General features: G+C 32.5%; 10 protein-coding genes and 2 long non-coding RNA genes across 17 annotated transcripts; 7 read left to right on the top strand and 5 right to left on the bottom strand.

Moving 5' to 3' along the window:
- Positions 1-12,891: 12,891 nt before the first annotated feature.
- LOC112707377 (2-deoxy-glucose resistant protein 2) lies at positions 12,892-19,002 on the top strand. The gene is made up of 7 exons (XM_025759085.3): positions 12,892-14,867; positions 16,431-16,521; positions 16,932-17,089; positions 17,181-17,232; positions 17,346-17,428; positions 17,616-17,709; positions 18,030-19,002. Exons 1-7 carry the CDS (start codon positions 13,224-13,226, stop codon positions 18,629-18,631), a joined length of 2,724 nt encoding a protein of 907 aa, XP_025614870.1. The 5' UTR covers positions 12,892-13,223; the 3' UTR covers positions 18,632-19,002.
- A 715-nt stretch (positions 19,003-19,717) lies between these two features.
- On the top strand, positions 19,718-22,158 carry LOC112707379 (protochlorophyllide reductase, chloroplastic). Of its 2 annotated transcripts, none has more exons than XM_025759088.3 (5): positions 19,718-19,924; positions 20,030-20,128; positions 20,455-20,986; positions 21,219-21,577; positions 21,758-22,158. In XM_025759088.3, the coding sequence occupies exons 1-5, from the start codon at positions 19,871-19,873 to the stop codon at positions 21,911-21,913; spliced, it is 1,200 nt and encodes a 399-aa protein (XP_025614873.1). In that variant the 5' UTR covers positions 19,718-19,870; the 3' UTR covers positions 21,914-22,158. The 2 variants fall into 2 exon arrangements, with proteins under 2 accessions (XP_025614873.1, XP_072057375.1); XM_072201274.1 differs by having other exon boundaries at positions 19,732-19,924; positions 21,219-21,650; positions 21,732-22,158.
- Positions 21,755-25,139, bottom strand: LOC112707378 (lanC-like protein GCR2). Its single transcript, XM_025759087.3, has 6 exons — positions 24,868-25,139; positions 24,516-24,694; positions 24,158-24,269; positions 23,923-24,039; positions 23,528-23,842; positions 21,755-23,015 (listed from the first exon to the last, which is right to left on the bottom strand). The coding sequence occupies exons 1-6, from the start codon at positions 25,030-25,032 to the stop codon at positions 22,677-22,679; spliced, it is 1,227 nt and encodes a 408-aa protein (XP_025614872.1). The 5' UTR covers positions 25,033-25,139; the 3' UTR covers positions 21,755-22,676.
- A 2,914-nt stretch (positions 25,140-28,053) lies between these two features.
- Positions 28,054-30,855, top strand: LOC112707380 (uncharacterized). The gene is made up of 4 exons (XR_003156042.2): positions 28,054-28,243; positions 28,337-28,392; positions 28,494-28,602; positions 30,589-30,855. It is a non-coding gene; the product is annotated as an uncharacterized lncRNA (long non-coding RNA).
- Positions 30,856-35,410: 4,555 nt separating this feature from the next.
- Positions 35,411-39,670, bottom strand: LOC112707381 (uncharacterized). Of its 4 annotated transcripts, none has more exons than XM_025759089.3 (8): positions 39,213-39,670; positions 39,071-39,106; positions 37,013-37,093; positions 36,831-36,898; positions 36,638-36,751; positions 36,384-36,546; positions 35,684-35,833; positions 35,411-35,595 (listed from the first exon to the last, which is right to left on the bottom strand). In XM_025759089.3, exons 3-8 carry the CDS (start codon positions 37,085-37,087, stop codon positions 35,569-35,571), a joined length of 597 nt encoding a protein of 198 aa, XP_025614874.1. In that variant the 5' UTR covers positions 37,088-37,093; positions 39,071-39,106; positions 39,213-39,670; the 3' UTR covers positions 35,411-35,568. The 4 variants fall into 4 exon arrangements, with proteins under 4 accessions (XP_025614874.1, XP_025614877.1, XP_072057376.1 ...); XM_025759092.3 differs by having other exon boundaries at positions 37,039-37,093; positions 39,213-39,528; XM_072201275.1 differs by having other exon boundaries at positions 38,752-39,106; positions 39,213-39,528.
- Positions 39,671-44,189: 4,519 nt separating this feature from the next.
- On the bottom strand, positions 44,190-51,397 carry LOC112707382 (nuclear pore complex protein NUP93A). The gene is made up of 15 exons (XM_025759095.3): positions 51,128-51,397; positions 50,652-50,743; positions 50,132-50,198; positions 49,978-50,037; positions 49,605-49,694; positions 48,584-48,853; positions 48,234-48,329; positions 47,966-48,097; positions 47,453-47,506; positions 47,276-47,359; positions 47,054-47,140; positions 46,077-46,970; positions 45,656-45,837; positions 44,838-45,129; positions 44,190-44,594 (listed from the first exon to the last, which is right to left on the bottom strand). Exons 1-15 carry the CDS (start codon positions 51,224-51,226, stop codon positions 44,517-44,519), a joined length of 2,577 nt encoding a protein of 858 aa, XP_025614880.1. The 5' UTR covers positions 51,227-51,397; the 3' UTR covers positions 44,190-44,516.
- Positions 51,398-61,958: 10,561 nt separating this feature from the next.
- LOC112707383 (protein PAT1 homolog) lies at positions 61,959-68,537 on the top strand. The gene is made up of 6 exons (XM_025759098.2): positions 61,959-62,066; positions 62,160-62,326; positions 63,367-63,515; positions 64,384-64,440; positions 65,054-65,114; positions 65,726-68,537. The coding sequence occupies exons 2-6, from the start codon at positions 62,236-62,238 to the stop codon at positions 67,843-67,845; spliced, it is 2,478 nt and encodes an 825-aa protein (XP_025614883.1). The 5' UTR covers positions 61,959-62,066; positions 62,160-62,235; the 3' UTR covers positions 67,846-68,537.
- Positions 68,538-69,939: 1,402 nt separating this feature from the next.
- Positions 69,940-74,004, top strand: LOC112707384 (uncharacterized). Its single transcript, XM_072200235.1, has 7 exons — positions 69,940-71,688; positions 71,786-71,809; positions 71,908-72,196; positions 72,462-72,907; positions 73,014-73,076; positions 73,173-73,286; positions 73,380-74,004. The coding sequence occupies exons 1-7, from the start codon at positions 69,940-69,942 to the stop codon at positions 73,713-73,715; spliced, it is 3,021 nt and encodes a 1,006-aa protein (XP_072056336.1). The 3' UTR covers positions 73,716-74,004.
- Positions 74,005-77,551: 3,547 nt separating this feature from the next.
- On the bottom strand, positions 77,552-83,816 carry LOC112707385 (probable phosphoribosylformylglycinamidine synthase, chloroplastic/mitochondrial). Of its 2 annotated transcripts, none has more exons than XM_025759101.2 (5): positions 83,442-83,816; positions 83,014-83,115; positions 82,833-82,895; positions 78,284-82,492; positions 77,552-77,902 (listed from the first exon to the last, which is right to left on the bottom strand). In XM_025759101.2, exons 3-4 carry the CDS (start codon positions 82,872-82,874, stop codon positions 78,308-78,310), a joined length of 4,227 nt encoding a protein of 1,408 aa, XP_025614886.1. In that variant the 5' UTR covers positions 82,875-82,895; positions 83,014-83,115; positions 83,442-83,816; the 3' UTR covers positions 77,552-77,902; positions 78,284-78,307. The 2 variants fall into 2 exon arrangements, with proteins under 2 accessions (XP_025614886.1, XP_025614885.1); XM_025759100.2 differs by having other exon boundaries at positions 82,984-83,115; positions 83,442-83,655.
- A 17,022-nt stretch (positions 83,817-100,838) lies between these two features.
- Positions 100,839-102,498, bottom strand: LOC112707388 (stem-specific protein TSJT1). Its single transcript, XM_025759102.3, has 4 exons — positions 102,028-102,498; positions 101,690-101,930; positions 101,479-101,599; positions 100,839-101,229 (listed from the first exon to the last, which is right to left on the bottom strand). Exons 1-4 carry the CDS (start codon positions 102,240-102,242, stop codon positions 101,039-101,041), a joined length of 768 nt encoding a protein of 255 aa, XP_025614887.1. The 5' UTR covers positions 102,243-102,498; the 3' UTR covers positions 100,839-101,038.
- Positions 102,499-108,212: 5,714 nt separating this feature from the next.
- LOC112705361 (uncharacterized) lies at positions 108,213-110,391 on the top strand. The gene is made up of 5 exons (XM_025756196.1): positions 108,213-108,617; positions 108,750-109,259; positions 109,356-109,602; positions 109,670-110,006; positions 110,085-110,391. Exons 1-5 carry the CDS (start codon positions 108,213-108,215, stop codon positions 110,389-110,391), a joined length of 1,806 nt encoding a protein of 601 aa, XP_025611981.1.
- Positions 110,392-118,064: 7,673 nt separating this feature from the next.
- On the top strand, positions 118,065-118,610 carry LOC112708436 (uncharacterized). Its single transcript, XR_003156334.3, has 2 exons — positions 118,065-118,248; positions 118,396-118,610. It is a non-coding gene; the product is annotated as an uncharacterized lncRNA (long non-coding RNA).
- Positions 118,611-144,179: the final 25,569 nt, after the last annotated feature.

Genomic DNA, 144,179 nt, shown 5'->3' on the forward strand with positions numbered 1-144,179 from the left:
TTGCGATGGAGCCAAAATAGATGAAACTAAAAAATTCAATTTTTCATCGATGGTATCAACCTATACCCAACTCTTCCAACCTCTTTTGTCCTATTAGCACCAAGGTTCGTCAATATTAGACTCTTTAGCTCAGACAAAGAATTTACTCTCCGCGTGTACAACAGAATAAGATTATCACACTCAAATATAATTCCAGTGTCACTGTTTCTCATATAAAAATTTGAATACACACTTACAATAACATATCCACTACCATTAGACATTTTTACTTAATTTTTTGAAGAAAAATGGAGCAGAAGAAAAAGTAAAATATTTATGGAGAATATAAATGGTTGCATATCCTTTTATAGCTACTCAAAATTTATCATATTTTATCTCATTTACAGTGCAAACATCATAACTTTTTCAATATCTCGTTTATATAGTCTTGTTTACACTATAAACGAGATATGTGTTGATCGTTTTCTCTCATGTATCACGTGTTCCTGCAACGATAAATTTGTCTTATTAAACAAAATAAATAATGCAATACAACTCAATAAAAAGACTACAAATTTTCTATATTCGTAAATAAAATATTTAATTTATTTATTAAAAAAAAAGCATGTGTTGAACACATAAGCACAACTGTTTGCTTTAAATTGCACCAATAATTGAGAGTATATGAGCAATAGTTTCTAGTTAATTGTTTTGGTTAAATCTCATCACTTCTTATGATAGAGTTCGTAAGGAAAATTTAAAGTAGAATTTTTTAATAAATGAGTTGTTAAAATCTATTTTATTGTGTAGTTAGTATAATATAGGAACATATATATATAGTGACAATAAAAGAATGGGGCTACCTGGAGTTAACCCTGCAAAACCAATACCCTTTAATAATTTAAATATTAATCTAGATAATTAAAAAAATATTAGGACTTTAGGTATCCTAAAACTTATTACACACACACAGATTATTGGTATGTGTACAGTCAAAGTGTCAAACAGTTATTTTTGGACGAGCATTTTAATTATACATATTTTTAATAGGGAAGCATCATGTTAAACAAGTATTGAGTGTTTAGTTCTTCTTTTCCAAGGAAAAAAAATAGTCATAGGCTCATCATAGCATATAATGTTTCAAATAACCTATACATATAATAATATAATATATTGATTAAGATGATGCTGAGTACTCTTAATCTCTTTTAAAAGAGGATGTGAAATACTTTAATTTCATTGATTGAAATAGAAAAATTACAAGAGAGTTCGTAAAGACTAAACTAACAAAAAAAATCGATAAATAGTCCAATCTCAAGAAACAAACTAAAACTAAAGATGAATGCTAAAGAAATTAAACAACAATAATAAGAAAAGACCAAATGCTAGCAATATCTGAAAATTCTTAGCAAAGTGGTGCTGCAAGTGCTTCTAGGATCGTATGCCTCTTTTTATTAGATTAAATCGAATGCAAGAAATTTAATCTTTTGACCAATAGTTGTAATGCAACATTTTGGTGGCTCTCAATAAAAATACTCAATTCATAGAGTTCAGAATGAAGACGAGAAAAGGGAAGTGGTGGTAGATCTTGGCCATTTATGCTTGTTTGTTAACCTGGACCACAACTCCACCAACCCCATCAAAATATATTCACTAGAGATTAGGGGAAACTAATATAAGTTGTGATAGGTTGATTAAGGTGATAACAAATGTATGTCTTTGATATTTTGGTTAGACCTCTCAACTTCGAATATATGGATCGGATCAGACCAATTCCGTTATATTCTTGGTAATAAAAGACCCTAGTGTCGGTATATTTATTATTATTTTGTTGTCTACACAGGAAAAAAAGAAAAAAAATGAGAAAAGAACAAAAAAACTGATTTAATTGGCTTAATTCCAATCTAAGTATATAAAATAATGAAATTTATTTTAAGACTGAAGTCATTTCATATGCTCTTTTGTATTGTAGATAGTATTTTAGTCATAAAATTAATTGTATAATTAACTATGTTTTGAATCAAAATGATACAAATCTTTTAAATGAGATGATGCAAAGGAAAAATATTTGTTGAATATCCAAATATCTTATTACTCTAGTCTATACATAAATGTTAACATCGTTTCATTATTTTTACTATGTGGTGTCACCTCTTAATACCCATAATATATATTATGACATCTCGTAATAGTTTTCATGACTGATAAAAAATTTTAGAGTTTTATTTTTGTTATTTTTTAAAGAAAAAAATATAAGATAAATAAAAATACTTATAAAATATTTAAATAAATACAAAAAAGTTTTTGTTTAAAAAAATATATTAAACAATTTAAATTTGGAGGACAAATTATACATGACAATATACCTCATAAATTAACCTCAACATTGTGAATTGTGTTATAAACTCTTATTTTGAATGATGGTAGCAATGCATTAATTAATAAGAGAAAGCAGAAAGTAAAGAAGCATTGAGATGAGTGGTAGTGGAGTAGTGGCAAAACAGTAAGTATAATGCCCCAACAAGTTGAAGTTGTCGTTGCCAACTTTCTTTCTATTAATTTCTTCTTCTTCTTCTTCTGCCACCAACAATGCTACCACTTCCATTATATTATGTTCCCTCCCATCTCATCTCAAATAACGCCAACCCCATATCTTCATTTCTCAAACAAAAATAATCAATACACATGCATTTTTTTGTTTTTGGATGTCTAAACAATAAACAGAAATATAAAACAAAATATCTATTCTAACTTAGACATAATGATTTACTGAAAAATTTCGCAAGGTTAAGATCAAATAATATTATTTGAATTATTTCTAATTTTAATTTTAGTCATCTAATTGGTAATTTTATTTTTTTCTTACATATTCAATCAAATTGTATGTATTAAAATCTTGATAACAGCTCTTCAATCTTGTTAACTTAATTATTAACTTTAGATTTATGCCTATAAAAAAAGTTATGTAAAAAATGAAGAATGTCAATATAATCCGTTTTACACATTATGTCTCACAATCTGCAATTCTAAACTAAAACAAGGTCCTTCTAAACTGCAAAAAACTCACATAAGACGATGAACCAGAGAAGAGAGCTACCAGAATAACCCAAAATTTAATCCCATTAGAATTTTTAATAAGACAACCAAATCCAACCAATCTCAAAACAGTAAACAAACTAGCATCACAATTAACTTTAAAGCTTATCTACAGGAGGTTCTCAAGACAAATGGTTCCTGAAGGTACTAAAAGAAGTATACCTATTCATATATAACATTAGATCCATGACCGTACTTCTAATTAGAGCAACCACCTTGTGATCTATCCAATGATTTTTAGTATTGAAAATGTCATTGCACTTATGCCTCTACAACTACCACATTTCGACCCCCTAAAAGAGCCTCCTTACCAGACATGACCTTCCAAAAACCAGGCATCTATAGAGAAGCCTTCAACCGAATCAATAACCTAATAAGGATTTAGCATCTGCCAAATAACTCTATAAGATACACAATCTCTAAGGCAATGTTCTACTGTCTTCGTAATCGCATTGTATCTCTAGCACATAACCGAATTAACTAGATGCTGCCTGAAATGAAAGACTTCCATCGGAAGAACGTTATGAATTCTAAATTATACAGTCAATTTGATTTTTTTCAGAAGATTCAAGTGGCAAAGCCAATTTCAGTTGCTATTTTCATTTAAATTAAATTTATTCTTTAACAACCAACGATAACCTTCTGTTATACTATACTTTTTTGTCCTTGCAGCCCATCAACTCCACTCTGGTTCTATATCAGCCAAATTCGGATAGTATAGGCAATGAATAAAATGCTCGATCTTAAAAGAAATTGTCGATGCAAGTCTCTTCACCTTTCAAGATCTATCATGCCACAAATTCGTCATTACAAAATCAAACTTAGATATGTGAACATAAGAAATAAGATCACAAAACCTTCTAAAAATAGTTCACTCATCATACTATACAGATTATTGTACATCCTCAATATTTTATCTAAACCCATCTTTAAAAGTATCAAATGTTTCGAAAATGTTCTTTTAAATAACTAAAATATTCTGACTGTTGTTATTATAAAAAAAAGGTTAAATTTCAAAAATATTTAAGCATCGTAACCTAAATCCACAACTTATTTTTATTATGGAAGCAAATCTCAGACTAATTTGTTAAAAAGTGTCATGTTAACTGAGTAAATATCTTTAACATTCAAATCACCCACTCTTTTAAGAATTATAGCAACATTTCACTTAACTAATTTGTCAAAAAGTTTTTTAATCACATTTTTTTTTAAAATAAACACTTTTAAAATTAAAAAATCAAATACAAATAACTTATTTATAAATTACTTTTAATATAAGTATTTATTATTTAAATTATTTTTTTTAAATAGTGTAATTAAGAGGTTTACTTGGACATCATATCTGATCTTTATGAGATTTTTAGCATTTAACAATATCTAATTAAAAAAAGAAATATATATATATATATAATTATATTCAATGTGTATTTAAGATATTTTTATATTAACATTACATTAAAATTAGACTTTAATTGCATATATATGGATTACCAATTTTGAGATACAGCTATTATTGTTAAAGTAAAAGAAAACAAATCTTAATAAGATAATACTATGTAATTAATGGCCGGATAATGTTACTTGCAAAGTACATCATAATTGTGGATATAATTTAAAACTTTGCTGTTTTTAGATTGTGTCAACAAATTCAGTTGAGGAAAAAGAATTAATGAAAGTAGAAGATAGGTCCACAGTGGCAAATTGAATGAACACATATATATAATAAGCATATAAAACCCACATTTAATTAAATAGTGATTTGAACCTTCAACTACTGTCCTCTAATGTCTCAAGTCTCAACCCCTTCCTTGGTAATGGTCCCCCTCATCTTATTCAGAGCTAATTTATCCTTCATGTATGAAATTATTATTATTATTATTTTGTGAAATTAAAAGTTTCATATATGTATTTGAACAATTAAATAGAAAAAAACAAATTGAGTACTATTAACCAGTAATTAAAAGATGTGTGTATTTTAATTTGTGAGACCTACACATAATAACTTCAAATATATATGTCTGTTTTTTTCTTTTATGTGTGTAATAACATGATTGTTAAAATGAGTTATTTATATAGCATTTTTGAATTACTAAACTATATATATATATATATGAGAGATATATCTTGCACTTTGGAGTATATGTAACTAATTAAAATTTAGAATAGTTTAATTTTAGCTACCTTAATCCACTCATCTCAAGTGGAGAATTGCCTTACGAGAATATATATATATATTCACAATTTTATTATGACTCTACAACAATTTTTTTTTAAGTAAGAGTTTCTTTTATTTTTTCTTATTTTGCATAAAATTTTATATACATATTTTTATTTGTTTTATATTAAAATTTATTAAAAATAATAAAAAGAGAATTTTATAAATTTTATAGTTATAAATATTCTAATATCATACAATAAAATCAATAATTTTAAAATTTTCAATTGATAAGCAAAGACATAATTATATCACAAACATTTAAAATCTGTAAAATAATAATAGCATCTAAAGCTATTGAAACATAACACCTTAAAAAATATATATGCATCAAATACAAGCAAAGTGTGAAAATTAGTACATGTTGTCTCTGATCTCTTGTTTAGAACTGGATTTCTTATTCATCTAATAAATACAAATCGGATTTTAATTTTAAATGCTTGCTTAATGGAATAAAAATTATATTTAACGCTTATTATTATATGTTCACATACAATAATGTGAACTTCTAGCTAATAATAATATAATATTAATTTGCATATACAATTAACTTATGATTTATTTACTCCCCTAACATATAAAAGTTTTATCTTTTTTCTTCAAGAAGTCAAATTCCATTTGAAAAACACTGATATGGAAAGTGTATGTGACTATGGTTTAAAGCCTTGTTTCTAGCTAATTATGCTCTGGATTGCATTAATAAAGTTAGGATTTATTTTTTTAAAAACAAAATGCTATCTTCCTCTTCCCCCCTTAACTTTCACCTACCAAAAAGAAGGAAAAAAAATTACACCAAATTAAAGAGGTTAATTAATAAGTTTTATATATGGCGTGTTATTATAACTATATGCAAGATTTTAGTTTGATTATTATTTTTAGTTTTTTACGATATTTTTTAATTTAGTAGAATAATAACTAATTTATTATAGATTAAAACTGTATTTAAATATTTATTGTTATATGTAAAAAATAAAATTTGAATTTCAATACTTACCTAATAGATAAGTGACGTAACCAATAACCTAAATTTGAGTTTGATCATTATAAACTACAAGAAGATAAAGTCAATTATATTGCATGCATGAGCCATGACATAAGCAAGCTAATTAAGGAATAATATAATATGTAACTGTTAATTAGGGACAATAGTATGGTATTTATTTATTTAATATTCCTTAATTTTTTATTTATTTTTTTCCTTTTTTTCCCTTTGTAACCATTTACCATTTATATGGAAATGCTTTTTGGTTTTGGAAGACATTGCTTTCAGTTTTTGCAAAGAGGGAACAAATAAAAACAAGTTAGGCAGGCCTTTCCTTTTCTCTCTCCTCAACATGTTATCTATCTGTTATTGAGTTGTATAAATTACTATTATCATCATCAATCAAATGACGTCTAATTTAATTAACAACTAATTAAACTCTAGCTTGTATAATTATGTATTGATATATATGTGTAATCACTCTTCTATATTCTCTATGACCTCACATTTCATAGCTTGTATAATAATTCTATAAATATTGTTAAAATTAAAGTTATATTTTGATAGCTTTTTTTAATTTTTAATTAAAAAATATTGTTAAATAATAAAAATTTATTATTTTAATTTTAACAATTTTTTTAAGACATTATCGTCACTATAACATATATATATATATATATATATATATATATATATATATATATGAGATTTTAATGTTTTTTTGTATTAGGTTAAATTAATCATTTGTAATTTTTAATTCAACCAAAAAGAATTACAGAGTTGATAACGAAAAAGGACGTAAAAAATTTGATCAGATTAATTCATTTAAGATAAAAACTACTAAAGAAAACAAAATAAAAAAGTTATTTGTAATGTAATAGTCTTTATATTATGAAATTAATAGAAAAAAATGATAAAATATTAATTTAATTAAACCTGTCAAATAATTATAAACAGTCAACTATAAATAAAAATAACTGCATGCAAAATTTCCATTCAAAAATAAACTTTTGTCACAAAACATTTTTATAGATATTGTCAATAGGAACAATCAAAATATCAAATTACTTTATCAATTGTATGTACTATACAGTATACACAGTGATTAAAATAGATAAATATTCTATAAATATATTATTGTACTAATTAAACTGAGTATATAGCTAGTTGAATTCAACATAAACAGAGTATGAGACTGGTTGTGTTTGGCTTTATTCTGATTTTTCTTTGAGCAAAGTAAGATTCTTCATTATTCTTGACGGTGCAAGAGCAAATAAACTTATATATGAAACAAAAGATAGATCATTCTTATTAAGGGATGAAAATTAAAATAAAATAATTAAGTATAGAAATGTGACGAAGCAAGAAAAGAAAAATGGATGGAAGGAAGAGGCAAAGAGAATAAATGTCAGCTATATATATAAACTTATTAGAAGAAGTCATATTATTAATTATTAGTTGGAATATAATCTCAGCATGTGTAGATGTATTTTTGCACTTGTTACGCCTTGATTGCTCAGAGTTATGTCTCCATGTTATTGATGATCTGTAAAGTTTTTAAATTAATGCTATTTGTAATTTCTTTTTTTTTTCTTTTTTTTGTTCTCCTGCTAACATACCCCTTTAATTATGGACAAAATAAGCTTATTATATAACACACAAGCTGCTTAATTTCTGTCTAACGTCATATATTTTATATATCCACTAAATATATATAACAGAAGCTGCTTTCTGTCATAACTAATTTTTCTTATTATTGTTTTATTTAATTTGGGATGACTAGTGTTAATTAATGGAAATGTAAATTAAACACATTTACTACATTAATTCCGGGAGATAGAAACAGATTTTAAAAGATTTAGTGACGGTTTTGTAATGTTAAATAAGTATTTAACTTTAAAATACTGAGTGAATATTTTTTGTGTTTCTGATTATTTATTCAAAGAATAAAATAGTTTTTGACCATTTAAAAATCATATTCAATTTTCAACTATTTAAATAATTAGTTTAAACGGTATCTGATACATTAGCAGTTTACTATTTAAAAAAAAAACTATTTAAATCAATTCCTTCGATAATTGAAAACTAATTAAAATTTTTTAAATTGTAGAAAATCGTTTTATCTTTCAGATAAATCATTTTAATAGCGAATGATGTAACAATTATAGTAGGACCTAATACTAATGCGGGGTTTATTGAAGGCATTAGATAAGTTATCCTTCTAATTAGATATCTCAAATTTAAATGTTAATTAAGAATCAAATTTAAAAATATATGCAAAGAGCTGGGCCTAAAAAAAGCTAAGAAATAATTACTTGTAAAATCACTAGGGTTTGAATGAAGTAGATAGCTAGCTAGGTTAGTAGATCTCCTAATAAAAAGATTCATTAGGGTTAAAATTAAAAGGGGATATAGCTGTCACTTCCCCTTCTTCTTGTTGTATATAGGGTTTAGTAACAATATAATGACCCTATGATCCATTGGACCTACAATTAGCCATCTAACCAAACTTGCATATATTACTGCAGAAAAGTTTTTAAGTATATTAGTACATCGGTATTTTAGTAATTTTTAATTGTAATCTTAATTATATATTATATATATTTTTTATAATTAAGATTAATAATTAAAAATTATTAAAATATTAGTATATCAGTATATTTAAAAATTTTTCATTACTATATAACATAAAATGTCAAATCCTTAACTTAATGTAAAATAAATATAATGAAAATTTAAAGAAAATATATTATTAATATTTATTACTTTGATTCTAGTAAATAAAAATAATAATAACCTTTAATTGAAAACCCTTTAAAGTTTTGACATATATGTAAAATAAATAATTTCCTCTCTTTAAAATAGTCATATGCATCCATCCTTGAATATAAGTTCACAAGAACTGATGTGATCAGAAGTTTTATTGTACACTCAATAATACTCACCAAATTAATTAAATGTACCAAATAAAGGATTTCATAAAAAGTGGCGGCCATAAATAAAGAATGCAAAAGAGAGATAGATGTATGTGTAGTTTAATTATTCTAAATTAACTTATTACATCAAACATATATATTTTATTTCTCATAAAAATGAACCAATCATCGATACATCATACACATCATTTTAGAACATACACCTAATTGCCTTTGCCCTATTAGTATGTTATATATGTGCAAATAAAAGGGTTATTAGAACATTAAGTAGTTTATATATATAATTTAAAAAGAAAATAATAATGCACGGCACATGATTAAGGTAATTCTTTTCCATCCTAGTCATCAGTGCCTAGAAAAAGAATTCAACTTTAATAAAATATCATTTCTCTTTTATTTTTTTTAATCCTAACATCAAAGCATGCATTGAAAATCAATAAGAGATTTAAGTATAATGGTAAGCAAGTTGCATTGTATTTGAAAAATGATCAATTATTGGAAGAGATTTATTTGTTATAATAATACTGAGTTAATATTGTGAGAATACACATTGTTCTTCCATTATTGTACATATACATAATATACTGTATTTATACATGTGTAACAGATTTCAGTTAAAGCCCAAAGTTAGTTAGAGACTTAGAGTTGACAGTTAAGTTAGTTACAAGCTTCCCACTTGGACAGCTATTAGTTAGTTATATATAACAATATTATTTTTATACCAATCATATTTTTTGAACGTAAAAAATTAACTACTAATACATATATATAGAAATATGTATTTAGCTATATCTCATAAAAAATATTATATTACTGTAAATCAATTTAATTATTTATCTATTGCATATTTAATTATTTTTATTATATATTATTTAATTAAAAAATATATAAATTAATAGGTATAGATAATTAATTTTTATTGTATATAGAACATTTTTGTTTTCATATGTAATGCTAACCTTATTAATATATTATCCCTTTATTTTCCTCTTCTGTTTTAATTTTTACAATAAATATATATACAAATAATAAAGATCATGCATGTTATTGTTTGATTTGGACAATATATATTTCCATCCCTTCACGTAGTCATGTCAAACAAATATTACCGACACAAGTGAGAACAAAATTTTTATGATAAAGGGTATGTGACTCATGACTCATGACTCATGAAAATAATTATATCAAACATTTGGCTTTTGGCATTATACATGGGTTCATAATTAGTTATTTATAATAATCATATTCAACAAACGAATAATAATCTTCAGTAATAAGTTAATTATTATTATTATTATTATTATTATTATTGGACACAAAACTATGATTAGGGAAAAAAAAGAATAATGCATTATGAAAATAATTGTAATAAAGAAATTAAAGTTACTTGATCCCTACCTATGCATGATTCAGGTGAGCCTTGAAATGAAAACACTAAATAAATATAGTTACCACTTTTCAAAGTTACATTGTTTATGGCATAATGACCCAACTTTACCTTTTTAATTTGTCCCCAACTTAGCTTAATCAAGTGTCCCTAAAATACCTACTTTTAATGACTTTTATTGTGATGGTAGCTTTGAATTTAATTTGCCACAAAACAAAACAAAAAAATAATGTTGGTGAGTGATGATCAAAGTTCAAAGACATAATTATAATGCCTGATTAAACCCAAACACACTTTGAAAGTAGCACAACTATTTGAGGGACAATTTGAGAGACACATAAAACTTTTGTTGGTTGGAGAGGTTATAACTACACCATTGTTAGTTACTTTTGAACCCTCATTAATCGTGTGAAATCATGTTTAGATAAATTCGGTTAATTTAATAATGTTTTTACATGACACCTAACATCAAAATCATTGAAACAAATGCTCCTCATTTTCAACTATATATTATAATAATAATTATCTAAAAATAAAAAATGAAAAGTTGATGTATATAATATATTGCAATTTGCAAAACATAGAGTATCAACATCCAAGCATGAAACATGTTGAACCATTAGAACATATAATACAACTCTTTTCTTGCTTTCAAAAAAAAAATGAAAAAAAAGGAAGTATTTTAGTAGATTGATCACTATTATTACTTTAATTTATTAATAAAATTTAACGTGTCAAACTTAACTTCAAATTAGAAGAAAATAGAAAGCTCCTTCAAAGTATAAGTTGAATTTTAAAGCTAAGAGTAAATTGTAACTTTTGAACTATTAATTAATAAAAACAAATGGTTTCAAATTATGTAAGAAGAAATACGTGCGTTTGGATGTTATCAAATCTGAAATTATTAATTTTTTTATCAATGATTATGATACACTTTACTTTCGAAGCTACAATTTCTATATATGATAACATTATGCAATTATTTTGTAAAAATATTGAAAATTAGAGACTATATATATATATATAATCATTTGTATGATTTTATTATATGATAGGTCTAATTATACACATTTAACAAATAAAATAATTATAGTATAAATAAGATAAGTCCTTTATTATAATGAACCTTAATTTTAATTAAGATTCAACGAAAAGCTCTTATTCTAGGAAATCAAATTTCATAAAATGTTTTAAAAAACAAATCAAGAAAAATAAAGTAATATAATGACACAATATCAAAAGCATATCAATCTTCCAAAGTTTTAAACATTCTAAAACAACTATAATTAATAATATTAAAGAAATTTAATTTTGAGATGTTATCAAAATTTTCTACCCACGTAGGAATATTTCATCTAAAATGACAATTAATAATATTATTTATATGTAAAAAATTAATCATTAATTAATTACTACTTATAAAAATATGTATTTAGTATCTTGTAAATTTTTTATTATACTACTATAAATAAATTTAATTAATAAATAATTATTTAATTAAAAATATATAAATTATTATATAAATATACATAAATGTATAGTAATTATGTTAGTAATTGAGGTTTAGTTATTCATATATTTTTTAATAAAGAATGAATTTTGAGAGGACTTGGAGTGTTGGAGCATGTAATGAAGCGGGAGGAGGGAGTGTGAGAGAGAAATTGTTTGTATTCGGCGGTGAATGGGATGCGGTCATTTCTCGAATCAACAAAATCATAACAAATTTCGTTTCCACTTTCTCGGACAATTTTCTATTCCCAAATCCAACCATCACCAAAAATAAATAAATATTTAATTCAGCACTGAAAAGCTTCATATATATTTGCAGAAAGCCAATTGTTTTGGTATTTTCAGAATTAAAAGATTAATTATTCTTTTTTACATTATTATATTAAAGATTTATTATATATATTTTTAAATTTTAATACATTATTAATATAAAATAATTATATATATAATTACATAATATTATATTAATAAAAATAATTATTTTTTAATGACATAAATAATTATCAAAAAAATAAATATAATTGTACGAGTATTACACTATTAGCATGTTAAAATTAATCCAAAAAATTATTACATATTTAATCAATTTAACTTACAGTATAATTAATATATATATTTAATTATATTATATGTATATTAAAAATTAATTATTTATATAAAATATATATTAAAAATAAAATAAATAATATATATTTATATATAAATAAATAAAATAACTAATTTTTAGTAAGTAAGTAAATAATAATAATATGACTGATATTAATAAATAAAAATGGTTAAATAAAATGAAAGAAAAAAAACTCTCTTTCTTCCACCTCTCTCACACACACAGAGAGACACAGACAGAGAGAGAGAAAGAGGGGAAGAGAGAGAATAAACGTTGCCCCCCGGACAAAAGCTCAAATTTCTCCACACACACTAAACACGAACACAGAGAGAGAGAGAGAGAGAGAGAGAGAAAAGGAAGCAACATAGGGCTTCGTTCCCCCCCAAAACCCAATCCCTAATTGGATCTCAACAAAACAAAACAAAACAAAGAAACAAACCAATCACTCTTTCTTTTCTCTTTCCTTCTCCAATCCCATCCATGGGAATGCTGCTGCTTCTTCCCGGACAACCATGACCTACGCCGCCGGCCACCACCATAACGACACCGCCGACCTCTTCTACGAGTCCCTTGACAGGTTACTATCTTCCTCCGAATGCTCTACCTCCACCACCTCCGACACCGAGCAAGAACCGCCGCAACACCACCACCACAAGCCCGACGACGGAATTTACAATTATGCCCTCGCACTTAACAACAACTACGACCTCTGGATCTCTCATCCTTCCTCCGTCTCCGAGCGCCGTTCCTCCCTCCTCCGCCACCTCGGTCTCGCCGCTCCCTCGCCGCCGCGCGATAATGGGGACTCTTCCCGCTCCCCGTCGTCGGATCAGTTGACTGGACTGCGTCAGGGCTCCGCCGGAGGGATGCCCCGATCGAGCTCTGACGGTGCCGCGGATCCTCAGAATTCCGTTGGTGATGGTATTGATGATGATGATGAAAAGCCTTGTGGTTCTTGTTCGCTTTCTCGTTCTTCTTGTCGTTGTTGTCGTTCTTGTTCGTCTTCTTCTTCCATTCTTTCTATTCGTTCGGCCGTACCGGAGGCCGGAAAATCTGTAAATAGCCGGAATCGTCGCGGAGGCAGTGTTGGTGGTGGCGGTGGAAATGGCGGGTCCCCCTGGAAGCCTCCTTCGGGGAGGAATGGAAAAAGCGTGGATTTTGGGCAGAATGGGTCCATGGTACCGGAGAATGTCGCCGGTGAGGTGGTTGCCGTGGCGGCAGAGGCAGTGGCTAGTGGGGATTATAATGAGGTCAATGAGGAGGCTTGCACCATAAGGGATCTTGACAATGGGAAAGAGTTTGTGGTGAAAGAGTTTAGAGAAGATGGCATGTGGAACAAGTTCAGGGAGGTCGGCACTGGCCGGCAACTGACAATGGAGGAGTTCGAAATGACGGTCGGTCACTCGCCGATTGTCCAAGAGCTCATGAGGAGGCAGAATGTGGAGGAAAGCCATGGAAAGGACAATGTGGATTCAATTGGCAATGAAGGTGGCAAGGGAAACAATGGTTCCAAGTTGAAGAAGAGAGGGAACTGGTTGAGGGCCTTAAAATCCGCGATGGGGACACATAAGGAGCGGCGAAGCAGCGACGAGAGGGACACATCTTCGGAGAAGGGGGGGAGGAGGTCAAGCTCCGCCACGGATGACAGCCAGGATAATGCCTCATTCCATGGACCTGAGAGAGTTAAGGTTAGGCAGTATGGGAAGCCATGTAAGGAGGTCACAGCTCTTTACAAGAGCCAGGAGATTCAGGCTCATAATGGATCTATATGGAGTATTAAGTTTAGCTTAGATGGGAAATATTTAGCAAGTGCCGGCGAGGATTGTGTGATCCATGTGTGGCAGGTTGTGGAGTCTGAGAGGAAGGGGGAGCTGCTGATGGAAAAACATGAGGATGGGAATATGAACATGTTGTTTGTTGTCAATGGATCTTCGCTGGAGCCGAATCTGCTGTCCCCTCTCATGGACAAGTCACCTCTCTTGGACAATCATCATCCAGAGAGGAAGAGGAAGGGGAGGACATCCATTACCCGGAAATCGTTGAGCTTGGATCAATTAGTTATCCCGGATACCGTGTTTGCGCTCACCGAGAAACCCATTTGCTCCTTTCAGGGACATCTTCATGATGTGCTTGACCTCTCTTGGTCCAAATCTCAGGTTAGCTACTAAGACTAATTAATTTTTTATAATATAGGTGTTATTATATTCCTTTAATTCCAACTTCTTGTTCAATTTTCCTCTGCATACTTGTAATATTTGTTATTTGCTATTCTATTGGCATCAATTGATCCTTTATTGGATACACTGATTACACTCCTACTCTGTATTGCCCTGTTAACTGAAGAATGCACTTGTACTAAACAGTAGGAATGAATTTTCTACTTTGTAACCATCTACAGCACAAATATATGGGTACTCACTGTAATATTGGTTTGATTAGGAGGGTTTCGAAGTGGCTGAATAAAGGCATCAAGGGACAGATATGGATTTTAATGCAATAATGGCTATGCTATTTGAGGGTAGAGCTGAGACATTTTTGTTTAGTGTTTTCTGGTTGGTACATGCTGTAAGATATTTGTGCACATGGGACTAAACCATTTCTAGTTTTTGGGTCAAGTATTCTTAGTTTGTAAAAATTTAAGTAAGAATTGTAAAGACATGTAGATATAATCCTGTCTGTGAAGAATGCTGGATCTTTCTTCCTTTCTCCCTATTCCATCCATATCAAGATGATTTTCCAGGATAAACTTCTGATTTAATGGGTCTACAAACTATTTTTCTAAGAATTAGGATGGTATTCATGGTCTCCCCGGGAATTGATTAAAAGAATATCAGTTTTGAGAGATTAGCTCACAAAAACTGGATTGCAGTAGGCATTGAGATTTATTTTGTACCTAATGCTTGCTTTGATAGTTGGGGACTGTATAGGTATATCCATTCTTCAAGCAATTACTATACTGCATATTTTATATGGAGTTAGTTGGCTTGGCTGTAATGAAAAGGGATCCAAAATGTCCTGTTTAGAAGACGAAAAGAATGTTGGTAACTTGCTTAGGATGCTTTGTTTTGTAACTCAGGTGTGCTTCTTAGGTGTTGATGTCTGTGTCATGAATGAACAAGAGTTTATCTTGTGTTATGATAACTTCTGGTCAAATCTTCTTTATTCCCTATGTTAACTTTAAGAATGTGTTTGTTAGACTTGTAAAACTAAGAACTATTATTAATAAGGTACAGTGGAGCTGGATTCAGGATCTTGTCTTGTTAATGACTCAAATTTTAAAGCCCATTTTGAACCCAACGGCTTGAAGATTGAACTGTGTTTATAGTTCACTAAAGTCTAAACTTCTGCCAATTATATACATTAGAGTGACCACGTGATTGTTTCAACAGTTTATATTCCTATTTGAGTTGTAATTTAGCAACACTATTCAGATGTGGATGAGCACATTTTTGGAGTGCCTAAGACTAAGAGTCAACTTTAAGAGCAGATAGTATTTTTTTTCCCTCTGAGGGCTACAATAATGATAGATAGTATTGAAAACTCTTAATATTCTTTTGATAAAGCCTAAATGGAGCTTTTATCTATTTTTTTATGTTGTGATCTTCCATTTATTGTTTGTTGAATGAACCTTCAAATATTTTATGTAAAGCATTGCTGTTTGCTGTTAGGTGCATGTGGTCTTAAATCATTCTTCTAATCCTTTTTCCAATTTTTCTCAGCACTTGCTCTCATCTTCAATGGACAAAACGGTGCGGTTGTGGCATTTGTCTAGCAACTCTTGTTTGAAAGTTTTTTCACACAGTGACTTTGGTGAGTAAATGCAGTTATTAGCTGTTGTTGTTCTTCCTTCATCTGACTAGATGTCATATAGACCACTCCTATCAGCTCTCTATATTCAATTTAATGGCAGATCATTCATGTATCTTTATGTGTCTATATCATAGTAGTCTTCTACCTCTTCAATATAAAATTTGGATTAGTTCCAAGTGCATCATATCCCTACCAAATCAAACCCGATTTGCCCCATAATTGTGCCAGACAGGTACAATTTTGTCAGAGTATCTGGCTTTGCTGCATATAGGATTAATTGTACACAAGTTCTCTAATGTGTAATAGGATGGTTAAGTTTATCAGTGAAAGCAATTTTTTTCCTCCACCAACTTTTTGTTTTCTTTTGCTAATCATACCTTCTGCTTCAATCTGTTTTCTGTCTGGCACAGTAACTTGCATCCAGTTTAATCCTGTTGATGATAATTACTTCATTAGCGGATCCTTGGATGCTAAGGTTCGCATATGGAGCATTCCTGATAGGCAGGTTGTTGATTGGACTGATATGCATGAGATGGTTACTGCTGCTTGTTATACACCCGATGGTCAGGTTGGTCTAAAGATTAATATGCATCCATTCACAACATTTGGAAATTCAACTTTTTTAGTTGTATCTCAATCAAATTTGCTGGTTCCTGCAGAGTGCACTGGTTGGTTCTTACAAGGGCAGTTGCCACTTATATAACACATCAGGTACCATCGCTGAGACTTTATTTTCTAATAATTTTTATAAACTGTGCCTGTCCATGTACTATTTTCCGGTGATTGCGGGGGCACTGATTGTTATATTTTTACTTTTTGTTCAGAAAATAAGTTGCAACAAAAAAGTCAGATCAATCTGCAGAACAAGAAGAAGAAATCACATCTCAAAAAAATTACAGGTTTCCAGGTAAAAGAATCATTTACTGCTGTGCTCCTATATGAGATATGCTCCTTTTTTCATGTAAAAAGTGTTGAACAAAGGAAAAATAAAACCAAAAGGCCAAAGAAGGTTGCCTGATTAGTTTGATATGCTTTTACTTTGTTACAATGCTTATTCAATTATGCTAATCTTTCTAACTGAAGCTCATGAACAGTTTGCCCCAGGAAGTTCATCAGAGGTACTTATCACATCTGCTGATTCACGAATTCGAGTTGTTGATGGTGTTGATCTGGTTCACAAGTTTAAAGGTATTTATTTAACCAACACTAGTTCTATATCAATTGAATTTTTTAGAAAGATAATATAACTAGTGAATACACTGTTTGATTAACTACTTTCTTGTGTATAAAATTTATTATGTTAATTCTTTGGTAACTATTCTTTTACATGTATCTTTATATATGGTTTATTTAGGCAGAAAGACATTGTAAATTTGTTTGAACACACGGAAATACAAATTTTGTTCCTGTTTCCTCTGCAACTATTGCTCAAATGGGAACAGGTCTTCTGTATATTCATTTTCGAGCTGGTCATCATTTCAGAGTAAACTGATGCGAGTTTTCTACAGGGTTCCGTAATTCGTCAAGCCAAATTTCAGCCTCTCTGACAGCCAACGGTAAATATATTGTCTCCGCGAGTGAGGATTCCCACGTGTACATATGGAAAAATGAAGCGGATTGTAGGCCTAACAGAAGCAAAGGTGTAACTATAACAGGCGCATACGAACATTTCCACTGTAAAGATGTTTCAGTGGCCATTCCATGGCCGGGTATGGGCGATGCCTGGGACATGCACGATACACTTTCTGGAGAGCAAACTGAGATTGATAACAATGTGGATGAGGCCTTGTCCGCCAATCATCCTCCAACCCCCGTCGAGGAAAACTTTGGCTCCGAGGGTTCACGATCCACATCGGTTTACAGCAATAGTCCACGCCAGGCAACCATTGCAGGTGCCACAAACAGCTACTTTTTCGATAGAATTTCTGCAACATGGCCGGAGGAAAAACTTGTCGTGGCAGCCACAAAGAATCGAAGCCCTCGTATCAGCGGAGATTACTCAAACACAGGAAGTCAAAACATGTCAGCCTGGGGTATGGTGATTGTAACTGCCGGCCTTCGAGGCGAAATTAGAACTTTCCAAAATTTTGGATTGCCACTTCGGATATAAGAGGTGATAAGAATGCATGCTTTTATCATTTTATGGGCATGGTGGAGTTGAGTTGATGAAATCAGCTCTTGAAGGGAAAACCTGTACAGAGAAATGGGTGATATTTGTAATATTAACGGGTTGGGGAGGTTCCAATTCTTTCCTTGTTCATTGTGCTAATAGGGTTGTTATTCCAACCACGCACAGAGGGGAAAAGGGTTGAAAATTTGTCAAAGCAAAAAGAATTAAAAAAAAAGAAAAAAAAAAAAGAAGGTACACCAGGAATTTAGAAACCGATGGATTTGTTTATGTAATCGGGAATTGTAGAGTAACGCCAGCATGGTTAAAGCTTATTGAAATTAGAAATGATGATTCTTTCACAATTCACACAACCTTGCCTTGAGTTTTGTCATTGAATTATTAAATAGTCAATACCTTACCTTAATAAGTTTATCGATTTTAATATTATACCATGGCACCACAATTGTAGCATTACCTGGTCTATAAGTCGAACTAAAGTGGTGATATAGGCTCAAAATCTCAACAATCTAGTTGAGTTCCTTGTTGGGTTATGACTTATGACTTACATGTGAGTGTAAGACTCTTGCAACTTGCATGCAATCTGAAACTTTCTAGTTTCTTCTAATTAAAAAAATGAAAGATCTCCATTGACAAAAAAAAAAAAAACATTGAATAATCTCCTATCTTTTGAAAATAGAAAGTAAAAAAGCCTGCCAAAAACAGCATGTACTTCACCTCCTATCCAAAACATGTACCTCCACTCTCCTGTCCCTTTCAGCACTGATATTTAGACTAATAATATTATTTGAATATTTAAAATTATAGCATTACGAGATACTAAATAAAATTATAAAACCTAATTAAAAAAAATTAAGAATTTGAGTATTGTAGTGCACAACAGGCATAACAATTGGTGGGGTCAGAGACATGGAATGGCTCTGATTACCAACAGTCTCCTAAGTGAATGTTATAGTCATGAAAATATCATTGGAAATCTCAAGCCATTTTCTCATTGGTTGGTTAGAAAACACGTGGCAGGATCCCATGCTTCCAATTATCTTATCCACATATATATTCATATATATTAGAACAAGCACTTCATCAATGTATAAATTCATTCGTGCACTTTCAAGTACACAAGCACTTCAACTTAGATTTTCTTGGGTGAGGGGAACATTACTGAAATAACAAAAACAACCCCATAAAGAAAAGCATATACTTTTGTTTTCCAAGGTTTCAATGGCTCTGCAAGCTGCTTCTTTGGTTCCTGCTTCTTTCTCAATTCCTAAGGAGGTTGGTATATACTTCAGTTTTCATTCTTGTTATGTAAGTGTTTTTCAACTTGAGTGATGATAATTGAATTTGAAAAAATTTGGGAATTGTTTCTTGTGTTTGCAGGGAAAGGGTAGTGTGTCTCTCAGAGACTCCACTTTGTTTGGTCTTTCATTGTCAGATTCTTTCAAAGCTGACTTCAGTTCTTCTGCATTAAGGTGCAAGGTAATTGCAAAATGAGCCTTACTTTTTTCACTTCTGAGCTTCTATGAAGTTTAATTTTACTGAAATAGTGAACCATTTGACTTTACATGTGTTAATAGTACTTGGTCAAAACAGTAGTTCTAGTTCTACTCATTTTTAGCTCTAGGATTGAGAATCCATTAGTTTCTCTGATTTTTTTATTATGTTGAGAATTGTGCTTACTGAAAATGTGTTATGGATATTTATCCTTTTAATAGTTTCAGATTTTAATTGCAAAAATACAATGTGTTATGTAATTCCCTTTTGGTGCAATTATCTAACTTTTATAATTTACCACTCCTTAAAAGAGGGAATTCCAACAAAGCATTGGTGTTGTGAGGGCCGAGACAGCGGCTACTGCTACTCCGGCGGTTAGCAAGTCTGCTCCAGAAGGCAAGAAGACATTGAGGAAGGGCAATGTTGTGGTCACCGGAGCATCTTCTGGACTGGGACTGGCCACTGCTAAGGCTTTGGCCGAGACCGGAAAGTGGCATGTAATAATGGCCTGCAGGGATTTCCTAAAAGCTGCAAGGGCCGCGAAATCAGCTGGCATGTCTAAGGAGAACTACAGCATCATGCACTTGGATCTTGCCTCGCTCGACAGCGTTCGCCAATTTGTAGATAACTTAAGGCGATCCGAAATGCCGCTGGATGTGCTGGTTTGCAATGCTGCTGTTTACTTGCCAACTGCCAAGGAGCCTAGATTCACTGCTGAAGGCTTTGAATTAAGTGTTGGGACAAACCATCTCGGCCATTTTCTACTAGCTCGCTTATTGATGGATGACTTGACCAAATCTGATTACCCCTCGAAGCGCTTGATCATTGTAGGCTCAATCACAGGTATGGTTCATTACTAAATTTTTTGTTATAATAAACAACCAATTTAGCGTTTGAAAGATTGAAACATTAACAATTTAGTTTCAGCAAAAACAGAATTGAGATGATACACTTTTCAAGTATTGCAGGCTTGTTTAGGGACTAATTTTCGGTTACTCAATCTTTCATGGTAGTCTACTTTCCTTACTGGCGAAATTTTCGATACATTTTTGTGCTGATTGTGGAGTTTAAACAGGGAACACAAACACACTAGCTGGAAATGTACCTCCCAAGGCCAACCTCGGTGACTTGAGGGGACTTGCTGGTGGCTTGAACGGACTAAACAGCTCGGCCATGATAGATGGTGGAGATTTCGATGGGGCCAAGGCATACAAGGACAGCAAAGTATGCAACATGCTAACAATGCAAGAGTTCCACCGAAGATACCACGAGGAAACCGGAATCACATTCGCTTCCCTGTACCCCGGTTGCATTGCTACAACAGGCTTGTTCAGAGAGCACATTCCATTGTTCAGAACTCTATTCCCTCCATTCCAAAAGTACATAACCAAAGGCTATGTCTCAGAAGATGAAGCTGGGAAGAGACTTGCTCAGGTAAATAGCAAAAGCACTTCATAAAGATAACACTAAAATGGGGTCGACAATATGGATCAAACTATTTGCAAATGTAAATAATATTATATTAACATACAAATCATTACAATCTAGATATGATGAAGGGTATAATGCATTATTTTCTGATGTATAGAACTGTATATATGGCTTGCAATGCAGGTTGTAAGTGATCCAAGCCTAACAAAATCAGGTGTATATTGGAGCTGGAACAAGGCCTCAGCTTCATTTGAGAACCAGTTATCTCAGGAAGCAAGTGATGTTGAGAAGGCACGCAAGGTTTGGGAGATCAGTGAGAAACTCGTTGGTTTGGCTTAAGTGGGACCCTCCACCATCCTTAGTTGATTAACAAATCTTGTCTTGGAGTAAAATTGATGTTTCCACAAGAGTGAAGATCCCATGATGGATAATGAGTTCCTTAGTAAGGAACCTTTTTCGTTTTGGCTTTTCATGTAGGAGTCAATAACTTTTGTCAATATCTTGGACATGCTTCTGAAGTTTATCTTAAAACATTTGTAGTAATATCAACTTAAGAGGAAATCAATATAGCCTTAGAGCCTAAATCATGTATTTATGTGTTTGGGTGGGTATAAGATAATGGTGAGTTTAATACATTTTAATATATCAGCTTAATTCCCTCTCCATTTTAAGATAAATATCTCTTTAGACAATTAGACAAATTTCATGAAATGGAAGAAACAAATCACAAGACATAATGCACTAACGAACATCTTGAGAAGCTACATGAATCACTCAGTATCATAATACTGGAGTTTCCATTTTTTTTTTCTCTCATATTTACAAAAATATCTTTAGGCTACATCATTATTCATCATCAACATCAAAAGCACTTCATTTATTTACAGTAGACAAAAGCATCTTCTCTTTTATGTAATAACTCAAAAGTTCTGGAAACATCTAAAATACAACTAATTGGAGTGTTGGACTTACTATATGATGCTGAGTTAACTCTGTAATGTGTATTAAGTATGAACTACTACTCATAGTTCAGATACATAACACTGAATTAACTTGGTGCATGATAAAACAAGTTTTTATCTGTACATCATAGCATTGTCCCTCAAAGTTCATAACCTGGGAACTTTGCAGCTTTTGGATCATTCATGTCTAGGAATGTGCATGCCATTCCTCCAAGACCTTCAAACAACGAATAAGGTCGATCTCCACCATGCATCTTCCCTTCTGAGGTCAATCTTTCTGCTCTATCAAGAAGAAAGCAAGCAAATGCTTTGGCCATGTATAAGTACTCCGCATTCCCTGTCAATCTATAGAGGGAAAGAAAGACATAGGCATTCCCGCTGATGCCGTGACAGATGCCGACTCGCTTGAGAAGTCCCCTCTTCCATACTACTTCCCCTGCCTCTCTAGCTGCTTGCAAGAATTCCTTATCCCCATAAACCTAATAATGATAATGGATTTATGGTAAAAAGTCTAGTCATGAGATCTGAATGTTTGAATTTTGAAGACTAGTACCAAGAATTATTGTAAAAAATCCGATGCATTAAATAAACAAACGCTTTTATAGAACAATGCAGAACTTGACTTCAAAATTCAACTTCTACTCAAAATGAATCCTTTAAAATTGAATACATTGACATTATTTAATAACTAAATAGCCTACTTTCCAAGTGATGAAACAACAACCCCACATCCACCATTTGTCAATTTCTTTTGACTATGTTTAGTAAGTGTCTCATGATAGAAATACAAAGACATAGACAAGACAAAAAAGTTATCATTGTTTCTATCTCCATTGTCCCCTCACCCCTGTTCTTTCTTTCTTTCTTTCTTTTTTCTGGACAGAAAATTAAGCAAGTTTCATCCTATCACATAGACATTTACATGTTTCTATATTTATCTCCTTGCATCCTATCATTTTGCATCAAAATTTTGAAAAACAAAGAAGATTACCTCAGCTGCCTTTACAAGAGTAAGAGCGACTCCGGGAGCACCATGACACCAATGCACTAGCCGGTCATTTTCACTTCCTTCACTTGAAGGATAATTGCCACTAGGGAAACGATTCTTGATCATGTAGTGTAGCGTACCCTTGACATCTTCCACCTCATCTGGCTTAAGTTCCACGTCCATCAAAACATTCATAATTCCTGCAAGCCCATGGGCAGCACCCCAATAATTTTTCCCATGCCATTCATACATCAAAGGACATCTTCCCTTGTGACCCATTTGTCTACCAGCTGTCATAACTTCATCGACAACTGGTCTCTATAAAAGTTAAAACCACATGTCGATGACAAGTTCACATGATTTCGACAATATCAAGGCTCATGAAGCATATAACTTACCATATGCATAGTAGGTATTGTGTCTTTACCAATATGCCTGTTTAAGAATGAGCAAGCCCATAAGTAACCTGCTCGTCCATACAACAGTTCATGCGGCGAATCATGAGGTATCCTGATCTATTCTCAAATCAAGGGCACAAATCCAGGAAGCAGTTAAACACGCGCATTTTATCTATAAATTGGAATATTTACAAGGGTCAAAACCCAAAAATATATAGAGAACAAAATAAAATACCTTTTTGAATTGTCTTAGGTAATAGTTAAGCATTTTTTCATCACCAGCATGCTTAGCTATGACAGCACCAAGAGCACAAACACCAGCACGGCCACAGATGAATGTCACACGGCTGCAACCAATACATTAGCATATTAAACTAAAATCGTCCTATTTCCACATATGATATTGGGTAGTAAATGAAACTGAATTTAGTTTAGGATTTTCCAAACAAAAGTTCAAAACCTTGCTCTAGTAGTTCCGTCTACAATTGTAAAGAGCAAGCTTTAGCAATTAACAGCATATAATTAAACACATTTTGAACCAACCTTTCAAATAAAAAATAAATTCAGCACCAGTCCCAGACTCCCAGTATTACCTAGAATCTTCTGAAGCTGAATCACAAGCCTTAACAATATCAGAGCATAAGCTAAGATCACTGCCATTCTTGGTGACTTGATAAGCCCTGAAAACCAAGAATGCTGTCCCAAGAGCCCCGGTGTAAAGGGTATAGTCCCTTGCATGCCTCCCACTTGAACCCCATGTCTCCTTTACAACCTGAACACATTCAAAGAGAAACAAATTCACAAACAGTTGGTGAGCAAAATGCAAAAAACGGTAAAGTTGCCAACTTTGATGCTACCCAACATCATAAAAAGGAGAATTGATACCAAATTTACAAAAATTAGAGAGAAATGAAAGATGGGGTATTGATAAAAATATGAGTGTACCGATTGCTTGAGTTGGAGAGCTGAAGCTTGAAGTTTGGCGATGAGAGTTTGGAAAGGAAGAGAGAGGAGGGTGGTGAGTGAGTCGGTGGCAGATTCTTGAAGTGTGGTCTCTGCCGCCTCTGCCACAAAGCGTGGCATTTCGTTCGGAAAGAAGCGATCCGCCATGTTGCTCTCTGCACTGCACAGTGTGGAGTACGCTTGAGAGTTGGAAACTGGAAAGTATTCCAGGTAGAACTTGTTTTTTTCTTTATCTTAAAAATTAGAACTATTATACGACAAATCCTCTGAATCTTAAATTTTACTTTTTACGATAAAGTATAATTTTTCATTCTTTATGTTATAGATAAGACAAAAAAATATAAAAAAACTACTCAAAAATAAAAAATTATATTTTATACTTTAAAATAAAAATTAAAAAAATTTAAATTTATTAAACTAGACCATGCTGGACTTGCTTTGGAGGCAAAGGCTAGAGATAGAGGGCTCATTTTTGGGAATTTTTTTTTCTATTCTAAAATTAAAAAAACCCTTTATTTCTCCAAAAATATAATTCAAATTTTAATTTCTTGAATTTAACTTTTTCTTGGGATAAGTTTATGTTTATCGTGTCCCGAGGAACTTTAGATTTCTATGATTTTCGATGTCTTTCATGTTTTTAATTTAAAAAAAAATATATACTCTTTAATTTAAAAAAAATATATATCATGATTAAAATTTTTAATTTAAAAAATTTAATTTGATTTAATTTGAATAAAAAAATAAAGAATTAAATATTAGATAGACAATAAGCATAATTTTTTTAACATCGTCCTCAATAATGACAACTATTGTTAAATCAAACTAGATTTTTTAAAAATTAAAGTGATAGAGAGTACCATTTCTATTATACCATTTTTGTGTATTCCTATTTATTCTTACACCTCCTTTATTTGATGTCCGTGTCTTGCCAAAACATAGACACCTGGGATTTGTCTATTGTTTATTTAGTTTGTAAGACACAAAAATAAAAAAGACACACTTACACACAAACATACACAAAATACATGTATTTCACGTCTCAGTAAAATAGTAAAACACGGATTTTGGATGATGGACACGGATCTGTATCATTTTTTTTAGACTATTTTATCCTCATTCATTTTTTGAAATTCTAAATATCTCCTCTTTTTGTTACAAACCCTAACCAGTGATATTTTTTCTGCTATGGTTCTGTATCATCGAAACTGTACCACCGCCTCACATTGTCTTTGTTTTTCGCTGACTCTCCTCTTTGATTACTGCGTGCTGTGCTCCGTTTACGGTGAGCTTGTGTGCCTCTCCATCTCGCAGCCACATTAGCCTCCTCCTAGTTGTGCTTCTAGTGCGCGCAGAGTCTTTTATGCTCCACCGTTGAAACCTCTGTTTCATTGATGTGCTCTGTCTCGTTGCCTCTAGTATTTTTTCTTTTGTGTTATTTTTATTTTAATTCTGCTATCAATATGCTCTTATTATTAGTACTGATTGTTGATAAAATTAAGGATAAAAATGTTATTCAAATTGCTGATTAATATGTTAATAAAATTGTTTATCAAATTATTAATAAGTTAGTTTTTTAATTATTATCTTTTGATAAATGCTAGAGGACAATTTATTTGTATTGTGTTTATAAAATTGCTTATCAAATTGTTTCTCAAATTGTTTGTATTATGTATTTATATGTATCAGTTAATTTTTTGTCTTTCAGCACATATGGGTTGGATTTTTTTTCTCTTCTTTATTCTGGGTGTACATTATCTGAAACCAGTTTAATTTTTTCTTCCTTTTTAATATATATATTCATGTTTTTGAAATATATATACTGATTATTAAAATAGTATTTCATGAAAATTCTACAAGTCCAATAATTATTTTAAAAATATAAAATAGTATTTGTTTAGGTTGAGATTAGTGGAATGTAAGTTAGATTTTTTGTAGGTTTACAGAAGCGTATGTCTTTCTATATGGCATGCATATGTTTGAAATATATATTTCTATATATATACTAATTATTGTTTGTAGAAATTGAATAAGTTGGATGATAATTGTTTGTAAAAATTGACATATTAATTTATAAGTTTGGATCTTATTTTATTGTAATAGTAGTTAGGGTTAATTTTATCTTAGAAAGTTATCAATCATTTGTCTGAAAACATTATTTTTCTTATTTTACTTAATAAAATTACATATTAAAATTTTTAATTATTTTTCAGTTGACATTTTTATTAATATGTATTTAATTAGATTTCAATCATGCCTTTCCTATTTTGTTCATGGCATCTAAGTCAGATGGTTAGTTACTTAGTTTTAAAATCTATTAGTATGTTTTGACTTTGAATATGTGAGTATATGCTTATGTAATGAGTGTTTTTTTTTAGTTTAATTGAGTATTTTTTTATTTGTATAAATTATTAGAGTTTTTCATTTATGTATTTATTTGTTATTTTTTCTTAGGAAGTGATGATAGATCATTCTGAATAAATTAAGCTATATGTTAAATATTACTGGATTATGAGAATGCAATTTGATATGTTAATGTTACTTTTTTTAGTTACTTTATATATGTATATTAGGAATAGAAGGCAGCGTCATTCTTCGATTAGTCGAAGAGTGAACACATTGCCATTAAGGTGAGATGCATTAGATAATATCATTGGGGATGGTGAAGATAGAAATTGCATATGAGAGTTAAGAATGAGTTTGAATGCATTTGCAAATTTATGTGAATTGCCCGAAGATGGTCATGTTGACATAGGCGAGCAAGTAGCTATTTTCTTAATTGTAAGAACCGCAACTAATCAACCAGTTAATTAAGTGATTAATTGCCCGAATTAGATTCCAAAAAGTTAGAGAGAGAATTTGGGGATTTAAAGGTGATTTTTGGACTCAGTGAGTCTTTCTGAGTCAGAAAATGTGCTTTCTACGAAAAATCGTAAAAAACCGCGAACCGACAGTTGAATCGGTTGAACCGGTTCAAGTCTGCCTGGTACCGCACGAGAAAAGTGAAAACCGTCAAAAAATTTTAGAAAAACATTAGAAATGGAAAACCGGGCTTTAGTTTTAAAGATTTGGCCCGAAGTTGAGCCAAACGGGCTAAAAATGCTAACGAGTTGGACCGGGCCCAAGTTAGGCCCAAGTCCAACATATAAAAGGCTCAATTAATGAACCAATCAGCATCACAACACACTAACAAGCACACACAATCAGAAATTGAAAGGAGAAGAGGAGAAGAGATTGAGCACTATTCATCTCAATCTTTCAAAGCTCATATCTTGAGCTAGAGAGCTCCGATCGCCGCACCGTTTGCGGCTACGCATTCCTCGTGGAGAGATCTACAAAATCCATCCAAGAAGCTCTAGAGGTAAACTCGAAATCCTTCCAGTTCTGCTCTTCAAAATTTCGGGTTTTATTAGAGTTTTGGGTTAAATGGGTTTTTGTGATTTTGGATGTTTAGGTTTGCTCTAATCCTTGCTTAGCTTTGGATTTGTGTTATCAAATCTGTTGGGAAAGGTAAAAGCTCTTAAACCCTTGTGAGATTATGCTTATGTTGAACCCTAGGTTGATTTGTGGTGATTTATATGTATATGGTTTGATTATTGTGGCTTTGGGAGCTTTTGGAACTTATTTGTGCTTGTTGGAGTGGATTTGAAAGCTTGGATTGTGGTTGGAAGCTTGTTGGTGCTCATTTTGAGTTTGGGTGCATAAAGGGAATCGGCCAAGGTATGGTGTCGGTTTCCTCTATGTAGTATATAATATTCATGGACATTTAGGCTAGTTGACCCTAAGATAGGATTGAATGTTGTAGGTGTATGAATGATTATATGTAAATTGATGTTAATTGTTGGTATCCATAAAATATTGTGATTAAGGATGATTATGGAGAATTGTTTGTGTTAATGAGTATTGATGATTAGTGTTGTTGATGAGGTTGTTGGTATTTAATGATTGATGATGAATAATGATGTTGTTGGAATTTAATGATTATACAGGTTGATGAGAGATGTATGATTTATTGTTGTTGATGAGGGTTTGTGATGTGGTTGATAATGGATGATAAATATTGATATTTTTGGTAATTGAAGGTGAGTGTTGGGATTGTTGATAAATGATTATATTGATGTTGACAGTATGATGTTGGAGTTTGATGTTGAAATTAATAATGATGATGGTTAGTAAGGGTATTATTATGTATTTGATAGTGAGAATTGATGATTATATATGGTGGAGTGGTAAATTGGATATGGAAAATGGTAAATTCTGATATGTGATAGAATTGATGTGGTTTTGGTTGGATTGGGTTATGAAAGTTGGTAAATTGAGATTCTTGTGAGTCTTGGTAAAAGTTGACTTTTGGTGAACTTTGTCTAATCATAACTTATGCCTTGGTTTTCAAAATCTATTAAAATTAGTTTAGCATTAAAGCTTATTGAAAATTGTTCGAATCGATATAAAGTTTGTAAAAAATTGGAATTTGGTAGAGGAAGTTATGATCATTCAAAATTGGTGTTAAAAATCTGAAATTTTCCAAAGTTGCAGAATTTCATTACTTTTGATATGTGTGGGTGCACACGTCCTGTTTCTCAAAAATTTATTTGTTTTCAACTATTTTGCCTTTCCAACAAGGTTGTAAGCTTCTATAACAGCATTTTAAGACGTTTGGGCCTAGTTTTGAGTATTAGAACATGGGATATAAATTAAGGGCTCTAGTACATGATTTTAAGGTAAATTAGAAAACGGAAGCCTAGGTTTCTGGCGTGTTGAGAATGATTTGACGTTAGGTGAAGGATGATTGGTATATGAGATGAGGAATGATAGACTTTTGGTATTTGGAAACTGAGTTATAAAGGGACAGTGGTTGAGATGAGTCGGGGACTCGGATTGAAGTGATGGATCTATGTATGCTGAAAATACTTTTGAAAACCATTGAAATAATATTTTTACATGATATTTTGAGATGCTATGCGCCTGGCAGGGACGGTGGTTAATCCTGCCTGTCGAGGTAGCGGCGGCGGCGGCGTAAGGACGGTGGTTAATCCCGCTTATGTTGAGATGTGAGGTCTGAGGCAAGAATATCCCGCTCGCATCCCTTCGGATCTATAGGGCGAGCAGCAGGCGCCGGTACCTGGACAGTGATCCGGGCACTATATCTCGAGAGTTCCCATATGAGAAATCCAAAGGGCGACGTCTCCATGGAGATGTGTCGGGTTGGCAGTTGAACCGACAATGTGATATCACAGCCAGTAGGGCAGGCATTCATCATATGCATTTCCTATCTGCTTGTATGCTTTGTCTACTTGTAATGGTTTGCCTAATTGAATAACATGCTTACTTGCTATCTGAATTATTTGCCATATATGTTACTACTTGTGCTTTACTTGCTTTGAACATTATCTGTGTTTTCTACTGGGATTGAGGAGGTTCGGAAGGCGGTGGCGATGGGATCGCATGAAGGATCGGTTGGTGAAGGCTGTGGGACAGCGGTGTTTGGTTAGAATAGAAATCCCTTAAGATAGATAACCTGGTTTATTTAAGTCAAGTTGGTATATTATGCTTAAATGTTTTAGAATGCTTTAAGTTGAATCTTGTGATGGATATGAAACTTAGGATTGCCCTTGGCGTCTCGGAGTCTTATATCCTATATCACTAGGAACTGTTACCATAATGAGAACCGCCGGTTCTCATACCATATTGTTGTTGTGTTTTCAGATGCAGGTCGCAACCCACCTCGGTGAGTTACTTTGGTTGGTGACAGGAGTGGAGAATCTTGGATCATTTTGGAGTTCTTTTTGGTTTATTTTGTTTATACATCTCTCCTTTTATATTTTGTTTTGCCTAGAGGCATGTATTTGAGAGAACAAAACTTGTATAAGCTGTTTTCACTGTATGGTTTTGTATATCAGTATATGGCTAGCCGGCTTAAACTCCGCGAGTCGTGACTAGTTCCCTATGATATTATATACTTATCTTTTGTTATATCTTCTTTGTTTCTTATACCTTAAGCTAGTAGCTCCGTTAGTACGTTTGTGCTTCGAAATTATGTTTTTGAGCTATATCTTTCATCGGGCTTCTAGATTATACCATTCTCTCTCTCTCTCTCTCTCTCTCTCTCTCTCTCTCTCTCTCTCTCTCTCTCTCTCTCTCTCTCTCTCTCTCTCTCTCTCTCTCTCTCTCTCTCTCTCTCTCTCTCTATATATATATATATATATATATATATATATATATATATATTTCGAAATTCTGTTTTTGAGCTATATCTTTCATCGGGCTTCTAGATTATACCATTCTCTCTCTCTCTCTCTCTCTCTCTCTCTCTCTCTCTCTATATATATATATATATATATATATATATATATATATATATGAGTTTAGAACTGTCGTAATCTCTGATTGACCTTGGCTTTACGACGCGAGGTAAGGCTTAGGCTAATTAGGGTGTTACATTAATCATATTAGCTCACCATACCAAAAATTACAGCGTACAAGTTAGGTTCTATAGGTCTAGTGAAACTATTAGTAGATATTTTTACAAGGTATTGTGTTCAATTTTGCGTGTCCAAAGTATCTTATTTGCAAAGGTAGAGCATGTACCAAAATATTATGTAGATCCCAGATGAAAATGGTTCAAGGTAGGTCGTGTATATAGCTTAAATTTTTATTGGTCAAGTTTACTCTGTATGTAATAAGTAATAACTATTTATTTTTTTACATTTGATAGGGTTGTCTAGGAGCATTAGATGAAACTTACCCGAAGAGTGATAAATCTAGATATCGCACAAGAAAATCTAGAATCTCTACCAATGTCCTAGGAGTTTGCAATCGAAACATGAATTTCGTCTATGTCCTTAGCGGTTGGAAATGATCGGCATCTAATTCAAGAATACTTAGGGATTTTATTACTCGACGTAATGGCTTGAAAATACCTGTTGGTATATCTAAATTAATCTTTTGACAAGAGCAATAACTATTTATTATGAGAATTACAATGTATTTCTTATATTTTCCCATCCTTCCATTTTAGGGTGTTATTACTTAGTGAATGCTGGTTATACCAATGGGAGGAAATTCTTATTTCTTTATAGAAATATCTGCTATCATGTGAATGAGTGGGTTCAAGGTCATTGGACACCATAAAATCATCTAGAGTTATTTAATAAGAAGCACTCTTTGACAAAAAATATGATTGAGCGGTGCTTTAGGTTGCTTAGAAAAGATGGAAAATTCTACAAAATTCCTCGTTCTATCCTATTAGGGTTCAAAGCCACAATATTATTGCTTGTTGTTTGTTAAAAAATTTTATTCGTATGAATATGAATGTTGATTCTAAAGAAGATGCAACTTTTTACCAGAACATATACTCGTAGGAGATAATACTATAGTTGATGAATCCGACACAATTGATGTTGTGAAAAGTAGCCATAATTAAGTGGACTCAATGGCGTGAGGATCTAACAATCGAAATGTAAAAAATATGGAGAGGAGAACATGGCGCGTTGAGTTTTTATCTTTACTAGTTTTGTTATGTATGCAATTGTCCTAAACTATAAATTATTGTATTTGAATTCATTTGAGTTTTTTTTTTTTTTTTGTGCTATATGTATTTGCCAATTCGGATTCATAACTTGTATTCTAATTAAATATATAATTAGACAAGGATTTGGTTTAATTGTTTCAAAAGATGTTAAAATTCTAGAATTTTATTAAAGTTGTTGAAGTATGTTAATATTATACTAGTAATTATTTTAATTGTACTGCAATTATAATCCTGATGTGGTACTTTTTTGCTGTAAATTTTTTAGAAGGTTTTAGTTTGCTGTAAGTAATAATTTGCTGTAAATTTACTGTCATTGGCATAGCAATTCTAATGTAATTCTAAAGATAATTCTACTATCATTGAACTCTAATTTTGATAATAATTCTATTGCTATGTTTTACTTTATTTTTTATTGTACATAAATATTATCCAGCAGCAATGACTTCCATACATTGCCAATAAACTAAACAAGAAACTGAATAATTTGTGGTGTTCATGAAAAAATTTGTCAGTTATCATTTCCCCACATAATTTTATTCATGAGGTAATTCGGAACATTGTTGAATTGTATTCATTTATGGATTTAAAATCATGTAGACTTAAGTGCACCCACTTATATCGGGCTTGAGGAAGTATCACTGTCTTTTGATGATTATACATTTTTTCAAGGTTTTTTTAAAAATCTGCAAGATCTTTTAGTGTGAGATATTCATTTTTCAAATCCTTCGTCAAGATGACAACGAAGGAAGATCATGGCTTTGGTTTTATCCTTTTCGGATACATTATTTTCAGCCTTAATAATATCTCCAAAATCCATTGAATCAAGATGGATTTCAACATATAGTATCCATGATAAGTAGTTATTTCCAGATATATCATGAACATTAAATTCGAGATAAGAGAGTTTTGACATAATGAAAATTTATTACTCGAGTCTTTCTAAATATTGATCAGAGTCTCGTGCTGATAACGTGTTGTAAAATAAATAAATAAGGAAGAGAAATAAATATAAAATAAAGATGTGTAAATAGTAGACTTTAATATTAATATTTACCAATATAATTAACACAATATAATAGAGATAATTTATATATTTATTTAATATGTGTATTAATATAAAGAAAAAAAGAGAAATATATAAAAAAAGAAGGATTATTGTTATTACTGTATTTCTAATGTCTTAGTTTATATCCCTATTTATACATGTGCAAGGTTTACAAATATTAAAATCTTACACCGTTTGTTCTTTAATATTTCTCCTACTCAAAAATACTTGATAGAAGGAATAAACCATAGAATGGACATGCATATTGTAACAATTTCAACCATCTTTCATGCTATCCCGTTCAATAACAACAAAATTTAAACCATCATAAATTCATAACAATAAAATGATATACATTTTATAAGATATATAAATTAATTTAAATTTAATAATTATAAAATTAAAATATTTATATATAAATTGAACTTTAAATAAAATTACAAAAATATTTAATTCAAATTTGTTTATTTGATTTTATATTATTATTTTCATTTTTAATTTTCTAAGTAGTCACTTTTGCTTTTTTTTAAAATTATATTTAAATACTATAGTACAAATATTAAACTATATTTGAATATAATATTTCAATAGTTGAAATTAATATTTAATTTTTTAATTTTATTTTTTATAACTCACAATAATATTATATATTTTTAATAATATTACAATTAAATGATATTAAAAAGTATAAATTATTAAAAAAAATAATATATAAATAATATAACTAATGAATATAATTAGACTAAAAATAAAAAATATATATAAAAGAGATATGATATATAGTTGAAATTAAACATTCATTTTTCTATTTTAGTTTTCATGACTCATAATAATACTTTTTATTTTCAACAATATTACAACTAATATTTTAAAAATATAAATTGTTGAAAGAAAAAAAAATGATATATGAATGATATAACTAATGCATACAATTAGACTAAAAGTAAAAAAAACTAAAATAGTTGTAGAAGTCTAGTGTTTTAAAAATTTATCACCTAATAAGTTAATACACATATTTAGCAAATTAGAAAAAGAATTGTACTCATCAACCAAATTCTTTAAATACTTGTGCAAAACATTAGTAAAAATGGAGAAAAAAAAAAGAATAAGCACGACATTATATAAAAAGAGGAAATAAAAAAGAAGTGTGAAGTAAATATAAAAAAAGTGAGTATGAAAGAAGAATATATTTTAATATTCAATTTATACTTATTAAAGAAAAATAACATTAACATTGAAACTAAATAGTATCAAATATAAAAATAAAAAATAAGAGAATATAAAAAATATAGAGTAACCTAAAAAAATAAATGTCATAAAAATAAGAAGAAAAATGAAAAAAAATCCTGAATTATAATCCTATATAATAAACATAAGAATGAGTGAGTATAAAAGAAGAGAATAAATTATGTTTATACCTATTAAAGAGAAATAATATTAACATTAAAGACATATAATATCCTATATAAAAATAAAAAATAAGAGAATATAAAAATTATAGAATAACCTAAAAAAAATAAATGTCATGAGTGAAAAAGAAAATAAAAAAAATCTTAAGCTATAATAATAAAACACATGAGTAGTAGAAATAAAAGATTTTAAAGTAATTCAATTAAAAATAAAAAGATTAAAAAGTAATTCAATTAGATATGTAATAAGCAAATTATGCCAATTAGCTACTTATGCCAACATAGCATAATAATAGAAAGTTAGAAAACTAAAAATGCATTAAAAAAATTACTTTTAACTCTGTTTTAATATATTATAAATAAATAGATAGATTTTAGGAGTAAATTACAATATCTGAGCTTGCATTCAACCAAATAAGTGAAATAACTTCCAAGTTCAACTTAGACAAAGGTTATATTTGCTTGATTACTGTGAAAATGTTTGGAATGAAAGAAAATCTGAACACAAGGCCAATGCAAATGCAAGTAATCCACACAGCCAGAGAATAGAATATTAGCATATTGATGTTACATTATATATGTGCACATAATAGAAGTCATTGAACAAACAAGCCAAACATCAAAATAGTCAGTTTTTCAAGCAACATTGGTGAAATTATTGATAAACATTTGAAAAGGCTTTAAACCAATTTTCTCATCTATCAACCTGTGAGTTCCTCCATTAAGCCCTGTAGAAATGACAATAAAGAAAAATCAGTATGCATTTTGGAATTTGCCTTTTATTACTATCACTTTTAGGCTAGATGGCAACTTAACCCGTGAAATGAATTGTTCGGCATCAGTTCGCTTCAGAAAGTGGATCGAATGACGAGCAAAATTGGCAGTCTTATCGCTAAGCACAATGCCATCTCCAATGTCATCAAGGACCCTTACTTTGATGTAAGGATCTTTTGGCGGCACCATATCCTATCAAATGCAATTTCATCAATGACAATAAAGTAACTAGCGAGTTCAATCTGCACTCAACTAATCGCAAGACTACAAACAAATGATCAAAGACTTCAAATAACCCACTTTTGTAATTTTCTATGGAAAAAATTGATATGAATTCAGTCTGTTCATAGCAACATAACTTTTCAAGGTGCATCAAAGCAGGTATATACATGCCTATCCCTACTATTGTTAGAATATCCAGATTCACGAAGTGTTTCCCGCATGGATGTTTAGCATTGCATAGATGCATCAAAGTGAATCAAACTATCTAGATGATTAATATATACATTCCATACAATTGCTTGAAACCAGTAATAATGCAAGTATATAAGTCCAAGGCTTCCCTAACTTCTTTATAATTATAAAATTCTTAGTTATTATACGACAGACAAGTTATCAGTAGAATATCTTCAAAACACTCCATTATGCACATGTATAACTGAAATTTTGTGAATGGTTGTTTACAAACTTATGCAATTATGCACATATGCTCATGTACAAGAGTCTAGAGAAGGGAGTTTACCACTGTCAGGTCTAACTCCATTTTTGACATGTATTTTTTCAATTCTCCAGAATACTTGTTGAAATACTCTTCCTCTGTGTGAGAAAGCTTCTCCTCAATCTCTTTAGGAAGCACACTGCCAATCTTCCACAACAAGCTTCTTATAATCTCAGCTCGGTTATTTCTGCATTGAGACAATTTCCAAGATCTCAGTACAAATCATAATAACAGTAATACATTTGCCATAAAGAGCAAGTTGTAGCAACGATACTTACACATAGGCCATTAGGCATCGCTTATTGCGGACTAAAGAGAGATGGTGGATAAGGGCACCATAGTGGTCAGAATTTCTAGCTGTTTGGACATCCAAACCTTCTTCCTGCATTTTTCTGCTTAAGCAACACAAATCAAAACACATACACACAAACACATTCAAAGAAACACTATGAGATTAGGTATCGTGTATACCTTATCAAAGATTGAAGCTCAAGGTGATGCTGGCTGCATTCTGCAACTACTTGTTCAAAGAGGTCACTCTACAACATCATTGGAAAAAAGTTATCAAGCTAAACTGCTAAATGCTTAAATCAAACTTTCTCAAAAAGAGAAGTTACTAGTAACTACTAATCACAAAAATTTGCATGCATTACATTGTACTGTGTGAGCTGGCCTTTACCTACGCTTGCAAATTCTTTCACAAGCTCGCAAGCTTTTCTGCCGTACATGTTCAACTGAAATTGAGGAATTAGGGAAAAATTCAAGGAAACAACAAACCAACTAAAATCAAATCTATACTGGGCCTAAACAGAAAAATGAAGATTATTAACAATAAGGCAGAAACATGTTACCAGAAAGTAGGGGTGATCATGGTTCAAATTGAAACTGTACTAAACCATTTTAAATGGTTTAAAAACTGAACCAAACTACTTTCTCTCATAGCAAACTGGTTTTAAACCAGTTTATAATGTAGCGCACTAGTTAAAACTAGTTCACAAAAATAAAACCACTTTTAATTTTAAAAACCAGTTTAAACTGGTTTGCTAAAACCGGTTTTTAGCATATAAAAAATTGTTTTTTACTTTTAACGGTTTAAATATAAATAGCCGCTTTTTAACCCGGAGGTCGGCTGACGCCCCCGGCGGTTATATATTTAGTTTTTTTTTTTGGTGACTTATATATATTTGATAGTTGATACATCATACATACATTTCAATCTCATTATGCATGCAACTAAGATATTTTTTTACGCTTTCATTTCTTAATAATGTCTTCATAAATTCAATAGACATTATTGATAATGAGAATATAGACAGTTAGACACAATAAAAGATTCGGCAGGCATGTGTATTAGCCATCATGGGATACACAGTTGCACACACAGAGCTGGCAGCTCACTATGACATATAAATATAATGTTATGTTCCCTGTACGCGTCTCCTGCAATTTAATTACCTTATTACAAGTAACAAATGCCCATTATTGTCTCTTACATTTGAAACAACCACTTCTTTGTCAAATTAATATCACGGACTATTTACCTCCATCACAACTCCTTGCTATTTTTTTTTTTTTGTCTCACAACTTGGATGTGGCATTTTGCGAGCCATCTCAACTACCAATGAAAGTAACCCCCCCCCCTCTCCCCAAAAAAAAAAAAAAACAAAAAACAGCACCTTTAATAATAATGAAAAGATCAATGTGTTTTCCGAACCCAAGAACTGATTCTAAAGAATAAAAACTAAAAAGAGAACTAAAGTGCTATTTAGGTATCTATATACCAATAACTTGGCAACTATAGAAGTCAATAAAAATACATAACCAATAAACTAAAGCATTATCTACTACTAAATTCCAAGACAAATAACTAATAAACTAAAGCATTGTCCTACGTTTTGTTCAGTGACCACATTCAAAACATGATATAGCAATAACCTAAATGAACAGAGCAAGGGCAGCAGAGCTAAACAATTACAAAGATTACTCATTTACAGCTACTGGATAAGCAGATTATGTGGCCAGCTAACATTTAGTGATACCTAAACTTCTACAATCAAGAGGCCACAATGTCCACACCTATCTTTCATGCAATGAATTCACAAAGCAAAGGTCCAATTTACAGTTGAATAAGCATTGGTAGTATAACATCCGTGTCATCAAAAAGCAATTTCTTTTATCTCAGGGAACAGATAAAGCTTTCCTTAAAAGAACCAAAAAAGAAAATTCAGTGGCACATTGAGATCCTCAGACCAATAAAGATAGAGATGCTTGCACGACATGTCTACAAGCATAGTTGTCAATTTGTAAGTTAATGTCTACAAAATGTTCTGGCAATGTTTCAAAAATCTTACTTATATCAATGTTCTGGTAATCTTATCATCAAAACCCTTACCGGAGTTGTGGAGGGTCAATAATACGCAGCTCAACTATAACACTAAAATGGCAGAACTTCAGCTCACAGAGAAAACCAAGCTTCCAAAAGCTACAAATTCCCCTCTTTTTACCTCAAACGAAAACCATCCCAGCCTACTCTTTAAGTTTCACAACTTAATTTCATACCCCAACTTGGAAAACCCCATCATTTTCTGCCAAAGAAAACGATAAACGAGCCATGCCATCCTAAACATGCTTTCACAGAAATTAATTTGCAGGAAAAAAAATCAAAATGAAAATGTAAGAAGTTCTGAAACAAAAAGAGCTGTTAGTGTTACCTTTTTCTTATTGCTGACAGAGAAAGAAACATGAATCTGAGGGGTGAAGAATGAAGATGGAAGAAAAAGAGAGAGGAAAATTGGAGTGAGATTTTGCCATTTTGGGTTCTGAGCAGCAAATAGTGGATTGAGAATGACATACCAGAGAAGAAGAAAGTGATAAATGATGTGCTCGATGGCGACGGCGACGACGACAGTGGTGAGTGGGAGGACAGAGGAGTGTGTGTTAGGGTTTCGCCATTTTTTCTAACACCCGTACCAGAAAGTAATTGCTTGTGATCAAAGGACTAATGAGCGCATATAATCAAATCGAAAATAAAAAAATTATTACAATATGATAAACAGGGCCAAAGAAATTCAGCTTAATAAACTCACAACGCACAAAACTAATTGCTCGTGATTTCAAAGCAGAGCAGAGAGGTATTGACACAGAGATAGGAGCGTGAATACACAACGACGACGTTTCTTTCTTATTCTACCAGTATAAGAATAAGAATAATAATTTCCCGCTAAGTTTAAGTCAAATTTCGCGGGTAAATAGTTTTTGCACCCATTGGAAGCTGTTTCAAATTTCGTTTTCCAACTCTGTCAAATCATTTTGATAAAAAAATATGTGGATGGGGAAGTATATTTAATTCGTGAGCTTAATTGAAATAGTATGGTTTTTTAATCTTTTTTAACTAAAATTTTTTTATCTTTAATATGACTTAATCACAATTTTTTTATGAAAAAAAAAATATGGAAGTCACTTTGATATATTTTATAGACTAAAATCTTAAAATTATTTATATTTGAGTATGATATTCATTAAATCTTAAAACTCAAATAAAATAGTATTTTTAATTTTATTCTCATTAGTTTTCAAATAAAAAATAATCATAACTTATTCAATTTAGTATTTATAACAATAAATGAGATCACCATTATATAAATCATTTAATATGAAATTGAATAATTTATGATTATAATTAATATATTGTATTGCCTATAAACAAATTAAAAAAAATAATAATAATTTTTCAATAATCTTCTATTTGAACTATACATATATTTTTTTTGAGGTAATCACATTTTATAAACTTTATCTGAATGTTATTTCCCTTATTACTTTAACAATATGGTCCGTCGCATATATTAATTATGGAGTTACCATAGTTTTTATCACATTATTATCGGGACAAAATCACGATGATCACCATATTAATATATTCAACGACATAAATCAAATTTAGATGAAAAAAATTCAGAAATTATATAAAAAAATGATCTCATACATGTCTATTTTTAACTTGTCCAACTTTAATAAACTTTATGAGACCTTATAAACATTTTAGTGTGTTAAAAAACCATCCAAAATATTCTCAAACCTAAAAACTATACAAACCGCTAAATCTAACTTCTTAAAATTTACGGTGACCGTTGGCTTGTGAAGGCTCCAGATCGAACGCTGAAGGTTCTTGGCTCTGTTTCTTTCAAGCATCTAAGTTTTCTAGTCGCAAGAATCGATGGCAACCGGTCCTACCACTCCTCTGTCTCAGATCGATTTACAAACCCTAACAAGCCTGTTCAGTCAGTTCAATCAGATGCAACAAAATTCTAATCGTGCTAATTTAAGTCCAATTTTGGATCCAAAAAGCCACTACTACTTGCATCCAGGAGAGAGTCCAGGTACTCCCCTAATTGCATCGATTCTCAACTTGAATAACTATCACACCTGGGAGACATCAATGTCCAGAGCTTTAAGAGGTAAAAACAAGATAAAATTTGTTGATGGATCACTGCCTAAGCCACCTAGTGATGATCCGCTGTTTGAAGCCTGGGAGAGATGTAATATGTATGTGGTATCATGACTGAATCTTTCTTTGAGCCCAGCTATAGCACAGAGTGTAGTATGGATCAATGTCGCAGCAAATTTACGGAAAGATTTAAAACATCGTTATTCCCAGGGAGACATTTTTCGCATTACTGAATTGGAAGAGGAAATGTTCGCTGCAAAACAAGGGGATCTGAGTATCACTGATTACTTCACCAAGATGAAGGGAATTTGGGAGGAATTGGATAACTTCAAACCGGTTCCATGATGTGAGAGTTGTCATGAAACATGTAAGTGCGGATTGGAAATAATGAGAGGCTATAGGCAAGATACTCGGATGGTACGATTCCTGAGAGGTTTAAATGATCAATTCACCGCTGTTAGGTCATAGCTACTGCTTATGACGCCACTACCAACCGTTGATAATCATAAAATTAGTACTACGAAACCCACTGTATCTAATAGGGAGTTACAACCTCACGTACCTAGGGAAGCCCCACCCATTGAGGTTAGAAGATCATCTAGGATTAGAAATCCTCCTTCATATTTGAAAGACTTCCAATGCCTAACTGCATCCTCATCTAACTCTTGCCTCCAATCATGTTTTAATCTCCAATCCTATTTCCCAAATGTTGTCTCATGAGTCAGCATCCATTTTAAAGAACCTAAGACTTTTGAGGAGGCCATTGTTGATCCGAATTGGACAAAGGCCATTAATGATGAGCTGGCTGCTTTGGAGAGAAATCACACTTGGACACTCAACTTGCTGCCTCCTTGGTTTTCATCCGGTTATGTACAGTCTCGCCATGATTATAGCCTCTTCACCAAAGCATCTTCTACTGGTTTTACTGCTATTTGCTATTTTGGATTACGTGGATGATCTTATATTAGTTGGGAGCCTGGGACTGATCTGCCTGAAATCCCCTCTCACCGCACCATGATGAAAGAGCCGTGAGAATGGTTAATCAACTCTCATCATCTCTGTTGTATGGGTTTGAACGCTGAGAAGAAGAAGAATGAAAGATAAAAAAGGTGAAGAAGATGGATGAGAAAAATAAAGGGAGGAGAGAGAGGGCGCTTAATTTACAATCTTATACCAAGAGCCACTTTGGAAGTAGCAAAAGCTCATAATCTATATGTTTGGTATTATTTTTAAAAAAAAATTTAATTTTTTGAAAAATTAATTTGTAGCTTTTTGAAAAAGTAAAAATATATGATTTCTTGCTTCTCCAGAAATCATTCTACCACTTACTTAAAAAAAATTAATTTTAAAACAAAAAAATTTACTTTTTTTTTTGACTCTGAAAAATAATGACCCTTCATCACCATTTTCACACAAGGTCTGCTAGAAGCATTGGCCTTCCACCATCATTCTCATGCAATATTCCAAGTCTTATCATTTTTACGTAATGAAACATCTGATGGAAGTATTGATCCTCCACCACATTTTCAGACAATATTACATCTGAACAACTTACTGCATATATTCCTTATAAATAATTTTTTATTATTTTATCACCATTTTTTATTATTAAATTTGTAGTCAAGTGTAGTATGAAATTTCAGTTTTAATTTATTTTTTCATATGTAATTTTATAGCTTAATATTATTTTCATAGTTAATTATAACAAGTTCTTGACCTCAATAAAGGAGAAGAGAGTTCTAATAAGAGTAAAAATAAAAAATAAAAAACAGCAATAAAATATATATTGACACACATTTTATATTTATTTTTTATTTTCACCTACCATATCATACACAATATTAGTGATTAGGTTATGTAAAATTAACATTCAATATTGGAAAGTATTTGTTATCATCGTTATTTTAATATTCATTCTCTTTTGTAAAAAAATTTATCTTTTGAGTTATTTATCCAAACGCTACAACTTTAAAATAAGTACTTTTATAATTAAAAATCCAAATACAAAATAACTTATTTATAAGCTACTATTAATAAAAATCAAGTTTTTTTTTCAAAAGAACTTATTTAAGTTATTTAGCAGGCCTAAATACATATATATACTAGTTACCTATTCTACAGATATATACTAGTTACCTATTCTACAGGTAATAAGTGGCTAACTAACTTGACTAATTACAGTCAGTCACATACACAACTAATCAATACAATTAATCCTAACTACCTTTTATCTTCTATCTAACTAATTGTAGCTAACTTAACAGTTTCTCAGTTATGTAATACTGACACATAGCATAGTTGAAAAACTTTATATAACCATCGAATTAGTTTTACATGATTTTGCATTTCACATGCAAAGCAAATTCGTTTTATTGCTAAGCTTTTTCTCTTTGCTACTCAATTTAACATTATGCTTATGATAAGCTATACAATATAAACCAAAACCCAAACAGTGAACAGAGCTTGTGAGGCTAGCTGTTGCGGTTACAAGTAGAGGACTAGGGGTATTAGTGAACTGGCGCTTGGTGCTTGTTGTTGGGAAATTATTTAATTTCTTAATTTGTTTGTAAGTAATATATATATTAATTATAATCATAAATTAAGTTATTTTAAATTAACTGAATTATATAACAGTAATTTTATTTATTGTTATAAATACTAAATTGAATAAGTTATAATTACTTTTAATTTAGAATTAAATGAGGATAAAATTAGATATTATTTTTATTTGGATTTTAAATACTATTTTATTTGGGTTTTAAGGTTTAATGAGTGTCATGTTAAAATATAAATAGTGATTTCAAGGTTTTAGTCTCCAAAATATCAAAGCCGCCTCTATAACTCTTTTTCTCACCAGAAGAATTGCAATTTAGTCCTATTAGAAATAAAGAAAGCTTTGATTGAGGAAGATCAAAGAACTAAACTCTTCTAACCATGCTCATGAATTCAAGTATGTTTTCAGATTCAAATATTTCTTTCTTAATGATTTAACATAGATGGTTTGGGGTTAAGGAACTCTAAAAAAATTCCATTGTGGCTAAGGCAGGGTTTAGCAGCAGCACTTCACTGAAGAAGAAAAACGAGATGTGGTGTGTGGTGTGGCAGGCCCTAAATCTAATTTCCAATTTCTAGTTCAACCAGGTTGATCCAGATTCCAGAGGATCCAAACCTTGGTCTTAACCCCATTGGGTGATTTAGACAGATAAACTTTTTGAGTAAACTCTCTTATATTGTCACTACGTAAAAATTAAACTCATTTTAAATAGTATTAATTTACTTCGTTAAATTCATATCAAACTTATTGATTTTTATTTACTAAATATGTAAAATATTACCGCATGTGAGCAGTCAAGATAAGCTTGGAGAAAAGCATTCTTTCAAAGTTTCTTATCACCTTCAAAATCTGGGATAATATTGATCTCGATGCGTCATATTTGACGTTATTTGTCATACAGTATATCATAGCACAAGAAATAGTGCGTGACAAAGCATTAAAGTAAATATTCTTTGTTAACCATACATGCGTAAACATGTCCTCAGTACCTCAGCTTAAAAAATGGGTGCGGAAATTCATAACCAGCGTATATCACTTACATTTTCTAGTTCCTAGAAATACATACTCCTATAGGCTATAGGCAACTCTTTACAGGGGTTACAGTTACACTTCAACAGAAACCTTCGCCCAAACAGATTCCGTTGTATATTTTACTTCACAACCTTTGGGCAACTCTTTCATATAAATCGCGGGGCCAATTCCTCTTCATATTATTTGCAATGAAACTCGCAATCTGCAAAAAAGCATATTCATGTTTAGCCTAAATCCAAGAGCAGATGCCGAAAAAAGATATTAAAATTAACATTCCCATATTCCCACTGAGAGGCACCACTGGAAGAGAGGGAAAAAAAGAGAGAGACCCCCGCATCCCGCATTAACGGAAAAAACAAATTCTGAAAAATAAGGGTACCTCAACAAGGGCTACTAAAACAATGATGAAAACCCAAGGAAAAAGGGGGGATTCACAAGAAAATACCTTCGCCCTTAAGGCACGGAGTGATCCATCGGAGTCCGTCACATTGTCCAGACAAGTGAGAGCAACCTTCAAAAGATCCGGGATACAAACTTGGACATGAGGAGATAAGTTTTCGAACACATCGACAGCAATATCAGGGCCTCGAGGATCTAGAGGAAGAAATGGAAGTTTAGCAATCTCCCTTAACGCCTCAACATGATGCCCCACTCTGGCCAATTTGTGAATTGACAATATAGACTCAAGTTGTCTCAACACAGTTTGCTGCTCAAAAACATGGTCTCTCTCCTGAAGACTGCAAAAAAATCCAATCAATCACTTTATAAAGGATGGAACTTTAAACCCTAAACTAGTCACATTGAATGAACAGCAGATTAAGTTTTCATACTTGAATGCAATTGATCATACCACCTCCATTTGAAGATTCATAAACCAAATTACAGGGCTCTCAAGTGAACTATAGTTATGAAACTAAAAATTTCTAATTATTCTGATAGCTAACAAGGAATAGAAATGCACTCTTGGAATTTCCAAGTTACTTAAGAATCCCACACAATTAAGGCCTCATAGTTTAGTAATATGACCATGCACCATGGCATTCTTGAAGGAAATTTCGTGACTCAAAAATATTTGTAAAAGAAAAAACCAGAATAAGCCATGAAATCTCATAGAATTTTATAGTTGACACAGGTCTTGCCTTTGGGACAGCAAAAAGGGGGAAGAAAAGAGGGAAGAGGAGGGGGGGTTGATTAATTCCAAAGATAAAAGATAAAAACGATATCCAGGGCAAAATCAGCAAGGAATATGATTTTCAATATAACCTGACATCCGGATGATAATGGTATGTCTCCAAAATCTCATTGCCAGAATGGATAAGCCCGGCAGTCTGGCTCTCGCCATCTAACCTTCCACGGAAAAGGGCACAAATAGCTTCAGACAGGCACTTATTAATGGTGTCCAATGCCATTGAGAAAGACCCCACTCTCTTCTGAATTTCTATAGACTGTGCCAAGGGGAAGAAAATCCAGAATTAGCATAAGCAAATGAATAGGAAGATGAAAACCCAGTAATCCACAAAGAAGGAGAAAAGAAGTAATGGAAGGAAAAAGAAGGGTGAGGACTAAAATCAGAGTGAGAAGCTTCTGACTTGGACCACCTTAATGCTTATCAGTCAGGTCATGTTATAATTCAGTAAGAACAGATTAGCTCGTGAAACAGTAACATGATAAAGAATGACATTACCTTGTTATACATCCCAGCCTCCTGACACTGGCAAGCAGCTTCAATTAAGAACTGTTGCCTTGCTTTTGGATCTGTCACAAAACGAGCCAATTGACCTTCTTCTCCAGCACCCCTTGGACCGAGTAAAAGGAATATTCCTCCATCCCTTAACAATATTTCAGTTAGAAGCTGCTTCAACATCAAACTTCTCTGCCTTTGCTGATCAACATTACCTCTACCAGTCCATGAAAGCTGCCCACCGCCCACTGCAGCAGCAGCTTGTGCATAATATTCTAATGCCATTTGGAGATCATCAAGACGCAAATACATAGATCCATACTGCCTGATAATGGTAGACACTTCTGCATAAGCATCCATCACTCCTAATTTTTGCCTAGCACCTTCAGAGAGGATACCATGATCAGCTAGCACAATTGATAGGTGAGCAGCATCAACATTATATCCTTCATCTCCAGTTTCCTTAGACATGTATAGCACAGCTGGAAGCAATTGAATGCTTAAAAGCAAAATATAGGGATAAACCATAGGATCTTTTCCATTTTTAGTATAGTATGATGGCTCAAATTTATTCAGGTAAGTTTGTAAATCATCCAAACTGTATGGAACCAGGCCATCTCTTAGAACAATAGATGAAGGTCCACTAGGGCAGTCCCGCACAGCTGACAATTTGAACCACAAGAAATCCTCTATTGTACTGAATAGAGTTTGGTCTCTAAGCATACGATCAATATGCCTTCGGGAACCTGATATGATGGCATACAGCAGTAATTTTTTCTTGTCATATGCAGCTCGACCTACACGATCACCAGTTCTCAACATTCTTTCACATTCCTCCATTGCAGCAACTGCAATCTCTTCTGGCACCATTCCTCCCGTATTAATCCATTCTGTGAGCTGTCAAACACATTAAATCAGTCAGTAAAAAATATTACACCACAAATTAGTGAAAAAACAAACATGATGGTTATAGTATGTACCAAAGGAGCAAATTGATGTGAAGCACGGGAAGAGAGAGCAACATTTCTTGCTTCATCATAATACCCAGTTCTTAAGCAAAAATATATCTGTCAAAACAAAAAATGGAAGCTACTGAGCAATAATAATCACAAGAAACAAAATGTATTAGAAATATTAGTTTTATACCATATTAAGCATTAATCAAACATAACTAAATTGATAAGAAATGAAGTATCCTAGACCTGCTGCCATGTAGTATCAACAGGAGGCTGGCGCCGAGCATCCCCAGCATCAAAATCCAGTATTCCATAATCCCTCAACCGAATCTGCACACCAATATCTAAAATCAGGGACTTCGAAAGTTGTAAATGCATGGTACAATATTTGATATTATGCATAAGCTTCATAATTAGACAAACCCGAAGGAAGGCACGGATTCTTTGCAAATTCCCAACGCCGCCACCAAGAGCAGCCTACCATTTGAACGAAAAAGCAAGCAGAATATAAGGACCAATATGACACATGCACTCTGTCAGAAATGAACAAAGAACAAGCAGATGAAAGCAAAAAAGGAAAAAAATTGAGAGAAGCTTGTCAAAGCATTTTTCAAGTGATACCCCTCAATAGCATAGCATGCCAAGCAAACACAGACCAAATGTAGAGTAAGAGAATGTAAGACAAGAATTAATTATGCAAACTAATTGTTGGTGTAAACAATGAAATTTCACTCAAGCTCTATTTTATTATATTAATAAAGAACAAGCAGACAAAGGTAAAAGAAACTATAAAGGTTTGATAAGTTTGTGCTTAAAGCAAACCCTCAAAAGAATAGCAAGCAAAACGGGGTGAAGGGCAGAACTGAAAAACTAGATAAAATCAGCAACCAAAGGTTGAAAATTTCTCTGCAGATTAAATCATAAATAACAATTTACTTGTGCAGGATGACTTTGTATGGTATCCATGACATATTTCTCATGTCCCCATTCAAGATGGCGTCTCGCCCCAATAATCAATGCCATCCTTTTCGAAACATTCTGCACGGTTGAGTCCTCACCCAACAGCATCTGTATACATGAACAAGTTATGAAAAATAAATTAGAATTTCTACTTTGCCCCATTTGGAAGCAAGAAAGTTGAATTCAAAAGTTTTTCTTCTGTTTTCTCTGTTAACAGTGTATGACACAATTAGAAAAGTACAACCTGAACAAGGTGCCATATCTTCCGCATCGTAACTGACTTTCCACCACTGGCTTCAATGCCCAAACTTTCATATGCAGCCCTGAAAGCTGCAGCAGGCTGACAACCAAAGGGGAAAAACTCGTAACATACTTATGTTGCTAAACACACACTACAAACTCTCAGCCTACCAACACTAAAGAAAAATAATTATATGTACTGGGAAGGTAATATGTTGAATCGTATAACATTGAACAGTGAAGATTTCAAACAGCCAACTTCAGCTACTTTATTTTCAATATTCAAGATTTCAATATAATGTATAAAATCTCACGGCCTAAACTTAAATGAGATGGAGAAAATAAGGAACATACTTTAAATGGTAAACCAGATTCCCTTGCTTTATTAAGATTCTTAACAACTTCAGCATATAGAGATGCCTTTTTCTCCATAATAGGCCTGCTGCTCGGAGGAACAATATCCATGCTAGACACACCAGAAGAAACTTGTGGACCAGAAGCCATTGACACAACCTGACCTGAGTGGGTACCAACATTGCTGGCAGCAAGCATGTTTGTCCTAGGCAATGTTGAAATTCGACTTAAACTCTGAAGGAAATCACGCTTTTCCTTTTGCCAATCCTCCTGCCAAACAATGAGTTCTAACATGCAGTAAGAAGTTGAGCAACACATGACACAATAATCATTTCATCTATGACCTATCAATGTCATTAATCACTAGTCACTATATATAACAATATCAAGAACAAAGGGTAATGTCATAATCACCAATAATCCAGCATGAATATTAGGTAAAATGGTCATCCAAACTATAAATTGCAAATGTTAAAATGAGAAACCTTCACAGAGGAAAAAGAAGGATTACAAAGAAGGTTAAATCCACCATAAAGATAGACATCATCATTAACGAAAGCAAACATCTAAAACATGGCAGAAATAAATAATCCAATCAATACAATAAATCTCTTCAACTCCTTTTGCTCAAACCGGTTACATAAGCCACAATAAATCTAAGGATTGCAATTTCTTGTAAATTTTCAAGCCATTCTTTTAGGATCAAAGAAATTAAAGAAAAACAAATAATTAAATACCACACACCCATAACAATTTCTTATTTGAATCAATGACAGGGCAAAATAAAAACCGCATCAGTATGCCAAAAGAACGGTTCTCCACTACCAAGAATTCTTATCTCAGTGGATTTACAAGTATACTTACAGAAGATATATCTAGTAAGAATGGCACACACAAATCAAGAAGATTTATTCAGTAATATATACACACACACACACACACACACTCTAAATTTCGGGGAAAGTTCATAAAAATAAGTAAAAACAAAAGATTATGCTGTGAAAGAATGCATCACACTAACCTCCAAAACTTTCATCATATAGTCATTGAAACTCCTAAGATTGTCTTTCTGAGCTTCCTGGACAGCAGATACCATTGCCATTTCATGAACCTATAAAGGAAAACAACACAGTATACAATATCAAATTCCACTTGACGATGTAAGGTGTGAGGGGTTTTAAAATTTTAAGGGTTTTCAAAAAGGGAATAGAACCTCCAGATACAAACACCAAATACTTTTGCTTATAGAACAAAGGAGGCAGGAGGTGGAAACATCATTTATGCAATCATGCTACAATATTCTAAGCAATTAACTTACAATGTAAATGAAATTATGAATTAAACATGATAGTAAACGCACTATGGATTACAGAAAATTTAAAAGTAAAAATTACCTGCTGCAGATACTCCTCGACACTTGTGGCCTCCACAGGAAAAACATCCTCAAAAGTTGTCTGCAAAGAGAGAGAAAAATAACAGAGAGGAACAATGTCAGCAAATAATAGTGGTTGATTGAATTAAGCAGTAAAGCCATCTGAAGATAAGTACCTTCAATTCAAATGACTTCAGATCCCTTGCAAGTTGCTCTGCATTTATCCCCTCACGAGCAAGGAGCCTATCAACACATGGGAAATTATAATATAGCCATAAAAAGTTTCAATGCATCATCATCGACTTTATGATGATTTCCACATGGCACATGCCCTTGCAAGATGTAAAAATAAGTTATTACTACATTAAAAAAGGGCCAGAAGGAAACCAAAATAGATATAGTGATATCTTATTATGTAGCTTTTTAAGTAACCTGAACCTTTACTAACAAGAAGATGCATAATCAGATGCATTGACATGCCAGGACCTAGGCAGCAGACCCAAATTAGTTGGGAACAACTATAAACTATATATATCATTTGGAGGGAAAGTTTCCTAACAGCTCATTGCACTCCAACTAAACATAAGATACTCAAATTTATTTACATGCTGCCTAAACTCTAGTGTCTAGGTGGTTGAACAAAAAGACATAGTAATAAATAAATAATAAATAGAACCAACAATAATGAAAGCATACCTTGTTGCAGCTATCGATTGTGAAGGAGCCTCGGTCCTTAGTGTCTTGGATTTCAGCTTCTTAGATAATGCTTCTAATTGGTCTAAGTTCCTCTGAATAAAGTACGAGAGTGAAGTCAAAATCAGAGATCTAAGTTCCTCTAAACTATTACATAGTCAACATTCGATTTCCCTTTGAAGGAACAAAAATGTTCACTGATAGAAAGGAATGTTAATTCATACACGCCATCAAATTGAAGCTATCGTTGATCCACAACTAAAATGTGCAAAATTGTATCGACTCTTTCCTCATGAGTAATGAAAGTTGGTTAAAAAATCTTTTGATAAAAAAGAGAGATGATGATGATGATGATGATGATAGTAATAGTTAAACTGCTTGCAATATGTTTAACGGCAACTTGATTGAACGGCATTGAGATTGAGAAATGCGGAGAGAAATGGAAATGGAAATGGAAAAAGTGGGAAAGCAGAGAGAACCTGAAGAGGAGGGAACTGAGCGGAAGGAGCAGCTTGTTCGAGAAGCTTGGAGGAAGAATGAAGGAGATCGCTCCAGCTACTCAAGTCTTCGTTGGCCATGGCGCTCTCTAATTCCAAACAGCGAGGGAGAGGGAAAGGGAAAGAGAAAAAGGGAAAGGGTTTTAGTTATCACTCAAAGCCCTAACATTTGGAACCCAATTGTTCCCTTCGGGACTATCAAAATCCGACCCATCTTTTAAGCATTCAAACAAAGAAACCGAACCGGCCAGCAACATGATCGAGTGACTGCTTCGGTAATCTAATTGATATCAATCTTAGTTGAATTGATTTAATTAATGTAAAATAAAATTATTGAAAATTTACTATATAATTTCAAATATTAAAATTTAATAATTTTTAAGTTAATAAAATTTAAAATTTCATAATTTTACATAATAATTCATTTATAATATATCATATAAAAATTAAATCGATTCATATAATTTATCGATTAATTGTTGATTCGACTAATTTTTTGTTAAATAATTTTTTATCACAGTTAAAATTAGCTAAAAAATCGTTCGATTAAACTAATCAGTCCGATTGACTTTTAAAATTATGCGGAGAAAATAAAAAACTGAAATATTTAAAAAATAATTTGAAAAGAAATTATTTACATAATATTATATTATATAATATATTTAAAGATAAGGGCTAATGTGGATGAAAAAACATCCGCAACTAATAAAACTGTCATGGTTAAGTGTACAAATGACACTTGTGGCTGCTATTTTGCTCTTTTTCATATTCTATAATAATAAAATTTTAAATTTCAAATTTTGTTTCATTAAATTTAAGTTTATTTGTATTATTCTATTTATTTTAGAGTAATTATTTAAATCATTTTTTTAAATTTAAAAGTAGACATTTTAGTCTCTAAAAAAATAATACATAAATTAATATCCAAAATTTTATTTCGACAGACAATTCAGTCATCAATTTATTTTTTGACAGAATAATTATCCATATTAATCCCCAAGAATTTTAAAAGCGGGCATTTTAGTCCCTAAAAAAAATTAACATACAAATCAATTCCCAACGTTTTTTTCGTTAGACATAACAGTATTTCGTCCAAAAATAAAATAAAATAAAACTATTATTATTAATTGCACAATAATATTGTACTATAATTTTTTTGTATTTTTTAACAAAAATAATGATAAATGTATTCATTAGATTCTTATGTATGTATTTATAATATAAAAAGTATATATAGTAACTCAATAATAATAATAATAAATAAAATTATTAGAGATTATTTTTCAAAAAATTTAAGGTTAAAATTATTTGATATTTTTGTATTTAATATAATCAAAAGATGTCATATTATAAAAAACATGTTTGTATTAAAAGAAAATGTTTTAATTTAGATTTTAAAGTGTCATTATTCACCTTACTTGTTTCTAACAAAATGATTGTATTAATATGTTATGTCTTACAGAGAAAAACGTTAGAAATTGATCTATGTATTGATTTTCTTGGGGACTAAAATATCTTTTTTAAAATCTTTGGAAACTGATCTGGATAATTACTCTGTCGAAAAATGAATTGGGGACTAATCTGTTTGTCGGAATAAAATTTTGGGGATTAATCTGTGTATTAATTTTTCTTGAGGACTAAAATATCTGCTTTTAAAATCCTTAGAGACTGATTTAAATAATTATTCTTTATTTTATATTGAGTCAAATAGAACATATTGGGCTTGGCTATAAAGTATAAACCATAGATTTTATTTTTTTTTTTTTGAGAGAACTATAGATTTGTTTGTTTAGTTCATATATGATTCTTAATTCTAAAAGAGAAATTATCGCACTCTTGCCTAAAAGAGAAAAATTTTTTTTTCTCTGTACTTTTAATATTATCCTTTCACTTTTTTTAATATATTTTATAATATAGGGATAAGATTATCTTTTATAATATTTCTTTTCTTCTTATTTTCCTTCTATCTAAATACATTTAAAAAAATAAAAATCTACTCAATTTCTTTTCTTTCTTTTCTTTCCTTTTTATTTCCTTTCTCTCTATTTCTTTCTTTCCAACCAAACATAGCCTTAAAATTCACCATGCCTTATTTCATTTTAACTAGCAAAACACTCGCACTATGTGCAGGCAACACAAATACAATATATGATGAAATGAAGTGAACGTGTATTTGATTTTTTATTTGGTGTTGAAAATTGAAGAGCATCATTATGATTTAAAAAACTATATATAAATTCTAAAGCACTTAGAACCGATTTATATAAAGAAAAAGGGATAGGTAAGGAAGTTGATATTATTTTGTTATCCTTGAGTAATGTTTTGATGATATGAATATTAGAAAAAAAAATAGATGGCATATATTTTGATGATTGTGATTGAGTAAGGTTTGATTTGTAGAAGATATGAATATGGAAGGATGAATTTAACAAAAGAATTTATGTTTTAAGGGTAGGATTGGTAGGAATAGTAATTGTGAATTAATAACTAATACAGATTAACAATTGAAATAGAACTCTAACAATGTAAAAGATATGAAAAAGACATAAGTTTGAGAAAATAGATATATAAATAAAGAGTTAGAGTAAGGTTACTAAAATGAGCAGTAATATGAGTCTTAATTCCTTGTTGATGGTAAGATATCGATATCTTATGTGGCAAGATTTTAAGTATTTAAAATTGAAAGTTTGGATGTTCTCGCTGGATTTGTAAGATTGAGCCAAATATAAGAAAATCATACATTATAGTATAATTTGCAATAAGAAAATAATGTTGGTGATTGAAAATAAAGTCACAAAAATGTGAACTAAGGAATAAATTATTTTTTTATGAGCGAAAATTTATGTATATATAAACATGAAAGCTTTAAACAATACCTGATGTTGAACGTGTTATATATTTATAAAGACTTTAGGACAGACAACATTTTCAATTTTGTTTGTGTTTTCATCATGAGTAATTATAATTTTCAATCCTTTCTTATTTTTCACTCTTGAGATGGCAGCATAAAGTTGGCCATGAGTGAAAATATGTATTTTGAGTAGTAATCACACGTGGTCCAAGGATTGTCTTCGACTTTTGTTAATTGTCATTGCGTAAAAGAGCATCAGAGGAAATCGTCTCATTTGGAATCTAAATGGTAACCTAACATCTGACGGTGTGAGTGTCATTCTCGGAATGAAGACCTTTTTCTCTAAGTCTTGTAATTATCAACTGCATAGCATTGCAAAGCCTTGACGAGTGATCAATGTTTCTAATAAGCACCTTTAGCTTTAATTCATGATTTGGAACCCCTGAGAACCTAATTGTTGCTAAAAACTCTGGCATGTGGATGGCATCAATTGCATTGACACCTCCTTCGAAAACACATTTATTGGAACTAACAACGTCTTGCATTCATTGTTGTTTAATGCAATCATGTAATCATTCACCTCATCTACGACATTAATTCTACGAGCTAAAATCGCTCGACTTTTCAACTGGCTTTCATTAGCCATGTTAGGAATATAATCAGGATGTATTGCTTTAGCAATTCCTTGAATAGGATCATTATAATCAGTGATAAGAAATTCAAGCGATATTTTAATCATATTGTATCCATCAGAGGTTCCTTCAGATTTTCTGTTTCCAACCTGAAGAATCCATTCAGTAAATTGCTTTAAATCTTCTTCCTGACTATCTGTAGTCATAGATTGCAATTGCATGTTTACAATGAGCCATAATATTTCACAATGTTGCCATAGGTATGAGAAGTTTGAAGACGCATTTACGATGTCTTGTCTTGTTCCTTTCACTGGCAAGATTTGCCTAAAATCCCCGCCGAAGATAATTGTTTTACCTCCAAATGGCAATTGTAGGTTTTGATCATCTTTGAACCTCATCAAATCTCTCATTATCTTATCCAATGCCTCGAAAATTTGTTCATCATAGGAGCTTCATCCCAAATAATTAGCTTAGCTGTTACAATTATTTCTGTTAATGGACTTCCTTACTTGATATTACAAGTAGAGAACTCATCTGGGGTTAATGATATGGCAAACCTAAAATGTACAGTCTGGCCTCTAGGTAATAACAGAGAGGCAATATCGCTAGATACAATAGTTAACACTATTTGTCCATTTGATCTTAGTGCGAAAGCTAAAGTTTTCCAAAGAAATTTTTTTTTATGTACCTCCATGGCCATACAAAAAGAATACATGTCCATGTTGATTTTCTGTAGCATTGATGATCTTATCATATACCTTCCTTTGCTCTGCAGTTAATTTTGAGAGGCGGTCATTGTGTTTGCCTTCTAATACAACACGGTCATAATTTAACTCATTGAAGATCATTTTGTTTCACGTTCTGAGATGTTCGGTCTCTCGTGATGGAAATGGCATCGTGGATAATCTCGCAGGCTTTTTCCATTATTGTTCAAGATTTGCTCAATCTCTCAATCAAAGTTGGTTCCTTTAATTCATCATCACTGAAAACTAGATCTGAAATGTTGACAAAGTAAAGATATTATTTTGTATTGGAGATGAAAACATATGCTAGACAAAAGAAATAACAGAAAAACATGTTTCCAACAAATTAAACATGTCATTTAATTGAAAGGTTAGTTGTTGCAATCCTTTTCTTACCAAATAAGCCAAACATCACTCTATGATCATGCAAAAATAGCATGGCTGGTTTTTCCCAGACATCTTCGGGTCGTACCATTGAATTAAATCACAAAGAGTCGCAAACAACCTTCTCAAATAATGACCTGAGCCCTAATGACTTTCTTTTTAAATGACATCAATATATTCTCTTTCGCCATCAAGCAAGCTACTTGCATAGCATGCATCTCAAAATGATGAGTAGATGCCATTGTAAGTTCGGATATCTACATAGCTTGTTGGTCCTTTTACAATATTAAGCAACAATCTTAAATAATATAGCTCACCGGATGATGGTGGAATGTAGATCATCCTTCCAATCACTTGATGAGTTTTTTCTGGGTTTCCAAGCTCGAGGTGAGGATTTTCAAACAAACTTTCTTGAAAACTCGTTATAAGTTAGTTCTCTAGCCTCAGCATATTCTTTATTAGCTGTGAACCAAGCTAGGAACATTGACCTTTTAATAGTCGCCTTTGCAACATCTTCAACTAATGATTCAGTATCTGTAAACAGAATAGGTTGTTGATCTGGCAGATGAAAGCTAAGCCTCTCAACAGATGGATTTCTGTAGTGAATATCATAGCAAAATATCCTCCAGGCAACTTCTCAGCGAGATATATATTGGCAATCGTAAAACATTTTCACTTCATCAGTTTCTACACCTGCTTTGTGTTAGGATTTGGTTGAGTTAGTCCCACATTACTTAGGATAGCAAATGGAGTGGGTGGCCTAGGCTATAAATATGAGGCTACGTTCTCCATTTGTTTTTGCACCAGTCAGAAACACTTTAAGCTTGTATCTGATTTTTCTTTTCCTCTGTACTCTTTGATTAGAGAGTGTTGTAAAGTGTAGTTAGATATTTGCTTTGAGAGAGTGTGGGTGTACTGGGGTGCCGGTGAGAGAAAGAAGTCTATGTGTTGTATCAATTTTCACATAGTGATATTCTCTGGTTGTCATTTGACAACGGCCGTGGTTTTTTCTCCGGTAATTGGAGTTTTCACGTTAAATTCTTGTGTTGTGATTGTGTCTATTTTATTTCTCTGTCAAAGGTGTTTTCTCAAGGGGGAATGGTGTCTTATTCCCAACAAGTGGTATCAGAGCTTCGATTCGGTGGGATTTATTCTTAGTATGCTCTGTGGTTACAGCCTAGTCTGACCTTCCACATCAGAAAAGAATTTTGTCATGTGGCTTGAGGTTGATCTTTGGTTGCTGTTGTTGTTGCTGGAAGGCAGTGTGACACTGTGAGAGTGCAGTTTGGAAAGGTTCTGGCTAAGGAAAGACCTGGTATTTAAGTGTGTCCATTGTGACCCACCTCTCTTTCCTGGGGACCCTTCCTAGTACACGGTCTACAGTTGAGTTATACTATTCCAGTATACGGTTGCAAAAATGTCAGTATATTCAAGTGCTGTGAAGCTTGAAATAGAGAAATTTGATGGAAGAATCAATTTTGGCTTGTGGCAAATACAAGTCAATGACGTGTTGATACAATCAGGTTTGCACAAGGCGTTGAAGGAGAAGATCTCCGGTTGCTCTCTTTATGAGAGAAGATGATGTTCTCTAGAAGACAAGAAGTATCCTCATGGTATTACCGCACTGCCATGGATAAGGATGAGTTGTGGCAATTGGGTCCACAATTGCACACGGGCATTGGTTGGCGTTGAGATGCAAGGTGTGTGGCGGAGTTAGGCGATGGCTGAAGAACTTCCAGGAAAAGCCAATTTGGAAGTTGCACCATGAATTTTCAGCAAGGTTTCGATCTGTACCAAGGCAAAATGCTTGGAGTGGTCTAATTCCAAGTGAGTATACTTTCATGGTGGAGTATGATAGTTCTCTGAACTATGATTGTCGGTATAGACAATGGCAGCAAAGAATTGTCGGTGTTGACAATGGAAGCTGAAGATGTGTGACTATTTCAATCAAGGTGGAGATTGTTAGGATTTGGTTGAGTTAGTCCCACATTACTTAGGATAGCAAATGGAGTGGGTGGCCTAGGCTATAAATATGAGGCTACGTTCTCCATTTGTTTTTGCACCAGTCAGAAACACTTTAAGCTTGTATCTGATTTTTCTTTTCCTCTGTACTCTTTGATTAGAGAGTGTTGTGAGGTGTAGTTAGATATTTGCTTTGAGAGAGTGTGGGTGTACTGGGGTGCCGGTGAGAGAAAGAAGTCTATGTGTTGTAACAATTTTCACATAGTGATATTCTCTGGTTGTCATTTGACAACGGCCGTGATTTTTTCTCCGGTAATTGGAGTTTCCACGTTAAATTCTTGTGTTGTGATTGTATCTATTTTATTTCTCTGTCAAAGGTGTTTTCTCAAGGGGGAATGGTGTCTTATTCCCAACACTTTGCCACCGATTAAGTTTGTGGAAACAGAGCTTGTGACATGATTACTTCCTTTGTTTACATATTTGAACAAATACTTGATAGATCTTGACTGGTTACACCATTCGACATTAATGTGAGCACGATATTTAGTAACAACAATCTACTATGTGGCATGATGTACCTATTGTCAAGATGAATTCTTGACACTTCCACTGTGCATCCATTATCTCGACGCCTATAAATAGGGTAACTATCTTCATCAACTGTAGTGACTTGATTGAATTTCTTAGGAAAATGATATATGCAATGTCCTTCCTCCATGCAAGGTGAACTTGGTCTGCTAATACCACATGGACCATGAAGCATACAACTCTTCACAGCTTTGTAATATTCATTGTCAACATCAAGATCAGAAATTCCAGCACATATGATTTTGTCTATGTCTACAGGGGTTGGATATTTATCTTGTTCATGCAAGAATAGTAATCTATGTGTGTGTGGGAGTCCCCTCTTTCGAAATTCTATTGTATAGATAACTGAAGAAAAAAAAAAGACTGAACCTATATGATTTTAACATCTGTAAGTTTGAATCATCAATCAATTTGAACCAATGTGGAAATAAATTTGTGAAAAACTTATGTAACTTTCATACCTGCTCTTGTTGCGCCAAATAATTTGATGTATCTAAGATCCTTAATCATCTTGTCTAATTTAACTTTGAATAATTTTTAAATCATGTCTTGCATGTCCTCAGGTTTGAGTTTATGCTTTGCCCAGTACCGTTGTATTTCGTCCCATTGCGGATTACAGGTGAAAGTGATGAATAAATCTAGATAACCAATACATCTACATATTGCCATGGCATCTTGATAATTTTGTATCATGTATCTTGGTCCACCGATAAATGTTGCTAGCAATATTATTCTCTTTCCTTTTGACGCAGCATTAGTCTCGCCATTAAAAACAGCATCTCAAAGTCCATTGTATATTTCAGCTCTAAAGTCGCTTTAGTGGGTGTAACTATATTTCAACCTAGCACTTTCAACCATCGAGAATGAATCGTCTAAAAATTGTTGGAATAAGCGGTGGGAATGTTAAACCGCACCATTGTGTAAAGGCCGATCTTGGATTTGAAATGCGAAAAAGTCCGACATTGTCACATGCTTCTCTTCATCTGTCAAGTTTTTCTTTACTTTGTTCAATACAATATATTTTTTCCATCCATCCTCACCATAAGGGAATAGAAGAGGATACTGTAAGGCTAAATAAGACGAGTGTAGCTCTGTAATTCTTTGAAGTGGCCCTAATTTAGTTTCGACAATAATATATCGCTCTTGTGTAGACCCGTCGAAATCACCGACAATTAAGACAGCAATCTCAGAAACTGAAAGCAAATTATATCGCCTTCCATCTTTTCTTCTTTTTCCTATGAGTCGAAGGCAAACAACAATTGTAGCATTGAAAGCAAAGAATATGTCTTCAGGAGGTTCTTGCATCATAGGAAGTTGAACTTGACCTTGTCGACAACATAGGTGAACTTGGAAAATTTAGAATTGTAATGCTTTTTCATGTGCTCTTCATACCAGAATAGAGCTTTGTAGTATTGGCATGTAAAGTTGGGATCTCCAATATTCTAATAAGCTACTGAAAAGAAAAATTAATTAGTCAATGTTTGATAAAAAACTCAATTTTTTTAAAAAATATAGAAGTAAAAAAAATTAAGAAATAAAAAATTGTTATATATTATTATTTAATTGAAAATGAAGCACTAATTAAAATAAATAATCATGCGTTAAAAGTGCGCTAATAATAATTATAAGATATTTTAGTTACAAATATTCAAATTATAGAATGTACATATGTTAAGACTATTAGAATTACACTTTTTGGCCTAAGTATGCATGCATACGGTAGTTTATATATTATATAATCAATCTCTAAGTAATACAATGGTTATTAAAATTTACTATATGGTGTAAATAATTTATCTTTTCGCGCATCGTGCAAACTTGAATCCTTTATTCGTTAATTATATATGGAAGTAACTATGGTCAGGAATAATTATTTTAGTTACATTGTAACTGCAACGACTTATAAAGTATATCTATTGAAATGTATTATATATTGGTATAGGCTATTTTATTGAAAAATATATCTATTAAACTATTTAGAAGAAAGTTTTATCGAACTAAATCATGTACATCATTTGAATGACAAGTTAAGACCACTCTATTATTTTATATATATATAACTTCATAATTTTATAAGTTAAATGGTTATATTGACATGATTTATGATATTAAAGTTTCAAAGTTAGATTCACAAGCCTTTCATGATAGATAGCATAAGAACAAAAAGAATGGTGATGGCAGAATTTATTCGTTAAGCACAAACCTGGAGTGGGACCATTAGGGTGGTACTGTTGTTCAATATGTCACTTAGTATTGTTGTCGACTGTTGCTAGCTAGTTGTCAGGTTGGAGCTCTGCTAAATACAAAAGATTGAATCAATTATGATATAATGAATGCAAATTTTGCTGACTGACATGAAAATGTTTCGAAACACATCCTTTGAATTTGTTACCGGGAGGAGATTTTGTAGCGTCTTGTTGTTCCTTAAAGTGGAATTGATGTTTGTGTTGGTGGCCAGTTTTTTAACCACATATGGCGATTTTGTTTTTGTTATGCATGTATTTTGACCTCAATTGGGGCGAGACGAGATACATACAAAAAGAAATCCTCCATTCTAAGAACGGAATAGTAATAAAGAAAAAAAACATAAATTTTTGTACATATGTTTATATGCGAAATTTTATATTTATTTTATTTATTAAAAAAGTCTCAATTCTTGAGAAAGCAAACAAATATTTCATGGAGACACCAAAAAAGAAGTATTTCATGGAAAAAGTAAATGTAGAGTCATTAGGAAAAGAGCAAACTATTAAAATTTGTTGTAAAATAAATAAAAGATATACTAAATATAAAATAAAAATGTATAAATAGAAGATTCTAGTATTAATATAATTAGCTCAATAACAATAATTCATATATGTATTTACTAATATTGTATGTTGTAATATATATGCATATCAAGAGAGAGAGAGAAGTATTCAGTAAAATTGGAACGTAAAGAGAGAGAGAATTGATTTATTTATTGTTGTGTTATCATCATAGACTTAAGTCTCTGTTGATACACATACGAAACTTTGATTTTCCACACTCCATTATTTGAAAATTAAAGATTCTTTCATTGAGAAACTGAGCTGTTCAAGAATTAATGGGCATCCAACTCATTTCTCATTCTTATCACAATAAAATTATATTTGAAAGTTCACATTGCTAAAAAAATAATTCGAAAAAATATCCACGACAAATAAATTTTTAAAAAAGTTAAAAATGCGATAAAAAAATTACATATTAAAAATATATTTAAAATTTTTTTTAGAAATAATATTTTAATATAATTTTTTAGCAAGCATCATTAAAAAATAAAATTTATTATCCTCAAAATTTTATAATTTATGTCAAGTCATTTTCTTAATTTTTTTTATTGTAAGTCACTAAATTTTTGAAAAATAAAAAAAATTAAAATCAAATTTTATTCTAAATTTTTTGAATATTTTTAAATATTTATTCAAATATTAACACAAAAATTTAGATTAAATAAATAAATTATTTATTAAATATAATTTTTTTATCACTTATAAAATATATAATATTTATTAATTTTTTGTTACATTTTCAGATTATTTTAAAATTATTTTTTTAATAATATCTTTTAAAAAATTGTGTGTCAGGATTTAAATCTTTTAGATAATAAATTGATAGATAACTCTTTAAAATACAACAAATAGGAGTGGAAGTAAACAAATAACCCACTCCAAAATAAAAAAGAAAAACAAAAACAAACGCCAAACAAAATTCTACGATAAATTTCGATCAATATCTTCTGCGTAGGGTTCCTCTCTCTCTCTCTCTCTCTTCCGTTTCTCTCTGATCCAAATCGAAGCCATTTTTTGTTCTCATGTACTCGATTCTCAGCGCAGGTCTTCGCCCTTCTTCGTCTTCTCCCAATTCCACTCGTTGAAGTTTCTATCTTTTTGACAATTTACCCTGCTTTTCATGGTGGATATGGATGTGTTTGGAGCTGGGGGTAATCTTGGAGGAGCTCCTACCACAGAGGATCTTAGGCAATTAGGGGGTGCTTCCTCAGGTTCGCTTCACCTTCTTGGATTCAAATTTCCCCTTTTATTGGTGTTTATTTTGTGCAGCTTTTGTTCCTGTAGATCTGGTCCGTTTTAGCCACTAATTTGATTTGAAGTATGGGAATTTTGATGCATGATTTACTACCGTGTTAATGAAATTGGTCTGTTTTGTGCCCTAAAGGTGTTTATTTTCTGTGTTATATATTCAGTTCACAGAAGCTCAATTATCAGCCATTTAGTTTGGGGTGTTATGGTCTGCAAGGTATAGCTGAACCTGGAGATTGTGGTAGAGTTGATAGTTCTGTTGATTAATGGCCCTTTGTAGTTAGATTTTACGGGTTGATAGTTCTGCTGATTAATGGTCCTTTGTGGGTAGAAGTTACAAGTTAGTAACGAAAATGTATAGAAGACAGTAACAATTCAGAGTGAAGAGATAAGGTTTGGAGAGCCTTAGCACATATATTCATTCTGTCTTCCCATAGGCTCTTTTTTTTTCTCTATAGTTCTGGGCTTGCCCTCTGACCATATTTTGCTTAGTAGTTTTTGAAGTCACTGAAGTGTAAGTAAAATATTTTTGTATGTGTCGGGATTGAGGATTAGCGTTTGAGCATTCGTTAATGCTAAGTAGAAGGACAACCTAGTTTGGTTTGTGCGCACATACAAACACAACCATAATCTGGTCAGTCTTGCAAATTTCCTTAAGCATTGGAAGCATGTTAGAACTGAATAGCAACTGGAAAACAATTTTGATTTTGTTACACAATTTTTTCTTTTTTATTAAAAATTATTCACTTTGTTTTCTTTATTAATTTTATGCTATAAGATGAGTTGCCCTTAAGGTCTATATTATGTATATAATATCTGCTCAACAGCTCAAGTAGTGCAATGTTAAGCTACTGTCTATATATGCTGTGAATTTTGGATTTCTTCTGGTTCAAAGTATCTACTAACATCTCTTTACTTTTACTTTTGGATTTTTTATATATTGTTTTCCTGGATTTGAAGAATTTGGAAGAAGTTTTTTGACTCATACTTTTGTGTCGTGCAGAAAATGCAGTATTTGATGCATCACAATATGACTTTTTTGGAAAAGATTTTGTTGAGGAAGTGGAGTTGGGGGGTTTAGAAGATGAAGATGGTGAATTGCCTCCTGTTGGATTTGATGAAGAGGAGGAGATTTTTTTCAATAGAGAAGAGGTTAGGTGTCTGCATATTTATTTCTACATAATGCCATTCATCTTAAAATGACTGTGATCTAGTTTGCATAATTTGTTCCTTAAATAATGTTTTTGGATTTTGTGAGTAGACACTAAACAGTATGTGCAATTTTCCTTTTGCATAACTGGTTGTAATGTTTTTTCTTTTTCTTTTTCTTTTTCTTTTAACATTGTAAGTGTTATACTTATCTTTTTGCAATTCCTGCTTCTTGTACTTGTTCATAAGCTAATGATGTATCTATTATTGATTTGCTCCTTTTAAATGGTTGTTAGACTTGATATATCAATCCAATTGTTTTGCTATACTTAATGGAGCTAAACTGATACAGTGAATTCTCCTGGACAAAGGGATGGAATTACAACTCACAAAAAAAGTACATAAGTCTTTGATAAAGCATGGTTTCATTTGTTTTGCATACTTCTAAATTTTTTGGTCATTGTTTCATTGGTGGTTCTGGAAACCAAGGAAGGAATTTAAATGGAGATCTCCCTCCTTCTTAGCATAAGTGATTTGTTTTGTCCTATCTCACTTTCCTTGCACGATTTTATCTCCTTTTTGGTCAGTTCTTGTTGCTCAATGTTGGTAGAAGAAATGTATATACCCCCCCCCCCCCCCGCGCGGCCCGTCCCCATCCCCCGGGGCTCTTGGGCAGGCGGGCGGGCGCAATCATGGTCAAAATCTTTCTGGACAATTTTTCTTTGATTACATAAATATTAGGAAATAACAAGTTCATTAATGGCTGTTCTTTTTCTGACTGAATAGTTACTTAAGCACACCTGAATGGTTGAAAAAGATATTGCTTGGAGGTTTATTCTTTCTGTAATTAACTCTCATTTTTGCATTGCAGGGTGACGATTTAAGATCTACTTCAGAGGTTGACGATCTCACAACAACATTTTCAAAGGTTAGATTATTCAGCATTTGTGCTTCATGTTTATTCTTGATGCAGGACATTTTTTTAGATTAGTTGGCCAAAACATTGGCACTTAACATTTATATCAACCTATTTGGATTGGCCAATTTAGTAACATAAAGGGAGGAAGAAAAGGAAATCCCAATGCATTGCTATGTTATGATGTATGAATCATCTCTTCTCTCCACAAGGAACAATAGTGACTGGTAATTGTGGAATATGAACTAAGGAGGATGATGTTTTGCTTTAGTTTCAGTAAGAAAGTTTTTGAGAGAGCAAGTTCTATGGGAACAAGGGTATGTAACGTTTAAACAATAGCATGAGTATTATTATTCTACAATTTCACTCCTCAACTGTCACGTTTGATGAATGTAATATCAGAGGAATATGTGGAATGCAGCCAAGGTTTTGTTTCCGTGTTAAATAATGGGTTTCTTTAGAAGAAAGAGTTACACAGGGAAGGTGTTTGAGAACGATGTTAATTGTCTGTTTCTTCACTACAATGCTAATTAGTAGTTGCCTGTTAATAGTGTATATGTTGTTGGCTTATTTTAAATAGCTTTATGTTGATTGACACTGACCTTAGGTTCTTGTCTTATTTCAGTTGAACAAGGATGTTAGTGGGTCAAGTGCTGGACTCATTGGTGAACATGGATCAAGAGAAAGTGAGTTGACGAATTATATAATTTGAAACAAATAGGGGAATGACCAACTATCTAATATTTACGAGGAATGACCAGTTATGGATTTATTATACATATTAAGAGTGACGTGCTCCTTCCTAACCTGTAATTTGTTAAAAGTTCTTGCATCCCTTCCTTCCATACTGACCACCACCACCACAAAACCTCCTTATATTTATAATATATTGCACAAATAGCCCTAAATGCTATGTGGCCTGACCCATCTGTTAACTGAGCAATTTATTCTTCAATGTCTCTTGTCAAATGTCTTTCTATTATTTAACATGATATAATTAGAAAAGGAGGGCATATTTATTTGGTGCTGATGAAGTTAAGGTTCATTTCATTGGCTATAACCATTCAAGTCAAAGTTCTTCTATAATAAAATTAAAATTAATCTTATCATGAACACTGCCTTACAAGCACCCCATTAGGTTATGCCATGATTTAATCAGAACAGGTTTGTGTTGATGAAATGTGATTCATGTTGTTGGCTAGATGTATTTGAAAGACCATATTGTCAACTGTATTACTCTTCTTTCCTTAGTTGATCCATTTATCATTTATGTTAATTTGGGTTTCTTTGTGTCTAGATTCATCTGCTGCTGAACGGGCACATAGGGATGATATTTATAATTGGTATGATCAGCATGATTATGACAGTGAAGGTGGTCAGGATCTCAAAAGATGGTCATCACAACCACATAATTCATTGGCTCTGTTACAAGAGTCTAAGGGCTTGTTGTATAGAACATCCTCATATCCTGATCAGCAGCAACATCAACATTTTTCTAGTGAACCAATTATGGTGCCAAAATCTTCTTTTTCTTCTTATCCTCACTTTGGTGGCATGCAACAACAAGATTCCCCAAATCAGAGCATGGGCCATCTGAATATCCCATTTCATGCTGGTGGGTCACAGATGCCAATGTCTTCACCTAATCAATCTCATTTGCCTAACTCCCAGATCCCATTGGCTGGCCTTTCCCATGGGTCTCATTTTGGTGGGAATTTGCATCAGTTTCCTAGTGGATCTCCTGTTAATAATCGAATGCCGAATCAATGGCTCAACCAAGGTGAATTATATTCTGGAGATCCTCCCAACATTCTGAACAATTTATTGCAGCAGCAATTACCTCTTCATAATGGATCAATACGTCCTCACTTAGTGACTCAGATGCAGCAGCAGCAACAGGAACAGCAGCAGAGGATGCGTCCCCCTCAGCCTTCAACAGGATATTTACCTGGTTTGCAGTCCCATTTATTTAACCCTAGTATTTCCTCAGGTTTACCCTTTGATCAGATGGCTGGGCTAATGGAACTAAGGGATCAAATACCAAAATCAGCTCAAAGAGGTAGACAGAACTTTCGGTTCCCCCCTCAGGGTTTTGATATAAGTAACATGAAGAGTAATATCGGATGGCCTCGATTTAGGTCTAAGCATATGTCAACTGAGGAAATTGAGAATATTCTGAGAGTGCAGCTTGCAGCAACTCATAGTAATGATCCATATGTAGATGATTATTACAACCAAGCCTGTCTTGCGAAAAGATCAGCAGGTGCTAAGCTGAGGCATCACTTTTGTCCAAATCAAATAAGGGAACTCCCTCTGCGAGCCTCTACTAATACTGAACAACATGCATTTCTTCAGGTTGATGCTCTAGGAAGGGTTCCTTTCTCATCAATCCGGAGGCCCCGTCCTCTTCTAGAAGTTGATCCTCCAAATTCCTCTCCAGCTGGTGGCAATGAGCAAAATATATCAGAGAAGCCCCTTGAAAAGGAGCCAATGCTTGCAGCAAGGGTCACAATTGAGGATGGTCTTTGTCTTCTTCTTGATGTAGATGATATTGATCGTTTCCTACAGTTTAATCAGCTTCAGGATGGTGGAATTCAGTTAAAACGGAAGCGGCAGAGTCTTCTGGAAGGACTTGCAGCATCACTTCAGTTAGTTGATCCACTGGGAAAGACTGGACATACAGTTGGGCTTGCTGCAAAAGATGACCTTGTGTTTCTCAGGATAGTTTCTCTACCCAAGGGTCGGAAGCTTCTTGCTAAGTATCTTCAGCTGCTTTTTCCAGGTGGTGAGCTAATGCGAATTGTGTGCATGGCAATCTTTCGTCATTTGAGATTCTTATTTGGTGGTCTTCCCTCAGATCCAGTTGCTGCAGAAACTGTAAGTAACCTTGCAAGGGTTGTTTCAAAGTGCATCCGTGAAATGGATCTTGGTGCACTAAGTGCTTGTCTAGCAGCAGTTGTTTGTTCTTCTGAGCAGCCTCCTCTACGTCCACTTGGAAGCCCTGCTGGAGATGGGGCTTCCCTTGTTTTGGTGTCTGTGCTTGAGAAGGCAACTGAACTTCTGACTGATCCTCATGCTGCTAGCCATTATAATATTGCAAATCGTTCCCTTTGGCAGGCTTCATTTGATGAATTCTTTGGCCTTCTGACCAAGTATTGTGTGACCAAATATGACAGTGTCATGCAATCATTGCTTGTTCAAGGTATACCAAATATGGGTGGTATTGGCTCAGATGCTGCCAGAGCTATTAGTAGGGAAATGCCAGTTGAGCTCTTACGGGCCAGTCTACCCCACACTGATGATCGCCAGAAAAAGCTATTGCTTGATTTTGCTCAGCGCTCTATGCCCGTAGTTGGATTCAACAGTAATGGTGGCGGTAATGGTGGCCATGTGAACTCGGAGTCAGTGCTGAGTTGATTATAATCCAGATTCCTGAAGGAGATTGTCTTCGAAGTAAAAAATGGCACCAAATCACATGGGGACAACCTTATGCTTCTAATTATTTCAGAGCAATTTCTGCTGTGGAAGTATCAGGTTCATCTGCCTTGGAAGTCTTGGCCTCTTATGTTTTACTTGTTATATTGCTGATTTGCCATGTAGAATTTTGTGACAAATTTGCAATCAGGCCTATTGTGTATTATGATAAACTTGGCTTGATATGTTCCTCTTGTCTTGTCTTTTTCTTCTGACGGGGGAGCTTCCTGTTACGGGGTTGGTGGTCTTCTAGAGAGCATGTAGTGGGGTAGTATGTGCAGGATTAGGTGTAAGTTGGGATTCCCATGGTCTTTTAATATTATCATACAAAGGCATGGGGATGGTTGTGTCCATACCCCATATCTACCTTTATAGGTAACATCCAAATTGAAGTGGCAACTGAGGGTGCACCAATTTATCCAGTGAACTAGGTGGTGGCATGACAAGCTTTTCTGAACCATAGATGATGCGGTTGGTGCGCCTAGGAGGAATAAATTATGGTAAACCTTGTTCCATGGTATTCTGGTTTTCAACTTATATTTTCCTTCCCTTGGACCGGTCAATTGGTGTAGTTTTTGTATCATCACTTGCTTCCCATTAGATTGGACTAATATATTGGTCTATTTTCTTGTCTCCATGTTTGTCTTGGATTACATGTTTAATTTCTATGATTTTTTGGCCATGACCAATACATCAAATTTTGAATATAATGCAAATGCAGTTTTGAAGATGTTGTGGTCTCTGGAATCTTAACCTACAGTTAGCTCCAGGGATTTAACTGTCATGATGCCACCATGGGGTTCCTTGTCTAAAATCAACTATTTTCATGCAAACATTATTTTTGGGTGGGTGAACGAGTGTTACTCTTTAATTGCCAATATATGGATATCTTTATAGTCACTGTTAAGTTTGTACCCACCTACACTTCTCATGTATATATATCATCATCAATGGAGGTAAAGAGAAGAGTACACAATAAAGCTTTATCCTACTATGTAATAGAAGAGCATATTGTTTATCACACTATGTAGATAGAACATATTGTACAAAAATAATAGACAGGCATAAAATGGACGATTATGATTTCTTTTTTTTGATAGATTATGAAGATTATTATCTCTTTCCATACGAGAAAATTATGTTCTCAATGAGCAGCATTCAGTTTAGGACAAAATGCATATGGACATGACTCTCTAATTATGACGAACATAGAATATTGCAAGAATATATAACATCTAATAACCGATCATAACAACTTAGAATGGTCGATGGGGTCAACGATTAACATACCATTCATCATGGGATAACGGTTAATGAATGGGCGATGGCTTTAAATCTTGAGCAAATTAAGTTACTGTAGGTGGTTGTTAACAAATACAAAAGAGTAAATACCCTTTCTGGTCCTTGTCCATTTTGAAATTTGACTACCCGCCCCCTATCCTTTATAAATTATCAAATCGGCCCTTATCCATTTACGCCGTGATACCAATTAGCCCTTGAGTTGGTTTCTCCGTTCAAAGTCGACGGAAAACGCTGAGGTGTAACGTGCTATCCGTGACGTGGCTTTGGATCATCAAACGTGGATTGCTCTGTAAGCATGTGGACAAATAAGCCCCTGCAGACTCAGCAAAATGACGTCGTTTTGCTTGGCATCATTTTGCTCGTTTGGGGTGAAATATCATTCTCTCCCTTGTGCACACCCCAATCACCATACATCACCCTCGTTCCATCCTGAAAATTACGAAGAAATCCTAAGAGACCGAAACATCTCCCTCCAAGCAAGCTGACAGAGACTTCCAACAGGGAGGGGTTGACGGTGCTGCAGACGAAGGAACTGACGGCGCTACTAAGGTTAGTGTCGCTATCTGAGTCTTGAAGCTTCGTTAGCTTGTGTTGCTCCATTTTTTTTCTGAACTTGGTTACTGTTAATGATGATTTAGATTAGTGATCACCCCATGCATGTTCTAGAATGTTAAAATGAGGCGTGATGGAAGTTGTTAATTAGTTTTTAATTATTGCACATTGTTGTTCTAATAGATGTCATATGAAATAGTCCCTGTTTTTCATCATGGGGGTTCGTTTGAAAGGGATGAAGATGGTGCATTGTTCTACCGTGACGGAAGTGTTGAGACATTTCCTCCGTTAGACATAGATTATGTTAATTTCAAGGATTTGGAGGAAATGTTCAAGGGTTTGGGGTATACAAGTTACAAACAAATGTATTGGTATGATGGCAGTTCCCTTGATTTAGAGTCTGGGTTGCATGTTTTGAAAGGGGATAAGGAAATCAATGAAATGTGTGATAAAAAGATGGAGAATGTGGAGTCGGATTTGTTGGTTATTTACTTTGAGCATGATGTTAGTCAACCAGTATATGGCCCTGATGTTGTTGAGGTAGATTCACCTTCTTCTAATGACGGATATGAAACAACCGAAGACGAACCCTACAAACCCCCTCCAACTGGATTAGAATCTGATAGTAGTAGTAGTGATGAGGAAGTAAATGTACAGAGGAAGAGTATGAGGAAGAAGCAGCCTAGTGTGAGGATGAAAGAGGCAATGGATGCTGGACAAAAGGGTGCTAGGAAGAAGAGTTGTGTTAGACAACAGACACCTAAGAAGAAGAAGAATGTGCCACCTGGTATTTTTGGTGATAAGGACATGTCTCCTAGGACTAAGAAGAAGAAGGCTAAGAGGTATGTTGGAAGAAAAAGAAAACATGTTCTATCCCAACAAGAAACAGACAATGAGCCAAACAGTGGGCCTAGTGGAGATCAAGGTAATGGGCCAGGTGATGTTGACCCAAATGGTGAGGCAAGGGATAAGCCCAATTCAGATCCAGTGGCTGAGGAGTTGGACTCGGACCTGGAAAAGCCATATGAATATGAGTCTGAGGCATTTAACTCCCCAATTTCTGACTCAGATGAGGAGCATAAGGCAAGATATCCTGATTTTAATGAGGATGCAAAGTATGGTGAAGTTCAGTTTCAGGTTGGACAACACTTTGAGACCATGGCAATGTTCAAGCAAGCACTTAAGGATTACTTTGTATATGAGGGAAAAGAGCTTATGTATTTGAAGAATGAGCCAAAGAGGATTAGAGCAAGATGTGCTGAGGAGGGTTGTCCATGGCTGGTGTTTTGCTCTCATAATAGTCAGAGTCTCAGTTTTCAAATCAAGACATTCATTGGAGAGCATAACTGTGGTAGGAATTTGAGCAGCAACATGGCTGATAGATCTTGGGTGACAAGTAAGCTGGTAAAAAGGTTAGTAACTCAACCTCTGATGACTCCGAAAGAGGCACTAGAGCACATGAAGCAGGACTATAATGTCCATATAAATTATAGGATGATATACAGAGCCTTAAAAGCTGCTAGAGAGCAAGTAATTGGAAAGGAGCGAGAACAATATGGAAAGCTGCATGACTACTTAAATGAAATTCACAAAAGCAATCCTGGATCCACTGGTATGGTTGATGTCATTCCTCAACCGGAGGGTCGTCCACTCTTCAATAGGTTGTACATTTCACTGGATGCATGCAAGAAAGGCTTCAAGGCGGGCTGTCGCCCTCTGATTGGATTGGACGGATGCTTCTTAAAAGGGTACTTCGGAGGTCATCTGTTGTCAGCTGTGGGGCAGGATGCCAATAATAGTTTCTTTGTTATAGCTTTTGCTGTAGTTGAAGCTGAGAACACTGATTCTTGGAAATGGTTTCTTTCAATCCTGCATGATGATCTTGGTTCTGTGGCTGCCAATGGGTGGAACTTCATGTCTGACCAGCAGAAGGTTATATTCCTTCTTTCTTTGTATTTCCTTTTTGTTATATGGTTTGTGTTCTGTGTTTATAAATTAATTCAACTGTTCTTATGAACTGTTATTGCAGGGTTTGGCTAAGGCATTGCATGAGGTAATGCCACAAGCGCATCATAGGAATTGTGTCTTACATATATGGAAAAATTTCATCAAGCACTTTAAGGATAAGCACACAAAAGGCTGGTTTGGAAGGCTGCTAAGAGCACAACAATGAGGGAATTCAAAGACTCAATGGAACTTGTGAAGAAGATGAACACAACTGCTTGGGAGTATCTACAGAAGTTTGATCCTGGTTCATGGACAAAGGCTTACTTTAGCCATGGCCCGAAGTGTGACAACATCACCAATAACATGTGCGAAGTTTGGAATGCTAAGATCGTGGAGTATAGAGAGAAACCGATTTTAACTATGTGCGAGGAGCTTCGAAGTTACATAATGCGAAAGATGGCAGGGCACAAGCACAGAATAAGCAAATGCAAGGGTAAATTGGCTCCAGTTCAACAACTAAGGCTGGATGAGTACATCATTCCTTAGAGCAATAAGTGGACAGCAGAGTGGGCTGGAGATGAGACAAGGGTATTGTTTGAAGTTCAGAGGTACCAGACCAGAGTGGCTGTCAATTTACAAAGACATACATGTGCCTGCAACGTTTGGCAACTAACAGGTATAATTATCAACTCATTTCTTGGCAATTATTTAAGTAAAGTTTGAGTGAGTAAAGGTCATTTCTGTATCTATCCTACTAGGGTTGCCTTGCAAGCATGCAGTAGCTGCTATCTCAAGGTTAAGGAAACAAGGGCTGAAACCAGAGGATTTTGCACATAAATGGCTTACAATGGATGTTGTTCGGGCTACTTATGGGGACTCCATTAAACCAGTGAATTCTGAGGAATTTTGGGAAGAAACAAACAGGCTGCGTCCAGAGGCACCAATCATTAGGAGACCCCCAGGGAGACCAACCAAAAAAAGGGCTGTTGATGTCGTGGCTGAGTCACAAATGCAGCAGCAAGGTCACAATGTGAGGAAGTCATTCCAAGTCACGTGCAGCAAATGTGGGCAAAAGGGACACTACCACATGACTTGCAAAGGAGCTCCTGCAAATCCGAATTGGCAGCCAAAACGAAAGAAGGCAAAGCAACAACAAACTGAAAACCAATCATCACAGCCACCTCCAGATCAACAGGAAGCACAGGTAAGAGGCCTTCTACATATTTTTCTTTCCCATTGTAGTAGTTCTTATTTCCTCTATTCAATTGAAAAGTATAGTAGATGAGACTGTTATTTTTTGATTTGCATAGGCCGGGGAAGGAGTTGGAAGCAATGTTCCCCAAAATGTTACTGCCCCATCTATTGATCCAGTGGTAGTTTTTTGTCTGAACTTATTGTTTCCCTTAGCTTAAGCATTTTTTTGTTCTATCATGGCTGTGCTTACTTTGTTTCTCATATGTCTTTCACAGGGTAAAGCAAAAAGGCAAAAGAAAAAAGTCCCTAAGACCTCTAACACTCACTCAGTCCAACAAGAGACAAGGGTTGACACTCAATCTTCACACCCTGCCCAACCACCACTAGAGGTAATGTTATTTTACATATTCATGCTCTTTAACTATAAAATTAATTGGCCCAACAGCATTTACAATAAACTGAGTTGTTTTTCTGTGGTTTAGGGTGTGGACTCCAATACTCAGCCCTCAAACCCTGCTACCCCAACTGCACTCCCCCAGGGGCCAAATTTCAGGCCCAAACAAGCTATAACTAGACCTCCAGCACCTACAGTGCACCACTCTCAACAGCAGGCCACAGCCCCAACAGTTCAGCCACCTCTACAGCAAGCAACAACCCCAAACTCACAACCATCAACTCAGCAACAACTTCCATCTGAAGGAGCAACTGACTCAGGGACTGCCACAACTCCCTTCATGTTTATCCCCACACCAGGCCTAAATGCACCCCACAAATTCAACCCAACATATGGGTTTAGGCCACCAAGGATTCAGAAATGACATAATCCTAGTTATAGTTATGAATATTTTGGTGTATAATTTTTTGGTTGTCAAGTTTTTTGGTGTAAAGTTTTTTGGTTGTCAAGTTATTAGAAGTAATACACTAAACAATGTGGAACATGTTCTCTGTTTTGTGAAGACAGACCTTTGCTAATGATTTTGGCTCACTATGTAAATGCCTTTGTGCTTAGCAGTATGAATATAAACATTATGCTTTTACCTTATACAGAATTGTGCAGAGTTATCTTGGGTTCGGTCTTCACATTATAACAAAGAAAAATTCACATTCATTTCATTTGGAATCTACAATTACAGAGCAAATTAACACAAATATCAACAGATATCCATGCATCACTTGAAGCAACACAATATACCCTAAAACACTACAAACACAACTGCTGTTAACACAATTAACATTGCCAGCATAACAAACACACTACGGCTATTACTACATTTTTTTGATTTTGCTTCATATTCATCTTCAATCTTGAATTCCAATTGCTCCAACCTTTTCTCCATCAACATCAGTCTTCCTTGAATGTCATTGTCATCTTCATTGCCAGAACGTTTAGCAATCACCTCGTCCAGCCAAACAAAAAAGTTGCAGTGACGTTGCTCCATCTGCAATTGCCATTATAGTGAATACAACTTGTTAAACAAGTGGGAAGTTGATTACATAAACTGAAGATGGGTGCACACTTACGCCATAGTTGGAACAACCCAGGAAAATCCTGTCTAGGTTCTTCGCTGTCCCAGACTGTTGCATGACTGCATAGGTGCCACACTTGCATTTAGGGTGCTGGAACTTGGCCTTCTTGCCCTCACTTGCATTGCTACTCGAACCCACCAAATTCTTCCTCCAGACACGGCGTGTGTTACAGGTTGAAGATTGCTCACGATCGCTCATGCTTCAGTCACTAGTGTTAGGGTTCAGGAATGGGGAGACTGAGATTTCGCCCTAAACGACCAAAGAGACTTCTTTTTAAAACGACGTCACTTTACTGAGTCTGCAGGGGCTTATTTGTCCACATGCTTACAGAGCAATCCACGTTTGATGATCCAAAGCCACGTCACGGATAGCACGTTACACCTCAGCGTTTTCCGTCGACTTTGAACGGAGAAACCAACTCAAGGGCTAATTGGTATCACGGAGTAAATGGATAAGGGCCGATTTGATAATTTATAAAGGATAGGGGGCGGGTAGTCAAATTTCAAAATGGACAGGGGACGGAAAGGGTATTTACTCAATACAAAAATACATTGATCCATCATCCATCCACTCATGTTCGCATTTTGAAAAAAAAATGACTTGGTAACAGTTCAATTCACGTGTTATTATATAAAGCATAAACAACCATTTTTAACTATAAAAGATTCAAGTATTAACAAATTTATCCATAGAAAACAAAAAACAAAACTAATGTATTCATAAAACATAGATTTTAGTTCACAAAATTAATTAAAATCTAAAAAATTATTCACATTTTTAAATTACTTTTGTTTTACCAAATTTAATTTCGGGTAAAGTACAATCCAAGTACAGCCTTATATTACCCAAATCAAAATTTGATACATGTATATTCCAAAGAGATTCTTTACGTAAATCGAATTAGAGTAATTTAAATTACAAATTCTAATAGCAATTCGAATTAGGTTGCATAGATGTACTAGGAGAGGTTTTTATTTCAACTAAATTGAATTAGGAAATTTAGATTTATACTCCTGCAATTATTAGGCAATTTAGTAAACCACACAATTTTGAAACTGTCCATAGTAATTCAAATGAGCTAGTTCGAATTAGCCAATAGTTTTGTGTCCATAAATATAATAATTCGAATTAGGTGGTTTTGATTTACTCAATACTAAATCTAACAAGCCTAATTTGATTTATATAGAATGAAAGATTTATATAAATCTAGCTACTCTATTTGGATTTACATGCCATTAATTTATTAGAGTGATTTGCTCGAATAATAATAATAATATGTATTAAGGATCACAAAAAATTATTTTTTATAATATTTTTTTAAAAAATAATAAATATTTATAGAATAATTGAGCGTGCTCACAGTAAAATAATATTAAATATTATGTTATTATGATTTTGTTTTAATTATTTAAATATTAAATTTTATAATTTAATATTTTTATTTTACTTAAATTATCATTATTAGGCCATAAACAAAAATGAATATTTAAATGTAAAATTGAAATTAATATAAAAAATCAATAATAAAAAATACAATCAGTTAAAAGAATTCTTATCCATCTCATAAAAAAATTTATACTTATCCGATAAAATTATTATTATTATTATTATTATTATTAAATATTATAGAGACGACTGGATGATAATATTTACTTTTACGTAAATATATTTATTTGGATTTTACTATCTCAAATTTATATAGATAATTGAGTATATGTTCAAATAATTCAAATTCCAAGTATTTAATATATAAATGATTTAGTATACTAATGCATTCATTCTAAATCTATTTATAAAATACATACTTTGTATTTATGAGTGATAAGTAATAAAATAGTGAAACAATGTTAATCTAATCGTTATTTTAGTACAAAGATCTCATAAAAAATACTTAGGGATCCTTATCCCACTAAATCAAATTATCCTGCCTTCATTTACATGTGTTACTGACACAATAGTAAATCTGCTTATCCTAATTTGATTTATGCGTTTTGATCTCCAATAAGATAAATCAAATTAAACTACTTCAATTTACTTGAAAATATACTACTATGCATAAATCTGACTAGTCTTATTCAATTTATTTATGCACGTGTAAATTGATATTACCTGTTTCGATTTATGTGTAGTTAAAACTCACCTAATAAATTTATTTAGTCTAATTCGATTTACTACTAAAATTTATAAATCTAATTATCCTAATTCGATTTATATAAAAAATACTCTTAAAAAATGCACGTATTATTTATTGGTAATATTTGCATGTATTTGATTTATTTAAGTATTTTACCTTTTAATTTCACAACTTCTTTTCCTTTTCCTTTTTTTCTTCTACCACCATATTTACTTTTTAAAAAACACAAAGCTTCTAAATGTTTTTAGAGAGAATTCCGCCACAGTTGCCCCCACCTACCCCTGCCCACAGTCCGAACTCACTATTCTCTTTCCCAAATCCTTCAATGAAGGTAGAATTCAAATAAAATCCTACATGCACACCAATACACTACAAAGCTCACAAAACCGCGGTGGCCAAATCCTTCAATGAAGGTAGAATTCAAATAAAATCTTACATGCACACCAATACGCTACAAAGCTCACAAAACCGCGGAACCAATAGCCATCACCACAACCCTTACGAAACAATGAAGCTCCAACCTTTGCAACAAAAAAGCTCTCTTTTTTGGAAAACTTTCACAGTTTCACACACCCCAAAAAAAGATCGAAGCTCTGGAACACCAAAACCACAACAAGAACACGTTTTAGGGTGGTTGAGAGGTGAAAAGAAGGAATAGAGGAAATTGAGTCTTTGGAGTCAATGAGGGGTTGTGAAAGGGGATGGTAGGTAAGTTGATGAAAGCTGTGTGTGGTGGTAAAAGAGGAAGAGGAGTTGTGAAATTAAATTTAGTAAAAGAGTAATTTAAAAATTTCAAATAATTTTTTAAATTTTGATTAGTTTTAAAAATTTTTGATTAGTTTTGTTAATCGGACTCTATCTTGAGTACATTGTTAGTTATGTTTTTTCATGAACAAATTTGTTAGTACTTGAATCTTTCGTGGTTAAAAATTATTATTTACTCTAATATAAAAGCATCGAAATTCATCTTATATCAAAGCTGAGAGTACAAAATTTTAATGAGAAAGTTCCTCTTATGAACATGCTTTATTATTTATAAAAAAACCCAAAAAAATGGGAGCACATAGAACGGTATGTTTTCCCCTCCTGTAACACCTGTTTGACGATGGGGGCTTTTACTAGGTTGTATTACAACTCAACACTAGGAACAAAGGCACCTTAAGATGTGTGTCATAGCTATAAAATTAATAAAGAGAAACTCCTAAGAATTGAATGGATAGTACGACATTATTATAACCACTATATACTATCCAGGTAAGTTCCCTAATACCATTTGAATTTATCTTCTTCTATTGTCCATGGTCTTCTTGATTTTTCATCTTTTTTCCATGACTTGTTCTACAGCTGAAAGAAAGGAAGATATATTTTCAGCATCTGTGTAACAAAGTAGGATGCAAAAACAAACCAAGGCAATGCTATGAACAAATATATCCAAGTCAAATAAAATGAATGTGAAAGGACTTAGGTTAATTATCATCACATCATCACCCTGAACGATGAAAAATCTATGTCAACAACCTTAACCACAAAATTAGTCTATAAATGTCATGAGAGAATTTCCATGGTGATAATCAATTTCAAAGAATTCATTAACACCATCGAATATAACACATTCCATAATAGCTGAGGCAGATTGAAAGTGTTAGCGGATTCTCTGGAAATAAAATCAAAGAAAGAAAACCTGAAAGAATAGTAAAATCAAATCATAAAAGTGACATTGAAAACCTGAAATCCATAAATATATTCATCTCAGGAACACCAGTCTCTTGCATTCTGGAACATGCGCAACCACGGGCTAGGACCCTTCTTGTCCACATCCCAATGCTTCGGATACCATGGAAACTGCCACATTAAGAAGCAACGCTCTGGATGAGGCATCATAGCAAGATGCCTCCCGTCTGGAGAACAAATAGCAGCTACCCCCAAAGGAGAGCCATTCACATTGAAAGGATATGTCTCTGTTGGATTGCCATCATCATCACAATATCTTATAGGAGCTAAATCTGAATGAACTGCGCGATCCAACATGCCTTTATCCGGGAAATAAGCCCTTCCCTCACCATGAGCAGCCCATACCCCCAATGTACTACCTTCCATACCTTTGAACATTATAGCTGGCGAATCCTTTATTGTCACGCTTGTAAAGCGGCATTCAAACCGTCCTGATTCATTGTGAATGAACCTTGGCTGTGATAGGTCGCCGCCATTACCGAGAATGCCCCCAACCTGTGGGCCTGGTACCCATCCCAACAATGCCATTAGCTGACAACCATTGCATACACCAAGACTGAAAGTGTCAGGACGGTTGTAAAACTCCTGGAATTGTTTCAAAACGGACTCATTGAATCTAATGGAAGCAGCCCAGCCTTTTGCAGAATCAAGTACGTCTGCGTAGCTAAATCCACCAACAAACACGATCCCACGGAACTCTTGCAAAGAGATGGCCCCATTAAGAAGGTCAGACATGGTAACATCCCATGGTTCAAAACCAGCAGCATGGAACGCTGCAGCCATTTCTCTGTCTCCGTTGCTCCCTTCTTCTCTAATCACCGCTACTTTAGGTTTAACAGTTGCAGACAAATACTTATCATCAGTGAAGGAAGGCGTAAAGGACAGCTTCCATGAGGGCTCATATCGATGTTTCAGCCCTTCTTTCTCCATTTCTACACAGGCTGCCAGCCTTTGGAATTTCTCTAGCTGGAAGCTGGTTTCTTCCCACATATCTCGAAGGAGGGTAGTTTCTTCTTTCAAACAACTTACCCCATCAACCTTAACTTCTATGGATGGAGCAATAGTAACTTGACCTATGATCTCAGCCGAAACCCCCACTCCATTCAATCTGTTCATTACTATGGACAAATTTTTCTTGCTTACCTCAATAACCAACCCAAGCTCTTCCGCATAAAGTGTTTGGAAAAGGCTCTTACCTCGTGAAGTCAAGTCCAAGGTAAATCCACGATTACCAGCAAATGCCATCTCTAAGGCACAAACTAGCAGACCACCATCACTGATGTCATGACCAGCAGAGATCAGCTCATCAGTAATAAGGTCTTGCACACCTTCAAAGACCTTTTTAAGGTACGGAACATCATCAAGATCAGGACACTCATCCCCAACTTGATCAAATGCCTGTGCAAGAGCAGATCCACCTAATCGCCTCTTTCCTTTTGATAAATCAATGTGAAGCAAAACACCATCGTCTTCAAGTTTCAAATCTGGTGTCACTGTTTTTGTTATGTCAGGACAAGTAACATAAACACTAATTACAAGATTTCCAGGAGCCTTGACAACTTCTCCAGCATGAGCTGCCATAGAAAGGCTATCTTTCCCTCCATCAATAGCTATACCAAGTTCAATCATTGCTTCAGACAAAGATATGGCAGCATCATACATGTCAGCTCCTTCTCCATCAAGCTTGGCAGCATACATCCAATTACCACTTGCCTTAACATCAGAAAGGGAAGTGACCTTTGCCCATACAAGATTTGTCAGTGCTTCTCCAACAGCTAATCTTGCCATTGCTTTGGGGTTTAACAACCCTTTGATTGGCTGTTCCCCAATGGCACATGCACCTCCAGTTACACCAGTAAAAGTTTGAGCTGTAACAGCAACATCGGCAAGGGTAATCTGCAAAGGGCCAACTGTTTGCTGCTGGGCCACAAGACCAGTGACACACCTATCAACTTTTGTTGTTAAGAAGCGCTTTGAACAGACAGATGGCAAACTCAATACCCTCTTCAAAGAATCTATTACAGTGGTCCCAGGGGCAATATCAAGTGGTTCCCGCTCATGAACAACCCGATGAAATTCAAAAGATTTCTTCGGCATGTCACCAAGGACTTTCTCCAGTTCAAGATCCACAGCAGGGGAAGGTGGAGGAAGTCCTTCTGATAGACACTTCTGAGTTGCTAAGCTATCCACTAATACAACACGTCCATCGCCACTAATAGTACCAATCACAGCCATTGAAACCTTTTCCCTTTTACAGATAGATTGTAAGAGCTCACGACTTTCAGGCTTCACCAAGATTGCATCTTGCTCCTGATACTCAGCACCCCAGATTTCCAGAACAGACATTGTATGATCACCGACCACAATGGCTCGAACATCTATCTCAGCACCCTTTGGATATATAATTTCCTTTACAACATTGCAGTTACCACCAGCTCCTTGATCGTGAATGCTGATAATTGGATTTTTATCCCCCATCTCAATACAGGCACGGACAAGACGATATAGCTTCTGTGACATCTCAGCATCCCCACGTTGTACAGCATTGAAATCAAGCTCTGCATCATTTTGCCCACTGACCATACTTGAGGCTGCCCCACCTCCCATTCCAATACGATAAGCAGGACCTCCAATCTTCACAACCAACATTCCAATTTCAGGATCTCCCTTTGATATATGATGGTGGTCAATCTGCCCAATTCCTGCACTAAACATGATCGGCTTTAACCATTCCCGCCTATCTCCACTAGGAAGTCTCATTCCAAAAGTTCTACAGAAGCCCTGGATCAAGGGCTCCCCAAATTTGTTCCCATAGTCTGATGCACCATTACTAGCATCAATAAGGATCTGGAGAGGTGATGCCAAATTTGAAGGATATGTAAAAGATGGATCTTCCCACGGAGCATAAAACCCAGTTGTGTTAAGATTCCCAACACAATAACCAGCTGTAGCAGCTTGGACAAAAGACCCCCTTCCTGTTGCATGTGTATCTCTAATGCGACCTCCTGCACCTGTTTCTGCACCAGGATAAGGTGCCACTGCACATGGGAAATTATGTGTTTCAGCTGTAAACAAGATATCTAAATCACGTGATATCAAGTTTAATGGGCATGATGAACCAGGTTCAACAGGTCGTAGCTGTTTTACTGGAAAACCCCTGATTGCACTCGAGTTATCCTTGAAGCCAATAACGGAATTATTTGGATTTGCCTGTAAAGTACTTTTCACAATTTGCATAAGAGTCCTATTCATGAGCTGTCCATCAATAAAAATCTTTCCAGTGAAAAACCAGTGCCTGCTATGCTCGCTGTTGGACTGTGCAATGTCAAATAACTCCACATTTGTTGGGTTACGCTTTATGTCTTCTTTGAAAAGTTTAGTATAGTATTCTAGATCCTGCTCATCAAAGGCTAAACCCATCTTTTGATTAATCTCTTCTAGTGCCTTTCTACCCTTCTCCATAACAGGAATATACCGAATCTCCTCTGGAACAACATTGGTCTCGAAGGATGTTAACTTCTGAGTATAAACACATTCAGTCATCCTGTCATGTACCATAGATGCGAATTCACTGATTTGGTGATCCTGCAATTCACTTGTAGTGTACAACAAGTACCTCCTTGATCGTTCCAAACGGGTAACTTCAGTCAAACCACATGCTTGGCAAATGGCCACTGCATTTGAAGACCATGCTGTCGTAAATGACAACCTCGGGCCAACCTCTATTATGACAGTCAAGCCCTCCTTCCCCCTTTTGTCGAGAAAGCTATCAGTGCCCAGATTCTCAGGCTCAAAAGTTTCTTGGAGAAGCCATTTAAGGACTGAAAGCTTCATGCTTGAAAGTTGTGAAACAAGGCCAATATTATAACATTGCTCTGTCTGCAGATCCACAATCTGATTAGAGATTTTTGTTTGAGCATCCCTGAGAAGTTCAGCAGCTGCATTTTCTTGAATAAACGGGACACGATACAAATGAAAGACTTCAGAGGCAGGCTTCTCAACCAAGCTAGGTTTCTCCTCTACTGAACTTGTCACAGCCCCTGAAACCACGGCTCTAGGGTTTTCCTGTGCTTGGCACCTTAAAGAAGAAGCTCTCCAAGTTGAACCTTGGGCCCGCCTCCTATTCCCAAGTGTACCCCAAAGCAAATGACTTCTTTGCTTCTGAGACTTCTTCACCAAAAACAAAGATTGCCTGCAGGTACCCTGAGACCAAACCACCAAGACACAAACCATATAAACACCAATACCATCACATATGCCAAATTAAATAAGCGTAATTAATTGGTCAATCAGAGACAGTATTCAAACTGAAAATTAAAACAAGCTCATGTTTGGTCTATTGTTTGATCCAATGGAAATGGAAATCTTCAGTTTGAAGCTAAAAATCATGTTAAAATATATCGCAACATGATGTTACCAAAGTTGCTCAAATAAGCTAAAACTGATTATGTAGCTTCTATGTTACTACAGCAAACAAAATGCAGAAAACAAAGAGCATTGTTATATCATGATGCTTAACCAAAAAGCGGCAGTAAAATCAAACCTGAAGGAATTCAGACACCCCAATATCCTTAACACCCGCCATGTCCTTGATCAAGTTAGAAAGCTGTGAACAGGAAATTGAAAAAAGAAAATAAGAAAACCTCAAGAAGTGATCATGATCATATTTTCATTCCTCAAGATCAGATATTTACAATATAGCAGCTATAGAGTGAGAAGCTGACTAGTCAGTGAAGTGACGTGCCAGCGGCTGGCAAAGAGGGAGAGCGCCACCTCCCGCGGCTGCAACAGAGAGACGACAACACGTAACTGCCCTGGTCTGAAGCCTGAAACCACCATATCAACAACCGTTATACAGCAGCAAGAACACCACCACATATTTCCAGTTAGGTTTTTTTTTTTTTCGAAAAACAAAAGGTACAAATAAACCATACAGCAGCAACAACACATGCTTGCATTATATTCAACAACGTTCATATAAAAGTTCAATTCAAAACACGGCCAATAAATATTTGCTCCGCATTGTGTTACAGTCACTGGTGCTATCATTCAATAAGCAAGCAATCGATATTTCAACAACTCCAATCACCAATGGCAAAAAACAATAACAATAATAACAATAAAAATAAATTCAGATTAAAAGAAAAAAAACCTGGTGTGCACTTGCTGGAGTTGCTGTTTGCTTTGCGGCTGTGGTGTGAGATTAGCGACGGAGGGTGGACCTGGTGCCTTCGTCGGCGACGGCTAGTGGTGAGTGGAGGGAGGTGGCTGAGAGGGTGCGGCGTGTGTTAGTGTTTTGAGTGAAACACCAAAACCCTGCTAAATGCTTTTCTCAGGTCTCTTCGGATTATAAATTATTCAACTGTGAAAATTAAATATTTATAATTTATAATATAAATAAATAAATAATAATAAATAATTTATAATATAAATAAATAAATAATAATAAATAAAAGAGCATTTAATTAACGGATGAGACCAATTGAGCATATTACTACTTTTTCCGTTATTCTTTCTCAATCCACCTTTTCATCCTTCAACTTTAACTACGTTATTACAAGCCGATATTAGAACGAAGTGACTCAAGGCAGTTTATGAACCGTTTAAATTTTATTTGTTAAAGTTTGATTGAATTTGTGAGTTGATGAACTGACTGAAATTAAATTTATAAATTAAATAAGTTAAATTTGAATTTAGATAAGATCATTTTAATAGTTTAATTTATAAATTAACTTGATTATATATATAATATTAAAAATATATATTAAATGTATATTCGTATTAATAATTTAATATATATAAAATAGTAATTACATATATATTAATATTTTTAATTATTTAAAATTTTATAGTCATATTTTATATATAATTTTAATGTAGAATATAAATAAAAAATTTATATTTAATAGATAGATAATATATAAAATTTATATTTTTTAATATTTTTAATATATATAAATTATAATTTATTGATATAAAATTATAGATTATATTCTTATTATTTGAGTCAGCTCGTGAGCTTTCGTTGAGCTGAACTTGAGCTTGTGAAATAGTCTTTATTGTTAATAAATCGAGTCGTAAATCAAGTTTAATTTTCGTGTGTCAAACTTAAATTTAGTCTAACTCAACTCAACTGGCTCACTTCTAACTCTAATTAAAATTATTTTTTGTTTTATTTTAAACTGAAATAATCAATATAAAAAATCAATCATCGTCACAATAAATTTGAATTTTTATATATCTGTTTAACACATATTTTTGTAACAGAAATATTTTTATTAAATTATTTTTTATTTATTATCTTTATTTATATATATATATATATATATATATATATATATATATGTATATATATGGTGAATTTTAGTATGTCTATATTTATAATAATGATGATGATTATATAAGTATTATATGGACAACAAAAAATAAATAAAAATAATTATAATAATAATATTTTTTATTTAGAGTTGATGGATAATATCATGCTCATTGACCATTGACATGTATAATAATGCTTATAGAACAATTAAAATAAATATTTAGAAGAAAAAGTTATGATATCATAATAGATAATATTTTTTTTATTATTATTTTTATTTATTTTACGGTCTAAGTGAATAGAACCTTAAATACAATTATGTTATGATACAATTATCTAATAAGCCAATTTTAGTCAATAAATATTAGACTAGCCAAACAAGCACATTCAAACAAAATACAAAATAAGAGTGACAAAGTGCAATCATCAGAAAAAACAATTAAAATAAATTATTTCTTTTACTTTCACTTCAGACATTTCCTTTTTTAGGATTGATAATATTAATTTTATTTATGGGTATTTAATTTCATATAATTCGATTAAGTAGAGTTGATAATCTAATTTGTTATGACAAGTTTGAATAAGGTGTGTGCTTAGATCTGCTTTTATCTAATTTATCTGCATTCTTAATATATTAATATATTTTGTTGAAAAATATGATATATTTATTATGAGTTGTGAAATCAAACACTTTTTTAATTTTGTATAATTTTTCTAAACCACTGAACTAATCATTTTAATATTGTTTGTGTTATTAGTTTTAACAAGAATCTGATTATAAATTGATGTTTGTGTCGTTTGTAATTTTAACATGAATTTAATTATGATTTTATTGTTTTAATTGTAATATGAATTTAATCTGGTAATTTTTATATTATTAGTATGTTTATTTAAAGATGGAGAAGACACTATAGGAAAAGTAATAGAAGAGAGTCACTTCTGGTGCGATGGAAAAGAGAGGAGAAGAGACCCAATTGGGGATTAAGATTTTTAACCTCAATTTAGGGACCAAATTGAATCAAAACAGTTTATGTCGCCACGTCAGCTAGTCATTGTACTGACAGTGTGTCACCAACGAATCCAACTCAGTTTTCTGGTTGCTCCAGCTGGATGAAATTGGCCGGAAGGACGAGTCTGAGTCTCGGAGTGCAACTTCAGGAATGAATATGAGTAATTTTTAACTTCAGGGATCACTATGAGACTCGAGGGTAACTTCAAGAACCACTTTGAGACTTACCTCGTTAAAGTTGAGCCTAAATCTTATCCTACCCATTGCCAACCTTACTCCTTTCGCATTCAACCCCCACTCACTCCCTCTTACCGTCATCCACGGTTACTGTTTACATATCACTCAACTCATTCCCTATGACTCGCCCTCATATAATTTCTTCTTCATAATATGTCATATGCACCATCTATGACATATATTTTAGGAGTGATAGATATTAAAATATGGTTTGAAAATTTGTTGCATCAAGATGACAACAAAAAAAAGGAAAAACAACTATTTGTAATCATAAGTTTTACAAACGCTAACAAAAGTACCTATCAAAAAAGAAAATTAATGTTATACCCATAAAAGATGGGTTTCATGTGACAAAAATATTCAAATTCTAAATTTTTGTTGCCTTTTTAATAAAATTTCAAAATTACCCCACCTTTTATCTTCAACCTCACCTCCACCACTATCTACTATTTTCCAAATCTCAAACGTTCACATCCCTCCGTGATTTATCTTTGAAAAGAACTTCATACATCTTTTTCAGAGGGTCTTTATCGATGACTTTTCCTTTCACGGCGCTCCTAAAGAGAAGAAAATCCTTCAACTTCCATTTTTGGTACCCTCTGGTGAACGAGATTGAAGATAAGAACGATGCATATAAAGGCTTTGTGTTTCTTGAAGAAGAAGAAGAAGAATTCGTTGCGGTCACTATTGTTTATGATGTCTGAGATTTTTAATGGAGATAGTTACCTACTTCCTTTTCTACCAGAGAAAGCTCCCTTCTCTCTTCTTTGCATTGGTGGTTTTTTCACTTCGTCTTCCATAACGACGGTTGCAAAATCAAAGCTTTTGCTCTTGCGATGCGAAAAAAGTAGTTTGCTACTAGAAGCAATGAGTCTGGATTATGGTTCTAAAGGGCGGATCTTTCCGCCATCGAAAGAGTTCATCGGCAGAAAGGAAAGTTGGTTCAAGGTGGCTGTTGAAATTGAATTGAAATTCTTGTTCATGTTGATGGTGGTTGTGAATAAAAGAAGAAGAAAGAGAAATATTATTGTTGATGAAGGTGAAGATTATAGTGGGGCTTGTGGGAGCGGTGAAGAAGAAGTTGCTGAACTGTTGAGAGCTTAAATATAGTTTTTGAGAACAATGGAAGCTATAGAGGAAGATAAGCAGTTTCCAAAAAGTAACTACGATGAATGGTGATTTTGAAAATACAATATGATTTTTCAAATTAATTTGGAAACGATGTCTCAAATATAATTAAAAGATTTTATAAATATATGAAAGTAATCATGTGAAAAGATAAATTAAAAATATCTTGGAGAATTTGAATATGATTTAACTTGGTATAAAAAATATAAAAATAAACATTATAGATTTATGATAAAAAAATTGATGAGGACCACTCATAAAATAGAAATTTATTTTAGGCCCAATGATGGGTTTTAAGAAAATACAAGGGACCAATAAAAAGAGTTCAGTTTAAGGCAATACTTAGTGTTGATTATAACAAATCTAGAGGAATTTATCATTTGTCCAAATTTGTCTCCTGTCGACTGAGAGATAAAAATACATAAAAAAATTCATCATCAAATTAGTTCAAGGAGTCAGCATAATTAATGTTCAAGGTTGTTCTCAACTTGCAAAATCTATCTTCAGACAGTAGTTTAGTAAAGATACCAGCAAGTTGGTCATTAGATCTTACAAATTGAATGTCAATGTTTTTCTTTTGAACGTGTTCTCTAATAGAGTGAAATCTCATTTCAATGTGCTTGGTTCTAGAATGCAAAATAAGATTTTTTGAAATATTTATGACACTCATATTATCACATAGTATGAAAATACTATTGACTTGCAATTCGTAATCCCCAAGTTGGGTTTTCAACCATAACAATTGTGAACAACAAGAAAATACAACAATATATTTAGCATCGGCTGTAGACAAAGTTACAATGGCTTATTTCTTACTAGACCACACATTTAGTGACTGTTTAAAAAAAACAGCAGATTCTGGTTGTGCTGCTTCAGTCTACTCGATCACTAACAAAATCTGCATCACAATAACCCACTATATCAAACTCATCAAATTTACGATATCTAATTATTCTTTTAATGACTGAAAGATGAAATTCTTTAGGATGTGATTGAAATTTAGAACAAACTCCAACACTTTGAACTATGTCTGATCTAGAGGAAGTGATGTACATGAGTGAAAAGATCATTCTCTAAACCTAGTTTCATCCAAATCTTTGTCATTTTTATCATTTTTATGTCTAGAATTTGGATGCATTGGTGTGATTATTGGCTTAGCATTTTTCAAACCAAATTTCTTAACTAATTTTTTGGCATATTTTTCTTGGTGCATAAAAGTACCACTAGGAGTTTGTTTGATTTGGAGTATGAAAAAGAATGTGAATTCTCCCATTATATTCATATCAAACTCACTAGTCATTAATTTACTAAAATTAGAACACAAGGATTTATTAGCTGAGCCAAAGACAATATCATCCACATAGACTTGAACTAGAATGAAATGATCATTAAATTCTTTAACAAATAGAGTTGTATCTGTGGTACCTCTTTGAAAATTATTTTTGAATAAGAAAAAGCTAAGTCTTTCGTACCAAGCTTTAAGAGCTTGCCTCAAACTATAAAGGGCTTTTGAGAGTTTAAAAATATGGTTTGAAAAATCTTTATTTTTAAAACCAAGAGGTTGAATCACGTACTTCTCTATTAATGATACTATTCAAGAAGGTACATTTAACATCCATTTAAAAAAGTTTAAATCCTTGGTGAGCGGCATAGGCAAGCAACAATCTTATGGCCTCCATCCTTGCAACCAGAGCAAAAGACTCGTCAAAGTTGATTCCCTCCTCTTGATCATACCCTTGAGTCACAAATCTTGCTTTGTTCCTTGGTATGCTACCATCTTCTACTAACTTTTTTCGAAAAATTCACTTTTTTTTGTCACCTTTTTTCCATTAAAGTTTGGTACTAGTGTCCATACTTCATTTTTCTCAAATTAAATCAACTCCTCTTCCATTGTTTTAATCCATGATGAATTTTCAAGAGTTTTATTCACATTTTCTACTTTGATTTAAGAAATGAAGGCAAGATTGTTTTGTTCCATTATCTTTTTATTTGAGGATTTAGTGGTGACTCCTTATGATGGATCTCCAATAATGAACTCTTGTGGATAATTCTTTAAAAATTTATATTATCTTGATATGAGAGTCTTGGGATAAGATTCAACTAGAGTTTGAATTGTTTGGCTGTCCCTTCCAAAATTTTTTGTATTTTCAGGAGATAAAAATAAAAATATTTTCGATAGAATTAACTGTCTCAGCATGTTAAATTTTCTATTGCAGATCAAAATCAATTTGAGCTAAATTCTTATTTTTAAATTACTATTTTGAGCACCTGCATGGTCATCTTCCAAAGATCTTGAAACAATATTAGTGTCACAAAAAGAAAACATGTATGAATTTTTCAACGATTCTAGAATCTTTGTGATAAACTCCATAAACTTTCTAGTTGTAGAATATCCAATAAAATTACATTCATAAGTCTTTGGATCAAACTTTTTCAAATTGTATTTAGTATTTAACACAACATTTGCATCCAAATATATGAAAATATTTAAAGATTTGAAAGGGTTCCTTTTCATAATTCATAAGGTGTTTTCTTAAAAAAATAAAAAATTTTCTAATGATTGTTCTATTCAAAATGTAACACGCGGTGTTGACTACTTCAGCCCAAAGAAACTTAAGGACATTGATTTCACACAACATGGCTCTAGCAATTTCTTGCAGACTTCTATTCTTTCGTTTAACAATATTATTTTTTTTAGGTGTTTTTGGATAAGAGAAGTTATGTGAAATTCCTAATTCATCACAAAAGTTTTCAAGATCATTATTTTCAAATTCTTTTCCGTGGTCACTTCTAATAGAAACAATCTTCAAATCTTTTTCATTTTGGACCTTTTTGCTTAACACCTCAAAAGACGAAAACGCATCATTTTTATGTGTAAGAAAAATAACCTATCTAAATCTAGTGTAGTCATCCACAATAACTAAGTCATAATATTTACCACCTAAACTTTGAGTATTAGTTGACCCAAAAAACTTAATATGTAGTAATTTAAGAGGTCTTTTGGTAAAAATATCTTCTTTTGATTTAAATGAGCTTTTTGTATGTTTTTTCATTTGGTATACATTACAATTGATGTCTTTGCTAAATTTTATTTAAGAAGACCTTTCACTAATTCCTTCTTTACTAACTTGGCTATTTAAAACATGCTAGCATGACCAATCTTTTTATGCCATATCTATTTTTTAGAGTCCATGGAATTAAGACATGCTACATTTTAACTTTTAAGATCATCTAGTGTGAGACCATACACATTATCGCATATTTTAGCTACAAACAACACTTTATCAGATATTCATTAACAACAAGCCATTCTAATCTTTTGAAAATTATCGAATAACCTAAGTCACAAAATTGGCTAATACTCAAAAGATTATTTCTCAATTTGTCAACCAAAAACACATTGTCAATGCAAGTAGAAAAGTCCTTACCCGCTTTATCTATGGCAATGATCTTGCCTTTTCCATCATCATCGAATATCATAAATCTTTTATTGTACTCATTGAGTTTGATGAAGAATGTGAACTTTTCAGTCATGTACCTTAAACATCCACTATTAAAATACCACATATTTTTCTTTCTTTTGGATGCAAGACAAACCTATACAAAGTTTCAAGTGATCTTAGATATCCAAATTAATTTTGATCTTTGGATGTTAATCCTCCTTGATTTTCTAAGGGCATTGAAATACTTTACCACTTTCTATACTTTAATTCTAACTTTTCTTTCAACAATAAAGTATTTGAGAGATGAATGACCATATTTGTTGTAAGTTTGACTATGATTTCTCTTTGTTGATTTTTGCAAGTGATGAGAGGTTTGAACTCTTTTGATTTTTGAGATTGAAGCTTTAGTTTTAGCATAGGATTTTTTAAAATCAGCTTTAGTTTTGTCAAAATACCTGAACCCAAATTTTTCAAAAATATGTTTTTAACTAACTAGTAATTTGTCCAAGTTTTCATAATTTTAAGCAAATTTTGCTATATCTTGGTTCAAGCCTTTAATCACTTTATGCAATCTTTCATTTTTATTAATTTGATCCATTAAATCAATAACCGAATGCTTTCCTTTAAATCTTTCATTTTTAGATTTAAGACATTTGATTTCTTCAATTAAATTAACAAAACTTTCTATTTTTTTCTTTAAGGAATGCATTTTTAACTTTTAAGGAATTATTTTTAGACTCACATTTATAGGATTTATCCAAAATAATTTTTATAAGTACAGTTAAATCATCAACCACTTGATGTAATTCATCATTAGATAGGTCAAAATATTTTACCTCTTCTACTTGATCTTGGTCAGAATGAAAGAAGATTGTGCTTCGTGTTTGGACTCTTCATCATCGAGTCATTTTTCAAATCTTCTCATGATACCATCAACACCTTCTTCTTGTCTTTTTTCATCTTGTCCTCCTTTTTTAACTTGGAATAGTTAAACTTGAAATGACTAACTTTCTTACAATGATAGCATATGACCTTGTTGAAATTCTTCTTGTATTCCTTTGAACTTGAGCCTTTATTCTTTCTTTTGCTCCTCATGAGTCTTCTCAACCTCCTAATAAAAAACACAATTCCGTCATCCGAGAAACTATCATTGGAATCTTCTTTTAATGAATCAATATTGAATTTCAAGGCCACTTTTTTTTTGTGTCATGGTTTATGTGAGTGGTTTTATAGGTAAGTAGTTTTTCTCTCAACTCATCATATGACATTTTATTCAGATTGCTACTTTCAGAGATGACATTTATTTTTGTTTTCCACTCCTTGGTGAGACTTCTAAGTATTTTTCTCATAGCACTTGTTCAGTGTGAGTCATCTCCATAGCATCCAAGTTATTGATGATGATAAAAAATATTTCAAACATCTCATCGATGGTTTCTCCTTCTTTCATCGTGAACATCTCATATTCCTTTTTTAGCATATCGATCATTGTTTCTTTGACTTGTTCGGTGTCCTCATGAGTGATTTGGAGTTTATCCTAAATCTTTTTACTATTTTACACCTTGATACCTTTCGGTATTCCTCAAAGCTAATTGAACAATACATCATGTTGATTGCTTTTGTGTTCATCTCCACTTTCTTCTTATCTTCGTCGTTCTATTAGGCTTCTTCTTTGGAAATCATCACTCCTTCAATACTTGTTTTTGTTGGAACTTGTGGACCGTTCTTAATGATCTTCTAAATATTATAATTAACAGACTGCACAAATATATGCATTCTGTCCTTCCAGTAGGTGTAGTTCTTGCCATTGAAAAAGGAGGTCTATCGTTGGACTGACTCTTAGTAAGTGTGTAAGCCACAATGTTTATACCCATCTTATTGACCATTGGATCTTTACTCCAAGTTGTGAAGCTTGATTCGTTGAGACCGGACTCTTGACACTAATTGAAGGTTATCAATGGCCTAGAGAAAGGGTTTGAATCTATGGTCTCTTTTAAACTCGTTCACTTTAACTTTAAACTGGATTCAGAATTGCGTTGCTGTTGAGTTTGCCAAGTTGATAATACAGGAGATAATTTTGTTTTGTCTTTTCACGATAGATCAGGAACAGAACAAACTCATTGCTTTGATACTCTGAGTTACTCTGACTTTTGTGAGACAAATTAAGCAGGAGACAATTTCATTTTGTCTCTTATCGAAAGAAAAAATAGAAACAAAACAGAGAAGAGAAAATGACATAGCCATATATCTTGGTTCAACCCGCATGTTCAATGTGGCCTACATCCAGTCTCCACCACAACTGTGGTAAAATTTTCACTATCTTTCACAAAGATTACAATCACTAGTTTTCATAGAATTCTACCCAATCATATTCAAGACAAACTAAACTTCTACCCAAACTTGATTTGCCTAGGTTCACTCCCTAGACTTTCAACCACTAAGTGCTCAGCCAACTTAGCAAGGGAATCATCTGGAGATCATGAATACAAAATAGAAATACAGGTAAAAAAGATTGAATAATTTTCTGGCCTTTTTCTATGAATACTCTCTTTGTCTTTTCTCTCAATGACTTTTACTGATACCTCACTTAATGTCTTTTTTTATTGATTAGAAATAAAGAAAAATAAAAAATTGAAGAACAGATAATTCAATGTAAAACCATGAAGGAGAAGAAAGTTAAACTCAAAAGTTATGAAAACCCAAATAGTGTGCTTACTCTCCTTGCTTCAATTTCTGGATGTTTACCCTTTTTAAAAAAGAGTAAAGCTTCTAAAATTTGAGCTTAGTTAACACCTTTAACTTTGTTCTTCTCCAAAATTTAGATCAGAGACGCAGAGGAGAGATGAGACAGTAGCAGTAATTAGAATTGGCATGCATCCTTACCTAACTGCTTCTCTTTCTTTCTTTTTCTTTTGGCTTCAAGGATACGAGTCATTCATCCACCCTTTAACTCCAAATTTTGTTTTTGACCTTTGATTCGTAGCAGTGATACATAATTTCCATTTGCTTCATCTTACTTTTGGTATTAGCATCTGACTTTTCTTCTTCTTTCCTCTTTGTTGCTTGAATTTGGTGATAACTTCTTTTATTTTGATAAAATCTTAAACTGAGTGTTTCTTTCTTTATTTGCTTTTAAAATTTTTTATCATTGATTTAAGGTTAATCACGTGGGTAACAATCAAAAGAGAGAAGAGAGTCTTTGATCATTTAATTACGACCAGAAAGGAGAAGACTGTGCTGTTAAGAGGATTTGGACCTGTTGCATAATAACCAAATGAATTACACACTATTGAGTTTGTTTTGAAAATATTTTTTTTTTGCACAATAAATATACATATCACATATATTTTTAGACTTTTAACCCAAAATTATAATGTTAGTCATCATTAAATTATTATTTTTATTTTTTCTAATTTAACAGGATAAAATAAACCATTAATTTTATATCTCCAAATCTACCAAATGGCTAAATACAAAAAAGAATAATTTTAAGTGACTCAATTCAATTTATAAATTTTGTTAAACAATTTAATTTAGTCTTTAAAATCACAGGTCATGAATTAAAATATTCTAGAACCAATTTCTAATGGAGAGCAGAACAAAAATTAAAAGGGATAAAATTGTTAATAAGACAAATATACACCTTTTTTGTAAATATAAAACAAACTATTATTTTTACTTGTGAAAAATTCAAAATATTATTTATTTAAAAATAATAAAATTAACTTTATATTTAAAAAAATAAAAAATATATTTTAACATTAATTTTATTTATAAATAGTTTTAGTAATTTATTCATCTTTTTATAAATATAAAATTAGTTTCATTTATTCATACATAAATTTTTACGAGAATTACTAAGAATCCCCAAATCATACAGCCAGCTTAATCGTTTTTCATTTAATAGATTTCATGGCAATGAACCATAAATTAAGAACCATATCCAAATTGCTAATACAAAGCCAGACTTCATGTTTGAATCAAACACTAATATAATAACTTTCTTTTATAAATTATAACTATGGACTTAGTAATCGGATAATGTTTGGATAGGATCAAATCTAATAAAATATCTCCTCCCTAGAATACCACTAACTATTTGAAGACAAATATATAAATAAATGGATAAACTAGAGCTGATAGGTCCCACCAATGAGACTATTCAAAGTTCTAGACAAAGTCCGGGGCTGCCTTATTCATGAGATTCATTCATATAATTAATAATAGGCATTCTGCATGCAATTAATTAGCATGATGATGTTCTGGTGAAGTGATACTATTTTGGTATGTGGAACCACCTAAGTTTAGTTTTTTTTTTATATTTAAATTAAATAAATATATAAATTACAGAAATACATAGAATGTGAAGTACTTATAAAAATATTATTCTTACATATCTCAAATGCTAATAGATAAATTAAAAATTGAACATATTTTGGTGTCTGAAATTTTATACTATAATCAAACGATGCTGAGATATATCCTGAGTGTACTCGAGATATGTGTTATTATGGAGATCGGAGACTGAATGTAACAGTCTAAACTACCCGCTAGCACGATATTGTCTGCTTTGGCATATAAGGTCTCATGGTTTTGTCTTTGACGATAGGGATGATAGCTGAAGCCCCCACACTCACTCGTCAAAACGCGTCATGCTAGGGGGAGGGGAACGAAGCATGCCTTATAAGGGTGTGGATACCTTTCCCTAGCATGACGCATTTTGACGAGTGAGTGTGGGGGGTTTCGGCTATCATCCTTATCGTCAAAGGCAAAACCGTGAGGCCTTGTGTGCCAAAGCGGACAATATCGTGCTAGCGGATGGTTTGGGCTGGTACAATGAACAACTGAGATATGTGGCTACTGAGAAAGGGGTCTCAGCATCCAAGATATAGTCAAGGCCTCAAGGGTGTAATTTGTGTTTCAGCAACCGAGATATGTGTATTATACTTTAAGTGTCTCTGCACCCAAGATATATTGGAGAATAACTCTATTTATAGAGCCCATTCCTCAACCATCTCCTCATAATTCATAAATCAATGTTTTCTTCCTTTTCTTTCCATTTTATTCTGATGGAGAATAATCAATTCTTTTTTGTTGTAGTTTATTCCAATGAGATAGTAAAACACGGTAATGAAGGAGTGATTTTTGAGTCTAATAAGACTGTCATGTTGCGGACCAACCGGCTTAATACCCTACATGCGCTAAAGACGATCATGTTTAGCAATATTGGGGGAATAGGTACCAAGGAGGTTGGAAGAATTGCATATAAATTTCTGCACGCGCTTCCGAATGGTGGATTTACCAACAGGTTATTTTGGATTGATAGGGATCAGCATATGAGGGTAATGTTCGACATACATGCACGACTAATGCCACAACATGTGATGGAGTTGTATGCTGCGATCCGTGACGTGGTTGTTGGTGCTGAGCTGTCTCCTTCGAGTCTTGAAATTGTCCCACTGGAGGCCACACTGATCCACTACGCCCAGCCTTATTATAGTGCCGACGAGTACAACAGTGAGGGCTATTCAACTTATGTTGCCGGGTCCAGGTCGTCTAGCGATACTGCTTCCACTGATGAATATGTGCCGGAGACTCCCACCGGCAGTGTTGGTCAGTTTTTCATGCCTCCTCCTTTGGCCATTCCTCGATTGTCAGAAGTTCCTAGTCATTATCACATTTTGAATTTGGACGCAATGCAGCCGAACAATCTTTTGAATTCCGGTGAAGGAGAGGATTACAATACGGATGGTGGGGTGGAATTCCAAGTTGGCCATAGGTTAAGGAACCGTGATGCAGTTTTAATGGCGGTGAAGAACTACAGACGGAATGCAGAGTATAGAGTTTTGGAGTCGGATAGGCTTAAATACCACTGTCATTGCAAGCAATTCACTAACGGTTGTCCATGGAATCTTCGTGTGGCACTACGCCAGAACTTGAACTACTGGTATATTTTACGATTTATTTTAGATGAATTAAAGTCTATTACGTTAATTTTGTGTTGTACTTAATGTTGACATCCACGAGTAATTTGTAGGGAGGTGTGTAGGTTCGGTTTAGCACACACCTATTTTGGCTCCAACCATATCTCAGGACCATGCTCAATTAGATAGTAGTTTGATTTGCAGGGTCGTATTACCTATGATAAAGACTGAGCCATCAGTGTCTATCCCGGTGTTGCAAAGTGCGGTACATCAGAGTTATCATTTCAAGCCCTCGTATCAAAATGTGTGGATGGCGAAGAAGAAAGTGATTTCCTAGATTTATAGTGATTGGGAAAGGTCATACAACAGGATATGACCCAGATTTATAGTGATTGGAAAGCGATTTGCAGGAATGCCTCCCAAGTACGATTCACGAATGCATTGTTGTTCCTTATTACAATGGAGACATGGTCGACCGAGAGTGGAGCTAGTTTGATAAAGTATTTTGGAAATTCTCTCCATGCATTGAGGTAATTAAGCATTGCAAGCCTTTTGTATCTATGGACGGGACACACTTGTACGGAAAGTATGGGGGCATGCTGTTAATTGCTGTGGCTCAAGATGGTAATAACATTCTTCCCATAGCTTTCGCATTAGTGGAGTCTCAGATAACGGATTTATGGTCATTTTTCCTCTCGAATTTGAGACAACATTTTACCTCGCAGTCTAAAATCCTTATCATATCAGATAGATTGTAGGCCATTCACGCTGTCCTAAATGCATCTTACAGTGGATGACATCCTCCATCGGCTAATCATGCTTACTGCATTCGGCACATGCCTTCAAATTTTAATTCACGGTTCAAATCGGCCGAGGGTAAGAGGTACCTTATAAATGCAACGTATAGTACAAGCAAGGAGGATTACGATTGGTACTTGGATACTTTGGGTACACTATCCCGTGACATGGTAGATTGGGCTCTTCGTTTTAGGAAAAATTTTTGACTGCAACATTATGACAAAGGTCGTCGGTATGGTCACATGGTATGAACCTATCGAAGTGTATAAATGCGATGCTGAATGGAACGAGGAACCTTCTAGTAGTTATGATTGTTAGGAAAACGTATGAGAGGTTGCAACAGTTATTTGTGCGCAAAGGTTGCAAAGCACATGCTCAGTTACAGGGTGGACATATATACTCACGGAGACTATTGGCAGCTATAGAGAAGAACATAGAGAGCCTGCCGATAATGCGAGTCACCCATTGTGACCATAGGGCATTCGTGTTCAGTGTTGAGGAGGTGGAGCCGGTGGATGGATGGTCCCAAACTTCATATCGCGTTTGTCTTAACGCGCGTACATGCGATCGCGGTCTATTCCAGTCGTTATATTACCCATGTCGACACGCCCTGGCGGCATGTGTAGCTGAGAGCATCGAGTGGGGGAACTTAGTCGATCCCGTGTACAAGATGGCCTCTGTTTTTAAGGTATTGAAATGGAGTTTCTGCCAATACCCGACGAAAAGATATGGCTCACATGGTATGGTGCACGCCTAAAGCCCAACCCGGTCGTGCGACAAAAGGCAATGGAAAGACCGGTCTCTACTCGGCTATGGAATGAGATGGATGCCTTTGAGCGTATAGAGAAGAGATGTGGGTTTTGCCAAGGGAAGCAACACACTAAACGAGGGTGTCCTAATGCTCCGCAGTCGGTGATGACTGACGGTTCAGAGTTTAGGTGTTGGATTTCTTCTTGTATGTTTTATGAATAATGAAACAATCTGTTTGTATGTATCCGTTTTTATGTATAATGAAACAATTTATCTTTATATTTATTGTATCTGTTTTTCTTTAGTCGTGTTGCTTTCATATCAAGTTAAAGCATTAACGTAAAAAGCATAACTCATGGTCGTAATACTGCATAATATATAGTCATATATGAAAAATCCGATAACCTAACATATAATGATACAATATTACAAGCCAGATAATGTATAGAACATAAGAACATCTATCCAAACTATATACTAACGTCGTCCGCCTACAGGATTTAAATGGTGTCCAGTCCCACTTCCACGAGGATGAGTCACCCTCGAAGGATAGGTTGGCCGAGGACGAACACCTGGGTGGCTCGCAGTGGAGGGTGTTCGTTGTGGTAGTGGTGGTAGAGGAACTACTCCATATATAGGTGGTGGCGGAGGAGGTGGTAGCTAGACCAATCCCGACAGAGGTGAGTGTGGTAGTGGTGGTGGAGTCTAATAATACGATGATGGTGCGAATCTATACTGATGGTGTAATGATGGTACGGATCACACAGTGTTAAAATACCATAATTAGGAATGACATACCAACGCATGAAATAATATAGAAACAAAAAAAAAGGTTGTACCTAGTCAAATGTGAGGCCATCAATGCGATGACGTAGAGTTTGGATCCTGCCATCATGACGATCTCTACTTTGTTGCCCTAGTCTTGCCAACCTACGCAGAATAAAAACATTTGAGTAGAATTTAATTAATTACATTAATTGACACGAATTCAATGTCTATTGCTTGTTAAATTAAAAATTATTTACAATATGTACATACCTAGTTGCAAGTGAGAACCTGATGACGTCATATCCTGCCGGACCAAAATATGGAAACCTATGGTAGATGCAGGAGACAAAAAGCGGCATGCAACCCACAGTGTTGGTCACATCATGTCCTGTCGTGGTGCACAGTGAGGGGTACGTATGACAGAGCAGTGCAGACCCCCATGACAAATGGCTGCATCGATGGAAATCCTCCAGCAGCAGCAGCCATCTCGAAGGGACAAGTGTAGCAAACTTGTCCATGAACAAAAACCCCTCGATTAATGTCATTAAATAGCATCGGGCGTACTAACGGAGTGTATCCGGAGCTTCTCCAGTTGAAATGTGTGAAACCCTATTCCTCAGCCAGGTTATCCTCACCCCGAAATCCTGCTTCCCTCCCTCTGATTGTGGTGGCGGCCTGACGCAAAGTAAATCCTCAATCCACTCCCACGTGGAGTGTCCATGGCATCACTATAAGTCTCTGGTACAACTCCCAATCGGCTCTCCATTAGTGCGCAGACCAATGTAGTAGACAACATCGTAAAGCGTAATGCTGACCTCACTCGATGGAAGGTGGAACGTGTGGGTCTCGGGCCTCCACTGCTCGAAATGAATAGATCAAGAAATTGTCAAACATAAAATCGCTCAACTCTATTGTATGCCCAAATTTCACCTCCCTAATACAAGACAATAGGATGTTCGATGGGAGAGGCCTAAGATCACACGGTGTAACAACAGTAATCGTGGTCTCTGCAATATCCATAACATTTATTCTCGCATATTATTCTTGTCTAAACCATTAATTGTATTTAATCATTACTAAAAATTCTAAACCAAGTAGATAAACATTGATAATAAATACAACAGATACAGTACGAATATGATTTGTATTGCTAATATTAATAGCACTTACTAAAGATGAGACTATCAAACAATATGTAAAAAATTGAAACATTCATGTTGCACTATTTTAACCTAACTCACATTTGGACATGACTTTAATCAATTACCTATTAATTTCACTAACGTATTAATTAATAATTACCTATTTTATTTATTTAACGTAAGTTATAATTAATTACTTATTTTATTTATTTCACTTAAATTACAATTAATAAAAATAAATTATACAAAATATCAGACCATATTATGACTGACTAAATATATATAAATTGTCTAATTTTGTCTAGTGACTAAGTCCTACCACATTAACTAAGTTACTAAAATCTAAACATTTAAACTAATTATTCACCGAAAATAAAACAAGGAAAAACTACTAATCTTAAAATTTAAAACTTCAGCCACGTGCCAAGTAATATTTAGTCTATTAATATTTCCATTGTAGACATATTCTCGAGGGCCATATTCACTTAAGAAACTCGAAGTTAAGCATTTAAAAACTAACAAAATTCTTAAAAATTATTCAAATACACCGCAGCAATCTCGGCTGCTGAAATCCAAATTAGGCAAATCGTATATATTTTGGGTATTGAGATTCCTTTCTCAGTTGTCACATATCTCGAGTGCTTAGTTTTCAATCTCCATAATAACACATATCCTGTATGGCTGTATACTCAAAATATATCTTAACGTCGTCCGGTCACAATACAGAATCTCAAACACCAATATATGTTTAATTTTAACTTATCCTCAGTATCCGAGATTTATAAGAAAATACGCATTTTTATAAATACTTCACCTTTAATTTAAATAAAAAAAATCCCCAACTTTAGTTGATACTTTGCATCTACAATGATTTATTTGTCATTATCATTCATACCATAAGATTCCGATGACCTACTTCCATATAGAACAAAAAATTATTTTTTTAAAAATATTTTTATTTTTTAACTCTTCTATTTTCTTTTTTGCATAATTATGGAAAATTAGAGAACAATGACTCAAAACAAAATTATGCCTTTAAAAAGAAAAAAAAAAGCATTTTGAGTGTTGTATTATTTATACTAAGTTAAAGAAACAGAACAGAAAACATTACAAGCAAGCAGAAAACAAGACAATCTGGGTTAGAGAGGAAATTAAAGGAAACATAGAAACATTGATATGTGACATATTTTTGGTTTACATTACTATTGTGAAAATACTAATAGTAATAATAAGGCTAATGTTGATCCCATTCCATCCAGTTAGATTGACTTCCAACTCTTGGAATGCTGTTGACTCTTGAGAACTTATCAACCTTAAAATTGGCTCCACACATTGCACCTTCACTGTCTATTCTTGGCATTGCCTTCAACTTGTTCATTGGGTGCTCAAAGCTCATCAAACCCCCTTCACTGTGGAACATACACCCTGCATTCCATATTCATTCCAATCCCAACAAAACTATCTTGTCAATCCTTACTAAATTCTAATCATAATTATTAATTAGACATAATTTATAATCTTCATTTTGGTCACTCTAAAGTAACTCACATGTACTCATAATGCATTAGGCTCTAATTTAAAGGAAACTTTTCACCAATTTGATTGGACTTGGAAAGATAATAATAGATCCTAAAATCTAAAATAAAATAAAAAAATATTTATTAATTTAATTACCTGTTGGAAAAGGAGCAAATGATTTGGCACAACCCTCTTTGATAACTTGCAGATCATCAGAGATCACCACAGATCCATCAGCTGCAATTCCCCAATACAACTTCACCCCTCCATCAGAACCCTGAAACAATCATAATCATAATCATAATTCAGCAATAATCAAAATTTGTTTAGGAATTAATATTAATTAATTAAGTAATTAATTAATTACCAGTGCTGCAAAGACACTGCCAACCTTGCTGTCATAGACAACAAAGGCAAAGCTACCATCAAGTTCCTTGACAACTTGATCTGCAGGGTATGGACCTCTGTCACGTAGGGTCTTGTAAGCTTCAATCACAAGCATGGCTTCATTGCTTCCCTTTGACAATCCATACTGCTTGTTCATGTATGATAGATTCTTCAAGCTCCCCAAGAACACACAATATATGTCATCAAACCCACAAAACAACCTGCCAGTAAAGTACCTCTCTTTATTAGAATAATCTAAATCAATTATTTAAATTTTGAATTGTGAAAGTATGGTAATGATAATAATAAATAAATAACCTTTGGTTATTAATAGAGAAAGGATTATCAGGGCGGACATAAGCTAAAACAGCAGCATGGCCAAAGCTGATAGAGCAAGTGTTGTTTGGATGAAGGGAAAGAAAATCTCTGAGAGTCTCTTCAGGAATCTTAGGCTTCTTGGAACCTTTGTAAGAAGCTGGACTATTCAACTCATCTGGTGGATTTGCAAAAGCCTTGTGGAATATGGCCAGCATTTTTCTTTATTGGTTTTGGCTTAATAATAACAATAATAATGATTTAGCTATTTGTAGATCAAAGGGAATGAAATAATGCAGGGTTTGGAGCATAGGAGAAATTCTAATATTTATATGGTGGCAATGATAGTAAGTAGTACCTAGCTATCTTCAAGTGTTTAAGAGGGTGGCGTGTGTGTCTTCATCAACTTTGTGGGCGTGGGACCTAGTTTGGTGGATAAGCATCCAGATTTTGGTTTTTATAGTAAGATATTTTCCTGTGAGAATTTATATTCTAACAATTAAGTTGGACAATTATTATTATTATTATTATTATTATTATTATTATTATTATTATATAAAAAAGAAAATTATTAAGAGGCATGATTGTTAATTCCTTTATGAGTAATAACTAATAAATCATGCCAATAATTTTTTTGGATACTTTGATCTTGCTTTCTATATGTATGTTTGTGTTTATATAACTTTTTTATAGGTTGCACAAATTCTTTTCTTTATTTTCTTGTATAATTAACAATTTGATTTTTATGCACGGATATTATAAAAGGATTTTACATAAATAATTAATTATGCATTATCATATAAATAAAAATAATTAATTTTTAATTTGTCATTTAAAAAATTATTTAAAGACATGAACTGAATTGGATAATTTTATACAAAGTTTAATTATTTTATTAGTTATATAGTTTTACTAAATTTATAATTAGGTTTTTATTTTTTTTTGTTAAGTACGATTTTAGTTCTTAAGGTATAGACAAAAAAATTTTTTTGTCCTCAATCTTTTTTTCATACAAAATCATTTCTAAGGTTTAAAACTAAATTTTAAAATCGTCCTTTTTACTTAAAATTTAAAATTTTAGACCAAATTACTCATAATAAAACTTATAAAATAAAAAAATAAGAGAAATGGAGTATTTCTCCTCCTGCCAAAGAAAAAGGAAGAAGAAGAAGAATAAGGAGGACGATTTTAAAATCAAGTTAAACTTTAAGACAATTTTTCGACCTATATTTTAAGGACCAAAATCGTACTTAATTTTTTTTTCTTTTTAATTGAATTTTTACACTGCTTTTAGTTTTATAATTAGGTCATTGTTAATGTAAAAGATATTAGAGGAATATTTTTCGCAAAATAAAAATATCCACAATTAAAAATCTAATTAAATCGTTAATTTTAACGTTTTAAATATAGAAATGAGCTAATTACAAAATGTAGGAATTTAATTAAAAATATATAAAAACTTAATTATAAATTTAGTAAAATTATAAAAACTAATAGAGTAATTAAATTTTATAAAATTATACTCGTTACCTAAATTAAATAAATAATTAAATGTGTATAATAATAATAATAATACAAAAATTGTGCAGTTAGTTAAAATGTTAAACTTAGTTAATTTAAGTGTAAGAAGCTATTAATAAATAAGATTTATTAGTCTCTTTTGTTGTTTTCTTTCTCAAGACAAAGTATGTGGTCCTACTTTGTCGCTTTCATCAACATCTTTTAATTTCCAAGTTCCTGATTGCTATTACCATGGGAGAGAATGATACCACTTTTCCCTTGTTTGGGCACAAAAGTCCCTCAATCATGCAAGCAATGGACAAACTAATCATTCTTCTTTCATCCACTTGGAATTTTTATTTTTTGATAAAAAAATAATATTTATTAGAGATAAATACTGTTTTAATCTCTAAAATTTAGAGTCAAAATTAAATTCATCCTTAATTTTATTTTGAATTTAAAATCGTTCTTCAACGTTTTATTTAATACTAAAATCGTTTTTTCAACTTTTTTCGGACAAAAAATATCCTTATAATTTTTCTTATCCTAATGCCATCCTTCACTGCCACCATCACCACTCTTATTACCACCAATTATTCCTCTTTTTATATTTATTCATTCTAATCCATCAACAACAACAACATAACATTCAAATTTAAAATTTTATCATCAATAACATAACATTCAAATTCAAAAACAATATTAACAACCTCATATATTTCAAAGAGATTGAGAAGAGAATGAGACTGTCGAAAAGAGAGGGGAAGTGAGAGAACAAGAGAGTGAGAGAGAGAAAGTTCAAAATCGTGGCCACCATCATCGAAATCGTCGCTACTGTTGCTCTTAAAAATTATCGCCGGAAAAAGAAGGAAAAGGAGACCTGGAACTAGAGAAGTCCCTGCAAACACTAATAGAGAAGCAGAGAAGATCAACCTCAATGTTCACCACCATCTCCAACGGTTCAAAAATATTTGTTTTAAATGCAACATCAAATCCAACAACAACAACAACAATAAAGCATTCAAATCTTTTATAAAAAAATGAAAAACTTGATCAATTACAAAAAAAGACAAACAAGATTCGGAGTAAAGTAGACACAGTAATGTCACTGGTTTATTCTGCCACTGCGATACTATTGCCGGAGAATGAAGGTCGTCGACAGCCGACTAGGTAAACGGTGACGGCAGTGACGGCGCCGTGACCGACGACGAAGAGGAGGGCGACGACGGCGGATAAGATGCCCTTCAATGGTGAGGCGAGGCGAGGGCGCGGCATGGTAAGGTGAGGGCGACCGTCAATCTCGACAGTGGCGGAAGAGTCCTTGATGGTAGATCTCTGTCGTAGTTTCCTCTTTCAACACATGCAACAACAACAACAATAACAACACAATAACGACATGATTTTGAAGAGCACCGAAATTAGAAAAAGGATGTTCAGGATGAAGAAGAGGGTGGGTTTAAAGGGTGGTCTGATTAAAAAAAAAAAAAAGAAGAGAAGGAGGAGAAAAAAGAGAGAAAAAAAAAAGAAAAAGAGTATAAAACATTAGGATAAAAGGGTATTTTATTGGGATTTTGATCTTCTAAAATTTGAATTTTATTTTAGAGAGTAAAATCTCACCATTTATTTTATAGGTGAGATCAAGAATAAATATAAAAAAAACTATTTAAGAATAAGAGATCACACTTTATTCTCTAATATAAATTTCAAACTTTAAATGATCATAATTCATTTTTTTTTATTAAAGGAAGAGAACAGCCAATAAAAAAGATAAAAGATATTTTTATCATTTAAAAAATATTTTATTTAGAATAATAAATAATTTTAATATCAAATTAAAACATTAAAAATAATTTTAAATAAAAAATAAGATTAAAAATAAATTTACTTTTAACCCTAAACTTTATAAATCAAAAGAGTACTCATTTCTATTTATTATCTTATACTTCTCCGCTTCTTAATTTTCTTGTTTATCTTTTATCGGAAGCCGGCTATTTTGACCTTTCAAAGAAAAGATTGAAATATTTGTCCATATATATACAAATATTAAAAATTGAAAATGTTGTGGTAAAATAAAATAAAATTTTCGGATAAGCCATTGTATTTTGTAACATCCTGTGGGTTTGTAATTGTAAGTTGTAACTGCTGCATGGGTTCTTATCCTTTTTCTATCTTTATCCACTCTATCACTGTGAGCATGAGCTTCAAGATTCCTTCAATAATAAATTTCACGGTGACGTTAGCTCAGCTTTTTATTTTTCTCATTATTATGTGGACCATTAAGACCCCACCTCGTGATTATTCCGGGTAAGGTCTAGTCTCAATTTTACGATTCTATGGACTGTGCTCTTATTAATAATTTTGTTGCATAGATATTTATGTAGTAAAATTCAATCCGATTTCTCTCTATTTTTAATATAATTTTTATTAATTTTTTTAAATTTTATTATTTGAGATAATATAAGTTTTTTGTTAAAAAATTTATCAAATAATAACAAAAATTAAATTTAAGAAGATTTTATTTATTAATTTATTATTAAAAAAGTCTTACACTCATAATGATTAAGTGAAAAAAGACTACTATATATAAAAAATAATGTCACAAAGAAAAAAAATACAGCACAAAAAATTTAAAAAATAAAAAAAGATAAAAAAAGATAAAAATTGTGATATTAATGGTATTAATATTAATATTGATAGTAGTAGAAGAAATGATGATACCATAAGGTATGATTATAGAATAAAAATAGTAAAAATAAAAATTATAACGATGAAGATAAGAAAGATAATAGTAGTAGTAGTGGTTGTTGATAAATTTTGTGGGGTTTAAATTTCACACATTATAAATAAATGTTACAAAACGAATTTATGTTGCTGGATTTCTTAATTAAGAAACCGTATTATCTCAAAATAATAATGTTGGTGTCGAAGTGTCTAATTTTTAAAAGAAATAAATTGCATTATTTTTTATGAAAATGGATAAGAGTAAGGTTTATATGATTTAAAATTTAGAATTGACAAAATAGGTTTTTGTGGGTTAACATAATGAGTTAACTGTTAATGCAGTAGTCAAAAAATTTAGACATTGATAAAAAATTTCTGAAAGAAATTAATAAAACAGTCCTTTAATAATTTAAAAATACGACAAAATAATTAATAAATATTATATTTTTTATAAATAAAATTTTTTTATATTTAACAAATAGTTTATTTATTTGATTCTAATTTTTATGATAATATTTGAATAAATATTTAGAAGTTATATAAAAAAATTTGAAGCAAAATTTAATCTTTAAATTTTTTATTTTATTTTTCAAAAAAATATGGTCATTCACAAAAAAAATTACTTGATATAAAATTACCAAATTTTGAAGAAAAAGGATCTTATTTTTCTAATGATAATTGCGAAGAATTACATTAAAATATAATCTCTAAATTCTTTTTAAAAAATATATATTTAATATCTAGTTCTTTTTATCGCATTTTTAAATCTTTCAAGATCTTATTTGTTATTAGTATGATTATTTTTATCACCAATATAAATTTTTGAGTATTATTTTAATAGTTTATTCTAATATAATATCATAACATAATAGGATTTTTTAAATAAATAATTTAATTATTTTATTTATCAATATAGATAATTTAGACACAATTTACATTTTTTATCCTATTACGTATCTCGTTTACCGTATAAACAAATTAATTATGAGTATTGTAAACGAGATAAGACGCACATTTTAAACATGTATCACATGATATGTGAGAATTGACGTAGTCCACATATCTCGTTTCTCTTTTACAATGTAAACAAGATATACTCATAATCAATTTGTTTATACTATAAATGAGATATGTGTTTGTAAGTATAAAAATATTAATAATTTAATTTTTATTGATTTAAAAAATAAAAATCAATTTATTTTGTTACTATTTAAATCGAATAGAATATTAATAAATGTTGTAGCTGCATCATTAAATTTGAAAAAAATCAAATATAGAAGCAGTTACAAAAATCGTATTTCTTGGCGTCAAAATCTTCTTCTATCTACTACGTACGATTTTTCATGTTTTTCAATTTTTAATGTTCTAAATTCTTATTTACTGAAATTAAATATTTGGAAATGAATTTTACCCAAATACAACTTTTGAAATGGCAAAACGTAAATACAATTTTTCATATCTCTATAGAAAATTTATAGAAGAACGTAAACTGCTATTGGTTGCCGCGGTTTACGTGGGTTAGTATTTTACACAGAAACCGCTATAGGCAGCAGCTGTTTCTGTTGAGTGTGGCTTGTGCATAAATTGCTATAGGCAGTAGCAGTTTATGTGTTGGGTAGCGTGAATATAAACCTTAGAGGCAGTAGCGGTTTACGTTGAGTGTATGTACGTGGTGGTTGGCTATATACACCCCCCTCTAAGGCATTGAGGTAGAAGACGAGTGTCATTTCTCACAAATGAATGGTGAGAAGAGTTTTGTGACTCTAGTGCATTGCTATGGAAAAATTCAAAAAAGCAAAAGGCATGGTGTTAAATTTATGGATAGGGAACCGCTTAGTGTTTTTATTTGGTCGTCGAGTACGTTGGTAGAGATAAAACACATCATATTACAGAAGTTGGGTGTGTGTGGGACAAAGTGGGTAAAAAAATTATTCAACAAAATTTCCATTTCCATTGTGTCAGTCGGTATGAAGTATGAGACATTTGTGATAGGATCCGATGAAGACATTCAAGTATTGTTTCATTGTCGGTGGAGTTTTTCGGAGGTTAGAATACCCGAGCTGCTTGCAAAGTTGGAAGATGGCGTTGACAGCTCCGAGGCATCGACGCTGAATCCTCAGTCGATGACGATGGGTGGTGCCTCGACATCGATGCATGTGGTAGCACCTTCAGGTCCGATCCCTTATCCTCCACATGTTGCGGCTGGTATTGATGGTGTGCCTCGTGGTGTTCCTGATTTTGAAGTTGAGGCCGGACCGGATCAAGTTGAGAATGCAATGTGGGAAGATGATTCGGACGATGAGCTGGTCGACATTGGTGGGGACAGTAATGATGATATTTCGAGCAATACACATACACCCTATGGAGCTTCGGCTTTCGGCACATAACAATATCATCTACACTTGTCAACCTTGAATTTGGAAGCCATCGGCCAACAGTGGAATGTAAAGGCAACCTTCACGGGCCAGGGTCTGCATGATACGACTGCTTTGACGAAATTTTAGATTGGCCAATCTTTCCAAAGTAAAGAGGAAGCTGTGTTGAGTGTAAAGAATTATAGCATCCGACGTGGAGTTGAGTACAGGGTGATGGAGTCAGACCATCTCAAATATAATAGGAGATGCAAGAAGTTTGGAAAATGGTGCACGTGGATGATTCGTATCATGCTGCAGCAAAGGAAGAGTACCTGGAAAGTTAAGAGGTACAACGGACCGCACACGTATTTGGCCACATCAATATCGAGCGACCACAGACAGCTTGATTATCATGTCATATATGTGACGATCTTTTCGCTGGTCAGAGCTGATGCCTCAGTTACGATTAAGGTGTTGCAGGAAGTACCGGAGGCAACCTATGGTTTCAGGCCTAGCTATAGGAAGGTATGGATGGCAAAGCAGAAGGCAGTAGCACAAATCTACAGCGACTGGGAAGAGTCTTATGGTAAGTTGTCCCGTTGGATCCTTGGGGTGACATCCACCATGGAGGGTACGATTGCTTTGTTGAAGACCTCTCCGGTTAGAGTGGGTGATCAGGTTGATGAATCAACAGTCTACTTTCATCGTCTTTTTTAGACATTTTCTCCATGTATTGAGACTTTTTGACACTGTAAGCGGCTAGTCAGCATCGACGATACGCACTTATATGGCAGGTATGGAGGGACTTTGTTGTTGGCTATTGCTCAAGATGGAAACTCGAACATCTTGCCCGTTGCGTTTGCACTTGTAGAAGGAGAAAATGCAGAGTCTTGGACATACTTTCTATCCAACCTAAGAAGACATGTGACTCCACAACTGAGTATTCTGGTGATATCTGACAGGCACATTGGCATCAAGGCTGCACTAGAAGCACTTGATAGTGGTTGACGACCTCCCCATGCTTATCGGACATTTTGCATTTGGCATGATGCTGTAAATTTTGCGCTCAGCTTCAAGGGGGCAAGATTCAAGGAGGTTGCTGGTAAATGCTGCTTATGCAAAGACAGTAGCTAAGTTTGACTATTGGTTTGATATAATGAGGACAGAGAATCCAGCTATGTGTGATTGGGCAAATAGGATGGAGTATGACAGGTGGACACAGCACAAGGATGGTGGCAGACGATATGGTCACATGACGACCAACATATCTGAGTGTGTCAACTTTGTTTTGAAGGGAACCAGGAATCTACCAGTGACATCGTTGGTGAAGTCGACATATCTACGACTTCCAGAGTTGTTTGTTGTTAGGGGTCAGATGGCAGAGGCACAACTAAGATCTGGGCACCAGTTTTGCTAGGCGCTTGTGAATGCCATTGAGTGGAACTTGAGGGATTCAAGGTGCTTCACGGTGACACTGTTCAACAGGCATCAATCTGAGTATACCGTGGCAAAGACTACTCCTACAGGTAACTTCTCGTTGGGTACCTATCGAGTTTCTCTTAGAGATCGCACCTGTGACTGTGGCCACTTTCAGGCCCTGCACTACCCTTGTTGCCATGCAATCGCATGTTGTGTTCAGTCGCGGCTAGATTGCGCCACGTATATTGATGAAGTTTACAGCATGTCTGAGGTATTCAAGGTGTATCAGATGGGCTTTGCACCTTGTATTCCAGAGGGTCTTTGGCTGCCATATGACACACCAACTGTCATCCCTGACCCTATCATGCGATGAGCTAGAGAAGGGCGAACCACGATCCACCCGCATTTGCAACAACATGGATGAAGCTGACTCTAGTAGACCGAAGCGATGTGGCTTATGCAGGCAACCCGCCCACACTCGTAGGAGTTGCCCTCAGCGAGGTTCCACGATCGGGTCCTAGGATTAGATGTTTTATTCACATTGTATTAGGTTATGTAGTAGTTCTTGTTCATCTTGGTTATTGGTTGTGCTATCCAAAAATGTTATGAGCTCACATTAGTACGTTGTTATCTTGTAACGGTTTATTTGTTTTGTGTAATGCATTAGAACTTTGTTATCTTGTATTGATGTATTTGTATTTCCTCAAAACTAAAAACAATTGAAGAAGCATGCAATAGATACTTGTGAAAATATATAGTCATATAGTTATCAACACATTTATAAAACCAACCATAGATACTTAAAGAAAGATAGGGTCATACAATCGTACCTACTAAGTTTGGAACATAACTCTCAAAATAAACATGAAGTCATACAGTGCTGGAAATAAATGAATAAGATACATGGAATGCAACTACTAAAACAATCACAAAGACAACAACCTACTCGTGACCATCATCTGGGTCATCATCCCCGAATGTACCAAGCAGATGAGAACCTGTGCCACATTGAGGAGGACGCCTCACTATAGTAGGTTAGTAGGGCTACTGTGCAACATTGTCAGCTGGACAGTCTGCTCTAAATGCAGAGTGGGACGTCCCTCCCATGGTGAACCAAGTGTCCAATGGACTACCTGCAGGCTTGTTCAAGTCCACCACATACTGTCCTTGATAGTTCGGTGCCTGATACTCTAGTGCCTGGATCTGAATATCTGGCATCTATGGGTGGTAAGCTGGGGCATCGGGCTGGATATCTGGCATCTACAGATGGTAATCAGGTGCATCAACCTGGATCTGGGACTGACCGTCATCCTCCCGCTTGATAGTCGCAAACTTTGCGTAGAACTGTGAACTACCCATCTGATCGTCTATGTTCGTGGTCATCGTAGTCGTACCAAGATCAGCATACATCTGTGCCCTGTCATGGAATGCCTGAGAGATGCATCTAATCGTGAATGCCCCACCCCCAGCCCCAGTCGCCGTGTACCCGTTAATTCCACCACCAATCTAGGTACCACCCCCATCCCCCCTACGTCTAGCACTGGCCCGACGAACACGGTGCTCGCCAATACCTCCGTCGTCCCCACCTGCATCATCCTCCTGCATCATATCATCTTACCATCGCCACTCCTGACCTATGTCCAAGGTATCAATACGACGATGTCTTTCGACACGCTTGTTGTCCGGCATGTTGGGTAACTGTGATTTTAGTGGCGCCTATGACAAACCTCTTAGAAAGGCCTCCGCCGATGTCTCTACGTGCTTGGGATCCACAAATATGGCTCCCAGGGAAAGTACCCTGTGCGCCTCGCAGTGCCACCAATCTAACAACTCAGCAGAGGGGCCTAGATCAGCCACTCTATCGATAATAAGAACTGAAACAAGTCTATTCTGCCAGTGTAAATGTCAGACCTAATAGTAATGGGAGAACCGCGTATCCCCACCCCTTTCGTCCTCAGCATGCAGCCAGTCTATGTTCAAATCTCCCTTGGGAACATGCTGCACCCCCCAAGTTGTGGGACCACCCTATCAACTTGATGCTACTCAATGACGGCAAAATATATCAAATTAGTAACCGCTCGCTATAATCGATAATGCTCCTCCGTAAGTATCTCAAGATTGACCACAACAAGTACGTCGAGGGCAGAGTAAGGCTCCATACAATCTGAAAATTTAACATCCTTGAACGTTATAACAGAATGTATATATATATAGTCATAATGATGAACCCTAACTAATAAAACCAACCACAAATATGATACTTACATCTCAAGCAGTCAATAGATATAATGCAAGGCGATAGTTTATAACCCTTTGCTCCTTGCCATCATTTGGTGGTAAGTATGCGGCCCAACTGAACAATAGTAATCGGTTACAAAATGAAGGAATAACACAACATATCATATTTTTCAAGCTTCAAATGAATAAAGAATACCTGGATGCCAACAGAAACGAAAAGTCCTCAAACCTAGAGGGCCTCAACGAGGAAAATTGCCAGAATATCCAACACTGTAGCAAGTGGAGAGGACCTGCCAAGTTGGTAATATTTCTATTCGCCACCCGACACATGCATCAATACAAACATGCCAAAGCAGCGGACCCCAGCTATAACTCCCCATGTCATCAAGATTTGCCACAAAAGGCAGCCGCCGTATATAAATCCGGTTCGCACTCTTGTCCCCAAATAACTGAGTAGATAACAACATCATGATATAGGCAAGTGGATATATGCGAATAGTATCCCTCTTCAATTCTATCTAACTATTGTGGTAAAGAATGTCAAAATTCTTGCCCTGTTTTTAATTTCTCCTCTGATTTTGCATTTTGGGTTTGAGATGTCAAGAAATTTATGATTTTGATATTTAGGAGAGACTTAACCTTGAGTTCTAGTGAGATTTTGACTCATGAACACATGGTATAAGTTAAGAAAATTCTTTCCCTTTGACTTTTCCTAATTATGTATGAAACCCTAGCTTGAAATGTGAATTAAATTGGTGTAATTAGATTTAATAAAGAATGATGGCTTACTTGGGATAAGTTTATGTTGCGGTTTTGTGGTTTGGCTTGATTGCACATCATTTGGTGGAGGCTTGGTGCCGTTGATTGAAGTTTGGCTTGATTGGGAAGAAAATTCAAGTGTTAGAAAAACCGCCATAAAAAAGGTACGGATTTTAGTTTCGGGTAGATATTATGTAAGGTTATGTGAAAACCTAGGTTATATGCCCTGGGATAGTGTTGAATGATGTATGTTGATGATGGTATGTGGTTTAGTGTGAATCGCTTGTGTTGAATGATGTGTTTTAGCATGATTGTGACAATTGGATTCTTGATGAGTGATATATAATTGTATGAATGAGATTGGATATGAAAATTATGGTTCGATTGCGTACTAAGGTTATGATATGAGAATTTAAGTCAGAGACCGTGATTGGGTGAGGTATCCCCATCTTAGTAAGTTATGAACCTCAATTGAGGTATTGAAAGATTAAATTATATGTGAGAAGGATTGTGAAATTGAATTGGATTGTGTTGATTGATTTTAATAATGAGGAATTTGGTAGATTAGGCTTTGAATGGTTTCAAAGTAATCGAGAATGGATAAATAAGTGTTGAGAAATGATTTGGGGTGGTTTTGAAATGAATTGAATGGAGAACTGGTGAAATTGACACTTAAGTGAAGTTTTGGTAAAAATAACTTTTTGACCAATTTCAACGGGTCATAACTTAGTGCTTGAAGCTTGAAATTAAACAAATCTTAGCTTGAATTAAAGAGATGATGAGAGCTTCAAAATCGTCTAATAACGGAGAAAAACATAATTTTGTAGCAAAGGTATGAATGTTTGAAAACTGGTATAAAAAATTGAAATTGCAGACTTTGCAAAAAAAAAAAAAAGCAAAACTGGCTAGTGTGCGCGCGCATAGAAGCATGCATGCACAAGTGTTGCGTATGCAGCTTGTGCATACGCACAAGGGATGCGTATGCACGAGTCGGTAAAATGTTGCAACTTGTGCGTATGCACAAGTGTTGCGTACGCACGAATCCTGTTTTCTCCAAAATTCTATTTTTGATTGTTTCGCTTTTTCGGCATGGTTGTCCTCTTTAGCCTCCGTATGGAGTTGAAGAACTAATAATTAAGCCCTGAATACACTGAGGAGTAATAAGACAAATTAAATTGAACTATTCTCAGATAAACATTTAGTTAATCGGATGAAATATTGCGAGAATGGTGGTTCTCTCGCATGCAATGAGAACGGTGGTCTCATCCCGCTCATAGAATAATGAGACTGAAGTAGCTAATAAATGAATGGGGTTATGTTAGGTTGAATCTTTTGAGACTGGATGGAATTATAAATTGGTTTAAGAAGTGATATTGATTTCTTTCCTGGCAAGGACAGTGGTGTCATCCCGTTGGCTTAGTGCGTGAACTACTATGCGAAGATGGTAGTTTCGTCCTGCTCGTAGTGAGAACTGCGGTATTATCCCGCTCACGAGATAATGGGATTAATAAATTGAAAGTGAAATTAGGTTTGATGAATTTAATAACTTATAAAACTAATTTAAGTCAATGAGTATGAATGATTGTGGCTTGAATGGCTGGATCAGTAAGGTTGGAGGTTTGTCTTGCTTGAGTGGCAAGATCGTGAATTTCATCTCCCTTGCGTATTTAATTTGCCACCTGCACCATACAAGGATGGTAGTTCTATCCCACTTGTTTTGTGGTTGCAGTGTGACGTGAAAAAAGTGACAGGACACTCTCCATCTGAGACAAAATGATACACCCAATGAGAAAGTGACATGGCACTCTTTCTATGAGTATTGATTGGCAAGGATGGAGACTTTGTTCCGCTTGCGTGATTATTATTGAGCACAATCTTGCGAGGACAACGATACACAATATTCACTTGAAATATGGTGCGTGAGACTCAAGCGGGATGACAAACGTGACATATACTTGAGACCTAAAGGAGGGTTCCCCATGAGGACGGTGATACGTAACACTCATGGAAAGGACAAACCTCGAAGTGGGAACGGCAATACGTAACGCCCACTTAAAATAGTGAGTACGACTTAATGAGGATGGCGATACATAATGCTTACTTGAGGCTGGAAGAACGACTCCCCATGTGGACGACAATACGTAACGCTTATGGAGGGAGTGTTTTCTGAGATAGGGACGGCGATACGTAACGCCTAACTCAGGGATGTTGTCGGGTGCGGGCAACCAACCGACATGTGAGCTCATGGCATGTTTAGGACTAAACATACATCATATATATTTGTTTGAATGTGCATATTTGATTGGTTTGCCTAACTATATATTTCGGTGTAACTGCTAATTGTAATACTTGCTATAATTGTTCTATATGTGTGTTTGATTATTATTTGTGTTTGCTATCATTGAGAGACTTTAGACTTGGGATTAATGATGATTTATGACTATGGGAATGAAATCGGTAGTAGTACAGAATATGTTAAACTTAGTGAATTAACCCCGTATTGATTATTAATTTTGACTGATGTGATCGAACTAAATATTGAATTACTGAATTAAACAATTATGATACTGAGAGTAATGACGATTGATCAATTGTGAGATTGGATATAAAGATGCTGAGATGTATTGGAAAGAACTGAGATTAGAAATCACTGGTATAGCTGAGAATTTAGTATATTGACCCTGTTTGGATTAGAAGGATCCCTAGGCTTGAACTTTGTGTGATTGGAGACTAGGATTGCCTAGTGAGTTCATGAAATTTTACATAGTCTCTATTTGGAATTTTTACCCTATTAGGAACCTTTGAGTTCTCACCCGTTGTGAAAATTGTTGATTTTTCAGATAACAGGACATGAACGTATCTCGCTGAGAGTGCATGATTCGTTGGTGAAGCAAAGGAGACTTTATTTTTGAAGATTAATCTGTACTTAGCATATTTCTCTACTATTGAACATGTATTTGTATACTTTCCTCTTAGAGGCTTTGTTATGGAGTAACAAGATTGTATTATGTACCCTTCTGGTTTGTAATATTTTCTAGTCGGCCTTGTCTTTGCGGGTCGAGACGAGTGATTATTATGTATCTTATTTTGAAACCTTTGTATATATATACATTCAGCTTTGGTATACAACGAGAGTTTTCCGTGTGTGAGTATCGGTCATTCAATGTTTTAATTTCTTTTATAGGCTCCTAGTTATGATATTATTCTTCTATATCCATACATATATTTTTCTTTTAGGTGTCGTAATGCCTCATCACCTTTAATTTATGACTTAAGCGTTAAGTTTTGTGTGATAGGGTGTTACAGGCAGTATTAACAAAATTCCTAAACCCAACAAGGCAGCAACTCAAAAATAAATTGAACAAGTAAAATTGTTCTATCTTCAATAGAATCATTCAATTCAACTATTAACAAAATTCCTAAACCCAACAAGGCAGCAACTCAGAAATAAATTGAACAAGCAGAAATAAATTGAACCAGCAGTGCTTACTGGCGGTGAGGGAGGCATGGAAAGAGACGGCAATAGAGGATGGAAAGTGAGCTCGAATAGAGAGCGAGAAGAGGGACGTTGTGATCGGACAAACACACAACACACATAGAGGGAGAGAGAAATCTCGAAGAGACGATGACCGAGGAGAGCTCGAAGAGGAAACGACGACCGATGAGAGCTTGAAGAAACGGCGATACCACGAGCTTGAAGAGACCTTCGTGAGACGGGGACCTTCTATAGGCGACGATGATACCCACGGTCTGTACTACTAGCAGCGATAACACCTTCTAGTGGAGGAGAAGAGTTCGAAGATTAATGATATAGGGATGGACGAATGGTGGCTGCTGGGTTCTTCCAAGAAGCCGTTAAGAGTTGGGTTTGAGGGAAGAGGGGTGTTCTAAGAGAGTGAAAGAGTGAATGTTGTGGTTTTCTCTTTTAAAAAAAATGATCAAAACGATGTTGTTTTGATGTTAAATAAAAAACCGAACCTTCAAAAAATTAATTCAGTTGTGCGATTAATTGTTAATTTGGCCAATTTTTAATTAATTTTTTGTGCAAGACAATTTTAAAGGCCAATTGAATCGACTAAAAGATCAGTTTCTGATCAATATGTCGAACTAATCAGTCTGATTCGATTTTTAGAATTTTAATTTACTATGCTGTATTTACACAAAAAAAAAATCCAAATACATAATATATCGTGAAAATAAAAATATTCTTAACAAAATTCAAACTAAGTCAGATTAAGTTCTTAATAAATTATTAGATAACAAATTATTAAATATTCTTTTATTAATAAATAATCAAATTTTTAGATGAGTTTATTTATCATAAAATAATAATTACAAAATAAAAAAAATCTCATTTTAAATACTAGTCAGGACGTTTACTTTTAAATACTGACCGAATTAATAATTTATCTGTATTAAATTTCATTTTTGTCTATGTCTCACGTTGGTGCTTTTCTATGATCATACTTAAATTTCAATCTTGTCCGTGTCTTATGTTGGTATTTTTCTATGATTACACGCTAATGCTATCTATTTACCTATTTAGCACCAATATTTTAAATTAGCTTATCTAATACATATCTGATATGATATTTTATAAATACTTTTAATTAATAATATTGTTGACTTTTTTTTTATCTTCAGACATTTTAAATTTTATATTTGTATATATAGAATTTAAGATTTAGTTAGAATTTAAAAATTAATAAATAAGTGAATTTTATTATGTTTACACTAAAATGATGCTAATATCAAAATCATGATTTCACTCTTTTTTTTTTCTTAATATAAAATTTTTAGTACGTATTCATGTTAATTTTATATTATTATTATATACTATATTATAAATTTATATTTGAGTTAAATCTCAAAATAATACTTAAAATTAATAATTATTTAAATTTATCTTTAAAATTACACTCTAAAACTCATAATAGTTTCTAATGATTTTTTGTTATTATAAAATTGAGCTAAATTAATTCAGGCTAAAACAATGTTATTTTGTATTTATAAAAAAAATATATATATTAGTCTTTGATGCCTCCTCCTAATCTCCCTCTTCCTTTATTATGGCCATTCCCCAACAAGACCACAACCCATCTATGAAATTGAGCAACCCGAACAGCATAACTGAATTTTTGCCACCACTACTGTTGCCACAAATTTTGTGATAGAATCCAAGGATTTTTTCAGAAAATTCGTTTTTCAATCTCTTCACATGGCACACTCCAAGGTTCTACTCAAACTTCAACAATTCTCAATTTCGCTGTTTATTTGTACATACATTTTTGAAGACTAAAATTTCATATTTTCAATTTGTTCTATTTTATCCTGTTGATTCAGATTTTATTTTTTCCATTTTTTGTTTGTGTTGTGATAGAAGGGTCTAGGTGATAACATGTTTCCAAAAGACGGTGGCGTCGTTGAAAATGTCAGATATGGTGTCATTGTTGATGAGACCAAAGGTGAAGACAGAGGAGTTGAAGAAGCGTGTGAGGCTGAAGCGGTTGAAAATCTTGTTAAAGAGCTTGGGAGTGACAAAATAAAGCTAGACTATTCTTACTTATAATTTTAAGATCAAACACTCTTTTTTTATTTTCATCTTCATCATCATCTTCTTCTTATTTTCTTCGGACACACTCTTCTCTCTTTTGGAATTGTATAAAACTTCATTCACAAGGCTACTCAACAATAAAAATAAGAAGAAAAAGAAGAAGTGAAGGAGAATGAATCAACACCTAAAAACCTTTAATACGTTAATCAAATCAAAAGTATATGTTTTTCTGATTTCGGAATATGACCGAATAAAGGAGGAAAGGGGTTGGGGAGGAAACTCGATGGTTGATATTTTTCTTAATAAATACAAAATAATGTCGTTTTAGTAAAAATAGGTCTAACTCAACTTTTCGATGATGGAAAGTAGCTTAAGGATTACTATGAATTTCAGAGCGCAAATTTAAAAATAAATTTAAATAATTATTAATTTTAGAGATCACTTTAAAATTTAAATATAACTTCAAGAATCATTTTAAAACTTAACTCATCTATAACTTTTATCGTATTTTATATTTTTCAATGCTGTTGTATTTTCGTAGTATCTATCATATCCATGTGTTATATTTATATACATGCTTTATAGCTATTTAGTCAAAGCACCAAGCCTGATCACTTGGCATATTTAAATATGAAATGTTATTCGACTTATTTGTACTTTCAAATAAATGTAAAATACTTATGTGGAAGAGCTAAAAGCAAGAAATTAGAGACAAATAAATAGAGGAAATTATAAAAAAAAATGGTCTCCAAAGATTTACGCGCGGATAGAATATTTCGAAAAAAGCAAAACCAAAATATGCTTTAAAAAAATTTTAAAAAATGACCAAAATAACAACAAAATGTCAATTTTACAAGTGGTAAACTTTTTTCGGTATTTGACGAACTGGTTTGTAATTTACTCAAATGTTTGTAGAAATATTTGAATATCTATTTAAAAAATGTATAAAAAATAAATGAATGTAAAATTTGATTTCTAAGCTGTTTTTTATTTTTTAAAATTTAGAGTCGTTCACAAAAACAAAATTTCAACTTTGTAAAATTACTTAAACTTTAATTATTAAAGTATCTTATTTTTTTAATCATGTAAAAATTGAAAATAAAATCGAATCTCTAATATTATTTTAAAATATATATTTAATATCTAATTATTTTTAACATTTTAAATTTTTTAGAGATATTTTTTATCGTTTTAATCCTTGAAGAATATCTTTTTTGATAATCTTTTAAGAATATTTTTAGCATATTACTCCAAATATATAGTTCTCATATGCATCTTCAGTCTGAATATTAATGAGTTTATTTATTTATTTATTTATCTTTTTGGTCCTCCCGTGGATTAATATAATGAGTTAACTATCAATTTGGTACTCGAAAGATTTAGATTCCGATAATTTTTTTTGAAAAAAGTTATTGACAAAACAGTCTCTGAATAATTTGAAATTGCAACAAAATAATCAATAAATATTATATTTTTTATAAGTGACAAAAAATTTTCGTATTTAATAAACAACTTATCCATTTTATTCTAACTTTATAACAATATTTGAATAAATATTTAAAAGGTTTTTTTTAGTTTTTCTTTTTATTTCTTAAAAAATATGGTCATTCACAATAAAAAAATTAAAAAATTACTTAATATAAAATTATTAATTTTTGAAAAAGAAAAGATCTTATTTGTCTAATGATGATTGTAAAAAATTACATCAAAATATGATCTCTAAAATATTTTTAAAAAATATATATTTAATATTTTGTTTATTTTATTATATTTTTAAATATTTCAGAATATTATTTATTGTTAGTATCTTTCAAATTATTTTTGTTAATGATATCAACTTTGAATATCATTTTTAGTAGTTTACTCTAATATAATATCCCAACATAATATTACAACATTCACCCACTCTCGCTTTTTTTTTTGATGGATTGGACAACCCAATTTAGGTTACACAACACATTTACTCGCACACACACTACTACTATTAACATGAGTTCTATATTTTTCATTGAGGATTCAAACCTGGGTGCAGCTCCGAGCGACACAGATGATGCTGCTATTGATCCAAGGCCTTGGCTGCACGCACTCTCACACTTAATGTCAAGGGTTCTCATCTACTATTGGCCCAATCAAATTTCGAACCCAATCATAAAATGGACTCCATTGGAAATATAGAGCCCAAATGTATTTTGCATAAGGCTATGTAAATTATATCTACGCGTATTATTGAGGCCCGAGTTTTATTGTTGTTGTATGTTATCAACTTGTTATGTATGACAAAAAATAATGAACATATTACTAATTTACTATGCTGCATTTACACAAAAAGAAAACCCAAGCACATAGCATATAGTATATAGATATTAAATTTGGTATATCGCATATTTGCAGCTGCTTTTCTTAAAAAGATAAAAATAATTCTTTTAAATTAAAAATTAGGAAGCATTCTTAACAAAATTCAAACCAAGTCAGACTAAGTACTTAAAATATAGTAAATTATAGATTAAACTCAGATTAATTAACTACATTGTAAGACTGGCTTATTAAGAGTAAAATTTATAAGAGACTCTCACTGAAAATTTTCCATAAAATTAACAAATGTATGCCTCGTAGACCAATTAACAAATTAATTTAATTTTAATATATTTTTAGTATAAAACAGTTTTACACATACATCTAATTACGTATTGTCACGTTATAAAAAATAATTATTTTTTATATTGATTATATAAATGATCATCTAAAAAAATAGATGTGATTGAATGACAATTTAAAATATTAATACATTAAAATTAAATTCTTAATAAATACGTACTAACTTCTAAATGCCTTCCTTTCTTCATTTGTGTTGCTATTAGCATAGCTTATAATATTACTCTCATTTTTAAAATAGTTATCTCTTTTACTTTTTAAATTTATTAAAAAATAATTTTTTTCCTTTTCAAATTTTTAATGAATTTCAAAAGTAAAAAAGAAAAAACTTATTTTGTGAAGCGAGTAATTTGAAAAAGTAATAAATTATTCTATTTTTTTCAATTTTTTTGGCTGGGAAAATTTTTTCACCTTATATTTTCTTTGGAAGGCTTTTATATATATATATATATATATATATATATATATATATATATATATATATATTATTTTTCTTTTCTTGGTGGGCGGAGGAGGTCAAGACTCAAGCTTATACTCATATTTTGGGTCAAAACGTCGTTTTTCTTGTGTCCTTTGGAAACTCCAGTAATTATTATTTTGGAGTCCAGCCCATGGAAAAGGGCTTACATTGGTGTCTAAAAGTCCAAAATGGAAACACGAGGTGCATGCATTTGCATTCTGCCACACTTTTCTTCACTTATTTGAGGCGCTCTTTAATAGAGTGGATCCTCTCTCCGGTAGACAAAAAAATTTAATACTGTCTAGTATTTAATTTTATCTTTTATTATTTTTTATTTATTTTTATCTTATTTATAAAATTAAACGTGAGAGATTATACTTCATTCTCTTAAATATTAAAAAAATAGAAATGATCTATTTCCACTCCTTAACGACATTTATAAATAAAATTTTGAGTAAATAGTCAAAATCGTCCCTGAAAGATACCCAATCTCTATTTTGGTCTTCGAGAGATAAAAATAATCAAAATCGTCTCTGAAAGATACACGATTGATCACGTTAGTCCTTCCGTTAGTTGGATGATGACGTGTCACGTTAAGTGCCACGTGGCATACGATGACGTGGATGGCTAATGCCACGTGTCAAAAGATAATTGGTTGACATGTCAGATCACTGACACCTGGCATGCCACGTGGCATTTGACATGTAAAAAAGTTATTTATAATCAAAATAGTCCTTGAAAGATACCCCATAAGTCATTTTCATCCCTGAAATTTTAAAAATTAATCAAATTAGTCCTTATATAAGTTTTTTTTTTATTTTTTCTTGATAATATTAAATTTAAAATATTTTTTGATACTACTAATTTTAATAGAAATTTAATTGACAATTAAAAAATTAGTAATTGTATCTTTTCTTCTTAAAAATTTTTTCAATAAAATTACTCTCCCTTAATTCTTCTCAAAATCTCTATTATTCTTTTCTATTCTAAAACTTTTTTTACATTACTATTACATTTTGCTAGAATATATATATACTCAAAAGTCAAAATATTGAAAGTCAAAATTCAAGAAGATCCACAAATTTTGCTTCAATTTCAAACTTTACAAAATATTAAAAATTTGTTGCTTAATTATTATTATTATTATTATTATTATTATTATTATTATTATTATTATTATTATTATTATTATTATATATGCTAAACGAATTGCTTCTTAAGCTATTACATGCAATTATCATAATAAATTTTTGTGTGTTTCATATGTTTGAGATAGATTATATAATTTTTCTTTTAATATCACTACCATTACATCCTATATGTAAATAATACCGTAATGGAAAAAAATATGTAGTAAAAAAAAATAGTGGTATAACTTTGTTTAAGTTAACATACATAAATTTTGATTTTAAGCATATAACTTTATTTAGGTTAACAAATACATTCATTTCAATTTTGAGTATATATATATATATATATATATATATATATATATATATATATATATATATATATATATATATATATATATATTTTTTTTTTTCCAGCAAAATGTAATAATAATGTAAAAAAAAGATTTTAGAATAGAAAAGAATAAGAGAGATTTTGAGAATAATTAAAGAAGAGAGATAATTTTATTGAAAAATTTTTTAAGAAGAAAAGATACAATTACTAATTTTTTTTATTGTCAATTACATTTCTATTAAAATTAGTAGTATCAAAAAATATTTTAAATTTAATATTATTAAGAAAAAAAACTTATATAAGGACTAATTTGATTAATTTTTAAAATTTCAAGGATGAAAATGACTTACGTCTGAACTTTGAAGGACTATTTTGATTATAAATAACTTTTCTACATGTCAAGTGTCACATGGCATGCCACGTGTCACTGACCTGACACGTGGCATGTCAGATGTCACTGATTTGACACGTCAACTAATCATCTTGTGACACGTGGCATTAGCCCTCCACGTCATCATATGCCACGTGGCACTTAACGTGACATGTCATTATCTAACTGACGGAAGAATTAATGTGACAAATCGTGTATCTTTCGGGGACGATTTCGATTAACTTTATCTTTCGAATGGATGATTTTGATTAACTTTATCTTTCGAGGACCAAAATGGAGATCGGGGTATCTTTCAGGGACGATTTTGGATATTTACTCATAAAATTTTAATAGAATGTTCTTAGGTATTATATCACGGTCATCATTAAATTCAATTAGATTTATAGATTTACACAAATTTTTAAGTAATGAATTTAAAAAGTAATTATTTTTATTGAGATATAATACATAATTAAATGTTATATAAAAATTAAATCCTTAAACATATATTATAATTTTTTTATTCTTTTAATGAATGGTCTTAGCCTAATCCTTTTGTCCAAATTATACTAATATATACTCTTTGATTGTATTCTCAAATAAGTGTTCATTTTCAATATTTTTCATTTACAAATTTTTGTCCAATTAACAAATTAACATAATATTATTGTAATTTTTTAACCAAAACCTTGAACTAATGGACGAGAGAGTATAAAATTAGTAAATTATTAAAAAGGAGTGCATGCCAGTTAAATTATTATTGCAACATGTTTCACGTTTAAATTAAAATAATTCATTTTAGTAAGTAATTTCAAACTCTAAAGTAAACGTTGCTTTTACTTGCATTGGGCTCAATATATTATTTAAGTGTGAAATTAAGACAACTTGCATTCACGTTCTTGCTTTCTTTCCTTAAAGTAGCCATTCTTTTATACTTTCTAAGCAGCACACTAGTTTCATATTAATATTACATAGAGTAAGTGTACAATGGTAAAAGGACAAAGTGTATGTTTAATTACTCATATCGAAGCATGCATGTGTAGTGTGCTAATAACCTATCAAAGGAATTGGTAAGTAGTTTGATCTCTAGGTTCCAGGACTGAGCATTCTTCGAGCTATGTTATGCATGAGAATTAAGAATGAAACGAGTTAAAATATAGTTTTTTATTACTCATGGTCTCGTGGATAATAATAGAGTGGATTCTATACCGAATAAAGTATGATTTGGTGAAGTTAAGTAGTGTAAAAATCTGCCACTACCAACTTATTGCCATCTCTAATGAGAATATAGTGTTATAGAAGTTGAGGTAGGCTTGTATTCCTTTGGTTTATTTCCTTTTATTTAGTTTCTAGTCAACAAAAAAGATTGAATAGTTTTTATAGATGTTTTGATATTTTTTAGGGTTTTTTTTTTAATGTTCAATACAAAAATTGAAATATATATTAACAAAAATTGAAATATATATTAACAAAAATATTATGTACATACTAAAAATCAGTCATTAAATTAATTATTACGTATTTATATATAAATATATATTGTTTAAATTATTTTTAAAAATTGCCGCTAAACTGCAGATGGCGGCTGTTTTTAAAACCAACTCTAATAAAGCGCTGCTATATCTGCCTTGTGTCTTGTAATGATTTTATATCGGTAACTAATTTGATAATTATTTTTTGCATGTGTACACTTAATATAATCATTTAATATAGAGTAAAGTATCATTTTTGTCCTTAACGTTTGGGATAAGTCTCAAAATTGTCCCTAACGTTTGAATCGTCCTATTTAAGTCTCTAACGTTTCAAAATTGACTCAATATTGTCTTGCCGTTAAAAATCTGTTAACGTAATTGATGGCGGGACAAAATTGAGATGATTTTGAAACGTTAGGGACTTAAATATGACAAAAACGTTGGGGACAAAAACGATACATAGAAATAAATTTAATTTTATCCTTCACTAATATCAATCTTTTATGGTACATAGTTATTCAATTATTTTTTAATCACATTTAAGTAAATTACACTTAATTACATTACTTTGATTCTAAATAAATTAATTTTTTTTATAATTTTACTTTTAAAGATTTTTACTCATCATGAAATATTTATAAAATTACTAGAATCACATTACTTTATTGTATATGTATTATTTTTTCCTACAAGTTTATGTAATAGTCATTTTACAAACATTTTATGATGAGTAAAAGTTTTTAAGAGTAAAATTATAAAAAAATAAATTTATTTAGAATAAAATTAATTTGATCAAATATAATTTACTTAGATGTGTTTAAAAAATAATTAAATAACCATGTACCGTAAAAAATTGATATTGTTGAATGATAAAATTAAAATTTATTTATATGTATCATTTTTGTCCCTAATGTGTTCGTCCTATTTAAGTTCCCAACGTTTCAAAATCGTCTTAATTTTGTCCTGCCGTCAATTCCGTTAATAGATTTCTAACGGCAGGATAACATTGAGTCAATTTTGAACGTTAGGAACCTAAATAGGACGATTCAAACGTTAGAGACAACATTAAAATTTACTCCAAACGTTAGAGACAAAAACGATACTTTACTCTTTAATATATTTTATTTGGTCGCTAATTTGATATATTGATATATAATTGAAATGATACTTCTATTACTTAACCATATTTTCGAATTAATTTAGTAATCTTCAAACTCGCAAGTATAGTGATGTATATATTTTTTTTAGTGTTAAATATCTCGTCAATTCATTTTTTTAAACCAAAAAAAAAAAGAGAAAAGATAATGAATATTGGATTGTTGGGTAAAGTGAAGAATGGGAGGAATGATAGGTGTTTTGGGACAATCTCACTAACATGTTGTTGCTACTGCTATATGCTTCTGCACCCAACCATGCACATTCCTTCATTGACTGGTAACAATAATCCACGTTATCCAATTAATTATATTCCCTTATCATATAGTGTGATATGATATGATTTTGCGACATGTATCATATGATTATGAAATCAACTGGAGTCTCTTGCTCATTAAAGTCTCACACCTACATCAATAAGGCTGCGTTTGTTTACAAATACAGGACACTGATATATGGACACTGAGATACAAAATCATGTTTGGCAGAGGAGACATGGACAGAGACAATGTGTCCAAAGACACTGAATTAGTGTATTTTGTGTCCATCCTGACAGGAAGGACACATAGACACTAATAAGGGACACAACTTATTTTTCATTCTTTTTTTCATTATTTTTGTTAACTTTTCATAATTATACTTTTTTATTATTATCTTTTGCATTTCAAATTTTTTGAATGAAAAATAATGAGAATAAGTTAGATTTTCATAATTTGTTCTACTTTATCACCAAACAGAATACAAAAACACAAAATTTTGTGTCTCTGTCTATCAATATCTTGTCTTATCCTATTTTCAGTGTCTTGTCTCGTCCTATTCTCAGAAACAAACTCAGCCTAAAGTTCTTGTTGGTTGAGTGCCATATCCAGAAAAAACAACTAAGTTCTATCAATCATATATGATATTATGGCACCTCCTAAATTATTGCACAACCGGGGTTAGATTATTGGATTCTTTTATTTAGAAAACTGACCACACATTATACATTACAGTAGAAATAACTCTCATAATTCACACTATATATCTGCTTGTCAGAATTTATTAGGGTCCCGGGTGCTTCTTGCTAAATTATTAAGTAAAAAATATAGCTTTCATTTTTTTTGGTAATTAAATATAGCTTTCATTTTTTTGCACTTTTGAAAAAATGAATGTACTGAAAAAGCCCAATTATGAAAAATAAAAATTTGTAGTAGTATAAAAAAATTGAATTTAATTGAAATATTTTTACATTGTACGTATAGCTTTTCTTTTTCCCATTTACGTTACTATTTAAAAAGATGGGAAAGGAATTGAAATTAAAGTAATTATCTAAATTAGTTCTCAAGTTTTAAAATATATAAAATAGTCTTCGACGTTTATTTTTATTAGACAATACAGTTCTTCACTAATGGTGATTGTTGACGTGAATCGTTAACTCGTACACTTGGCCGTTAAGTGTTCCTGAAAAACAAAACAATTCCCAAAAAATTTGAAAAATTTCAAAAAAAAAAGTTTTAAAATTTTAAAGCCCCTTCAAATATTTTTAATCTTTTTTTCAAAATCAGCATCTTATAATAATTTTTTTAATCAGAATAATAAAAACATTATTAAAAATATATATAATAAATAAAAATATAAAAAATAACAATATATAAACTAAAAGATAATTTTATTCATTAATACTAAAATGTCATAAAAAATAATATTATTTAATCATTAATCTATGATACCTACTACGTAGGTTATTGCATTATAAAGGCTATTATTTATATAAATAAAATTTTAAAATATTGACACCAAATAAACTTAGAGAAATAAGTAAAAAAAATCTATTTTTTCTTAATGTAATTATTAATTATAGTAGCACAAATAGCTATAACTGCAAGTTAATACTTGAATAGTTGTCGAGATATTTTTTCTTAAAGTGTTGCAAAGTATTAGGAATTTCACATTACATTGGGATTTTGTAAATCATCCACATTGACCTTGTAATGACAAAAAACTTATAAATTTGACTTCATAGATAATTTGGTTGGCATTGTATGCAGGTTTTAAAGTGTTATCTTCATAAGCATTTGCACACATATATATTCTCAATTGTTTATGTGAAAATTTTTATATTGGATGAAAATTTTCTACTAGCTCATTCTCTTCTTTATCATTAAAGAATAATTATAATAAATGCTTATTTTACATGGTTAAAAATAATTATGAGTTTATTTAATTATTTAAATTTTTTTAGAGAAACTTCAAAATTAATTTATAATTTAAGATGGTCAAATTTAAGATAAATAGATAAAAAAATTTAAAAATTAAAATTTATCAATTTAAAAATAATTATATATAAATAATTTGAAGGGGCTATTTTGGATTTTAAAAAATTTTTTACGAATTATTTTGAGATTTTTTAAATACTTCAAGGATTGTTTTGTACTTCATTCTCGGGATTGATTTGTCTAAATTGCACACGTTGATACTTAACAGTCACGTGTGTGAGTTAACATTCCACGTCAACAATCACTATTAGTAATTAACGGACGGGAACTGTATTTTCTAACAAAAATAAACATTGGAGAGTATTTTGTGTATTTTAAAATCTAAAAGACTAAAATAATGTCTAATTTTAAAAATTTCAGAGACTGATTTGAGTAATTAGAGTTAATACTCAAAATTGTCCCTGAAATTTGACTCCCGATTCAATTTAGTTCTTTAATTTTCAATTGACTTAAATTATACCATTAAATTTTGAGGCGTGACTCAAGTTGGTCCTTCCATCCATTTTCATCACCGAAAAAATAACGTGACACGTTTAGTTGACATCTGGCACAAAAAAAATTACATCGTGTTGTAGTTGGAGCCTAAAGTCTAGCGAAATGATGCCGTGCATCAATTCCAACCGAAGATGCACCCAATTTTGCCAAAAATTTGCTAGAACGAAGTAAAAGACTGGGAGATTGAGTGGAAAGAAATTCAGGCTAGATTTCTACCACAGCAACAACCACAAATCGATCAAGAGAGCAAGATATTACAACAGTATCAATAGAAATTTAAGGAAAAAAAAGAGGCAGGAGTTTATGCAAATTTAAATTCAAAAGTAATTCAGCAACAAAATTCAACAATAAATCACAAATTCAATTTCACATGACCAATTCACAAATCAATAAGTTCATAATATAAAATTGATGGAGATATAAAAACTATTCATAATTCAAGAGAAATTGTAGAGCACTCAAATAAAACAAAAAACACATCAAAAGTTGAAGATACAAAATTAGAAGAAAATCCAAATCTATATTTGAAGCATTTAAATTAGAAGTAATAGAACCAACTGAGAAAGATGTCATCAGCAGTGACAGTACATCTGCGAGCCATAACAAAGGGAGAAGGAGATGACACCGTGAATGGAGGAGGTGGCTAGGTCCAGAGCGGTGAGGACGACGTCGTGAGTGGTTCCACGGATGTGCTTTGCAACGGTGTCGTGACGAGAGAAGGAGAACTGCGACGCGTTGTGAGTGTGACTGTGTGAGAGCGTGGGAAGGAAGCGAGATGGAGGCACGTCGACGATAAACTGAGTTGAGAGAGAGAGCTAGGAATTTACTGATTGAGAAAGAAGAGGAGTCAATTGATGAGAGTTTGCCTACTGAACGACATTATTTGGTTGCATTTTAGGCACCCGGTTTCAACTAAACATATTACGTCACTACTTTTTTTGTGACGGAAATAAATGGAGGAGTCAACTTGAGTCGCGTTTTAAAATTTTAAAATACAATTTGAAACAATTAAAAATTGGAAGACTAAATTAAACTAAAAACCAAATTTCAAAAACTATTTTGAGTATTAACTCGAATAATTACTCTTGAAATTAAATAATAGGCGTGATAGAACTAAAATTGTTGACTAATAATTGTATTTATTTATTAGATTTTGAATTAATAGTATAATTGTCAATTTAGCTTTATTTCCATAGATTGCCCCTTGCTTCCAATGATATCATGCATTGTATATATTGCAAACTTTGTTGGAATCAAAACTTGCAAAATGGGTAATATATAGTCTGATCTAGTGATAACTGTGTGCATCTTGTTATAAATAAAAACATACAAAGACCTAAGCACATGTGATGAACATGTGAGAGAGATTCGAGGGGGGATAAATGCCGACAAACTTTGGCAACATAGAGAGATGCTTAGATATTAGATAAGATCATAAGATAAGCCAACTCTCCTTTCATTGTATTTTCACAATGCAATTTCGATTCTATGTCGGTCTAAATGTCAAGCTGTTAACGACTATTACGATCTTGTATACATGTGTTTTATTTCGTTGATTTTCATTTTTTTAATTTTATTATATGATCTCAATAATTATCCTTTGCCAGCAATATATATGTTGGACTGATCGAAGGACAATGGAAGGACCACGCTAGGCCTTAGACCTTATAGAGACGTGCTTGGATCAAATATGAATTGCCTGATACAAACAATTAGCTCTGATGTCATATTAAGGAATTTTTTTATTCTGATTTATATAAATTGTGAGAGGTATCAAAATCAGAGATTCTGATTTATATATCACGAATTTTTTTAAACAAAAATGAAAAAAAAATCATTTTTATACTTTTTAAAATTTAAAAAATCTAAATTTTATTCCCTAAATTAAATCATAATACATTTAAGATTACGAACATACTTAGTAAATAAAAAAATTAGTCAAAAATAACTAAAATTTATTTTATTTAATATTTATTAATTATCATAATTTATAAATATTAAATAAAATAAATTTTAACTGTTTTTTTTTATTTCGCAAGTATTACATATAAGATTAATGCCCTATTTGTTTACCATTCGAAAAAACGTCCGTGAAAAATAAGAAGCGCTCATGATGGATCTGATTTTTATACAAAAAGTGTTAGAAGCTAATAATTTTTGTGATTTATAATTATTAAATAATTATTAATAATATTTTTAATTATATAAAATTTATTCAATAATATAAGATTACTTATTTTTTTTACTGTCAAAATTTAATAAAGTTATTATCTCTCTAAATTTTTCCTTTTCATATTATTCATGGTCACAATAAGAAGACAACATGGGTGCACCCACCAGTGTTTTTTAGTTTGCATTGTACTTATCTGTCGCATGTGAAATGTACGGAGCATTATTACAGGTCATGTGCATTTGCAGCACCTACCCATCACACACTCTCTCTGTCTCTCTTCTCAATCATGTGCCATTATGCGCCTTTTGTTGACCTTTTGCCAACAAGTCAACAAGATATTTTTCTTCTTTTCTTATGCTATTTCATTGAGTGGACCCCCATGCTTTCATGTCTCTTACTTATGTTATCGTAATTAATTAAACCGGCGATTGATTTAATAATTAAGACCCCGGAGGTCTTTAGATTAAATGGCAGATTACTAGTTGTCTAAGCTTTTAACCAAAAGTAATTTTATGATATAATATCAAAATTTTTATGATTAAAATATTTAAAATTTGATCTTTATTTTAAAAAAAATTATCAAAATTATTTGATGGTTCATTTGTAAAAAGAATTTTAAGTTTGATATTTATTTTCTTTCGCAATAATGCTTATAATCTCTAGTAATTGTCACACCGTGAGAAATTTAAAATTTGATATTGTACCTCATTTTATACTTCTCCAAACTTGAAGGAAATTTCATCAATTATTATTATCATCTTACAAAGTATAAGTTTAGACTGCTTTCGGTTAAAGTTCATTACCTTCAATATTGACAACTCGGCGTTTACATTAGAATTTGTGAACCCAAGAGGATTTTATTTTCTATTAACATTATTTCTAAATTCTTTGTATAAGTTTCAACATGATTTTTTGTGTTTTTTTGTTGGAAAAGTATAGGTAATTAATAATATTTTTTAACAATGTGTGAATAATATGAATTAATAAAGTTAAAAGAGTAAATTAATCATAAATTTAATTAATAATATTAAATTATAGTGTAATATATTTTTATTTGATTAATGATTATTTATATTATTTAAGATAGTCATTATTTACCTAACATTTTTTTTAAAGGTTGATGGTCTCGTCTTTACAATTATTATATTATAACTATTTTAGCCAACATTTACGTAACACTTCTATCTGTCGTCATGTCTGCAAATGCAAAGAGCATACCAATTAAAAATGTGTTAAACATATTCACAGCATCATTCACAATACTTAATCAAAATAAACTACGTAAAAGAATCAATAAAAAAAATACATTATCCGTTGAAATCAAATTAAACAAAAAAGATAAGTGCACATTCCAACTTCACAAATAAGAAGTCATCCATAAGTCATTCAAAATGATTTCATATTTGATTTTTTTTTAATTTACTGTTATTTTCAATCTTAAAATATATTGAAAATTAATGTGACTTATTATCAGCGCTACAAGTTAACTTGTTGACTATTGACTCATGCAAGAAATAATAATAATAATAATAATAATAATAATAATAATAATAATAATAATAATAATAATAATACCTTAAAATAATAAAATATAGGGTTAAATACGATTTTGGTCCTTAAGGCATAGATAAAAAAATATTTTCGTCCCCAACCTTTTTTGTATACAGAATCGTCCCTAAAGTTCAGTTAAGTTTTAAAATCGTCGTTTGGACCAAAATACCCTTCTTGTAACATCCCAATTTTTTGAATCAAGTTATTTTTTAATAACTAATTAATTAATTAAAATAGTAATGATTTAAGATTTGAATTTAAAATTTAAACATACGAAAACACTAGTGGTAGTAAATCTCTAACCGATAATAAACAACCTTTGAAAATATAGTCATAATTAATTTTACATTTATTAGATTTGAATGATATTTAGTTATATAAAAAGATAAGAATGCTAGCTCTATTCCTTAAGTTCAGTATAATATCAAATTCAAATTAAATTAGGTAGATAAATCGGTTACAAGTTCATAGTAGAAAATCGCGCTCTTATCAGCCAACCTGATATACTAACAGTATTTCAAGAATATCTCAAGTTGTGGTTATCCGATTGATTTGGTTTAAGATTTGTTTTAAAGATAATTTAATTCTCTATAAATTTGTATCTAATATCTATTTTCAAATTCCAAACGTAGAAAATGTTATAGGGCTCACAAAGTAACAATTCAGATTGAAGATTTCACTTTGAATATGCCTCCTAACATAATCTGCACATACCTAAGTTATTTGATCCTTCCTCTCTCATTCTATTCCCTTTTTCTATACAAAGCATCCTATTATACACAAAGTCTAGTCATAGAACAAGTCTCTCTTCACTAACAAACCGCATTTATTTGCATCAGAATACCTATCAGAACTTCACCCGAGGTAGGAAATTTTATGTTAATTTTTATATGTCATATGTTAAATGTTTTTTGATATAGATGTTAGCATTACATATCATGATATAATGTTTCTTTTCTTCATAAGCATTATGCATTATAATAACAATCTTATGTGCATTAAAGAACTGAGGGAATGATCCTTCAGTAAGGGAAGGTGACCCCCAAAGACAAGATAATCGAGATGATCATTCGATAAGGGAAGGTGATCGAATCGAGATGATCCTTCGGTAAGGGAAGGTGATCGGCAAACCTTTGGGATAAGAACTTTCGGTAAGGGATGGGAACTAACCCATCAATTTTATATAATAATATATCTTTGTTGATACGACTCCCTTCTTGTGTATGTCTAAATAACCTTGATTGTAAATTAAACTGAGAGAATGATCCTTCGGTAAGGGAAGGTGACCCCCAAAGACAAGATCTAGATATGATTCTTCGGTAAGGGAAGGTGATCGATTGAGATGATCCTTCGGTAAGGGAAGGTGATCGCCAAAACGTTTGGGATAAGAACCTTCGGTAAGGGAAGGGGACTCCCACCTTTTATACCGGTTTGAACTCAATACCTTCCATAAAAGCTACGAGAAAAAGTAATGAAAAGTATAATGAAGAAGTATGATAATGATTGTTCTTCTTTTATCCTTTTTTAATTTATGATTATGTTTATGATTTCATTTAAAGATCCTTCTTTTATCCAAAGTTCCTTTTTGTATGATGTATGATATTGTTTAAGATCTTTATTTTATTCAGATATATTCTGTTTGACTTATCTATGTCAATGTTACTATTCTTCTCTTATTTATTATTTATTTTGCCTTACTTTATGGCCTATGAGAACATCAAACTAAGGTTTATGAGTTTACATTTAAATATTTTAATGCTATAGGCATTTCGTATGCATCACACATGTCATAACATAAGTAAATGAGAAGCATCTAAAAGTCACACCACTCCGACTAACAAGGACTTTTGAAAATAATAATTGAACAACATTGCAATATCACTATTTTTATTTTAAAACTCGGAGTGACTGGAGATGGATACGATGGCACCATATAGATAAACTACTGAGAAACTTTTGTTTCTCATCCCGCTCTCTGTACCATCTTTAGGAACGATGTAGTACAAAGTAATACATTGCTCAATTGAGGTGAAAAAAAGACAAGTGCAGTATTAGAAGCGAGCTATCGAAGACGTAGACACAAACATTAAGTGTTTACCTTAAGAAGGAAGAATATGCGATTATTTTAGCCATACTTATACAAATTAAGAGAATTAAGATTTTCTGTGTGTCTTGTTTTATTTTTATTGAGTGATTGCAATTGTAACTATGATGTTTCTTTTATGATTATTTGGTATGAGTAAAGCTTATCATTGTTGTGCCTTCATAGTTATACAAATTTTGTTTCATATTAGTATTTTTAGATCCACTTATATTTTTCAACTTGTAACTATCCTAATAAAAACTAATTATTCAATATTTTTATATATAAATTATTTTGTATAAATATTTCATATTTGTTTTAAAAACAAAATTTCGCAAGATTTTGAATATCAGCTACTAAATATAATCCAAATAAAACTTAACTCAGTTTAAAAGTATTAGGGTGTTACACTTCTCTAATAAACCTTCTTCACCAAAATACTCAGGTTCGCTTCTTCTTTTTTTTTCCTTCTTCATCACAGCATCAGCAATAACAACAATGGAATCAGAAGCAGAAACAATGTAATAAACAAAAGAAACAAAAGCAAAAGAATCAACAACAATGGAATTAGAAGCAAAAGAATAGAATTGGAATCAGAATTAGAAGTAGAAGAAATAGAAGCAAAAAAAATAATGAAATCAGAATATAATTAGAATCAATTAACAACAAAAATGGAATCAGAATCAGAAATAATATAATTAGCAAAATCAACAAATCAACAATGCAATTAACAAAAGAAATATAAGCAGAAGAATCAACAATGTAATTATCAAAATAAAAAAAAAATCAGAAGCAAAATTAAGACCCTATGGAGCAACGGCGAGCACGCGAGGAGCAGCAGCGAGGAGTAGCGGCGAGCGGCGCAAAATAGTGGTGAGCGAGGAGCAACGGCGAGCAAGGAACAACGGTGAGTGATGAGGAGCAGCGGCAACCAGTGAGGAACAGCGGCGAGGAGCAGCAGCGACCGGTGAGCGAGAAAGGAAGAGGAGCAGAAAAAGCGACGCGATGCGCGACGTCCTGCCTTGCCGATTTGCTGGCGTCGACGTCAAACACTGCCACAGGAGCAGAAACGGCGACATGGCGTGCGACATCTGTCTTCCTTAGCCAGCGTCATCGCCACCTTGCTCTGCCCCCTTCTTCTTCTTCCCTTCCCCGTGGTTTTGTTTCTCTTTATCAACTACAACACTCACTTTTTCTTATTTTTCCTTTTCTTATTTTATAATTTTTTATTGGATAATTTGGTCTAAAATTTTATGATTTAAGTAAAAAGAACGACTTTAAAACTTAATTGAACCTTAGGAACGATTTCGTATGTAAAAAAAGGTTGGAAACAAAAAAAATTTTCAGCCTATACCTAAAGGAGAAAAATCATACTTATAATGATTAATATAATATAATTAATTGCACTAACTATGCATAAAGTAAAAAACTACTAGAATGATAGAGAATTAATTATTTAATTACACATATAAAATCAGTTTAACCAAAAATTGACCTGTATAAAAGTAAGTTTATGCAATTTCATAAACATTTAGTGATATCCCTGTTTGAACAGAATAACTTGAACTATGTGAAGTATATGCATTTAAGCTTGAGCATCACCAATTCACTGAATTCAATTCCAATTCAAAACCAACAACACGACAACAATAGTATCATATCATACAGCATTAGAACTCATAAAAGTCTAATAACCTAATCTAATCCTATCTTAACAACGTAAATTCACTAAACAGAAAAATTATTTCTAACTAAATCATTATACTAATTAACAACAAAACTTAAATTAATCCTAAATTTAACAAAAATAAAAATAGAAATTTATTTATCAGAGAATGCAGACACAAAGGTGAACGGGAGAATGTTAGTGGTGGCTGGCATTGTTGGTGGCGGGCTGGCAAAACTAGATGGCAGCGAGAAGGAGAGAGACTGCCAGAGAGGATATGTGGTGGCGGGGTTGACATGCGTTGGGGTTGACGGGACGGTGAGGAGGGAGAGGGTTAGAGAGAGAGAGTAGAAGAAGAAAGGAGAAATAGAGGTTGATTGAGGAGGCAGTGGTGGAGTTGATGGCGCAGTGGGGAGGGAGAGGGTTAGAGAGAGAGAGAGGGAGAAAAGAAAGGGTAGCGAGAGAGAGACGGATTTGAAATGAAGGGGAAGAATTGCCATCGGATTTACTGTCAGAAATATCCGATAGTAATCCATTGTAGGTCACCGAAACGCCGCTTTTTCACTAAATGGATTTACCGGCAGATTTATCCAACAGTAAATCCGATACTAACTTGCGCGCCTATTTTTTTTGTTTTTCTCCAATTATACCGGCAAATTCACCGTCACAAACTTAAATCCACCGGTAATAATATAACCTAACAAATTCTACGCTTTTACCGCCGATAAATCCGACTGTAAATTCACTGCCATACGCTAAATCCGATAGTAATCAGCGTTTTTCTTATTGTGAATTATTCAAACCACAACAAATTCACAATTTCACAGTTCCAGTTATTCAATCATCTAATTATTCAAACATAAACCTCAATTCACACTTTCACACAATCTTTGTAAAAATCAAATTCTTATTCCTAAATAAGATAAACAAATTTTACTAAACAAAATACCAAATCAAAGCAATAAAGCGAGCAGATTAGTCATTAGTGAATTTGTAAGTGTACCAACTACTCGAGAAGGAGAAGTTAAAGACTGAAGAAGTGCGTGTAGTTTGTGCGATGGTGCCTGAAGCGGCTGGAAACTGGAGACGCAAGGACAACGACGGAATGACGAGAGACGATGATGGAGTGGTCCGCGGGCGAGTGGTGAGACCGCGAGAAATGATGACGGAGTGGGCGAGCCAGCAACAATCCGCGACACCACAACAGTGACGCGGGACAGGTCAAGAGGTGGACGATGACGGTAACGTAGGGTTAGAGAAGGTTGAAATTTTGGAGAGCAGAAAAAGAAATTTGAAAAGAGGAAGAAGTAAAGGTTAGGAATTTTGGATTTGAAAAGTGGCCAATAGGGTAAAAAATCCTGATCCAGTGGAAACAATTAAATTTTTTACTGAAAACTACTAAGTTATTTTTAAAATTCCATTGGGGGCACTTGTCCCCAGTAGGTAGTGAATGAATTCGTTCTTGGTCATTTCTAAATTTTTGCAAGTAAATTACCCAAAAAAAATTGAAAGGTTATAAGACAATCAACTAAATCAATAGAGTATACTAGACTATTAGTAATTTAATTTTGTGACTTTAACTCTGTGGGTTATTAAATAAACATGTGGATAGAGTTCGAGAACTCTAGAATAGAGCTATTAAATAAACGTGTGGGCTGAGTCCGAACTGACTTATCATGAGCGACGAGTCAAAATTAAAATAAAAAATAAGTTAATTCTTTTTTTAAACGATTCAAGAAATTATTCGACTCAACTCATTCAAACTAACAAATTAATTAGATTGACTTATTTGACATGTGTTTTTATTTTTCTTAAAGAAAAATTACTACATATTTTAATTTTTTTTACTTGATAAGTAACCTATCTAAAATCTAATAAATGTCTAGTTAATAAATCCATAACTGTATAATGTAAACTCATCAAGCATCATTCAAGTCTGGATTATTAAACTTCCCCCCTCCCCCTCAAAAAAGGAAACGAGTTAGATGAACCGACTTACGTAGCGGTGTGTATGGTCCGATTCGGTCCAAAAATTTGGTCTGATTTCAAATATTTTAGGAATTATTTTGGTGTAATTTTATTAGGTTTAAAATCGGGTAAATGTCTAAAAAATAAATTCAGTCATTATTTCGAGTTCAGTTCGGGCTATGATTTGGGTCACCCGAACTCACTTCGATGACCCAATCGTCATACACAATTAATATTTTGTGTTATTAGTGATTGATGATAGCTATTTTTATGTGGAATTTAAGTATTGTAAACCTTAATATTTTGTATTATCAGTTATTATAAGACTATAAGTTAATATTTTATGTTTAAAATGCATAAGATTTTAAACTAATCCATAATATTGTGTTATTTGTATTGATTTAAATATTTAGTATTATTAGACAATATTAGTATTGATTATGGTTATGCTTTAATTTTAGAGAAGAATTGGTTCTTGTTATATTTTTCTAAGTGAATTTTATCATGTCAAATAATGATTAAAATCTTGAAAATTTAAATATTTTCACATGCTACTTTATAAGAAGGTATTAAGGTAATGTAATATTAATGACCCAATTTTTATCCAATTTTTACCCAGTATAATTATACCCCAAAAATATATAAATTTCATCGGATCTAAGACCAAATTTAAATCTAATAAATAAACTCAATATATATTTCAAATTATATTTGAATCACATCAAACCCAATTTCACCATATTTTTGCACACCCCTACTTACTTACTCTCAATTCGAGTTCATTTAACTGCAAGTTATTCAAGCCGAACTACATTGATCTATTTCTATACAAACTGTGATTTTATTAGTTTCACTCACTCATTTTTCAAGCCAAATAAATTGACTTGCAAACTAATGAACTATGACTCATTTTATAGGTCCTACTTCAAAATAAGGTTAGAAGACAACCAGCAGTAAAATTTTTCGGGGAAAAAAATCTTTTAACATAAAAATTATATAATAATATTTATATTAAAATAAAATTTATAAATATAATTATTTTTAAATTTACTACTAATATAACAATAAATAAATAATTACATAGACACATATTCTAAAATATTTAAAAAAATTTAGAATTAAAATTATAAAATAAATAATTATATAAATAAAAAATATTAATTTGACTACAACTAATTCTAATTAAAATTATAAAATGAAAGTTGATCCAATAAATTTAATGTAAAAATATGAAATTTAAACTAATTTAATTATATTTGTTTTTTTTGTATTAATACTATTAATTTTTTTATAAAAATTTGGGAAAATATGACCTTGTTATCTGAACTGAGCTCCGTCTATGAAGACAATGATACAATTTTCTTTTCTTTTTTAACGAAAAATGAAAAACGATGTTATTTTCCCAATTTGTTCGGATTTATCAGACCAAGCTGGATTTGATAACTATGCTCTTCATAATAATATATCTCACTGTTTCGATATTTTCATGTTCATTCTCATTGGTGGAGCTTCGAGAGATCTAGAACCTCCTTCCTCCTGAACACTAAATAAATCGCCTTCACTAATCATGTGATTATTTTAATATGTACTTTATAATAGAGTTCTTGTTAGTTTGCTTTCAGGAATTGTAGTTGGTAGTTATTTGCTAACTGTAATAATTGAATCTAAGCTTTTAATTTTAAAATGACATAGGTATTATTTTAAGTTTTTAACTAAGTTTAAATTTATTATTATTATTGTTATTATTTATATTTAATTTATAAAAAAAACGAATTAATAAACATATCTGCTGGTTTTAGTAATATTTATTTGATTGCCGCTAGGGAGACAATGAGGTATCTATACAATATGTACAATGGGCTGTTTATTTGACCAAATATGTATTAATAATGCAAATTAAACATCATTATTCCTAATTTTTAGTTGTTTGTTCAGTTTTGTAATATCTACCCCTAATTTATCCCAAATTCTTTCACATTAATCATTCATCACCCACCGTTACCTTACCGCCTAGAAAACCCCATCGTTTGTTCAGCAAAAAAACTTCCTTTTCTCCGCCGCCCCGCCGTGTGCGTAACAACCTGCATTCCACTACTCTGTTTCTGCGTGACGTGTAGCTTCTGTTCTTGCCGACCAGAACTGTTGCGCTCCACCTCCTCGCACCAACGCCCTCGCCAGAAGAACTTCCGTCACTCCTCACGCGACCGAACATCGTGACCCGCAACTGTTAGCATCGCCGACGTGAGTTGCAACCCCGAACCCCCGTGCTCGCGTCATCCCAGTGCCAGCCTGCTGTCTGAGTTTTGTTGAATTACTCGAAGAATAAACATCCACGAAAACTGAGAAAGTGAAAATCCAAAATCATACAAAAACGAACATCCAATGTGAACATTTTAAAACTTTGATAGTTAGATAAATCATAACCAGCAAATCGTTTACAACTAAGCACCCAAGAATAACCATCCACGTTCACAGAAAAAGTGAACATCCGGCGGCGGGAAGAAGGCACAAACCAGTTAAGACGGTGGTGCTAGACGTCCGGGTTGCTGTGGTGCCCCGAGCTCGACTCACACAATATGCGCGTCCTCCCTACGTACGATGGCCTATGCGGATGACGGTGTCAGTCGGAAGAGGGTCAGCGCGATATCCGATGGCGGTTGGTAACCATGGCGGCACTGTACCGACTTTTGCTTCGAAGAGAGAGTGAGAGAAGAAGTTCACACCGTATTGAGAGAGGAAGATAAGCCTAATTTGATTCCATAACTGACGGGATTCATGATTTGATTCAAATTTTAAATTGGAAACTATTCAAAATAAATAAATTGCCATAACTAACGGGAATCATGATTTGATTCAAATTTTAAATTAGAAACTACTCAAAATTAATTAATTGTCTTTAATTTAATTCTAATTTCAATTTAACCCCATTGTACACATTGTATAAAACATACATTAGTTTCTCATACTTTCCCTATTTATTAGGGTTGATAATAAATAGGGTAGGATAGGATTTTAGACTCATTCTACTCGCGATTTTAATTTTTTTTTTAAAACTCAATTTTATTCTACTTACGAGTTGAGAATCTCCCTATCCTAATCCTACCTGTACTCTAAAATTCTACACGCAATCTTACTTGATCCGACTAACAAAAAATCAAAATTTTCAATCAAATATAAAATTTAATCATTCTATAATTCATAAACATACTAATAAAATAGAAAATACAAAATTAAAAACAACAAAAATTATAATAAAATTTTTGTTAAAGTTAAAAAATAGAGGATGTAAATTCGATCTTCATTAATTTTATTGTATATGCATAATAATTTTTAATTACATACTATATTATATAAAAAATGCGGGTTCATTAGATTGAATATTAGGCCTAAACTTACACTCTACTCTACCCGCAGGTCAACCCACTTCGCTCTCAACCGATCCGATGCGTACAATCCTATAGCAATGCTAATTGTGTCATAATAAAGTTATTATTAACTATATTAAGTATATACTAAAATCAACTACTACAATTAGTTATTAAAATAAAATATACATTAAAATATAAAATATATATTAAAAATTAATTAATTATATATATTTCTATATAAATACACTATGAGTGATTTTGATGCAGAAATAAAATTTTTGGTTATTATCATAGCCTCAATATTGTTGAGTATTTTTATGCGCGATCAAGTGCAAGATTGATGAGCACATATAAATAAATAGATATAGAGAAAATATTTTATACTCTGGCAGGAATGTACTTTTTCTTCCTCCAGCTCATTAACTCTATCCATCAAATACTCATAAAAAAGAAAGAAAGGACGCTTTATCTTATTAGAGAACTAATTAAAAACTAATCAATGGCTCTTCTATGTTTGAAGAGGTGGACAAATTTCACTTTCAAGTATCATTAATTAACTAATTACCTCTGAATCAACTTGTTAATTAATGTGCCATTCGTTGCAAATTAGAAAAAAAATAAAAAAGGCTCAAATGGAAGTGGATTTGAATCTTTTAAAGAGAGATTTTGTTAAAATAGATTATTAGATTTTATACTTAACCTCAATGTTATTGACAAGACTTAATTATACACTAGACTATTTACTAAAATAATAATTATTTATCATATATATTGGTTATTATTACACATAATTAAATTAATTAACTTTATCATGATATTAATATTGGACAGCCGTTTTAAAATAATAACTTTTATAAAGAAATTAACATATATTTTAATTTTAAAAACAAAGGCAAAATTTGAGTGTATTTTATTTGTATTTTAGTTTCAACATTTTCTTTTAAAATTTTGTGGGAAAAAATAAAAAAATATATTTTATAGTTTTTTATAGAAAATTTTAAGACAAAAAATACTAAAAGTATAAATCAAATTCTCCCTTCATTTTCTTACCGTATCTAACCAACCAAATGATGTGTCTAATAAACTATAGGAGATATTAATAGAAATTAAAACAGGAACATTGAAGAAGTATGAGAATTTTTCACGTGGAGTTGCGTTGATGTGAATGAGAGAGGAAAATTCAATGCGTTAGACAATTCAATACGACAGGTGTGTTGATCCCATAAAATTAACCAAATAAGAAAAACCATTATTGTCAAACTGAGAGTTCGAGACTGAAGTGGGAGTTGAGTTACTTCTATGTTCTTACGTTTAAATGATTAGTATTGGAAGAAGGGTTTTCTCATTTTTAGGTCAAGTGTAAACTTTTGTTTTTCTTCTCTTCTAACATGTTGATATATTACACTTAATACTAATTACAAATATAAGAGTAGATGTGTTTTCTGATTTTTTATTATTTGTTCGAATGAGAAACTATTTTTTTATAGCTTAAATTTTTTTAATCAATCTTCAACTATCCAATTATTTGGTATAAACAGTTTCTGTTATTAGACTAATAAGCAGTAAACAATGAGATTATTATTTATAGAGATCGTTTAGACTAATTATTTAAATTATTAGAAATTGGATAAAAAAATTTTAATTATAAAAAATATTTTGTCTTTTAAATAAATGATCAGAGACTACTGAAAATAATATTTGTTCTAAATATAAATATTCGTAGGTGAATTTTCATCATTTAAATTTAAGATTTTTTAAAATAATACTCTATTTTATTTTTAAAGTCATACTTTTTTTTTATCGACTTTTTAAGTCACACCTTCAACAAATTAAGAGGTTTTATAATCTTCTGTATGTTACACACTGTCCAATCATCATCCCCAGCTGCCACATCTCCTGCATAATAAAAAAAATTGTTAAAAAATGACAAAACCATTGATCAATTTGATAATTTTCTAAACTATAACCATGGCGTCTAGCTGCTATATAATTTTAATTAATTAGCCATCAATATATATGATATTGGGACTATTGTCCAAGTTGATATATGATAAGTACATTTGAGATTATATATTCTGCTATATGAATTGAATAATATTCCTTAAATAATTTATATTCTTTAAATAATTTAAAAATAAAATATTATTTTTGTTTTAATATTTTTGAATTTTTTAAAATTATTTTTAATATTTAATTTAATTCTATTTTATCTTTAACATTTTAAATATATTTTAATTTTATCCATGCTGTCAATTTTTTGACATTCAATAATTAGTCAATTTTTTCTTTTAATTTTATCCATAATCAAAATTCTAATTTTAATTCTAATTTTTCAAAAATCACAATATAACTACTATCCCATTCTCCATCTTTTCATCGTTTTCTTTGGTTACTATCATCGTTAGCAACGCCCCTCTACTATCACTTTTTCTAACAAATTTATTTTTCTAATTGAAAATCATCATCATCAACATCTTC

The sequence above is a fragment of the Arachis hypogaea genome, chromosome 8, assembly GCF_003086295.3.
Source record: "Arachis hypogaea cultivar Tifrunner chromosome 8, arahy.Tifrunner.gnm2.J5K5, whole genome shotgun sequence".
In the NCBI taxonomy this organism is placed as follows: Eukaryota; Viridiplantae; Streptophyta; class Magnoliopsida; order Fabales; family Fabaceae; genus Arachis; species Arachis hypogaea.

What these genes read in the sequence shown, in the direction of transcription:
- LOC112707381 (XM_025759089.3), bottom strand. Translation starts at nt 37,087, where the DNA reads ATGTACGGCAGAAAAGCTTGCGAGCTTGTGAAAGAATTTGCAAGCGTA. An exon ending in GCCAGCTCACACAGTACAAT is followed by an intron (nt 36,899 to 37,012) that starts GTAATGCATGCA and finishes ATGATGTTGTAG; the next exon opens with AGTGACCTCTTTGAACAAGT. An exon ending in CGATGCCTAATGGCCTATGT is followed by an intron (nt 36,547 to 36,637) that starts GTAAGTATCGTT and finishes GTCTCAATGCAG; the next exon opens with AAATAACCGAGCTGAGATTA.
- LOC112707382 (XM_025759095.3), bottom strand. Translation starts at nt 51,226, where the DNA reads ATGGCCAACGAAGACTTGAGTAGCTGGAGCGATCTCCTTCATTCTTCC. An exon ending in TTGATACTACATGGCAGCAG is followed by an intron (nt 47,141 to 47,275) that starts GTCTAGGATACT and finishes TTGTTTTGACAG; the next exon opens with ATATATTTTTGCTTAAGAAC. An exon ending in AGGCTGGGATGTATAACAAG is followed by an intron (nt 45,838 to 46,076) that starts GTAATGTCATTC and finishes CCCTTGGCACAG; the next exon opens with TCTATAGAAATTCAGAAGAG.
- LOC112707379 (XM_025759088.3), top strand. Translation starts at nt 19,871, where the DNA reads ATGGCTCTGCAAGCTGCTTCTTTGGTTCCTGCTTCTTTCTCAATTCCT. An exon ending in CTTCTGCATTAAGGTGCAAG is followed by an intron (nt 20,129 to 20,454) that starts GTAATTGCAAAA and finishes ACTCCTTAAAAG; the next exon opens with AGGGAATTCCAACAAAGCAT. An exon ending in CTGGGAAGAGACTTGCTCAG is followed by an intron (nt 21,578 to 21,757) that starts GTAAATAGCAAA and finishes CTTGCAATGCAG; the next exon opens with GTTGTAAGTGATCCAAGCCT.
- LOC112707377 (XM_025759085.3), top strand. Translation starts at nt 13,224, where the DNA reads ATGACCTACGCCGCCGGCCACCACCATAACGACACCGCCGACCTCTTC. An exon ending in TCTCTTGGTCCAAATCTCAG is followed by an intron (nt 14,868 to 16,430) that starts GTTAGCTACTAA and finishes AATTTTTCTCAG; the next exon opens with CACTTGCTCTCATCTTCAAT. An exon ending in AAAAAATTACAGGTTTCCAG is followed by an intron (nt 17,429 to 17,615) that starts GTAAAAGAATCA and finishes GCTCATGAACAG; the next exon opens with TTTGCCCCAGGAAGTTCATC.
- LOC112707385 (XM_025759101.2), bottom strand. Translation starts at nt 82,874, where the DNA reads ATGGCGGGTGTTAAGGATATTGGGGTGTCTGAATTCCTTCAG. An exon ending in GGGTGTCTGAATTCCTTCAG is followed by an intron (nt 82,493 to 82,832) that starts GTTTGATTTTAC and finishes GTTTGGTCTCAG; the next exon opens with GGTACCTGCAGGCAATCTTT.
- LOC112707388 (XM_025759102.3), bottom strand. Translation starts at nt 102,242, where the DNA reads ATGCTGGCCATATTCCACAAGGCTTTTGCAAATCCACCAGATGAGTTG. An exon ending in TTCTCTATTAATAACCAAAG is followed by an intron (nt 101,931 to 102,027) that starts GTTATTTATTTA and finishes CTTTACTGGCAG; the next exon opens with GTTGTTTTGTGGGTTTGATG. An exon ending in ATTTGCTCCTTTTCCAACAG is followed by an intron (nt 101,230 to 101,478) that starts GTAATTAAATTA and finishes TATGGAATGCAG; the next exon opens with GGTGTATGTTCCACAGTGAA.
- LOC112707384 (XM_072200235.1), top strand. Translation starts at nt 69,940, where the DNA reads ATGTCATATGAAATAGTCCCTGTTTTTCATCATGGGGGTTCGTTTGAA. An exon ending in TCATGTCTGACCAGCAGAAG is followed by an intron (nt 71,689 to 71,785) that starts GTTATATTCCTT and finishes CTGTTATTGCAG; the next exon opens with GGTTTGGCTAAGGCATTGCA. An exon ending in CTGCCCAACCACCACTAGAG is followed by an intron (nt 73,287 to 73,379) that starts GTAATGTTATTT and finishes TCTGTGGTTTAG; the next exon opens with GGTGTGGACTCCAATACTCA.
- LOC112705361 (XM_025756196.1), top strand. Translation starts at nt 108,213, where the DNA reads ATGAAGTATGAGACATTTGTGATAGGATCCGATGAAGACATTCAAGTA. An exon ending in CTTTGTTGAAGACCTCTCCG is followed by an intron (nt 109,260 to 109,355) that starts GTTAGAGTGGGT and finishes TGACACTGTAAG; the next exon opens with CGGCTAGTCAGCATCGACGA. An exon ending in ACTAGAAGCACTTGATAGTG is followed by an intron (nt 109,603 to 109,669) that starts GTTGACGACCTC and finishes TTTTGCGCTCAG; the next exon opens with CTTCAAGGGGGCAAGATTCA.
- LOC112707383 (XM_025759098.2), top strand. Translation starts at nt 62,236, where the DNA reads ATGGTGGATATGGATGTGTTTGGAGCTGGGGGTAATCTTGGAGGAGCT. An exon ending in ATTAGGGGGTGCTTCCTCAG is followed by an intron (nt 62,327 to 63,366) that starts GTTCGCTTCACC and finishes TGTGTCGTGCAG; the next exon opens with AAAATGCAGTATTTGATGCA. An exon ending in TGAACATGGATCAAGAGAAA is followed by an intron (nt 65,115 to 65,725) that starts GTGAGTTGACGA and finishes CTTTGTGTCTAG; the next exon opens with ATTCATCTGCTGCTGAACGG.
- LOC112707378 (XM_025759087.3), bottom strand. Translation starts at nt 25,032, where the DNA reads ATGGCGGATCGCTTCTTTCCGAACGAAATGCCACGCTTTGTGGCAGAG. An exon ending in TCAGCTTCAGAAGATTCTAG is followed by an intron (nt 24,270 to 24,515) that starts GTAATACTGGGA and finishes TATTGGTTGCAG; the next exon opens with CCGTGTGACATTCATCTGTG. An exon ending in CTCTTGTAAAGGCAGCTGAG is followed by an intron (nt 23,016 to 23,527) that starts GTAATCTTCTTT and finishes TATCATTATTAG; the next exon opens with GTTTATGGGGATAAGGAATT.